At 33.9% G+C, this 132,893-nt stretch overlaps 6 protein-coding genes and 1 long non-coding RNA gene across 11 annotated transcripts; 3 read left to right on the top strand and 4 right to left on the bottom strand.

Annotated features, from left to right (window-relative positions):
* Positions 1–6,855: 6,855 nt before the first annotated feature.
* Positions 6,856–11,855, bottom strand: LOC123541819 (carboxylesterase 5A-like). Its single transcript, XM_045327439.2, has 3 exons — positions 10,434–11,855; positions 7,823–7,976; positions 6,856–7,289 (listed from the first exon to the last, which is right to left on the bottom strand). Exons 1-3 carry the CDS (start codon positions 11,812–11,814, stop codon positions 7,025–7,027), a joined length of 1,800 nt encoding a protein of 599 aa, XP_045183374.2. The 5' UTR covers positions 11,815–11,855; the 3' UTR covers positions 6,856–7,024.
* Positions 11,856–14,546: 2,691 nt separating this feature from the next.
* LOC123541820 (uncharacterized) lies at positions 14,547–18,025 on the bottom strand. Its single transcript, XM_045327441.2, has 2 exons — positions 17,461–18,025; positions 14,547–16,828 (listed from the first exon to the last, which is right to left on the bottom strand). The coding sequence occupies exons 1-2, from the start codon at positions 17,805–17,807 to the stop codon at positions 15,385–15,387; spliced, it is 1,791 nt and encodes a 596-aa protein (XP_045183376.2). The 5' UTR covers positions 17,808–18,025; the 3' UTR covers positions 14,547–15,384.
* A 1,649-nt stretch (positions 18,026–19,674) lies between these two features.
* Positions 19,675–27,143, top strand: LOC123542838 (uncharacterized PE-PGRS family protein PE_PGRS54-like). 2 transcript variants are annotated; one of them, XM_045328855.2, is made up of 6 exons: positions 19,675–19,762; positions 20,533–20,706; positions 21,384–21,638; positions 23,010–23,384; positions 23,839–23,937; positions 26,503–27,143. In XM_045328855.2, exons 1-6 carry the CDS (start codon positions 19,711–19,713, stop codon positions 26,664–26,666), a joined length of 1,119 nt encoding a protein of 372 aa, XP_045184790.2. In that variant the 5' UTR covers positions 19,675–19,710; the 3' UTR covers positions 26,667–27,143. The 2 variants fall into 2 exon arrangements, with proteins under 2 accessions (XP_045184790.2, XP_045184791.2); XM_045328856.2 differs by lacking the exon at positions 23,839–23,937.
* A 2,525-nt stretch (positions 27,144–29,668) lies between these two features.
* LOC128551332 (uncharacterized) lies at positions 29,669–43,861 on the bottom strand. Its single transcript, XR_008368765.1, has 2 exons — positions 37,143–43,861; positions 29,669–37,089 (listed from the first exon to the last, which is right to left on the bottom strand). It is a non-coding gene; the product is annotated as an uncharacterized LOC128551332 (long non-coding RNA).
* Positions 43,862–46,455: 2,594 nt separating this feature from the next.
* On the bottom strand, positions 46,456–67,657 carry LOC123542141 (DNA-binding protein Ikaros-like). Its single transcript, XM_053532194.1, has 5 exons — positions 67,564–67,657; positions 59,848–59,977; positions 58,760–58,872; positions 56,474–56,585; positions 46,456–48,861 (listed from the first exon to the last, which is right to left on the bottom strand). The coding sequence occupies exons 2-5, from the start codon at positions 59,909–59,911 to the stop codon at positions 46,988–46,990; spliced, it is 2,163 nt and encodes a 720-aa protein (XP_053388169.1). The 5' UTR covers positions 59,912–59,977; positions 67,564–67,657; the 3' UTR covers positions 46,456–46,987.
* Positions 67,658–73,779: 6,122 nt separating this feature from the next.
* On the top strand, positions 73,780–99,074 carry LOC123542104 (potassium voltage-gated channel protein Shaw-like). 4 transcript variants are annotated; one of them, XM_053531796.1, is made up of 7 exons: positions 73,780–74,068; positions 74,913–75,289; positions 91,072–91,191; positions 94,461–94,575; positions 95,937–96,089; positions 96,565–96,711; positions 98,099–99,074. In XM_053531796.1, exons 2-7 carry the CDS (start codon positions 75,222–75,224, stop codon positions 99,071–99,073), a joined length of 1,578 nt encoding a protein of 525 aa, XP_053387771.1. In that variant the 5' UTR covers positions 73,780–74,068; positions 74,913–75,221; the 3' UTR covers position 99,074. The 4 variants fall into 4 exon arrangements, with proteins under 4 accessions (XP_053387771.1, XP_045183693.2, XP_045183692.2 ...); XM_045327758.2 differs by lacking the exons at positions 73,780–74,068; positions 74,913–75,289 and adding an exon at positions 82,693–82,880; XM_045327757.2 differs by lacking the exons at positions 73,780–74,068; positions 74,913–75,289 and adding an exon at positions 82,694–82,875.
* Positions 99,075–99,135: 61 nt separating this feature from the next.
* Positions 99,136–100,167, top strand: LOC123542105 (potassium voltage-gated channel protein Shaw-like). The gene has a single exon (XM_045327760.2). The coding sequence runs from the start codon at positions 99,136–99,138 to the stop codon at positions 99,541–99,543; it is 408 nt and encodes a 135-aa protein (XP_045183695.1). The 3' UTR covers positions 99,544–100,167.
* The last annotated feature ends 32,726 nt before the right edge of the window (positions 100,168–132,893 follow it).

Below are 132,893 nucleotides of genomic sequence, written 5' to 3' on the forward strand. Positions count from 1 at the left end.
ATCAAGTTCAAAATATTTTTGCAAATAGTAATATGCGCCTGTAATGGAAAGAATGAAAGATATGAAATAGTATCTAACGGAATATTGCATGGTTACGCGAGTAGCTGTAAAATAGAAAAGAGAGGATTGAAAAAAGAATGTGTGCAAAAATCAGCAAAATCTGTTTTTCACTGAAACATCTCTTTTAAGGATGACTACCCGTAATATGCCTCAATTTCACCAAAAACATACATACACCTTGATAATGTAAGCTTTGAAAATGTCAAATGATAGAAAAAGGGTACATAATGACAAGTTATATTTCTGAAAAATTTCTTTAGATTACCTCCCCTGATAATTTTGGGTTTTCGTGAGTTATCTCCCCTAAAAACTAGAAAACAATAATTTTCTCCTTTTCCCTACGGGGAATTTTATATTTCTTTTTGATATTTGTATTAGAATCATATTATGCAGCTTTCTACCGCAAAATTTTCTCGAAACTTAAGTTCAGTTTCTTATAATCAAAGAAATTATATATTTCTCATAGGCATCAATGTTAACTTCAATACCGATTATCTCCCCCAAAAACGATAAAATTTGAAAAATCTCTCGGTGAAACGTTTTTAATTTTGGATGTCTTTAAAGTGACCCAATTTCATTTAATTATTACCATCCAGTTACAAGATATGAAATATGGTTATTACACCATGTTATCCTTAATAATTGTTTATATCCTTAAACAACCTTAACTTTAAATAGCAGCACTGAGAAAAGTATAATGAAATGTTTTTAAATGAATCGGGAAAATGCTTAGGAAAGTGGTGGTGGTGGTGCCATTGTCGTGTATTTTAATTCGACAAATGACACAGTACTACAAAGAACGCATTGTAATATGTGCACGGAGTCGCGAAAAGGTTCAATGGTAAATTGCGTTTGAACAGGTCTATGTCTAGCTAGCCGCCCCCATCCCCCAAACTGCTATTTTTAAGTAAGAACCTCTCCCAAGTTTGAGCAATACGGGACACCTGGACTGGTTAAAGCGGCTACTAGAGCTGAAAAATAAAAAACAATACAACTTCTCATGAACCGCTCTATGTTTTGTCAGCCTCACACTCACTGCTAATTTACACCATAGAGACAAGATGTTAAAATGGGTCCAATTTGCTCACAAGAGGAGTATCGCTAGCTTTAGGCCTTGCTTTTTGAACCTTAGCAACTTGGATGAACATCTATTAAACAATCAATTAAGTTATTTAAAGATTTTTCACTCTTTTGCTGTGGCAGCCAGTAAATGAGGTCAAGTGCCTCTATTTGAAATGAATGGGAGCAGACCTTATACTACAGTCCAAGTTTGATGAAGATTCATTGAGGGGTTCCTGAGAGGAGGTAGTTTAAATGTATTCTTATTATAAACTCTAACGACTCCTAAAAGGACCAAAAATACACCAGTTAAAATTGGGAGAGGACCTCATATTTACACTACATAAAAAGTTTGATGATGATTCATCATGTGGTTCATGAGAAGTAGTCCTTAACAATTCTTTAATTTTGGTTACCCCTTAAAGGGCCAGATGCCCCCGCCCCCTTCCAATTGAAACAAAATTGGGAGTGGACCTTACACTTATGCTATAGATCAAGCTTGACAAATATCAGTCAAGCGAATCTGGAGTTGTTTGAAGTTTTGTTTTTCTATTTTAAGCTCGAGCGGCCAAAGGAGGCCAATTGTCCCTGTCTGGACACATTTGGGAAGAGGATCTAACAATTTCGCTACAGAACATCTTTGCTGAAGATCTATCAAATTGTTTATAAAAAGTCATAAACATATTTTCTTTTTATTTTGAGCTCTAGTAGCCCCTTAAAAGTGTTCCATATTGCACAAACAGTTATTCTTATTCCATGTTTGGATAATTGTATAGTTTATGTACAGTATGTTAAATATTTGATTTTAAGGTATTAGAACTCTAACAGTAATGCTTAAAAATGGCATTTGCTTATTATAATCTTACAGTTGACCGTGTTTTGTACTGTGTTGCAAATTCTTAAAATGTTTTACCGTGCCGGTTTTCATAAATTTTGTGTAATTTATGGTATTTCCTCAAGCTCAAGTAGGACAAATTTCAAAGTGATGGCCTTCATCCAGAACGTTTGCAGAGAATTCATTATACCGTTAATTTTGATAAAAGAAACATTTTGGTAAACAATTATAAAACTTAAAATATAACTGTCAATATCTATTTTTCTAGGATACCTCAAGTAAACGGATTTGATGAGACAGAATTGTAACTCTATCATTGAAAAATTAAGGTCGAATCCTGCGGTTCTGTTTTGAATTTTGCTCACTTCATTCAAAAATTATCTTCGGGCAGAAGAAAAAACTACCTAAATTTCTTCCACAATTTGTAATCTAAAGAATGAAGGCACTATAGAGAACGTTTACCGCATGTAACTCAGTGTTTTTTTAAAGATGTCTACCCCTTCTGTTTGAGAGGTAAATTGTCTATGAACTGCAAGAAATCGTTTATTAAATGATTTGTTTTCCACTTTTGTACAATAAATCAATAATAAGTCTTGAAAGAAGTAGAAACTTATTAGAAAAAAGAAAAATAAGGTGGAAAAATTTGGTCCCAGTAGGGCTTGAACCTTCACCCCCCTAACCCCCCCTCCGCCCCAACCCTCCCCCACCCCACCCGCAGAAAATTGCAGTCAAAGTAGGTTTATGGTTAGAATCGAATACTCTTCAAAAAGGAGGTATTATTGGCCTACTACCTTCAAAGGGGATTTTTAAAACTGATAATAGTTGTCTTGCAGGGCCACAAGTTTGGTCACTGAAAAAGCGACAATGTGAGAAACAAATATGCACCCAAGGACACCTTTAACATGCATGTCATAATTTATGTTGTTTCTAAGTCCGTCTTTATATACACGTCTGTCCCATTGTTGAGAAAAAGGTCGATGCAAAGTAAAAGTCCGACCATGTTCAAAATTAAAATGTTTGATATTTTCATTCCTATGAAGAGTTGGGATAGAAAAGATAATAGGTAAGGGTAGATTTCTCGGAAGCACAGAGCACCAAATACCAAGCCCCAGGGCCCCGGATGTTCCTTTTGTTGCTTGAGTTCCTTGGTTGTTTCCGACTGTGCCTACCTATTCGCATCACTGTTTGCGATTATGGTCAAAATCTTTATATCACTAGCTGGACGAGTGATGACGTATTTATGTTGGACTGTGCTGGTAAAATTGTTAACATATTAAGAGATGATGGTTTGAGATTTCCGCTCGGAATTTGTACAAATGGGAAAGTCCGCGTGTTTGTAAATGTTTACAATAGCGACACTGTCTTGAAGATATCCCCATGAAGAAAGAAAATAGAAGTGCTCCTGGACCAGGATGTTAATATAAAGAAACCAAAAGGTATATGCTGTGACAAGGATCATTCGAAACTTTTGGTCTCTTGTCTCAATTCTAACGAAATTTTTGTCTTTTCGTTAGAATAATGTATAGTAAAAAGGATAAATAAAACAATGGACGTACCTTATAGCTAAAACAATGCATGCGTTAAATTATGCAAACAAAGGCATTGGTTAGAACATGAAGACAATTCATTGTAAACAAGTATGAATACATATTCACTGATTTTCGAAGATACATGTATACGATAAGTGCATTGTAATAAAAATACATCACTTCCGTTGTCATAATACTAGTATTAAATTCAGTTTGTCACTTTCCGTTCATGACGTTCAATTGTTTGAGAATGTGCCAACTGAAGCATATAACCATCTTAAACCATGACAATTTACTTAAGTATAAGGGTAAACAGTATAGAGCCATTATTGATTAAAATTGAATTACCTACCCAAAACAAACATATTCATTGTAAAAAAGCGTTTTAATATATGTATGCATGCTATAGTTGTACCTGTCAGTCAGCGCATTGAAACAATTGAAAGCAAAACACAAAATGATAAGATGAAAATCTTAATGCTGTCTTGAATATAATTTTAAAAATGCAGATGTGCATCAAATCTGAGAATACCTCTGCGTGCTTTCACATGAAGTTGTTTTAAACTGTCAGCTGGAAAGAAGTGATGTAACTTTGAGCTTGAATACCTTGTCATTGATACATATTATACAACCTAAATGGTCATTGTAAACGTTTAAGAATGATTGATTTGTTATTGATGCGCATGGACATCATTTTTATGTGATTAAGTATAGAATAGGTACTTTAAAATCTTTAACTTTGGTAGCGGGTACACCCTCATCCATTCCCCCGAAATAAGAACAATTATTTCTGCATCATCCCTCATTATCTCTAGAATGTTGTAAGTTTGTTCTTATGGGGCATATAAGACTATGTTTTCTACCACTGCCGTTTTCACAGACAAAACCGGCGGACAAAGAAGTGGGCTGAGTCTGAATTTCCGTCCGTCCAACAATCAAATTATTTATAACTCTACCATTTATACATACTACCGTCAATAACTCTATAACTCTGCCGTTCATTACTTCACAATCCATAATCCTATCATCTATAATCCTTCTTTGAAATACTGTAACTTATCAGTGAGATATTTTGTCTCCATCACTAACTCCTAGAAATATAGAATTTAAGTTACCTCTCTTTGTTGATTTTGTTGCTAAATAAATTATAAAAAATAATAAACCTGTTAAAAATATCCTCTTTATCTGTACCGTCTATTATTCCTGTACTGCCCATAACTTTACCATCCATAAACCACCATCTATAAGTCTACTATCCAGAACTTTACTATCTATAACTCTAATGTCAACAAGTCTACGACTTATTAGTATACCCCAAATAACCCTTCCATCCATAACTATACATACCGTCAATAACTCTACCATCATTTTCTTCTATATCTGCCATCCCTGACTCTACTATCAATCAGTCCATCGTCCATAGTGTTACAAACAATAGATCTATAAATCATCAAAAAGGGATTTTTGATGTAACTCGGCACAAATTCTTCCTATAGTAAAGCAGTGTAATGTGCGCAAGACCTAGATCCCTATAGCTTCGAGATTAAGGTCATACAGACGAAATAAATAAAAATAGTTCTATTTTTTAGTATCTGTAGCCTTTTCAAGCAAAAACATTCAACATTGAAATACAGAAGCTCAGAATTCACAGGAACCCGTTAAAATTTAATTACTGCCCTAATATAATGTACAAAACATGTTTTTTTATGCTAATGGATATACACTTGTAGGATTTAAGTGCTATATGTTTTATGTATTCTATATCAATGCTAAAAGCTATGATTTATTTCATTTAAAGTTAAATCATAATGATGTTTGTATTTATGAAGAATGACAGTTACCTTTTTTTATCCTGCAATGTCAGTTATTATCTTGCACGTTTTCTCCCATGTTTATGCATGTATCTTTTTGTTATTTCATATTTCTAAGGAGTACATTGCACTTTAACTAAATTGTCACCATTTATTAACTTTACTCCATCTGTTTATCTGTATTTTGTGTGAATGTCAACTTCCTAAATCTGTTCCTTAAATTTATGGAGGCTGCCATGTTGTTTACTGCAGTGTGTAGAAATACATCCATTTTCATATTCTAATGCAGCATATTTGTATCATTTTGTGTAATGTTCAATGATAGGATGTTAGAAACATATTTTAATCATTAACTGTCACTGAAACTTTACATTATTGTTCATTTTTTGTGAAAGAAGTGCGCACTATTTGTTAGTTCAGTCGCGGTGTAAATTTGGAACTTTCAATCAACGGAATTCTCTATTTTATTGCACCAATTACATTTTATCTACCTAAATGTTACTCATCATTTGATTTAATACCATAAGAGATATATTGTCTTTGTGTATTATTGTTCACATTTTTATGTATGTCGTATTACTCGTAATTTTACTTGGAAATTCCGCTTAGCGTATTTTAGGATGAGATTTCCTACCCAACTCTGATTGGCTTAAAAAATTCCTAAGTGCAATCTGATTTGATGAGACATCTCTGCTAAATTCCTAAACGGGTCAAAGCTTATAAAAAGAGCGATCTGCCTCACTTTGGAAGAACAGTTGCGAAGGCGCCATTATTCAAATTATTATTGGTCAAAACAACTAACGTACACATCCTAAATCCAATTTTAGTAAGTAATTAGGGATCTTTCCTAAATATCGGTTATCCAATCTTAGGTTCATTGAATTAGTATTATATAAATACAAGTATAGGTATACTTGTATACGAAATAGTTTTAGTAGGAACTTTAGGAAATAAAATCCTAAACGTAGGATTTTATCTTAGATTTTTAGGAATACGGTCTAATATATTTACTAAGGCAACAGTCCCCATTTGAGAGCCGGCGCGCTTCATGAATATGATTATTTTTTAGGATTTAGGATTGCTATTTGTATGTTATATGTCGGTTATAATGCATTATTGCATTTAATACAGAGTATTACAACTGATATCGTTGTCGTCTTCTATATCTTAATTGAAGTAATACTACTGCTGGTGTATTGAAACTCCAGTAGTCCTGTATTTTGTAGTGTATTTCATCAAGGCATCCTGACCCCTCTGGCTGAAGTACGCTACACACTGTTTTAACGTTCAACGATGTGGAGTGTTATTTTTGTCATAAGTATTATGTGCGTATTGTCTCACTTAGTCAAGTGTCCATCAGTTACTTCCCTTTAATATGCTGCAATGTTATCATATGTGTTTTTGCCCTATTTTCACCCCAATTTGTAGCGAAACTGCAAATCCTTAAAGAACAGGTATAAATATGTAAATGAAATGTTCATGCAAATTACAGATCTGCATGCAGGTCAAACCTTGTATTTCTTCAATTAACGTATTATATACACAGAGGACATTACACAAGTGTCTTTTCATATTGAATTTATTAAACGAGTTGCGAGGCTATGTCGAAAAGTAGTAATTTTCATAAAATTCTGGAAGGAGAAGAAAATTGCTTGTAATGTTGTTGTCAAAAATAAGTTGAAATGTTCATACATAACCGGCAGAGAATCTGTTTATAGATATGAAGAGTTCTATTTGATTGGAACTACCGTTAAATCTAAATGAAATGTATCATTTTGAGTTTGTGATATCTCTTTTGTTTCATGTATGGTACTTTGCAGTAAATTTATCATATGTGGGATCAGATGTGACCAAAACGCCATTCGTCTGGGATGAAACTGCGCCATGTCCTTTACTGACGCCTCCGTCATTTGATTGGATATTTGAAAGTAATGCTGTGACGTCAGATTAAACGCTGGCCAGAATAATGAGGCTTTTCCTGGTACGTTTGGATTTCTGAAACAGAAAACGTTTAACTGATAACATATACATTCGCCCTATTCTTTTCTATTGAAAATTATGACGTTCATTTCGTATGAACAGACAAAGAAAAGGCGCGGAAGTTACGTCAACGCTGTATAGAGATAACGGGTCGCTGTTTTGACGACGTCCGCGTATAGTCAGGGAGAACGTTCCTTAGATAACATCGTAGCTTTTCCGCCTGGTGAACAGAATAACCGGGAAGCTGATTTTAATGTTAAATGCAACACACTCTGTGTTTATTACATAATCTTGTTTACAAATGGAAAGGAAAGAAGAATGTAAAAGTAAGAAATGAAACTTTTTTAAATAGAAAACGCGCCATCAAATTGCACTTGTTTTATTTCGTCAGTTTGATGCCAAGAAAACTATAAAGAACAACAGCAACAAAATAAAACCTGCTCAATAGTGCTCAAATTTGAACCGGCTGCATGATACAGCTATTTATGAAAAATAAATAAATTATAGTTTAAAAATAAACAAAATAAAAAAAAGTTAAAATTATTTACCCAGTTTTTGCAAAATTTGACCAAAACGTCATCGTTGTCCTCGAAATTTGCTTTTCTTCTTTGGAAAAATTTGAAAGCATGTGGCCAAATATTGATGCGTTTGACCGAATTGGAAATCCAAACACATAAGGTATTTCATCGGCATGATATGAACCTGAAATAATATACAATATATCAACTTATCATGTCAAAATATTTTTCCTAATATCCAAGTATAAATGATGAAATAATTCCGTTTTGATTTTTCAAATGTTTTAGCCATAGGAGTATATGTATAAGAATCTAAAAATATTATTTTGACAGGGCCCTGTAAAGTAATTACATTTGAATATGAAATGGATTGCATTCGAATGTTTGGTTTCATAAGTGACTTTGCAGAAGTAATTTAAAAATATTTTGTCAGGGTCTTGTAATATACCTTTAAATATGAAATGATGACATTCAAATGTTTGGTTTCATAAATTTTCTTTGTACATGTTATTTAACAATATTTTGATAGAGATCTGTAATGTAATCACTTCCAAGTATGAAATTGGTGACTTTAAAATGTTTGATGTCATAAGTGTTTTGTATGAGTAATAAAAAGTGACAGGGATCTGTAATGCATCAATGTCAGATATGAAACTAGTGATCTTTGAATGTTCGGTGTCATATATATTTTTTCTTTATTAGTAAGTAATTTAAAACTATTTTGACAGGGATCTGTAATGCATCAATGTCAGATATGAAACTGGTGGTCTTCGAATGTTTGGTGTCATATATATTTTTTCTTTACTAGTAAGTAATTTAAAACTATTTTGACAGGGATCTGTGATGTGTTATTCGTATACGTAAAATTTAATGACCAAAGGAACCTGAAATGAATGCCCTACAAAAGTTTGGTATCATAAGTATCTTTGTATATATAAAATGTAATGACGACAGAAGGCTGTAATTATAATGACTTTCGAATGTTTGGTGCTGTAAATATTCGTATATGTAAATTGTAATAACTTTACAAGTACAGGATCTTTTAAAATAGAACGTTGTGCAACGACAGAGGAAAACATGAAAAATAAAATTGTTGCATCGTCAAATTGTGCAGTTGCAGTGACAACAAGTATACATAATTTTGAAACGTTGTGGTGACGGATTGGTTTCCTAAGAAAGCTTGCAACTTGGAAATTATACATTTCTCTATTTAAGTTGCAAAATCAAAGAGATGTGGATACTATAGTAACATGTAATTAATATATGTCAAAATGATCAAAATGATCATATAATAACTATGTACGTACAATAGCTCTTTTCATCACATCTAAGTTACAGAAAACAATATGGAGAACATGCGGGCTAATTTTTGTTTTATTATATTAAAATTGTGGTTGCTAGGACATGCTACTCTCCTTATTTTATGACACTCGGCCTGTGTTAATTTATGTCGTCCTGCAGAGGACTTAAATTGTTTCCTCATCAAAATTTACAAAATGATATTAACATAATCATGCTAACAGATGTCAGTTTTACCATTAACGTGAAGGCATACGGGCATAATTAATTTTGTATCACGCTAAAGGGTCCGTTTATGTAAATTTCCTTGTATAATGATAAAACATAAAGGAAAAAGGTGCATACGTCATATTCTAACATCCTTTAGCTATTCAACATTATTTTTACAATATAGCGATATTTTTAAACGTATATTTATTTCGAAAAAAAGTATGTGGGCCGTTCTACATCAAAATCTTATTTCGTAACAAAAAGAAAAATCACACAACAAAACAAAACTGAGATGACAAAATTCTCATAATTACATTCATTTGTTCAGAAGAAATCATGTTCACTATGCCCATTTAGAGATGTGTCTTCCTTGTGCGTGTATTTGTCATATTATATATGCAAACAATTAAACATATTATTAATAAAATATCATATATTTAAATGTTAAGAAACAGTTTAAAGAGTTTTTTACCGAACAATAACTTAAAAGTGAATATTTAGATTCATCACGGATTTTATTTCTGCACTTCTATATTCTCATGGTGCATGGGTGCTGCAGAATTTTGGTTGCCATGACAAAACAAATAACATTTATTCGTAAAATATGGTAGAAGTCGATTTGCATTGAATTTATTTCTAGTTTCCGCATGAAAATATGAAATACTATAAATTTACGCTATATCAGACTATTAATTAAATATAAATTTTACCATGTTACTAATACAGATTTTCTCATGAAACGGACCGTATAATTTTCTAACCATTTGTGGCTTTCATGTCAAATTGTCTGGAGATTTTAGATAGCATACGATTTGACAGGCCTTTGTTTCAACATTAATCTTATTTAAGTACTTTCTGAGCGGTCTTATTTTAGGACTTGGTTAAAAGGACAAATATTTAGAATAGCGAAAAAGAATTTACATGTTTTTCTTTTAAATTTTTCTTTTTATTTTCGCGGAGTAATTTATGTTTTATTAAGTCGCTAAATATCAAAGCTGCTCGTTCCGAGTTCGTGCATATTTCATAATACCAATTCAATAGCCAACAAATCTAACTCATCTGAAGGTCATTTTATTTCAAAGCAATATTCTTATAAAGAATAGGGTGTAAATAAACTAAACTGAGAGCATACCTTTTAGCCAAGGGGGAACTGCCAACGCATGTTTGTCGGAATGTACGGAAAACTCATATAAGTACGTATTTCCTTGTTGAAGACTAGCGTGAGCTTGTGCAACTTGGAAGGCCGGAACATGAAACATTGGATCATTAGACATTGCTATAAGAGTGTTACGTATTGTTAGTAAATTTTTAGGATTGTTCCATGAAGTGTAGAAAAAGGTAAGTAATTCTGTTAGAGCATATCGTGTAGCGTTCGAATACGCCGAGCTAAATTTAGTCCTTACAAATTCAGGGACTATTTTCTCATCAAATTCCTTCTTTGTTACGTTGAAATCAAGCGAGTTATGTCCTAGCAACGAAGCCCATGTGTTGTAGTACAGGACTCCGTCCATATCGTTGAAACCAAGAAGGATATCGACCGATGCGAACATATTTCGCGCAGGCGCAGTCCGTGGTGAGTGTTCTAACAGTATTTCCTCCGGTGACGCAATCAGAAATTCGCCGTCTATGACAGGACCTAGGTTCGCTTTGTTGTACAGAAGCATCATTGGGCTTTTGCTTTGCAAACATGGTAAAGTTTCGTTTGTATTAGGTGGACAATCTATGTCATTTAGATATTTTTCGGCGGATGCTATGTCTTTTATAGCCCATGGGGCCAATGGAGTTCCACTTTCCGCAATAACTCGCCTAAAATACCCTTTGTTTCCTGGATACAAGGCTTGTAAAAGAGCCGAAGAACCACCTGCTGATTGTCCGAATAAGGTAACGTCATTCTTATCACCATGGAATCTATCGATATTATTCTGTATCCATTTCAAAGCGAGATGTTGGTCCCAAAGTCCTTGATTTCCTGGAACAGTCCCGTTACTGTCGCGCAAAAATCCAAACATACCGACTCTGTAATTTATAGTAACAACAACAACGTTTCCGTATAGTGCTAAACCCTCAGGACTATACATGGAGGCTGCGCCCTGTCTGAATCCCCCACCATGGATCCAAACCATTACTGGAAGTAAATAACTTGTACTTAGCTGGTACGGCGAGTATATATTTAATGTAAGGCAATCTTCTGTAAATCTTGGTATTCCGTACTTGTTTTTTAATATTTCCATCTCGTGACCAGTTTGTTGAAAACATGCCATTGGAGTACGTCTTGAATCAAACCTTCCAAGCGGCTGCTTCGGTTTAGGTTTCATGAATCTGTTTGTCCCGACAATAGGCTCTGCATACGGGATTCCTAAGTATCTAGACATCAATTTATTTTTGCCATCAATCATTACATATTCCAACTCTCCCGTTATTAAATCCCCTGCATTTGTCATAATTGTTATAGGAAACTCGGCAAAACCGAGAGAAACACATAGCACAATGTTTAAAAGAATTTGAAGATGCATTTTCTTAACTAACAATTTCTCAACTACGACTCTGTTTTAAATATAATACCTGTCATGCGCTCATTTCAATATACGCTTCAGTGAAAACTCCAAGGTATTGTCAAAATGATTAACAAAAGAGGTCCTATGCTAAAGTTTATTACTATGCAAAATCATGTTTAAAACAATTATTATTTATGCTAATTTTTCAACCTTTCTGACGATAATCAACTTAGTGATGCAAAGGTTTAAGTTGTATTAGATGTGAAACTGTCGGTGTCGTGAATAAACAGAAAAATCGTGAAATAATATATATGACTGTCATATTTGAAATTTATGATACCGGGAATTGCAAAATGTACGAGACGCATTTATTTAACAAGAAAAACTGCTTATTCAGTCTTGGGCTTCCGAATGTTCAGAAGTAAATGTTAATAAATTGTCATAAGTAGTTATATATACATAATTTATGCTCTTCTCTAATATTAAGATTCACCTTTCTACGGTGTTGCGTTGGGGTTAATGCGTGCTTCAAATATATAAGCGCGATTTTGAGATGGCAAAGCAAAATTGAAAAAAAAGGAAAGGGCGAATTACCAAAATAAATAAATGAATGAATAAATACGTAATACACAACGCTTCGACCATGTAGCTTTGCGCTTTTTAGTCGAACTATCGCACGTCATTTAATAAACGCGAAGAGAGAACTTCAAAGGACCGATAGCGAAGTGCATTTTCATTATTTCGCGTTTCGCAATCGCAACGCATTTATATAGGATACACGCCCTTGTTCTAACGGTACACTGTACAGTGTAGTCGGTCAAGGCGTGTCTTGGAAATGCCAAAGTAGGTTCTTTTCCCGTGCGAAGTTTCCGTTCGACTAATCCATTGTAAAAAGAAGCCTGCCTGCCTAACTCAATAGGGACAGCGCAGATCTACAGATCACGAGGGCGTGTGTTTGTTCCACGGGCGAGGCGTATGTTCTGCGTTGCGGTTTGATAAAAGACATAATGTCTAAAATCATTCGTCTTCCACCTCTGATTCATGCTGGAAAATTGGCAGTTACGTGTGGAGAACAACTTTGTACTGGCCAGAACAGAATCCAGAAACACTATTTAGGTTATCTGTCTGAAAATCCTGAGAATGCATTTGTTTTCTATTTCATCATGTTAATTACCCCTTTATCACTAGCAACCTCGAAAACGCATTAAATAGAAAGTGTCTGGTTTTGTAGCTACCAATTAAGTATGAAACACATGTCCATGTATAATGCGTGCATGTCTAATTTAAAATAACTATTTTTTGCGTTTTGTAACAAAATGACAAACATCTTCACTTTTATTTTTACTCTCTTTAATTTTGCTTTAATTTATTCAGTGTTGCATACAACTGACATCATGAATAACATTATGAATATTTTAAAGGTAGGCGATGATATTTAAGCAACATTTCTTTGGCATTGTTTTTAGTTGGGCGAATACTCTGTTAATGATTCAAGAAACAAAAATACCTACTTGATGCAGTTACATCCCTATAAAAAGTGTATTAATGCATTCATCATTATTTTTATCAGGATAGAAAAGTATAAATGTATAAAAGACACATTTTAAATAATACCTCCACTGAAAACCTAGCATGTATTTTAGCACTAAAAGTTTCAAGCAAGCTCGTTCCTTGATCAAAACTCGATAAATCACATTTAAAGAACAAAACCGCAAAAAAATCACGTCAAATCATAATCGTTCCGTTAGCAACGTCTAGCAAACTGCACGTTTCACGTCGACGTGACAGTATAAATAATAACGCACACTCGCTAAACATTTGTTGGGACAAAAATAACTCGAAGGTATTAAATTCACACGATATTTATTTCACGAAGACCAATGAATACGGAATATTTGTTTTGTTCCAGTAATCGGATTTTCACAGATCCGCTAACATTAACATCATGTATTACATCTATAGGGCTGTGGCAGGTACTCACTCGTCTTATCAAAAATGCATTCACACTATGATATGTGTTTTTGCTAACAAGCTTATTGCCAGAAGGCGTAGAACTTCTAGAATTAAGACCAATTATTATTCAAACATTTGACCTAAGGTATTTTGTCATCAATTACAAAACGTTCAGATAGGATCAAAATACATGTAGTTATATTTTTATATTCGAACTCTAACCGGTCATCTATTGCATGGGTTAATTATTAACAGGTTGATATACGGCTTGTTTGTGTCTTCTTGGCATAATGGCACAACTAGTGTAAATATTTCCCAAAAGCTTTAGCCTGAGGGCTATTATGAAACTAGGTGTGCAAATATGGCAAGCGTATTGACTTTATTATTTAATACATTCACTTCATTTTCATTTTTGTGTTTTCATTTTACTTATTTTTAACACACCTTTAAGCTTCATTTGTATTGTTGTTTTCATCAACAATGCCGACAATATTTGAGAATGTCTCAGTAAATGATTTAGCACCCTTCAAATTGTAATAATCACGTTGCTTTGTAACGGCAACGTCAGAACCCGAGGCGGGTACCTGTGTAGATCCATCAATCTTTTGTGAGACAACTACATGGCTTCCGCTCAAAGAGAATTCAACGCCCAAAACGGAACAAGACATCGTTCAGGGGCAAGTGATTCAGTGTTACCGCTCTTAACTACTCTGACACAGAAGCCCCTAGATTCGGCAGTTATGGTTGTTTTGTTGTATGTAATACTTTTTCATTTCTTTACAGACATTTACAACAAATACAACTATGACATATATTTTATTTAATCAATACACTGTAAATACAATTTATCTTTGTCATAAAAAAGTCAAGACTAAAACAAGGAAGAACTTGAACAGTAGCAAACGAGGAAGATAAAGACATGGGCATGGTCGTTCTCATTAGAATGGTCAGTTCAGTTCTTTCTACTAAATTTGAAACAAGAAAGGTGATATAAGCATTATAATGTCGAACTGTGAACACTTCATGCCTTGTTGTCCTAAAGTATTATTCAGTATGGCAGTTTCTTTTTACCATTTTAACTCGTTGCTTTATATATTTACAAAGATCAATGCTTTCTCATTCATGTAATTACATTATGTTCTGAAAGGAAAGAACATGCTATGCCTATAGTCAAAATACGTTTTATATATTTAATAACTCTTTATACCATTCTCTATAGAAAATACCTTTGAGATAATTCTTATATTAGATTATAGACATAAACTTGGTGAGTATAACTTCTGTTTCCTTTTTATAATCGTTTTCTTTTGAAATAATACATTATTGCGTATTATGTAATGTCATTTGTGTAAAGAATAAATTCAAATGTAGAAGATCCTCTAACCTTGTGGATTACATTTTCAATAAAAAACATCCATGCTCTTTTATTAATAAAATTTTATATATTCAATCATGCCAGACTTTATTGCATTCAATAGTACCTTAAACAAATAACATAATTTACATAAACCCTCTCATAACCACCTTCTCTTAATCAAGCGAAACCTTTCCACTGTTCGTTCTGTTTGGTCTATCGTTTAATGATAATTGTGCCTTTCAGCAGAAATTTATTTGTTACTTATTCATCCCGTTCGTCTATTTTAGATTAAATACAACAAGTTCATTTGACTCACCACAAGATACCAAGAGTCTGGAATATTTCCAGTCATAGCAAACTCCCCATGGATTCTTTATGTCGTCACTTTCACTCAATATTACTTCTATCTTATTGTTCTCTGGAGTGATCTTATGGACGGTATTACTGTCTTTCCCACATACAAACACGTGACCTCTACCATATGTACAGAGTCCACATGGATTTTTGAGTTTTTTATCACTGTATGTGTTAACAACATTGCCAGCAAAATCAAGCATAGTAATAGTATCACTGCGAAACATTGTAACAAAGAGATGTTGGCCGTCATCGCTGCTTATGATACAATCTGGCACAGAGGATGAATGACGTGCAGCACGAAATATTCGATGCTTTAGTTTTCCGGCTTTGTTATACACTTCTATACAACCTGAAGACGAATCAGAAACATCCCCACAACACACATACAGTTTATTATCAATATAGGCCATTCCTCTGCAGTAGGTACCTGTGCTGAATGTTCTCCTTAGTGACAGACGTCTTCCTACAGAAACAATTTGTATTTTCTTATCAGTCCACAGTGACACAGCTACCTCATCAGACCCAACAGCACATACACTGTACAGAAAACCATTTATCTTAATAGAATCAATGAGTTTATATGACGGATCGAGTCGTTTCAGACTACCATTGTTAGCATCGATAATAAGGATATTTCGATCAGGTAGCTGACATATGGCGCGTATAAAACTGTCATTAGAGTCAGACTTTTCATGCACGTTATATCTCCCAAATAGCTCTAACTGATAATAACCAGTGTCTTTCGAAGTATCAGCTCGTTTTGATTGAGACACAGGAGATTGTTTCGGAACGGCTACTTGAATTTCTGAGGATGTAGACGAAAGTCGTGCTTTTGAAAATGTTCCCAACTTCTTTAAGCTGCTAAGATAGACTTCGATTTCAGGATTTATGATAAATTTGATAGACTCTTCTCTTTGCGATTTTGAGTAACCGTGAACTATGCCCATACTATCATGAACATAATCCTTTCCCATTTTAACGTGAACGAAAAGTTCACATTCATTATCCCCCTTGAATGTTTCTATTTGTTTAAGGATGTCTTCGGCCTTTGTTTTTGTTGTATGAAGGAATTTCAAATCTTTGTCAATAATTGTTGTGATTCTCTTCTCTCTAAAATCTAGTTCATCAAGACTTTTCTGTTCTAAATTATCAAAGTATTTGTTCACTTTCTTGCGAAAATTTGCAATTGTTTGTTTAATATTATCTTTCTCCTTGGCTATACGAAAAATGTCGGCTGATAAATTGGCAAGTACGTTGTTAACCTCTGACAGGAACTCTTTTGCTTGTTTCTTAATACTCTGGTATCCTTGGCTCAATAACACACCTTTAGCGGCGTCAGGTAAATGCTGCGTTTTAGTGCACGAACTGTAATAGATAATTGATGAGATAAAAGCTATAAAGTTATCAATATTCTTATTTCTTATCTAAAATACTACAGTTACACAATTTAAAGTCAAATACCGTACCTTATTTTTGTATTTAAATCCTTAAGTTAGTATTTATTGTATTTTAGATGGGACGATTTACAAAACAGTTATACAAACAATAGGGTATTGTAATCTTTAGAAGTCATTTGTGCTTTAAATCAAACCTTTAAATATACCGCGGTAATAAATATATTGAATTTAAAATTGCGTACATCATTAACATAGTTCCTACCTTTGTTCAGATAATGATGCTCCAATGCCGAGTGGTCACAGACTTTAATCACTTTCCCCTCACAAATTAGGGTTCACTCCTAACTCGGGGCGTAGAATTCTTCGTGTGAGGAGGCCATCCAACTTGCTTACAAAAGATCTGTGGTTCTACCAAGGTGCCTGCCCTTGATGAAATAATGCACAGAGGGGCACCTTCTTCCTCCGCCATCAAAGCTGGAAAAGTGCCTTAATGACATACGATTGTGTTAGTAAGACGTCAAACCCAAACAAATCCTTTGTTCAGATAATGACTGCATTGCAATGTCTTTTAAGTTATAACTGTGGAAGTAAGATGCATACCTGTGATCAAGAGCCTTGCAAACACTGCAACATACAACATCGTGGTCTTCACAGAAGATGTTGATTAATTCTCCAGGATGTTTCAAACATCGCTTTGTAGGGAATGACTTCAGTGCGGGTTGGTTTAGCGTCGTAAATTGGCTCTGATCCAACAATTTATGTCTCGAGTTAAGCGGAAATCTGTTGTGGTAATTCACACAAGAGTCACACATGTAGACGAAGCATTCTTCACAGTATCTGACAGCTTCCATGTGTTTCCCTTCCTTCTCACATAATGAACAATTAAAGTCATAGAACGGTTCGTGTCCGCCTTGTAATGCCCTCGATAAACTACCACCAGTCGCCATTTTGTATTATGCCCTGTAGTTTTAGCTATTTTTTCTTCTTATTTTAAAGTGTAAAAGCATATAATACCAAAGAAGATATATAGTGAAAATCAATATTGAAAAAAAATATAAATAAACTTTAGAATTACAAAATATATTCCTATTCTTATTTTATCACCATACAATCCATGTTTAACGATCCGGGTATGTATACTCCTTGAACACCGGATGGATACCTATCAAAGAAATGTTCACGGGCGTATATACGTAGTAGGAAGGGTGTATATGTCTTTGGATATTTCAGCACCTTGGATCAAAACAAATGTCCCTGTAATCTTTTTAAATCTAAGAAAGTGGTAAGACTTTCATAAGATTATAGTATGATTTATCCCCGATTTACATTTATCAATTAAAGATGTAATGCTGTAGTATATTAAATAGTAATTGTATGATGACGAGTGACTTTGTAACGAGAAATATGCAGTTCTACAGGCGACTATAGGAGCATAATATTATTCCGCAAAAGAAAAAGTGCATATCTTTAATTCAGATCAAATAATCTTTTCATTACATACGCATCTACCCCTTAATTTATTACATAAATGTTACAATTTTTTATTAAGACTGTGTGAAATTGTAACTATCGTCGAACGCGACGACATGCATGAAACTTACGTCACAATGGCGTCACCTGATTTGAAATCAGAACGTCAATATGAAAAAAAACAGGTTCAATTGTAACTTAACGGAGTTATTAAATACGTATGTAACAACTAAGTTTAGGAACCGGTCCATCAAGGTGGATATTAACCGATAACATTAAAAAGTATTTTCTTTGATGACAAGACCTACACTGAAAACGGAGGAATGTAGTCAGTATCTTATAATCAAAGCCTTAAAATGTCTGATGGTTGCGGGTTTTGGTAGATTTATTTTCTGTTTAAATGACAGTCGATGAATATACATGAATGAGAAACAAATACAAATTTAATGTGCCTCATATATAAAATGAACTCAGCCTGACACAGCTTGTGATGTAGCCATGGGCTGGAATACCTTATCATTGATAGATCTTATATAATCTAAATGGTCAGTGGGAGTGGATACAGCTTGAATAAGAACTGCTTGCTCATTGATAATTCATCCGCATTGTTCATGAATGCGACTATTTTGTGTAGCACATGAACATCCGTTGGGTGTGATTTGGAATCAAATAAAAATGCTATGATTGTCAGAAATACACTTTAACTTTGGTAGCGGGATAACCCGCAACCAAAAATAATTTTTGCGTTGTATATCACTTTCTATGCACCTTCATGTGACCAGTTTCCGACCATTGAAATAAGAGGAATTTACAGGTCATAGAAAGTTATTTGTTTCCTGTTAAAAGTCTAGCCTCCGATATTATCTATAATTCTTTGCGACGCAGCATTGTAAATTCACGAAGCCCTTAACAAATAGAAATAAAAAATGTAAAGCATGATACATGTATATTGAATCAAACATTTTTCCACCATGCGTCGGCTATAAATACGGGTCTTACGAAATGCTTCAATGTGAATACACAGGTCACATGACTTACCATGGTAACACAAATATATGTAAAACCCCAAGATTTTACGAATAGCGGTAGTACAACAGTACGATACGATATTCCGCATCGAGCGTCTATGCCATAAATTCGTGCATTGATTTGTGTATTTGTACTAATGAATCATAATGTTTGAATGTCGATAAAACATCGATATATGGACATTAACAGACACGAGTGGACACGCTGTGGCCAAAACTGTATTCTGTAGCTAGGAATATCAAATTTTATTACATAAGGGTACAGATTTGACCTCGCCAGACAGTAAACCTTCATTTCTTATCTACGTTCTCTTTAGCAAGGAATACGATAAATTTCAGATAACTTAAAAACATGGCTGTTATTCACTTCTTTACTATAACAATAGTATTGTTCTCGGCTTCAGGTAATAAAGTTTTTAATTTCTTGCGTTTTTCTTTTCTGATGTAATATTCTATGGTCTTTGTATTCATTTCACGTTCTCGTAGAATAGAGTAATTAGTATCATACATGAACAAGTAGAAGAAATCGTGAGCAATTTTCTCATTGACAATGAAATACAGTTAGAACTGCGACTATATATGACTAGACAACATTTCTAAATTATTAGAGATTAGAATGAAACTAACATGATAAGGAAATAGTGGCACGGCAAATTTACTGTAATGTTGCGTAGCAACAATGTTCTTACGTTGATGTCTATATGGCGTTATTGTATTTGTTCTCTTTAAAAATAGAAATAAAGAATATCGCCCTCCCAAGTAACCCATCCTGAAGTTAATAAATATGACTGACTTACGGACGGATGGACAGACAGATGGACAGATGAATGTTCTTATAAATGGGTATTTATGCGGCTTCCCTTTTGTTCACTCTGTTGTTCTTTTAGCCACGTAAAAGGAGACTGATCGATCGGGGCTAGTACAACGAATTATGAGAGCAGACCATCACTTAGAATGTTAGTTTCGGACAAAATGCTCTGTATTTATATCAGCTCAATTTTATCCTTCATTTCGCAACAATTCACATGAAATTATACATATTTTCACTAGTAGTGTAATAGTTATTACGTTAATTACATTTTCGCATGTTTATCATGAGGTATTTTCAGTCACAAGCACCAAGAATCAAATCAAATTAATAATGTACATGTAGTTCTTTCCACAACATTTCCAGATTGTTTTAAAACAAAGAAAAGATTTCTTGCCTACAACCCAGCAGACCTTTCCACGGCACTGGGATACCAAAATCACCAAATACATGATTTAACGTCACTTGTAAATGAAGCCAGCGGCACGGCTCACGCAATCGGAAGTGGGAAAAATGGACAGGCGTCATACAACGTTCCAAGTAATTTACATATTTGTTTCACCTTAAAATGTAATACGCAACTATTTTAGCAACCGAAATATTCCTTCTACTAGTCCTCATCCGAATTGACCAGAAGTATATTATCTTTTACTGATAAAATATAAAATAAATAAAATTAAGCGCTCGTTAGTCGACGGGAAAGTCCGGTCGTGTGGATTCGAGACGTTCATTGCCATAGAAGTATGCGTTTCAGTTCTGTCCGTTGAAAGGTGCCATTTTGAATCTTTCTATGTAAAGGGGTCCTCTTCGGTATTTCCAGAATGACTTTCCGAAAATATTTAATTTGTTGAAACATTTACATTTAATTTTTAGAATAACACATGCATACGAAATCTACCCCGAAAATTTCCCATGTCTTTTATGTCCTATTTATGATTATACACATGTCTTTGTTTTGGTGGAAATTCAATAGCAGACTCGTACACAGGCCGGGAATCAGCAGCCGACAAAACACGACAAACCCCTGATGTCTAAATTCGTTATTCTGTTGCTTTGTTCAGTTACTTCAGTTAGGTATGTTGTATTTATTTGTAATGAAAGTTCTCTTAAGTCTTCAGTTCTTCAGTAATATACGGTTATTGGTGTATGTATTCAGCATTAAATGAACTTTTACAATAGTGTTTGAAGCAGTACAGTGTGATCATTTCTGTCTCCAGATTTTCCAGCAATGGGACAAAATCAAGTTCAGTTACAAACGGGAAGTCTCGGTGGTGCATCTGTCGGAAGTAGCCCGATCGTTTCCGGTTCAAGTGCAAGTGGTTCCCAATTCTCAAGTTTGGGCGGAACTGGATCGGCCTCCTTTTCGGGGACCAATCAGTGGCGCTGCGATGCACACGTGATAGAATCATGTGACTCGCAATGTATGGACGTCGATCCAAAAGATGGGTGTCCTTTCTGTATCTCGGGCTGTCGTAAGTTGTTTTGAAGAAATTTGACCTTTTCTTTTACTCATTTATGCTCAAAGGATGGATGTGATCTGTAGCCGAATGGATCAAATCATTCATTTACACCTCGTTTACCACCTGAGGGTGTTTTTGTTTTTTTTGTTTTTTTTTTTTTTTTTTGGTTTTTTTTTTTTTTTTTTTTTTTTTTGGTTTTACGCCGTTTTATAATAACTGTATTTTTGTTGTTGTCAGTTAACCTAGCCAGTATTCCTGGATTCTGTACCAGTACAAAAAATGTTCTCCGCAAGTAACTGCCAATTTCACCTGATGAATTATCAGAAGTGGAGGTTGAATGATTTTAGACACCATGTCTTTTATCAGATCGTCACGGAGAACATACGCCCCGCCCGTGGATCAAACCCCGCCATCCGTAGACCAACGTCCTCCATATTGAGCGGGCGGTCACACTTAATGTTGGCAAAAAGCCAAAAGTCACATGGTGCTAGGTCCTGAGTGTATTGGAGATGTGGTATAGTTTTAATATCTAGTCCATGTATAAGGTGATGCGTTGTCATGGTAAAGATAGAATTGGCCGACACGCTCCACCATCAAAACCGAATTGAGAGACTCACGTTTCTATGACGTCGAAGACCTGCCAAAGGTTATTCGGGAGTTTATCAGGAGAATACCAACAGAAAACTTCAACAGCTGCTTCAGATCTTGGGTTCACAGACACGAGAAGTGTGTGAACTACTCTGGGGAATACTTTGAGAAAATTTGACATGTCTATGGTGTCCGACATTACGACATAGAGTTTCTGCAATTATTTATACATTTAGTTGCCCCGCTCACGTTTACATAGCGTTGCTATGATATTAATAATTAGCGTGTAATTTGAAAGTTTGCGAACTTGCTTCTGAAAATGGGTAAAATGTAAATGAAGCTATGTATGTTTAAAGACATTGTGTAAAAATATTTAAAAATAAGAATGTTACGTCATTCGTCCAGAAACTTTCCGAACACCCCTCATAAATTACATTCAACAGTGTAATGCAATATGTTGCAATTAAAACTTTCATATCAGATATCATTCAGGTCTAAATAGCTTTCAGACATTAATAAACATAATGCTTTTTATTCAATTTCATGTCCTAATTGAAGATATAAAAATGAAAAAAAAAATATCTGTGCTAGAATAAGTTTTACTAAACGGAAGTAGCTCTGATTATACAAAACATTATAATACAAGTCAAACGTTTCAGCCTAGAAAGTGCCGAAACAATACTTTATTAAAAAGCAGGAGACTTGTTAAATTGCATTTCAACTAAACAGTTTTAACAACCTATTAACAAACAGGCAGTGGAATTGAAAATAGTATTTTTTTCTTTCTTGTTACAGATCCGGCTTCAGGAGGAGGAGCGTCTTCATTCGGAGGACAAGGCGTTCAATCAAATGGCTTGTCTCAAGGTCAAGGAACGCCTAGCAGTGGGAGTCAATCAGGAAATCTTTTGCAGAATCAAGGAACGCCGAATGTTGTAACCAACCAGTCAGGAGGTTTATCACAAAATCCTGGAAAGCTAGCTGGCGGGTATGGCCAATCAGGGAACTTACAAGTAGGACAAAATTTTGGGACATTGACTGGCACCGCTGGCCAATCAGGTACAGGTTTAGGGGGCAGTTTGATGCAACAACCATCTGGCTTGGCTGGCACGGGCGGAAACCAAGGCACTCAAGCAAAACAAGGGACAACCGGGGCTGCCATTACAGCTTCAGGTAATGTTTTTGCCAACTTTTATCAACATAAAATATTTGAAACGGTTACTTTTTAAATGCTATTTATTTAGCTTTTAATTTCACTTCCTATTTCGAGACGTGATAATACAAAATTGCATGTACCCGACAAATATATTCGGTTGGATGTACAATGTATGCCGACTTCTATTAGTAAACATATTTCAGACTTACATTATACATTCTTGTGGGCCTACGATGTAGGTTTGAGTCTCGCTCTAGACTTCGAATTCTTCATGTAAGGAAGGCATCAAGCTGTCGTACGGAAGGTCGGTGGTTCTATCCAGGTGTCCGCCCTTTATGAAAGTTTACACCTGGGGTCTACAGCTACTATCGCCATACGACCAGCATTGGGGCGGTGTGATGTATTACCAAACAAAATACAAATATATATTCTCATATGATTTTTATAAAAACATCGAGTCGTTTTTTGAAGGAATTTTTGCAGTAACGAATCCTGCTTGCCCGCATTTCCCATCAAACTGCCCTCAAGTATATACAGCTATAGACCGAAGCGGATGTCTTATATGCACAAGTAAGTAACTTAACTTCAGTTGAATTACGACAGCCCCTTTTACCATACTTGTCCCTTATGTTGTACTTTAATCTGCTGACTTGTGGTCGAATGGCTAGTAGTCTAAAGTCTTGTACCTCAGACTTTGAAATAGTAGGCAGCCATATTGAGTGGAAACCCTAATGGAACATGAAACCAGATTAAAAGGTTTAAATCGTGTGAGTTATTTGCGTTATTTGCTTGTATATCTAGAAGTTTGGCTTGATGTATCATGTCATTGTCTTCCTCTTCTCACTGATATTGGAGGTAGGTCATAATTAGGTAATGCCAAATGTTTCTTTTACGGAAACCGGTGTGCCATGCTAATTGCAAAATGCTTCAGGCCAAATATAAAGTGTATTTAATGTCAAATGCTAAATGCTAATTGTTAATTAACGTACACGTGCTAGATGCCGAATGATAAGCGTAAAATTGCCATATGATAAATACAGCTATTATTGACAGATTTTCTTACTGTTTGAGTTCAGGAGATGTAACTTTGAGTCATGTGAAAACGTATATTGTTCTTTCCGATTTGAAGCATCTGCGTGTTCTACCGGTCACGCAAATGTGTGGACCGTACCTGATTACATTAAAGCGTTTAGATTTTTTTTCAAGAGAAAAGTATCTGCTACGAGTGCCAATGACTATATTCACTTATGATATATCGTAATCAGCTCTTTATCTTCAAAAAGCATTAACCAAAAGAATTTTGAAATGTATTGTTACACATTATGCAATCAACAATTAGCGTTTAACATTTAACATTTGGCAGTCAAAATAGTTGATATAAAACCTTTAGCTCTTGACATCAAGTACTTAGCATTTAACAATTAGCATGGCACTTGGGCCATCCAAAGGTATTTTAGAAATCATTCAATCATTCGCATTCACACTATAAAAAACAAAACAAGAGCTGTCCGTACGACAGCATGCTCGACTTTTCTCATTGTTTGACTCTGAACTAGAGCTTTGCCAGTAAAAGCGGCATAAATCTGTCAACATACTAATCAGAGTTATAGGTATTAATTCTTACGGTGTAGCCTTTGATAGTAAATACCTATTTCAAGTTTCAAATCAATAGCTTTGATAGTAACAGAGATATTGGACGTTACTATCAAACTTTTACCAAAAAAGAATTAAGTTAAAAAAAGCATAACTCTATCAAAATTCAAATCAGAGTTATGCAGGTGTTTCTCCTGGCGTAGTAAAGAACGCTGGGGCGAGTGCAATAGCCCTACATCTTTTTTTTTCGAAAAGTTGAGCTAAACAAACCGACTTTCTTTGAGATAATTTCCAAATCATATAATGTTCGCGTAAGCAGATTTTGGCAACTGAAAGTTAAAGTAATGGGCACATTAAAATCGATTACTAAACTTCATAAAATAATTTGGATGAATGTATATAGATTATTGATTTTATTTACTTTATTGGGTTTACCGTCGCACCGACTCAATTTTAGGTTATAAGGCAACTTTCCAGCTTTAATGGTTGACGAAGACCACAAGTGCCCCTCCGTACATTATTTCATCACGAGCGGGCACCTGGGTAGTACCCCGACCTTCCGTCAGCCAGCTGGAGAGCTTCCTCACATCAGGAATTCAACCCCCCGAGTGAGGCTCGAACCCACGTCGATGAGGGGCAAGTGATTTGAAGTCAGCAACCTTAGACTACTGTAATGCCTTGTTAAGTGGTATTCAAAACAGCACACTTAACAAATTGCAACATGTCCAGAACACGGCAGCTCGCGTCATCACCAAGACGCCCCGTGGCAATCATATAACACCGGTTCTGAAGGAGCTCCATTGGTTGCCAGTAAAATACACGGTGCAGTACAAGGTTCTGACACACACATTTAAGTCTTTACACAATCAGTCCCCTGTCTATATTAGGGATATGATAGAAGCGTATAAACCGGTCAGAAACCTAAGATCACAAGACACACTGTCACTGGTTATGCCAAAAACTAAAACCATGATGTATGGCAATCGCAGCTTTTCGTGCACTGCTCCAAAGCTTTGGAACTCCCTTCCCGTCAAGATCAGGGAAGCTGACACGCTAGCTGCTTTCAAAAGCCTGCTAAAAGACCATTTCTTTGTACAATATTTTGTACCGATACATTGATGCTTTTTTCTTCTTCTTCATCAAACTGCGTAGAACAGTATTTTATCCTAGGGTAATCTAAATACTTTTAAATATGTATGTATGTTTGTCTTGTTTAATCTATACGTTTTACATTTATGAATTTTGTTAATGTGGAATACATTATTTTTGTATGCGTATTTGTTAGTATTTTTGCAATTTTTCTGTGAAGCACTTTTGAAAGTGTACACGTGCATGAAAAAAAGAGTGCTATATAAATGTGGTATAATAATAATAATAATAACAATAATAATAACCATTCGGCCATACATAAAGTAATTTGGATTACAGTATAGTCCATTCATCAAGTAAGTGCTCCGGCGGCTCAGCAGGAATAGGCCACGGTACGGCTACATAATTTTTATAATCAAAGTTGATAACAAGAGTTTCTTAATTCTTTTTCAGTTCTGTCACAAATTTCGCAAGCGACGAATGTTCCATTATCCACAACTACACTTCCAGTATCTACTAGAACATGCGCGCCAAAACGCTGTGTACCTCCATGTGACAAAGGAATAGTTCTTGACTCAAGCGGATGTCCACAGTGCCTTTGCCCTGCACATGTGTGAATTAACTGAATTAAAAATAACACAAGGACTTCGGACACTTTCTATATGAATTTGCCTACTCCAAGAGTGAAAAATAAACTACTAAGAAATAAGTATTTAATTACATATGCCATCAAAATACATAATTGCGATTATTTCTTAAAGTCAAATTTTCAATATTTGTTTTATAGAACAGTGATTTTTGTTCTAAATAGAATTACGTACCCTGTTATATAGATATAAGAAGTGTTTTGTCTTATACAACATTGTTCCCAGCCGTGCATCAAAACCATATTTGGCCAGCATATGTAGATATTAATTATACACATTTTCTGTGACTATTGTGTTGATGCAAGGGGTGGAACAGTACTTTTAAACAAAAAATATAACTACAGGGTGTTCCCAAATGTAAAGTAACCAATACTTTTTATATTCATTTTTTAATAAATTGATAGTCACATATTTTTACATCTGTTTGTAACTCAAATACTATACAAATGTTTGAAAGGGTACACATAAGCATTTTATACATGTAAAGTAGTGAAAGAAGCAAATACTGTGAATTCATTATTATTCGTTGGGTAAAATTTTCATTGGCTTATCCTGGTTGTTTGTTGCAGTAGATTGACAAATATGTGCTTTAACATACTTGCAACACACCAGGTAATTTTCTGCATGCCCCCCACCCCCACCCCCACTCACGACGCGCACGTCACTAGTGATGAGGATGTAATTTGTTTTCCATTTTGTTTTTATTATGTTTTGTATTTCTTATATATTTTTCATTTCTGATTGATATGCCTGTGATGCATAGGTCAAGAACAGTAGCTTCATGGCAGGTCATATCAGTGACGGTTTCACATTCCGTGTGATGCCACGAAAGTGATGTGTCAAATCGCTTTCTATGCAGATGGCATATATAAATACGGCTAGACGCGAAAACGAACTAAAAGATCCAGTCTCAGTCTAGTTTCAGGTGGATTTTTACGCAGCCACCTGGATGCATTTTTATTACATGTTTAAGCTGAATGAGCCGTGCCATGAGAAAACCAACATAGTGGCTTTGCGACCAGCATGGTTCCAGACTAGCCTGCGTAGTCTGGTCAGGATCCATGCTGTTTGCTTTCAAAGCCTATTGGAATTGGACCAACCGTTAGCGAACAACATGGATCCTGACTAGTCTGCGCAGATGCGCAGGCTGGTCTGGATCCATGCTGGTCGCAATTGCACTATGTTGGTTTTCTCATGGCACGGCTTATTTGGCTTAAACATGTAAAAAAAAATGTATCCAGGTCGCTGCATAAAAAATCCACTTGAAACTTGGCTGGACCTTTTAGTTTGTTTTCGTGTCTAGTCGTATTTATATATTATGCCACCTGTTGATTTTCTCATGGCGCGGCTCAAATGTTATCTGTGCCACTGGTACTTATCCCAAACAAGAACCAACCCTACGGCCTTGATAAGATGACTGCCTTTTCTTAGTATTAATGTTATGCAGCACACAACTATCTGCCATCACTTATAACAGAACTATACAGAAATGTACATGTACTAAATAACTACCTGAACCACTGTAATAAAACTGACCGGTCACTTATACATGTATACCTATTCACACATGTAATGCATCAATAACTTTACATTACGAACAGGATATAGATAAATCAAGTACAGGTTGTTTGCAAAAAATAGCATTCTATTTTTTATTTATTTATAGGATTTTAATCTTAAAATGTTATTTTTTCCTTAAATAAAATGATTTTGTCACTTTATTCGACTGGAATTCATATATTTAAAACTTCCGTAAAGTGATGGCATTACATTTTTATGGAAATTAAACATTTTATTTTTCCAAGAAAATATACCCTGTCCTAGATAAAATAAGAAAAGCATCTTGATAGGAACAGATACAAACCAGTTTCTGCTGTAATAAGTTAACTAACACATTGGTTTATCATTGACTCGAAACGATTTGGATATTGTTTAAATACTTAATGGGAATTTTGCCTTCAAAATGTAGGCTAGAAGCATATGATAGTGTCCGAAGTCCTTTACTAACAAGCTTTTTTTGTATGCCAGTAATTCTTTCATAATATTTCTCAATACAAGAAGTGAACGGTGAAAATTTGTAAAGTAGTAAAGGCAAAAAACCAATTACGTAATGATAGTCCCTTTGTTTTATATCAATATACAAATTATTTAGAGGTCATTTCACAAATACTGAACACTACTACAAAGACTGTAACGCATGTATGTACCAAAAAAACAAAGAAAAATATCAAACAGGGAATGCCACGCACCAAAAGCGCAGCCTCCTCAAAACGAACCCCCCATGGAAAGGTTTAATGGTAAGTCACGTGTTTTACCTGGCCATTGTCTAGCCGTCTCCCGCTCACTAGTGGGTCCTAACAGTTTGAAAAGAGACAAGAAACGTGGAAACCCAGGTTTTAAATATTTGCATCTAGCCAACAACTGTTTAATGCTTTTCGTACGTACTTTAACAGCAAATATTACGTTATTGTCATATATTTAACGGATTTGACCAGAATTCAGCCAAAATAGTTAACGAGTTAATATGTACTCTTGCACAAAAGTGGAGATCTTGACGATAAACAAGGGTTCAAAGTTTTAAAGCCACATGTCAAATAGTTTTGAGAAACGTTGGCATGTACGAAAACAGAACCAATTTCCAAATCCAAAAAGGGTCATAATTCAGCCGAAATAGTTGAGTTATATACTCATGCCTACATATAAAGACTGTTTTAATAAACAAATAAAAAAGTTCCATAACCATATATGAAACAGATTACACAAAATATGAACAGGTACGGAAAACGAGAGTTGTAAACTAATCAGCCGTAATCCTTTGTGGAGTTATGTACTCCTGCCTAAAACTGGACATGATGATGGTACACAAATGTTGAAAGTTTCAAACTAAGGTGTGATGCCGACACCGACGCCGTGATGAGTAGGATAGCTCTACTCATTCTTCGAATAGTCGAGCTAATAAAAACAAAGTACGATCCCAGTAAAAGCCTTTTATTCCTTTCTAAACCTCTGTATGAGTTTGCTTTAAAGCAAAAATAAAGCACACAAATATATACTATTGCATTTTGCCTATAGTAAACATAGAACAACATTTATATGTAAAATACTCCTCCATTTTGTATATAATGCTTTATAAACATGAACAATCACTATGATACATTACCAACTGTTACCATGGAAACAAACAAGTGTAAATCGGTAATACAGATCGGCATTTTCAGGTTTATTACGTATTCTTGACACATGCGCATTCGACATCTCCTGACTGGTAAGGAAAGCAGGTGCTTGCCAGAGTCAAATAATGTTAAAATAACAAATGAAAAGACAAAACCGTAAGGAAATGGCTGATCTCCAATAAAGGTCCTCTATCTTAACTCTTCATATGAATGAAAATATCAAACATTTTTAATTCTGAACATGGACGGACTTTTTCTTTGCATCGACTTTTTTTCTCAACAATGGGACTGACATATATATAAAGACGGACTTAGAAAACAAAAATATTACATGCAAATTATACTAAAGGTGTCCTTGGGTGCATATTTGTTTTTAACATTTTCGCTTTTTCAGTGACATTAATTTTATGATTTAAAGATACCGATCTAGCCTGTTCATATAAAACATCTACTAATTACAAATGCTTCCTCAGAATACAAGAAATAATGATTGACATGGGGTAGAAACAATGCCCAATTTTGTGGCTCTTCATGACACGACTTTTTAACGATCTCAAGTCACTGCATATTGTTGCAAGAGAACATTGATTTCTGGAAAATTATGTTATTAAAACAGTATGCAGAGATCTTTATACTGAAACAAGTCTGGACAACGTAACTTTGTTTATGGCAGCAATTACAGATCTGATTATCTCTTTGTGTGCCTAAGAAACTGATTTATACATACTATAAGTTGGATAAACTGTCATGATTTTTCAGTAGCGGAACAGGATGACTGAAGAGCGGTGGATAAGATGCATTGTATGTAAACACCGTGCAATTTTCTAATCAGTTAAGCAGACTTTTTTTCATATCAAAGCAGAAGTGTGCCATTTTGAAGCGGTTTAAAACCTGGTATGGACAGACAATAAAGAAAATACAACCTGTTTATTGGTGCCAATTGTAATTATAATGGGAAAAGTTTTAAAAATCTTTTTAACATCAAATATTTATCACACTGTACATAAATTATACAATTATTTAAATGCGGAATAAGGTTCAATGTCTTAACTTGATACAATGTTTAAATGTCTTGTCTTTGTTAAAAAAAACGTCTTCTCTTTGACTGTCCTTTTTTTAAGCTGTTGCTTTGAAAAATCTACATAACTGTGTTGCTTTGTTGGGTTTAAGTCTCACTAAATGACAGATTTGGATCAAATGCATACTTTCAAGCTTTTGGTGGAACAGGAAGCCTGCAGGTGCCGCTGTAATTTTTATTTAAGGAGAAGACTTGTAGCTATATAATTTCATCATTTAATACCCTATTAAAACACTTACATGTAGATATTGGCTTGGGTAGAAAACACAGTGTTAGAACAGTCAAGAGGATGGCTATTAATTAGATACACCTGTCTGTTTCCATGGGAACACAATATGGTCTAAATGATAACAATGATATTCCAACATTTCTTTTTACAAAAAAAAAACTAAAACAAAAATATTGTTACGAAAAAATATGAATAAACCATATCTCTAACATTTCACAACAAGTATGACCTTTGGTTTCCAAATATAAGCAGTCGTTTTACAATGGCACTAATACATGTATAATAAACAGTGTGGTCCAAAAGTTAATTAACACTTAAAATTTTCTGTAATACTGATAAAATATTCATTGTATGAAAAATTAAAACAAATTCACAACAATCTACAATAGGACGAAAACACAGAGTCTGAGGAAGGAGGATTGAGAATTCATACTGATGCATGTGTAGGAAATTTGTAAGTCAAAAGCTTTCTTAATCAACATTCAAAGCACCAAAAACAGAACTTAAATGTGCATATGTACACTGTTTAGAGATGTCCTATGTTTACACATACGGTACAGAGATCTTAACGTTTTACAGAAAGTTTAGAAAGTGTAATCATTAAAGTGTAATTATTTAAAAATTGAGGAAAATAAATGTGAAACGCTATTCAACAAATAACCTTATAGTCCAGTGGGAAAAAATGTACAAAAATTGAAAAACTTTATATGATCTGTAGCAAAAAAATAACAGTTCACATATATCTGTGTGATAAACTGGAAGAAGTAATGTACCTTTTAGCGTCTACGTGACTTGACAACATGGACTAGACAAGAAGGTATAAAGGTAACATTAAATATTTTGGCTAAAGACATCTTACATATATAGGGTAGACATTCGCAATAAAGTTCAAGTGTCAAGAAATTTTTGGAGAACACTGTATTAATATAATATGGCACAACTCTCTATATAAAATTAAAGTCTGAACATCTTTATCTGTTGAAAAAAAAATCACATCTAAAAATGTGTTAAAAACCAAACTTTGTACATGATTTTTACAAGTAAAACTAATGAGAAAATGTCCAAGTGACTTTGGCAAAAATACTGACCAGTTTTGATATGTCAAACAAATGTAGTTGTATGTAGCGGCCTACATGTAACTTCTTATTCAAATGGACATAAAATCTTTTAACTGTTATGCTTAAGTTTTTTTCGGGTATTTCGTTAATGGTATGTGATAAGGGGGCTTATTTTGAAATTAATGTCCGGTTTAGACTTCAACGCCTTGAGTGAGGCTCGAACCCACATCGATGAGGAGCAAATGATTTGAAGTCTGTTTGTTTGTTTTGGGTTTAACGCCGTTTTTCAGCGGCCTTAATCACTCAGAATAGACTTTCACGTATTCACTTTCCTACAAATGAGGGCATACCTAGTGTGTTACGTTCTACATGCAGCCTGATACAAACATTAAACTTCTAAATTGACATTACTTGGAAGTAGTGGACTCATTTTCTCTGTATGCCACTTTGGGCATTTTCAGCTTTTTAACGAAATACCATATGCGACTTCAGCTGCATTTACGTCCAGAATGGCAAAACTAGAATACGTGAAAATAAGGAGTGTCTTTTCGATTCACTACTGTAAGCAGAAGCACAAGCCAAAAACGTGAAGTAGAGATCATGCCTGAACACAAATGAAGGCATACCTTGTGTGTTGCATTCTACACGTAGCCTGATACAAATAACTTCCTATAACTTATATAACCTTGTGATAGTGAAAGCGTAATGGCATTTTGTAAATTACGCATTCACTGGATGCCATTACAGCATTCTCGTTTTTGTAAGAGAATCATACACGTGTTCAGCTACATTTGCTTTCAAATAACGCTGAATGGCAAAAGTAGATTAGGGAAATTAACGAGTGTCATAATGGACTCAAGTACAAGACCAGTGATGCTTGAACACGTGTTTCATCCAATGTAAAGTATTTACACTTTTATCAAAGCTGGTCAGTTACCATCTTATCAAAATCAGTCAGTATTTACCAATCCATACACAAAAGGCAGTAAAGTTTTCTAACATGATAAACACACCAAAAGAAAAATGAAAAATGAGAGAAAAAACATCACAGAAACTTTTTCAGATTTGTTCCCATATGAAAAATAGGCCAGACAAATGCCATTTGGTTCCAGAAAAGTATACACAGTAAATTCTAAAGCATTAAGTGTGTACTAACCCTTACCCTGCCAAATTGCTATAATGGACTTATCCATCTTTCAATCTGGACAGTACCATTATAACTGTTAAAGGGGTGCTTACAAAAAAGATACTGACTGAACAGCGAATAGTGCAGACCTTGATCAGACTACACAGATGTGCAGACTAATTATGATCTACACTGGTCGCAAAGGCAGAATCAATCTTGTCCAGCATTATAAGAGTTAAGGCCAAGCAGTATCATTACCTAAAAACAGAACACATAAATTCTAGCATCAAAAAAGGTGAAAAGTCTTTTAAGGAATAAACATTTGTACAAATAAGCTATTCACAAAAGGAGAAAAAATAAGCACCACTTAAAAAAGTTTAATTGAATAACAAACCCTGTAAAAAGAGCATATCGTCATGTCAGCGCAATAACTCAATAAGTGCATATATATTATATAAGCACTTATTGAGTTATTGCGCTGAAAGACAATACAGTTATGTTAAATATTTTCCAATTACTAATGAACGTGTTATACGGATACGAAAACTGTTAGTTACTTAAATCTACTATCAAACCTAACTATTTGAAGGCATTTAGATGAAACGAATAAAGTTCCAGAATCACTTTATCTATTTTAGCTTCCGTTCTTTTTACTTCTTTTTGTCCTAGTGAAGGAATAAGAAGTGACCATCCCTGCAAGCACTTTTATTTCAATTCCTCATTCAATAACATACACAATCTTGCTTTGTACAAAAAAAAACACACTAGCAGTGTAACATCTTTCCCAGGATTCAAAACTAGCTTATCACATATCTTCTTTTGTACCATATTTTTCTAAGATTTTGTCGTAACCTACTCAAATTTCAATAATTTTTGTCTTTCTGCATAGGTGCCAATCAAAATGCTTTGACATGTCATAACCCGTGGACTTGGCGAAATTGTTTGCTGCGTGTAATTCCAACTTTTATTGATAGGAGGTATTCCCCTTATGCCCATCTGAGTATAATTTGAAAGCATGGGCGGGTAGCGGGTATCAGGATATCTACAACAGAATTTAAACCTGCACAATGGACAAACAATGTGACCAACATACTATTACAAGGATGGAAGTGTCAATGTAATCTGCAGTGATTAGTGTTTAACCTTTACCTAGCTAAATTTCTAAAATGGACTGGTCCATCTCAATATTGGCAATACCATTTATTATTTGAAGGGGTGTTTGCTGAAAACTTACTGACTGAATAGCAAACAGTGCAGACCATGACCTTGGCCTACACTGGTCGCAAAGGCAGAAATATTTGCCGCCAGCAGGCTTAAGGTTAAACATAAAGGGTGGAGAGAGAACATTTAAATAACAAAAAATCTAACAATTCTTATCATCTGTCAAATACTGACAATGAATTTATACACTGTAAAAGCACAATTTTCACTGGGTCAAAATTTTGCAAATTTGAAATTCTGAGTATATTCGCAGGGTTTAATATTTGTGATACTGTTCAAATCGTTTTTCGCTTGAATTTGAATTATACTAATGGTAAAAATTTACGAGAATATTCATTTTTCACGAGACATAATGCCTCGTGAATATATATATAGAAAATTAAACCCTTGCAAAAATGACTGCTTTTACAGTAATCTGTCAAATACTGACAATGAATTTATATACAAAGAAGAGATTCAATGAAAAAAAGTAAAGACTAACCTGTTTTTATCCTAGGAACAAAATAAAACATGTAAGCACCATTATACCAAAACCTATACATGATATAACAAAACAAATAAAATAATTCTTCTATTTGATTTACTTGTTTTCTTACACCAGCAAGGTGTAAAAGCACTATAAAAAGTAGTAAAACATATATAGAAGAAGTCAAAAAAAATTGGCCCAATGTAAAAAATGATAGCACATACGTAGTAATGAAATAAATAGCTTAAAATATAAGTAAAAACAGAAAACAATATAATAAATGAAATAAAGTAAAAACAAGGTATTTGTAGAACATATTTTCTTCTCTAACAAAGGAAATATTTAACGCAGAGTGGTGTCATTATATGATTAAATTTAAGTACTGCTTTAGTAATTCAATTATAACACATCAATGAGACACGTCGGAAATTGAACAAATTTTACTAACATTTGAAATAAATTTATGAGGACTAAAAATGCTTCCTGCTTGAGCCGACAAAGGGCCAATATAAGTCTGCTATCTGTGACATAATTTCTATTAATTAATAGAGTATAATAAAGATCTGAGAGATTCTTACCTAAGCTCTATGCTTCTCTTATTTAAATTTAAGATGGTCTGTGTCTCTAAAATTGTAATTAAACTGGGATATTTTAAGTAACTTGGCCATTTGTTAAAATGCAGCTTATCAAAAATGTTGGTTTCATAAATTCATGGCATATAATTTAACACAAACATTTCTTATCTAAGCCAACTGCTCATAACCAAAAAGAGCCGTGATAGAAATGTACCCAAGTAAGTAAAATGTCAATGCAAACAAAGCATAAATATTAACATCTTAAAAATGTGGCAGAAAATTAAAATGCATTTCATATAATAATCACATTCAGAAATAGTCAGATCTTTGCGTATATATATCGGGACACATATAATATTGTAAAGACTAAACATAAACAAAAATTATCAATACTGTATATTTTCGCTTACAAGACGCACTTGCTTATGAGACGCACCCAGACATTGTATATGCAATCTGGGGTTTCTCATTCCTTAAATTTCCATGTAGTACACGCTTATAAATGTTTCCCACTCTTTGAACTGGAAATATGACTCATAATAAGGCGTCTTATAAGCGAAAATATATTGTATATGCAAGAGACACATTCATAATCTGACCCGAAAGTCTGCAACTATGAAAAAATGTAAGTTCTATTATTAATCTGACCAACTTTTCTGGTATATAACACATGAATAAATATGACAACCTATGCTTAAATTTCTAATTCTATGTTCAGACCACAAACGGAAGTGCAATAATTCTAAAATTAGATACAAATATGAAAAATGTAGATCTTGTGCAAGTTTTCATATTGTTTCCATATTAACAGACTTTCAAGTCAAATGAACATTGTTTTTTTACTGACAAAATAAAACAAATTTTCTTAAACAAAAATTGCATAAAATATGCCATTTTTAAGCAAAGACAGCAAATCTATATGTATAGTTCAATCAGTACAGTGTATGGCCATAAAAAATAAATGTACAACCATTTTCCTCTTTGTACAATGTGTTAAAGCTCTGCAACTATGTAATTATCTATCTATGATCAATCTTTCACAGTCTTGGAGAATTAAGTTTTGCATAAAAATCTTACTTGCGTTTTCACCAAACAAACAATTACTTGCATGTGTTTTTCTCCCTTTTTACAAAAAGAACTTTTGAAAAAACTGTTATCTTGATATATGCATTAGCTGTAAGTCTCTCACTATATTACAGCTGGCAGTTTCCATCACAAACTTATGAAACTATAAATTACATCCAATTGTTAAACAATATTTACATGTTTAATACTATTCAAAACTAGCTTTTTTTCCTTTCTGTTTCTGAAAAGAAGTAATCAAAATATCATTTCTGACAACAAATGGCACATGCTGCTTCAAAGTATTAAACAACCAATTGGTTTAATCAAATGCCAGCAAACTGTTTGCTAAACTTCCTGTCATATGACTTGTCACATGTCAAATATCAGCCAATCATTGCTGAGCTATCTATCACATGACTTTGCCACATGTCAAATACCAGCCAATCACTGCTGACTTTGATGTCAAACATTGGCCAATAACTGCTGAGCTACCTGTCATGTGACTTGTCACATGACTTAAAAATCTTAGTCACAATTTACAGAGGACATGAAGCACGTTTATATTTCATCTAATACTGTATATGGTCACAACACCAAGGTTCAATGCAAGACTGTTTTAACTTAATATACAATAGAAGTTACATTTTTCTTGCACTTAGCCTCAATATTTTTGTCTAATATTAGCTACTTATTTTAAGGATGTCGGCAAAGCATTGCAAATGACATTCCTAAGAAATGGTACATTTACAACACCTAACCTCCCATCCTTCAGTTAAGTTCACAACACCAAGGGGGGTATCTTTGTACAACACATTTACATATTAGCCTGCTAAATTTCTTAAATGGACTGGTCCATCATTCAATTTGGGCAATACCATTTATTATTCAAAGGGGTTTTTTTTGAAAATTTACTGACTGAATAGCAAACAGTGCACACCATGATCAGACTGCAAGGATGTGCAGGCTGATCTTGGTCTGCACTGGTCGCAAAGGCAGATACAGTTGCCGCCAGCAGGCTAAAGGTTAACCAAAACAACATGTCAAGAGCTCATTGTGAAACTACTGTATCTTGTTCTTTAGCTATAAACAGTTACAAAGGTTTCGTGTTCTTTTTGGAACAAAACTATAGTAATTGTACTTCCATTCAATGACAATTACAAATTAAAATTACATATTTTTAAACATCTGTGAATGAACTTCTTACTATGTTTTTACTGCACAGCAGTAGATTTTCAAGAAAAATATAATCAAATAAATTCTGAAATGTTCAAATGTTACCTTAAACCTTTCAGCAGTCAGTAAAACCTGTTCTCCCTTTGAAAACAGCAAGAACAGTAAACCAAGCCATCAATATAACCAAAATGATTACAATTTCTTGTGACGTTGACATTGCATTAGTTTTGATAAAAAAATTAAGATTCTTTGCTATACTGAATGGTATTTGTTTTGATAAAAATTACAATTCCTTGCTATAATGACATGGCATTTGCTTTCATAAAAATTACGATTTATTGCTATATTGCCAAGGTATTTTGTTTTGATTAAAAAAAAAAAATGCTCGACTCAAAATGTTATAACTAAACATTTTTATCCTGACAAATATATTTCCAGTACTGCACGGTATTATACATTAGATTTAAGCTGTATTAGCCCATACAAGATACTAAAGAAAAATATGTAAGTCTCAAAAATTCAAAGTTGGTTTAGAAGATTACCCTGTAGACTTAGTGCTTTGGTTGGCAGGCTGCAGTAAGCAGATAGAACTTTTAATACAAGAACCTGCTGACAAGTATTCAACATGATTCCCATTTCTAAACCTGGGCAACATCTAAAAAATCCAAAGCACTAAAATAGTGTTAAAAATGTTAAAATCATGTTCAAAACATTGAAATAATGTTCAAAACCCTAAAACCAGTTCCAATACCAGAACAAAATGTTAAAAAAAATTAAAATAAGTGTCGCAGAAAGAGTTCAAAACCATTAATAGTTCCAAGATGAAATAAGACCTACATTTTTTAAAAAGTCAAAATCTGATCCACTAAAAACAGACTTTGAAGAAAACATTTACCAAAAACTTAAGGCATGTTTTACAGTTATTTAAAGCCCTCAACAGACAGTAGGTTTTTGTTTTACAACACCAATTAAATTTAAGATGTACAGCCAATATTATCGTGTGTATGATGCTATTCCTTGATTTCGTAAACCTTAAGTCTTGACATACAGATCAGGACATGTTCTATTTCGTAAGTTTTGCGTTACGTACCACCCATGTTGACAAGCAACAAAATGGTAAATAATTAGTTGATAAGAGGCAAGTGAATGAAATTCCAGAAACAACTGCCAAAAAAATAAACACAAATCTGAATATAAAATGGCTTCTAATGCATAATGGAAAAAGGATGACACTAAAAAGTTAAATGATTTGAGCCGCGCCAGGAGAAAACCAACATAGTGCGTTTCCGACCAGCATCCGTGCAGTCTGGTCCATGCTGTTCATTAATGGTTTCTCTAATTGCAATATGCTTTGAAAGCAAATATCATTGATCCTGACAAGACTGCGTGGATGCACAGGCTGGTCTAGATCCATGCTGGTCGCAAAGCCACTATGTTGGTTTTCTCATGGCTCATTTGTGTCACGCCTAATCAAATTCATGGGACATATAACGGTGAATATCATTTTTTATTATTAATGGTTACATTCTTTTCAGTACCTGATGCATTATGTTTACTAGGTAAATCTCTGTCAGATTTATATGGTAGTGGAATACTGTCTGAATGTGAAAGATGTACAATTTTAAAATCTGAGATAATTAATGTTGTACAATTAGAACCTGTCATCTGTTGAGGCCTTAAGAATCTTTTTTTTTTTTTCTCTTTTGTTAAAATTCTGTTTTTATCATAGAGCATGGTCAGTTGAATACACCAAATAGTTGTCTTGGTAACCTCTTACTACTAATCTCTTATTACTAATATTTTTATCCAAATCCCTGAAGCTATAGTATATCTAAAAAAAAAAATTCCATCTTATTTCCTTTTAAGACTTTTTTTTACATATTTTGACAATAATAAAACTTCAAAAGGATCATACAAGAATAAAACCTCTAGCCTAAGTTTAATAACCTTTTTTGGAATATAAATATACCTTCATATTTATCTGATATCCCCTAAAAATCCCCCAAAACAACCCACTCGAAACCCATCTGAAACCGAACCTGTCTTCAAACGACCATATTTATATAAAACACTTGATTCATATATAACACACATCTTTATATAGCATAAACAATAAAAAAAACATTAATCAATAAGAGTTACAAATAAGTCACTCCTGTGAAAAAATAGGACAAAATTTGTCTTGTTCCAGTTGCATTAAATTTTACAAAAAAGAAGATTTATAAAATGAGACATGGATAAGCTGTTGCAGGACGGCTTGGCTTTCAAATGCTACATAAGCTATGCACGAAATTATTTACATCATGGTAACTATGACAACAAGAAATGAATAAACGATATAGATTTACATTTTGTTTTCTTCAATATAAGCACAAAATATGCATTACATTTATACGTAATGCACTACAGCATTATATTTTCCCTATGACTTGTTTTCTGCAATGTGAGCACATAAAATGAATTACATTTATATGTAATGCATTACATAATTACATTTTCCTTATAAATTTTGTTTTCTTCAATGTAAGCGAGTGACATGCATTACATTTATACGTAATGCACATGCAATGCAAAATTACATTTATCCCTATTAAATGAAATAGAAAAAAAATGCGATGCAAAACAAATTATGTATTTATCTAAAACGCAAAATCAAATTTACCTCATTTAAATGTTATCCCTTAAAAACTGTAAACTAAATTACTTTCAAAGTAACAAGCATGCATAATTTATAATGATTTTAAAGAAGTCTGTTTCTTGCTCACAAATACTCAACCATAGGTCTACATTTTATGCCACAAAAAAATACACTTAAATTTTACAACCTCGAGTTATACCTGTGCCTATACATAGAGTCTGAAAACTTAATGTTGAGTATACATAAATTTCATAGACAGTAGCATTTTAATCTTAATGTATCTCTAAACCAGGCAAAAGTTTGCATATAATTACTGCTACAACGTATGTATTTTTCTCCTAGCACAGTTTGATTGAACTTTTATATTTTACATTTCTGAAACATTACGCATATTAAAGCTTTTACTAAGGTGGGTTGTATAAAAACTTAATATTTTATATGATCTAAAAATAATATGAACAGGTATCTTCTCAAAATTAAAGCTTCAAAGACAGTAGAAAAATAAAGTTTCTTTAACATAAATATCTTATCCATTTCACCCCTGCTACCAAGTGAACTGTTCCATGATAATTAACAGGAAAAGTCCATTATGAGAAAACAAGGGTAAACAGGAAATAAAAATAAACATCAGTATCTGAAACACAGAAATCAGAAGTAACAATTTGGGTGTATAATTTAACAAGTGTTAATGGTAGATGAATACTGATATATCAACCTCCCCCAAGCAAAATTTAATAATAATGACTGGTTCCATTCAAAAGGAGACATTTTTTATCATACCACTTCTAACATTAATCTGCAATATTCTTCTGATATCTAAAAAAAATTTGCTGTTGTTGTGCTACGAATGGGAGATCAGTGTGCTTTAAACCCCAAATGAACCACGCAAGTCACCATACTCTAATCATGCTAATAATGATAAAATATTGATATGTCAAAACAATAAAGTGAAATGGAAGCAGAAACTAACCTTACAAACAGATGACAAATAACATTAAAATAGTAGTTAAACTGAAAGATGGGATAATCTTAGGTGGAGATAAAAAAAACAAGTGGGTTGTAGAGTTTCAATTAATTGCACATAGAAATAATATAACAGTGTACCATTCAAAGCACAGCAATGAAAGCTGTTTCAGTTCACTTCTTTTTTAAATGCAACATTCGTTTTCCTATCAAATGAGACATTGTCATTGGTTAATCGACATTGGTTTTATATAAAATGGGAATCAAATGCCTATCTTCATCAGAAAAAATACAACTATGTATATCTTCTTTGTTGGGTTTAACGTTGCACCAACATAATTATAGGTCATATGGCGACTTTCCTGCTTTGATGGTGGATGAAGACCCCAGGTGCCCCTTCGTGCCTTATTTCATCACGAGCAGGTAGGTAGCTGGATGGCTTCCTCACATAAGAACTCAATGCCCCGAGTATGGCTCGAATCCACATTGGGGAAAGTGATTCAAAGCCAGCAACCTTAACCACTTGGCCACGAAGGCCCCAATTACATATATCTGACCAGAAAAGTTAAAATGAACATTACCAAATGTCACTAAGAGCATTTTCACCCTGAACAGCCTTAAATAAGTCACATAATCCTAGTTATATGATATTCCAAAATGTGTCTTTCATCCACCAAATTGTGTCGAAGGCAAAAGCAATATCTCAATCACAGGTATTTGGTAAAAAATGCATTTTCAAGGTTTCTTAAAAAATTAAGTCTTTTTTAATGGCTTGCAATGACTACTAAGGTATTTCCTTTTAATAAATTTTTAAGTCAAAAACATTCTCAAACTTTCAATTTGACAAAATACTGATATTTAAACAAACTTATTATCTATTTTAATAGAAGGAACAATACTAATAAGGACATATATCAGATATGTGGCATTTGGATAGTTTCACCCTAAACGCTTGTGCGTTTATAAATAAGTTATCTAAGTTGAAATATAGTCTTAAGCCTAACTGGCTCCTTTTGGTTGAAGAAATGAAAATATGAATTAAAATTTACAAAAACAAAAAAAAGCACCGTCAAAAAATTAAAACTTTTTGTAAAAGTTAAAAGAACACTACGGCCAAATGGCTTCAAAATGCAAAAACAGTAAACTGGTATATAACTTTTTAGAGCACTGCCCTAATATACATCACAAAATAATTATCAAAAAACTGCTAGATAACGTGGCAGATCGATCTCTTAGAGGCGTGTGGCATCAGCAAAAATGATCAACAGACAAAATGATTAACGAAGAAAACTGTTTTGAAAGATCTGTCATTGACTGAAAACTTTTATTAATATATCAACTGAAAAATACTGTGCAATCATTTATATTCGTGGGGAACTATTTTTCGTGGATTTCGTGGTCGAGTCAATCCATGTAATTTAATCCCAACAAACATATAAAATGCCCATTCATTTTATGTTTAAAAGTTGAAATCCACGAATTTATATCCCCTTGAAATTGCCATTTTTACCAAAACTGTGAATTTTCATGCCCACGAAATTAAATGATTTTACAGTATGGTTAATACAGCAGATGTAGATGTTTTGGCTGGTTGGAACAGATCCATCAAAAGCAAATCGAAGACCAGTTTTTGTAAACAATAATATATCTAAGTCCAACAACTCTGTTCAATTAAGTCCTGCTAAAACTAATATTTCCCAAAGTACAAAAAGTACAATTATTTGATCCATAAATTTATCTTAATTTTTCTTCTAAACATTCAAACAATTTCACTTAAACTTAATTAATACCAATTAAACAAGAGCTGTTAGTGGACAGCGCGCTCGACTATTCTCAGTTCTTGATAGTATAATGTAAGATATGAGTAAAACTTTAACATTACAATAAGCATATTCTAAGTCGAAAAGGGGCCATAATTCAGGCAAAATGCTTGATAGAGTTGCCTCCTCCTTTTTACAGACTGGGGTCATGATGGTAAACAAGTATGCAAAATATGAAAGCAATATCTCAATGGACTTTGAAAATATTTTGGGTGGTACGCAAACTTTAACATTACAATAAGCATATTCTAAGTCGAAAAGGGACCATAATTCAGTCAAAATGCTTGATAGAGTTGACTCCGCCTTTTTACAGACTGGGTCATGATGGTAAACAAGTATGCAAAATATCAAAGCAATATCTCAATGGACTTTGAAAATATTTGGGGTGGTACGCAAACTTTAACATTTGTGTGACGCTCACACTAACGCTCACGCCGACGCCGGGGCGAGTAGGATAGCTCCCCTATTCTTCAAATAGTCAAGCTAAAAATGACAATAACCACTGAAAATTCTTCTTGGAATTTGGATTTAACGCATTACTGACACAGTTATTAGTCATAATTATGGAGACTGTTCTTTGCTTTGATTTGTTTGTTTGTTTTGGGTTTAACGCCGTTTTTCAACAGTATTTCAGTCATGTAACGGCGGGCAGTTAACCTAACCAGTGTTCCTGGATTCTGTACCAGTACAAACCTGTTCTCCGCAAGTAACTGCCAACTTCCCCACATGAATCAGAGGTGGAGGACTAATGATTTCAGACACAATGTCGTTTATCAAATAGTCACGGAGAACATACGCCCCGCCCGAGGATCGAACTCACGACCCCGCGATCCGTAGACCAACGCTCTTACCTACTGAGCTAAGCGGGCGGGCTCTTTGCTTTGACGGCTTTTATCAAATATCGAATATTTTAAAACCATATTCCCTTTTCATAGAAAATTTGAATTTCAAATTATAGTTGAAACATAAATTTTAACTGATATAGTCATAGAAACAGCACTTACATTTTTTTGCGCTAATTCAGTCAATTTTCTTATTCTGAAATACTAAAATTAGCAAGACTATAGCATCAAGATATAGAAATGTTCATGTTTTTTCCTAAATTAAGCAAACTTTCAGCTTTTGAAGTGCTAAAAATAGCAACACTGTAGCATCGAGACTATCCGCATTAAAATTATTACTATACAGTATTACAAAATTGTAGAATTTAAATAACTCTGTCATGGCACTAACTAGAAAAACAAGGCAATAATATAACAAAAATATATAACTTGTGATTCAAAACAATTCGTGATTTAAATAATTTGAGCCGCGCCATGAGAAAACCAACATAGTGGCTTTGCGACCAGCATTGATCCAGACCAGCCTGCGCATCCAAGCAGTCTGGTCAGGATCCATGCTGTTCGCTAACAGTTTCTCCAATTCCAATAGGCTTTAAAACCGAACAGCATGGATCCTGACCAGACTGCGTGGATGCGCAGGCTGGTCTGGTTCCATGCTGGTCGCAAAACCACTATGTTGGTTTTCTCATGGCAGGGCTCATTTGTGATTCAGTTAAAATCATATGCACCAAATTTTCAACAATTACGTAATACTTTTTTAAAATTAAAGATCATGGCACTTCTATCTAAAGCTAAATATCTATCACATAGGAAGGCAAAACATCAAAAACAGCTACAGAACAATATAAATGACTTACTTTTCAATGGAAAAATCTTCTTTTTTTCAAACAGTGTTACAAAACAATATAAATGACTTACTTTTCAATGTAAAAAATAATCGGGTTTTTTTTTCAAACAGTTTTCCAGAACAATGTGAATAACTCACTTTTCAATGAAAAAAATTCTTTCTTTTTCAAATAGTGTTACTGAATAATATAAACCACTCACTTTTCAAATTACTGTAACCAATTTAACATTTTTTGTAAAAAAAAATTTTTTACCTAACCATTTCTATTGGCTGATCTGTGGCATTTTTTGGAACATCATAAAATATTTAGAAAACACTTATCGTAACATAATAAATCAATAAAACAAAACATGATCTGACTCTTCAATAACAAACTTTCACAAAAAAATGGACATATTGATAACAGAACGAAGTTTCACGAAGAATAAATGCATAAATTGAGTTATCTCCCTTGTTTTCTGGGAAGATAATGCAGTGACTTATTTATACCTCCCTTGTTTTCAGGAAAGATAATGCAGTGACTTAATTACCTCCCTTGTTTTCAGGGAAGATAACTCAGATATGCACCAAATCTTCAACCCAATGCTGCCTACTTTTTCAACAATATTGGATGCAACATTAAAGTCACTGATAAAATATATGTAACGAAGAATAGATATTTCAATAAATATACAATTATCTTAAAAACAGCAGCACTATGTTAATGTGTAATTGAAATACACATGTACAATTTTACAAATATCCAAGAAATTCCCACACATATTGTTCCTCTTTACCATTCTTATCTAGAACTGGCTTGATTTCTTTCCTTTCATTTTCTGTCTTGTTCCCTCTATCTCTTTCGAGTGGTTTTCATTTTCTTTCCTCATATCTCTTTGTAAAGACTGGTTTCTTTTTTATTTCATCTGTATGGAATTTCCTCAGACTGGTTTCTTCGACTGCATTTCGTTTAGTTTTGTTCATTTACACAAGACTGGTTTCTTTTCACAATTAAGTTTACATTTCTTCAATAATCTTAATGTGGACCAGTCTATTTTATTTTAAACTTTGGCACTTTTTCAAACTGAAGGTGCTAGAACTGTTCTGATGTACACACTATAAACTAATCCCTTTGATGACTAGCATACAAACAATTTGATTTTATTTCACTGTTAACTGAAATGTATCCCTTTTTCACATTCCCTGTGTACATTCTGCTAATCATATGACAAGCACACTTAACATCCAATTAAAAAGTTGTTGATTCCAAGCACATATTTCTATTAACTGATTCACTAATTTGTCTTCATCATTTCCTCTTTTCCACTGCAAACCCTTGATCTGAATAGCTGTTAATTATCAATTTTTCCCCTTTTACCTGCTGTAACTTATTGTCATACAAATCCACGAAGAAAGTTCCAAAATCCAAAGTGATGGTTTAAGATAACGCCAGAAATATTTGTCATAAAATATCTTTTTTAAGAAAGGTTCTCTTTATTTTCTCTGTAATTATTGTTTTATTACTACGACACAGTTTTGCCTACCTTTAAACTTTTATGCAAAGAACTTCGAAATTTTTTTTTTTCAATTTTTGCGAGAAAACTCTGATCAAATGGGTCTCCCAAACTGACATAAGCTGCAAGACCTCTGTTCCACATGTGAAATACATCGCAGGTATTTTCTTTTGTGACTTTTTCATCTATTCCAGCGTATAAAAGTAAAGCCCGGCATGTAAAATACTAAAATCTAATTTTGTTATGTGCGCGCAAAATCAGCAATTTATCCATAACCCTCAAAGCAAATTCTTTTCTATCAGCATTTCATAGTCTGTTTATTAGAAGCAACATAAGCTGTCTGATTACCTTCATTTTACGCCTTTCACCAAATATTGCAAATTCCCATTTCGTTTTTTTGCGCTTTCATTTATGTACACTATAGAAGCACTTAAATCTATATGTTAAAATTGTTTATACTTGTATACTGAAATGTAGTTCTCTTCGAGTCCTTTTTCTTCAACAATTATTCTTAGCATCAGAGCTTATTTTATATGGCTGGTCAGGTGGCAGTTGAACTCAACTCGTCCATCGCAACACTTCTTACATATTACACATTTGAATGGATCGGTATCACTCGAATGGAATCCATTATGCAAAAGATACAAAGTACAGTCTTCAAAAATGATATGACAGTGTTCGCACTTGTAGACCTCGCCTTTCGACAGAAGGAATGAAACCATGAGTTGATCTTCTGACAGTTCTTCCCCTTCTTCATTGTACTGTTGTTGGTACGTGCTTTGGTCCACAATCGCACTCGTGCTCAATCGTCTCATTGGTCGTCGCTGTTTCCGGAGATTTGATGAAGATATCATTCGCTTGTTAAGGTTTCGGCGACTAATTACACCGGTGTGTTGTTGGTCGTCGGACTGAAAATCTTCTGTTGATCTTGACTCGGCAAAACTTGAATCTTCCGATGGCGTTTTCTGGCATTGGTCAAATTTATTGGACCCATCATTATCATTATCAGCATCTTGATCTTCATCTGCGCTATTTTTAGCTTTACTGTCAGACTGTGATAAAGGACCGTCGTTCATTGACATGGACGTATGCGAGTCAGACGAATATTTTCTGCTTCTGGTGGTTGTACTGACTGGTTCAACTTCTTCAATTTTAAGTTGGTCATTCGAATTGGACGGGGCTCGTTCGGGGCGGAGTATTGGCAAACGGGCCGGAGACAGCATGCCTTGGGCCGAGTTGAAAGGCTGACCTAGTAGGTTCAAGTTTTCAGCACCGTTGGATGCTAGCAGCATCGAGACAGCAGTATTTGGATCACTACCCTGTGACAGGGAACGCTGGATCAAAGCATGCGCAGTTGAAACAAAGGGAGGCAACTGGAAGTGCTCTGCAAGGGACGTAACTGGTGCAGACTTTGGTTGTCCAGCAAATAAACTAAATGCCTTTTCTATATCGGACATCTCGGAAACCTCAGGTTTCATCATGTCACCTTTACCCTCCAGATCTGGTGGAAATCCAAAACCAAGCGGCAATGGGCCAGGAAAACCAAGGGATCCGGGATGCAAATTTTGCAGATTCAGATTGAAAGCTCCAGGATGGCATAACATATGTTTCTGCAACTCTTCCAGTGAATGGAAGCTTGCTCCGCATACGAAACATTTTTGAAAGTTTTCCATCATATCCCTATGGTGGCGCCGTTCATGCATTCTGAAACTCCCACACTGTGCAAATGTTTTTCCACAAATTGTGCACTCGTATGGCTTCTCACCAGTGTGTACGCGCTCATGGGCACGCAATGTACCAATCTGTGTGAACGACTTTCCGCAAGTTAGACAGATGTGTGGTCTTTCACCAGAGTGAATTTTCTTATGCATTGACAAACTTGCTGGTGTAGAAAACATCTTCCCACAAATATTACAACTAAGCGTGTCGTCTTTACCTCTACTAGTCTCCTCCTTATTACGCTTCGCTGGGGGAGATAAATCAGTTGGGTCTTCCGAATTCTGGGAATTTTGTGAATTTATTGCTGATAAGTGTGGTGCTAATTGCAACCCAGACTGAGTAGTGACTGGCACTGGGAGAGAAACTTCCGGAAACAATCCCGGAAAACTGGTTGCCGGCGAACTTGAAGTTGCCGTCATTTGGGACAAACTGGCTGCAAAGGACGAGATCTGTGAACTAAGACTGCTGTGGGACATTGCACTGCTATTCTGACCTGTTGTCATGCTTGGAGAGCTCGGGGTCAATGGTTCGGGTGTGGGCGGGGCACTGGTTACAACCGGAACTACACCGTCCTCAAAGGCAGTCTGCACCTGTCTTGAGTGCATACGCTCATGTTTTTTCCAGTTGCTTGCATCACTGAATGCCTTATTACACACAGAACACACGTAGGGTTTCTCTCCTGAAAAAAAAATGTAGCAGTGTTATATTTTGTTAAAAGTTATCTAATGCTGTTTTCATAAGTCATTAAAGCCACATATTCAGTTCTTGAGTGAAAAACTGAAGTTTCAAACTTTCTTTTTACCTATATATTTTGTTTTTTATTCATATTAGTAACCTTGGCTATCAGCTAACTCATTTATAGACTTTGGCAAATCATCCCTATGAAGTGTAACAAGTGCTATCTAATGACAGTATACAATCTGAAACTCTTCCACATAATACTGGCTTACATAAAATAAGCTTTACCAAGATTCCAAAGTTGAACTGTCACAAAATATGCGCATCATCCAATTTGGTCTAATTCAAGGGCAATGATCCAAAAGTACCCGAGGCGGATTTTGCTGGTTATCGAACTAGGATGAGATTTTTGCCCATAAACATTGTCAGCAAGTTTGGTGAAGATCAGATAAAAAGTGTTCAACTTAGAGAGTGGACAAAGCTAGATTCGCAGATTTCTAGTATTTCAAGGGCCATAATCCAAGAAGGCCTGGGGCGATTTGGCTGGTTATTGAACTTGGCTGAGATATTATGCCGACAAACATTACCTGCAAGTTTGTGGAAGATCGGATGAAAATTGTTTGATTAAGAGAGCGGACAAGACTAATTTTGCAGTTTTTCGAATAATTCAAGAGCCATAATCAATGAAAGCCTGGGGCAATTTTGCTGATTATCAAACTTGGTCAAGATATTATGACTGTCACAAAGTCTGATGAAGATCAGATGAAAACTCTTTGGACAACGCTAAATTTGCAGATTTTCGCGTAATTCAAGGGCCATTACTTGAGAGTGCCTGGGGGGGGGGGGGGGGATTTTGCTGGTAATCAAACCTGGCTGAGATATTATGCCCACAAAAACTGTCACCAAGTTTGGTGAAAATCGGATGAAAACTGTTCGACTTAGAGTGCAGACAATGCTAAATTTGCAGATTTTGAGTAATTCAAGGGCCATAACTCAAGAGTGCCTGGAGCAATTTTGCTGGTTATCAAATTTGGCCAAGATATTATGCCAACAAACATTTTCACCAAGTTTTGTGAAGATTGGATGCAAACTGTTTGACACAGAGAGCAGACATGCCTTTGGATGCCAACCACTGCTCTTTCAGAGACGGGCGTATAAAAAGGGGCTTAATTTCACAAACTGTAAGCCAGAGTTATGGAACCTGGTCATTTCATGACACTTAAGACTTACAGAGAGTTTGAAAGCATTCAGTAAAACAAGAAACATGCGTTGAAGCAATCTTTCATAAATATTCTATGCTAAAAAGGGGCATAATTCTGGAAAAATGTAAGCCGGAGTTATGAAACCTGATCTGTGAGATCACCTCATGATGTGATGAGTTTGAAAGAAACTAGCCAAGTAGATTTACAAGACAAGAGGGTCATTATGACCCTGAATCGCTCACCTGAGTAATACGAGCCACAAGTTTAGAATGGCACACTGATGCTAAAATATTAGAAAGTCGGTCAGTAGGTCATATTCATGGTCACTGAAAGTCAGTTTTAAAATTGGTGTGCAAAACTGTACATGTCATCCAAATTTCAAGACGGTATCTTAAAAAACAAAAAAGTAGGTCAGTAGGTAAAGGTCACAGTCAGGTGACCCCTGACTGATTGGGGTCATCAGGTAACTATAATTAAACAGTCTAAAATTGTTTAAGTATATATTCCTATATAACTCATATAACAAGTGACCCCGGGCAGGGCCTCTTTCCTCCCAAGGGGCATAATTTATACAATCTTGTTAGAGATCCACTAGGCAATGCTACATACCATATATCAAAGCTCTAGGCCTTGAACTTAAAGACAAGAAGATTTGTATTTTTTCCTCTACATAATTTTATGTTAAATTTGGGACCCCAGGGCAGGGCCTCTATTCAGCCCAGGGTCATAATTTGAACAATTTTGGAAGAGGGCCAAAAGGCAATGTAACATACCAAATATCAAAAGCCTAGGCCTTCCAGTTTCAGGGGAGAAGATTTTTAAAGTTTTTTCCTATATAAGTCTACGTAAAACTTGAGACGTCCCGGGGCAGGGCCTCTTTTAACCCCATGGTTATAACTTGAATAATTCTGGTAAAGGACCATAAGGCAATGCTACATACTAAATATCAAAGGCCTAGGTCTTGTGGTTTTCGACAAGAAGATTTTTAAAGCTTTTTCCTATACAAGTCTTTAGATGTAAAACTTGTGACCCAAAGGGCAGGGCCTCTTTTCACCCTAGGGGCACAATTTGAACAATTTTCATAGAGGACCATTAGATGATGTCACATGCCAAATATGCCTTGTGGTTTTGAACAAGAAGATTTTTAAAGTTTTTCCTTTCGGTTCCAATGGCAACTCGAGTTCTTCATGGAATTCAATTCTTTGAACAATTTTGGAAGGGGGCCAAGGATCATTCTGTGAAGTTTGGTGTAATTCTGCACAGTTGTTTTCAAGAAGAAGATTTTTTTTAGAAATTGTTGACGGACGAAGGCTCCACGGCTGATGACTGACTAACAACTGACACTGTGTGGTCAAAGAAGCTCACCATGAGCCTTTGGCTCAGGTGAGGTGAAGAACTTCAACCTAACATTCTAAAGTCATAAAGTGGAATTTTATTAACAAAAAGCTAGAGGGCTTAAATATGTGAGGTAATCACATGATACCCGTGATATGAATTAATGACATGATATGAATTCTTTAAGTATTTAGCCAAGCAGTTTTTGAAAAACTTACTTACATGCAAAGCTTTATCAAAAATTTCTAATCTAAAAAGCGGCATAATTTTGACAAAATGAAAGCTACAAAGAACAAGCAAATTCGATGAATTGGTATCCCCTGCCGAAAGGGTTTGTGGTGAGGAACGGCAAAACAGTATATCCAGCAAAAAGTTAAGGATGTTAATAAGAGGCAAATAATTTCATTACTCAAAATCAATTTAACAGAAAATGAATGCTAATTTTTGGTGGTGGTGGTGGTGGTAGGGGGGGGGGGGGGGGGGGGGGGTGACTGGGTGAGGGTACAAAACATCATATGTTGATTATAAATATTGATGGAAAATTAAAAATGAAAAAACAAAAAACAAAATGGGGGGGGGGGGGGGGGGGGGGGGGGGGGGGGGGGGTGATGCATGCTTGGGGTGACACAGTGAAAGTAATAAATCATAACATTACCTCAGATAGAAAACCTTAATATATATTCAGACAGGTTAGTATTTGACAGGAGCGGCAAAATCTGATTTTGACTTGCTTGTCCGTTTTTGTCATTTGCTATTTTTTACTTGTCTGTATGATAGTTACATAATAAATTCTGGTCAAATTTCACTTGTCCGTACAAACTTTGGGACAACCTCAGTCCTGGGCAATACGGACAACTGAATTTGCCGCACCTGAATTTGGCATTTTATTTGCAACGGAATCTGTGAATAGTGAAACACAGTATATGTCATAACTAAGTAATTAACAGGCACCTGTTAAACATGATCAATGCTCTGATTTTTGGTTGCGGGTTTATCCCGCTACCAAAGTTAAAGTGTATTTCTGACAATCATGTAGCATCTTTATTTGATTCCAAATCACATCCAAAGGATGTTCATGTGCTACACAAAGTAGTCCCATTCATGAACAATGCGGATGAATTATCAATGAACAAGCAGTTCATATTCATCCTCTATTCATTCACACTGGCCATTCAGATTATACAAGATCTGTCAATGATTAGGTATTCCAGCCCATGGTTACATCACTGACTTGCAGCTGTTCATGTAAGGTCAGGCAGAGTTTATCTTAGATATAAGGAACATTAGTATTTGTTTGTTATACATGTATATTTATGGATTGGCATTTAAAATGAAAATAACTCTAGCAAAACCCGCAACCACCAGACATCTCAAGGCTTTGATATTTTCAAGTGTCTACTGACTGAGATTTTTTTTTTCTATGAATTTTTTGAAAATATTTTGATAGGTTTTTGAGAGTATACTCTAAATAGAGGGTCATGATGACCCTGGATCGCTCACTTGAGTAATATGAACTACATGTTTCAAATGTCAAACTGATGCTAAAATATTACGAAAGTCAGTAGGTCACATTCATGGTCCATGAAATTCAGTTTTACAATCGGTGTGCAAAACTGTACATGTCATCCAAATTTCAAGGCTGTATCTTAAAAAACAAGAAAGTAGGTCAGCAGGTCAAGGTCACAGTCAAGTGACATCATATTACTTAGGGTCATCAGGAACTTATTATTAAACAGTCTTGGAAATAGGAACAGATAATTTTTTAAGTATTTTTTCCTATATAACTCATATTATAATTAAGTGAACCCGGGGCCTTTTTTAACCTCAGAGGCATAATTTGAACAATTTTGGTAGAGGACTACTAGGCAATGCATCATACTAAATATCAAAAGCCTAGGTTGTGTGGCTTTTGTTGACAAGAAGATCTTTAAAGTTTCTTCCTATATAAGTCTATATAAAACATGGGACCCCCAAGGCAGGGCCTCTTTTCACCCCAGGGGTACAATTTGAACAATTTTGGTTGAGGACCATATGACAATGCTACAAACAAAATATCAAAGGCCTTAGTCTTGTGGTTTCAGACAAGAAGATTTTTAAACTTTTTTCCTATATAAATCTAAGTAAAACTTTGGACCCCGAGGCGGGGCAGAATTTGACCCTAGGAGGATAATTTGAACAATTTTGGTAGAGGACCACTAGATGATGCTACATACCAAATAGCAAAGCCCTTGGCCTTGTGGTTTTATACAAAAAGGTTTTCAAAGTTTTCCCTATATAAGTCTATATAAACTATGTGACCCCGGGGCGGGGCCATATTTGAACCTGGGGGATAATTTGAATAATCTTGGTAAAGGACCACTAGATGATGCTACTCAACAGATATCAAAGCCCTAGGCCCTGTGGTTTTGGACAAGAAGATTTTTAAAGTTTTTCCTTTCGGTTGCCATGGCAACCAGAGTTCTGCATGGAATTCAATTCTTTGAACAACTGTGAAAGGGGGCCACCCAAGGATCATTCCTGTGAAGTTTGGTGTAATTCTGTCCAGTGGTTTTCAAGAAGAGGATTTTTTTAGAAAATGTTGACGGACACACAACGGACATTGTCCATTGTCCAGTCACAAAAGCTGGCTCAGGTGAGCTAAAAAGCTCTCATCCTGTAGTTGAAGTAAAATTCATCTTAAGCCAGGTTTCAGATAAACTTTGGTCAAACTTTTCTCCAGTAATTGATCAGCTGTGATCACTGTGATCATGACCTTTGATCTACTGTCCCTAAAAATAATGGAGGTCATCCAGAAGTCATCAGCAATCCTGCACTTTGACTGCTTTGTGCACATCCATTCAACAGTTATTGACTGGACTGAATGTCACTGTCACCTTGACCTTTGTCCTTCCAACCCTTTAAACAATTTGGTAATTCAGTGACCAAAGGCAATTATCATAGATGAAGATTGACAAGTATATGCCAAAGTGTTTTCTCATCTTTTTTTTATCAGGAACTGAATGCCTACTGACCAATGGACAGACTGTTTGACTGACCAACACAAGCAGAACTTTGAAAGGATGGGGATGGTGTAATATGGATTCTAACACGACTAGCAAATAACCTACATACATGTAGAGCAAAATCTATCTCGGGTTATTCTGCAATAAACCACTCGCGTACAATGACATCATTCGATCCAGGTGCGTAGCAGGGTCATAAAAAGTAGTTACCATTTTTTCTAACACTGTTGATACTAGTACGTCGTGTTAGAATCGAAATAACAAGTTCCCAATGGTTGATTTATCGTAGAATAACCCGAGTTTTTAGTTCTTATGCGAAACAATATATCACTCAGGCCTGCGGCCTTCGTGATGTATTCTTTCGCATAAGAACTCAAAACACGGGTTCCATGAAGAAAGAAAAACATTCCTTAACAGGCTGCAGAAAAACTTGCATTTTTTTGACTGAACTTTCTACCAGTACTATAATTGTATCACGGTGTGTAGGAATTGTTTATTGTGAAATTCAATATCGGTCCATTATATACTGATGTGAACAAGTAACAGCTTAAACATACACAAAGCTGTGAAATTTAGAAAAAAAAATATCTCCCCATCAGAGTATAAAATCAATGGTCTAAGAAAACTGGTACTGTATTGTAAATTTTCTATCTATTAGAAGTAACAGCTGCAGGGTAGAAACAATTAAATTCACTTAATCACCTAGCATAGATAAGTTTAACAGTATACAGTTATCAGGTATTGACAGTTACAAGTGTTTCAAAATGCTTGTTTGGCCTTGAATGTACAAATGTTACATTCAAATGTAAAACTATGGTAAATCTATTCTGAAAAATTCAATGCACGTTTCACTAAATAGTTTAAATTAACTTTAAAGATACCAGATGCGTATATTTCACTGAATAATTTACATTAACTTTAAATTCAGAAAATTGTTAGCATATGAATTTAGCCTCTATACTTAAACATTATAAACTGTGTAAACTTTGTAGAATGTACAGCTCCATTTACAATCAAATGTCATGTACAACAGTTATTTGTTCAAAAAAAAAACTTCCACTTTTTTAGCAGTTGTACCATACTTTGCTATACATGTATTGGGTGTGTACTATTTTAAACCTTACATACCATACTGTTTATATAGTGTGAATTTGGGTATAATAATCAATCTTTACGCAAAAAAACTTTTCCAATCTGTATCAAATATTGTACTTAATATTCTTACTATTGTCATGATTGTACTTAATATTCTTATTATCATTCAAAGTACTGCAAAATGGTACTTATTTCACTTAGGCATTACATTTTACGAGGATTAATGTTGTCTATATTTATCAATAAATCCCCATTTTTTTAATCTCAAAATTCAAAAGCCGAAGTTTTAGATCAATGCAACATTGATATGTATGGTTTGCTTTACTGTAATATTCATTTATGAAGTCAGTATGATCTTTGTAAAAATAATTTGTTTAACTGAAGTGTGAAATACATGCAGTACAATGTTGGTACAGCTGAACCTCATTCACTCAAACTCAAGCGGACCAGCAAAATTTGTGCAAGTTATTGGTAGTTCGAGCCATCGAACAAAATGCACTATACATAAGTCAAGTTTAAAGTCGATATCTTCAATGGTTATTAAGTTATGCTAAGGACCGACCGCCGCCGTGGGTGTTAACATCTTTCAGAGACGGGCGTATAAAAAGTGTTTGTGTGTGTTTGGGTGTAACGTCTTTTTCAACAATTTTTCAGTCATACGAACGACGGTGTCTACTTGCAGCAGTGAGCACAATGCCCAACTTTATAGTGCTGCCTCACTGGAATATCATGCAGTAGACACATGACATGATACCCCACCCGTTCACATTATACTGACACTGGGCTGACCAGTCTGAGTCCTAACACTATCCTCTTAATGCTGAGCGCCCACCAAGAAAGCTACTAGTACCATTTTTTAATTCTTTGGTATGACGTGGCCAGGGATCGAACCCACAACCTCCCGCACTCGATGCAGATGCTCTACCACTAGCTACAGAGGCAGTTTGGCGTATAAAAAGAGAGAGCAGTAACACGTTACCTGTATGTAACCTCTCGTGGGCTTTGATATAACTGGCCTGGGCGAAAGTTTTACCACAGAATCGACAAGCTGGCCTCACGTCACTGTCTCTATCAGCACTTGTGTCCATACCCTGAAATTTACAGCAGAAAATGTTGCTTACCAAACATACAACCTGTGTCCATACCCTGAAATTTACAGCGGAAAATGCTGCTTACCCATGACAAACATTTCCAATCACTATACAGCAGGGTATTCTTTCCCTTATTAAGTCACCTACAGTAATAGGAGGCAATCACAATGTCAAAATGTAGGTTGACAACAGGGTTGCCACTTAGTTAAGAAAATGAAATTCCCTGACTAAACCATACTTTTCACTGACCGATACCACTATATTTTTTCTGACCTTTTATATTTATTTTGTTTCAGATATAACAAACTTTCATTAACAAAGCCTTTCAGTCTTCAAAATTCCAAAGTTAACATAAACAAGAGGACCAAGATGGCCCTAGGTCGCTCACCTGTGTAACACACCATAACAGTGTAAACATGTTTTACCTAGTGATTATATGGAAACAAATATTCTGACCAATTTTCAGTAAGATTGGACCAAAATCTTTTCTTTGGTTTGACCTAGTTTTTGACCCCATATGACCCAGATATGAACTTGTCCAAGACTTGATGATAAGGCGTAAAAAAAATTCTTTGTTTCCGGTATCCCAACCTACCCTTAATTTTTGGCCCGACCCTAAATGTTTTTATGGCCTTGGAGAATATTTTTTTCAACTTTTTAACAAAAAGTTGCAAAACTGCACTTTTATGCTTTAAATATGGCCAGTGATGTTAGAAATCAACTTACTGATGCTCTAAAGGCATTACCCCCTTATTTGTATTCATTTTTTGACACAAAAATAATTTTTGAAAAGTCTCCCTTAATAAAAAAAAAAATCCAAAAAAAAATTTTTCCAACCTACCTACCCTGATTTTTTTGAGCATGTTATCAGAAACAAAGAATTTTTTTTTAGGCCTAACATTCTGGCCAATATTTATGAAGATAGAATTAAAAATGTGCCCCCTAGGGTGTAAACAAGCTTATTCTTTGATTTGACCTGGTGACCTAGTTTTTGACCCCACATGACCCAAATAAAAACTCATATGATATTTCATGCAGACAAACATTCTGACCAAGTTTCATGCACATCAAATCCAGGCCTAGTGATCATCAAGAGCATCATTCTATGCAAGTTTGTATCAAGTCAAAGCATAAACGAAACCTCTCTATGTCGACTGAAAAGGCCAAAATAAAAAAAAATGCCCCTGAAATGGGTTCTTGCCGGTTTTCAAAAGGAACCAAGATCTTATTGTGACTTAAGCTGTGTGTAAGTGTGGTTTAAATCAAATACGGAATGTCACTTCTATCGTGTTCACAAGGTAAAAATTACCAACTTATTGCTATCAGGGACTGTAACTCTAGAACCTATGATTGGATCTGACAGATTCACCATGGAATCCAAGATTTATTGTTGTTGAAGACATTTTGCAAGTTTGTATCAAACCAAACCATAAATAAAGTCTCTATATGGCTGCAAAAGCCAAAATAGCATATTTTGGACCTATAAGGGGCCATAAGTCTAGAACCCATGATCTGATCTGGCCAGTTTTCGAAAGGAACCAAGAAATTATGCCAATACAAGTTGTGTGCAAGTTTGATTAAAGTTGATTGCAAAATGTTGTCTCTATTGTGTTCACAAGCCAAAAATAGTAAACTCTGGAACCCATGATGGGATCTCGCCAGTTTTCGAAAGGAACCGAGATATTATGCCAATACAAGTTGCATGTTAGTTTGATTAAAGTTGATTACAAAATGTGGTCTCTATCGTGTTCACAACCCAACATTAGCATATTTTGGCACTTTAAGGGGCAATAACTCTGGAACACATGATGGCATCTGGCCAGTTTTCGCAAAGGAACAGTTATATTATGCCAATACAAGTTGTGTGTAAGTTTGATTAAAGTTGATTGCAAAATGTGGTCTGTATTGTATTCACAAGCCAAAAATGGCATTTCTGGCCCTTTAAGGGGCCATAACTCTGGAACCCATGATGAGATCTGGCCAGTTTTTGAAAGGAACCGAGATATTATGCCCATACGTAACAAGTTGTGTGCAAGTTTAATTAAAATCAAACATAAAATGTGGTCTCTACTGTGTTCACAAGGAAACTGTGGACAGACAACAGATGGACGATCACAAAAGCTCATCCTGTCACTAGGTGACAGGTGAGCTAAAAACCATGGTTCATGCCTTACCTGTAAGTTATCTGTAGAAAGTTTCCTGTTCCCAGTAGGGGAGGGACTATGTAAACCATTGGTTTTTAGGAATGACTGAAGCTGTTCAATCAGCCCCGGGTTGTCATGGATACCTGAAAGTAAACATGAAACTTACTCGGGTTGTCATGGATACCTGAAAGTAAACATAAAACTTACTCTGTTCTTCATGGATACCTGAAAGTAAACATAAAACTTACTCTGTTCTTCACGGATACCTGAAAGTAAACATAAAACTTTGTCAGGTTGTCATGGATACCTGAAAGTAAACATGAAACTTACTCGGGTTGTCATGGATACCTGAAAGTAAACATAAAACTTACTCTGTTCATCACGGATACCTGAAAGTAAACATAAAACTTTGTCAGGTTGTCATGGATACCTGAAAGTAAACATGAAACTTACTCGGGTTGTCACGGATACCTGAAAGTAAACATAAAACTTATTCTGTTCTTCATCATGGATACCTGAAAGTAAACATAAAACTTTGTCAGGCTGTCATGGATACCTGAAAGTAAACATAAAACTTACTCGGGTTGTCATGGATACCTGAAAGTAAACATAAAACTTATTCGGGCTGTCACGGTTACCAGAAAGTAAACATAAAACTTACTCAGGTTGTCATGGATACCTGAAAGTAAACATATAATTTCATTTAATTTTGTTGGGTTTAATGTCGCACCTACACCATTATAGGTCATATGCCAACTTTCCAGTTTTGATGGTGGAGGAAGACCCCAGGTGCCCCTCTGTACATTATTTCATCATGAGCAGGCACCTGGGTAGAACCATCGACCTTTCGTAAGCCAGCTGGGTAGCTTCCTCACATGAATAATTCAACGCCCCGAGTGAGGCTCGAACCCACATCGATGAGGGGCAAGTGATTTAAAGTCAGCGAACTTAACCACTCGGCCACGGGGGCCCTTAATATACTTTTAACCTGATTATTTCATACCAGAGATTAAATATCGATAGCTTTTATATAATTAAGTCTCAAAAAGCTTTTAAAATATTCTAGCCTCACATAAACATATGAATTTACAGTATACAGTAAGGGGCAGACAACTCACCTAGACTAGACAAATTCTGTGCATAGGCCGCATATGCACTTGACATAACATCAGCATCATTCATCGCGTGTACACAAGGAAATTGCTCCGCCCATTTACACTGTCTTGTCTGTGCTGCATATCACAATAGCTGAAAATAAAAACAAGAGGGTCATGGTGACCCTGAACGCTCACCTGAGTAATATGAGTCACGTTTCAAATGGCAAACTGATGCTAAAATATAATGAAAGTAGGTCAGTAGGCCAAATTCATGGTTACTGAAAGTCAGTTTTAAGATTGGTGTGCAAAACTGTACATGTTATCCAAATTTCAAGGATGTATCTTAAAAAACAAAAAAGGAGGTCAGTAGGTCAAGGTCACAGTAAGGTGATCTGTAATCACTTAGGTACATCAAGTAAATATAATTAAACAGTCTAGGAAATATGATCTGGTAATTTTTGAAGTATTTTTTTCCTATAACTTAAATAACAAGTGACCCCCAGAGCGGGGCCGCTTTTCACCCCAGGAATCTTGTAAAAGAACCACTAGGCAATGCTACATACCAAATATCAAAGGCCTAGGTCTTGAACTTTCAAACAAGAAGATTTTTAAAGATTTTTCCTATATAAGACTTTGTAAAACTTGGGACCCCCAGGGCAGTGCCTCTTTTCACCCCAGGGATATAATTTGAACAATTTTGGTAGAGGACCACTAGGCAATGCAACATACCAAAGATCAAAAGCCTAGGCCTTGTAGTTTCAGGCAAGAAGATTTTTAAGTTTTTTTCCTATAAAAGTCTATGTAAAACATGGGATCCCCGGTACGGGGCCTCTTTTCACCCCAGGGTAATAATTTGAAACTTTCTTGGTAGAGGACCACAAGGCAATGCCCAAGTTTGGTGTAATTCTGCCCAGTGGTTTTCAAGAAGAAGATTTTTTTGAAAATGTTGACGACACACGACGCACGACGGACACTGAGCGGTCACAAAAGCTCACCATGAGCCTTTGGCTCAGGTGAGCTAAAAATCCCATTCATTTTGTCAAAATCTCATTGATTCAAGGCAAATGGGAATTAATCTCATAAAGGTATCTGCCAAAAGTGATCCCTGCTAATGTTTATCAACTTCCACCAAATGCTTTCAGAGGAGATGTTGTTTAAATGGAAGTGTGGACGGCCGTACGGACAACAGACGGTGAGCAATCACAATAGCTCACCCTGAGCAATTTGCTAAGGTGAGTTAAAAACGCTGAACGCCCAAAATTCAAATGAAATGCTTGCAGTTGACGGCGAGGGTAGGGTCATTATGAGTTTGACTTCAAAGCTGTTCTGGTCTAATGGAAGTGTATCAGATCTAGAAAGATTAAAATAAAACATAATTTCCAACTGGACAGGACAGTTTTGATCTAAAAGCTAAAAGTTAACACCTCACTGAACTCGGCTACAACTTTCATCAACCTATTCAGGCACAGAATTTTGAGTTACAAAGATAAAATGGTCTTCAAAACAGATGTTTTCTTTTCAGTGTAATAAAGGTGGTCTGCATCTCATTATAAAAAGAAAACTAAATCGCTCACCTGAGTAATATGAGCCTCATGTTTCAAATGGCAAACTGATGCTAAAATATTAGAAAGTAGGTCAGTAGGTAACATTCATGGTAACTGAAAGTCAGTTTTAAGATCGGTATGCAAAACTGTACATGTCATCCAAATTTCAAGGCTGTATCTCAAAAAACAAGAAAGTAGGTCAGTAGGTCAAGGTCACAGTAAGGTGACATGTAATCACTTGGGTACATCAGGTAAATATAATATGAGTTATATAGGAAAAAATACTCAGAGCTCCAGATAAGCTTTTGGTGAAAATGGGTATTTACCCATCACTTTTTGTCTGAATTGGGTATTGGAAATTTGAATTGGGTAAAAATAATATCATTACCCAGCCTTTTCTGAAGTAATTGGGTATTTGCTAAAACCAATTGGGTATTTTACCAATCTCGCACTAAGAATTGAGTATTTTTTTCTTACAGTATACATGGTATATATCATTGAACAGGATTGACTAAGTACCTAAGTACTTTAATGGTGCCCTTCAATGTTTAATACAAAAATGTATTTAAAATTGTAATGAATGTTCCATACTGTTGTTTTCTTTTTCACTTTTAATGAAGCCGGAGATCAGTTCATCCACAATATCCCGAACGATGTGGTCACCACAATATGCATTCTCCCAAAAGATGTCATCCAGTATTGGTGACACTACATCGTCACAAACAGATTTACTGTCATTGTTGAACAGCAAAATATCCCACTAATTAGTTTGTTTGTGCTGCAACAATGTTTTTTCTTCACATCTTTTACATTTTATCGGCGTAAAATTGTTTACAAAGCATCCAAATAACACCGATCTGCCGACTGAATGGTCCTGTGATTTTTTCAATAAACTGCAACATGTTCTGCGGTAACGTATAACCAGTCAGTCAAATCTAGCGTTAAAGTCTCGTACCGTTCTAGTAATAAGGAAAATGCGATACGCAAGCAATTCTTTATGAATTGGGTATTAGGAATTTTACTTGCGTTTCAGTACACACACTGTATGTTTTCAATTGGGGTTTCTGCAATTTTAATTGTGTAAATACGCAGCTTATCTGGAGCTCTGATACTTCAAAAATTATCAGATCATATTTCCTAGACTGTTTAATAACAAGTGACCACCATGGCGGGGCCTCTTATAACCCCAGGGGCATAATTTGAACAATCCTGTAAAAGGTCCACTAGGCAATGATATATACCAAATATCAAAGGCCTAGGCCTTGAACTTTCAGACAAAAAGATTTTTTTTCCCATAGAAGTCTATGTTAAACTTGGGACCCCGGGGCAGGGCCTCTTTTCACCACAGGGTAATAATTTGAAAACTTTTGGTAGAGGACCACAAGGCAATGCTATATACCAAATATCAAAGTTGTAGGTCTTGTGGTTTTAACAAGAAGATTTTTAAAGTTTTTTCCAATATAAGTCAATGTAAAACATGTGACCCCGGGGCGGGGCCTCTTTTCACCCCAGGGGCACAATTTGAACAATCTTGATAAAGCACCATAAGATGATGTCACATGCCAAATATTAAGGCTCTATGTCTTGCGGTTTTGAACGAGAAGATTATTTAAGTTTTTCCTTTCGGTTGCCATGGCAACCAGAATTCTGCATGGAATTAATTTCTTTCAACAATTTTGAAAGGGGACCACCCAAGGATCGTTCCTGTTAAGTTTGGTGTAATTCTGCCCAGTGGTTTTCAAGAAGATTCTTTTAGAAAATTTTGACAACACACGACGCACACTGAGCAGTCAAAAAGCTTGAGCCATGAGGTGAGCTAAAAATCCCATTCATTTTGTCAAAATCGCATTGATTCAAGGCAAATGGGAATTAATCTCATAAAGGTATCTGCCAAAAGTGATCCCTGGCTAATGTACATGTAAACATTTTGAATTTAACAAATTAACAACTGTTCGACACCTACATACACGCAACATCAAGATGTAGTCATCATATACTAGTATCTGACACCAAGAAAACAGCTAGGCATAAAAAAATTCCCACCACTCCCACTGCAAGACTTGTAGCCAGTAAAATCCACAGTCACTTGCCCCTAAAAACTTACAACTCCTGTATAATGGCCCATCTTAGGGTCCAGTGAGTTGGGTTTTACGGCGAATCGACACAAAATGGTCATATATCGCCGAGATCTTAGGGTCCAGTTACTATGGTATCAAGACATTACACCTCCAGGATATTACACCCTGAGACTTTACTCATCCCTTTTGGGAAGAGTATAGACCCTGGGTATAATGGCCCGAGGGTGTAAAGACCTGTTTCACAAAACTCCGTACCAACTCTGTACGCATTTCGTATGATTAAAAAGCTGTTTCACAATAATTCGCAAATCTGCGAACCTCATACGAAGTTGCTAATTTAAACAATAAATTGTGAATAACCCCTTATGCACATATCCAATACAGCCATGTCCAAAAGTCAGCTAACTATAGATATATATTGTATACTGGAGTCTCATCCACTTCCAAGCATCAATAAATATATTTTTTCATTAAAGTTGATAAAACTTCTTCATTTCAAATGTTGTTAATATAATTAGCTACAGTTTTAATACATATGGAGCTGTGGTAGCCTAAGGCTCGGTATTTCGTAGAGGTGCGCTGTATTACCGGTATACCGGTAACCGTGGTACCATCTTCCCGTGGTACGATACCGCGGTACCATCGGGGAATACCGGTATTTTATCAACATTATCCCTACTTCTGTTTATTTTTAATTTACATTGTCTATGTAGCCTTCCATAACAGCAATTGACACCAAGCATGATTTTCCAATTTATATCTCTGCAATTCCAATGCTACTGTTATAAGTTTCCAAAAATAACCACCCAATGGTGCAATATTGAACATGTACATGATCGACCGCGTGATCTCCAATCAAAACCTTCGAAAACCTCCAGATTATTCCGTATAGATGGATGACGTCATGGGCGCATTTGTTTTCACTTTGAGTCCGGTAAATTCGGCGAGTCCCAACTTCTTGTTTAAATGATGATAGTTTAAATTTTAAAATATCCCGGTTTGTATTTGCATGTATTAAAAAAGAAATAAATAGTATGGAAAATGTCGAGTCGAAATTTATTATTTTTTGTTTGAAAAAGATTTGATGAAGCCTTCATACTATTTGTAAACGTTACTGGTTTATCAAACGGGTGCACGAATCGAAATTCAAACAAGCGCAACCTATATACATGTGACCCAGTGCTTCCCTAGAGACAATATGGCGTCTTCCGACAAATACACGCTGATAAAAAATACTAAGGGTCATTATTCTAACTAGTCATTTGTCAAGCTAATATTCCAGTGTATTTTTTCTTTAATTCTAGTCAAGTAACTAGTCTTCGTTGTTGCTCATAATAAATTTAGTATTTCTGAGAGTTTTTCAATATTTTTATGACCACTATCATAGCTGTAAGTCTTACGATAAATATGGTGATATACCGTGGTATATACCGCAGACCTGGGGTAATTAAAAATGTAATTGTAATTAATTGCAATTAAATTACATTTCCCAAGTAATTCAATGTAATTTGTAATTGGGTCAATTATCAATTACATGTAATTGTAATTTAATTAATTACAGAACAGTTCTAGGGTGTAATTGACAATTACATGTCAATTACTTTCCAATTACATGGCACATGCTAATCCAGTTTGTTGAACAAATAGTATATATAATTTGTTCAACAAACTGGATTATTATTTTATGTTTATTACCAGTGACACTTCACTTTAACATGCTAATATGCATTTCATAGCTGTGAAAAATAACAATAGAATATTATGTTAGGTGTTAACCCATTGGACATACCTCCTTTGTTCTGATATTTGTTTCATTAGAACCAACTGGTAATCTTTGATGATGTTTGATTATGTTTTTGGAGAAAATGATCAAATAATGATTTGAAATTGTTTTTTGCATAATTATTATTTAGATTTTTATCGGAGCAAAAATTGATATGCTTAGCAATTAGTTTAATCATTTTTTATCTGTGATAAAATTTGTTGTATTAAATGATATAAACAACATAGCATTTCACAGTTCTAACAAGATAAAAAAATTAATTATTATTGTAGACATTATGAGTATTCTACAGTTTTAGTGACATAGTTATTCTAGGATGACTCATGAATGTTTTACAACTTATTTTCAATGTGGTCCTTTGGATAACTTGTAGTGTCAAGGATAAAAACTTAAAATATATGTTTAAAATCTAAATGATTAAATACTGAACTAGACTAGTTAAATTTGAAACATATATTGCAGAACCATGATCCTATAAACTTCAGAGAAATTCAGACCTCAGAGAAATACCTGACTTTACATGCATCTTCTCTAACCGAATTCTGCTAGACGATGTATTAACTATTAATTAGGGCTGACTTTTTGCTCCTTTTGCAATAATATTAAAGACAGAGTAATGTTCTCCCGCAAACACAGATTTTACTTTGAGCTTAAATTCAATTTTGAAATAACTGAAATCAGTTTACATGTGGATTATCATGTTTGTGTAGTACAAAGTAAAGAACTTTGCTACAGTGTTCTTGTAAGAAGCACCACATTTGGTATTGTAATTGAATGTAATTAATTACAATTTCCAATGTAATTGTAATTTAATTAATTATATTGCTAACTTTCATGTAATGGTAATTGTAATTTAATTGGACATTTCTCAATGTAATTGTAATTTGATTAATTACATTTTCAAGTAATTGACCCCAGGTCTGATATACCGCGGTAATTAGGAAAAAAACGTGGTACACCGCGGTATTTTTTTCAAGGCGGTACCCAGCCCTAGTATTTCGGGCTGTTTTATTTCTAGTTTTTCTTCTTTTAAAAAGAGAACAGATATTATTTTTATTTAGCTGGTCTCATTTCGAAAAAAAGCCTACGAGGTACTATCGCCACTTGTGTGCGGGATTCTCTTCCTTTTTATGGTCCCTGCATCTACTGATGCGGGAGGCATATAGTGACTGTCCTGTCTGTCCGTCAGTTCGTCCGTCCATACGAGGTTAACCAAATGGGACTGTTTCGTCTAGCATCAATACCTAACTAGAATGACTTGATACTAATGCAAATGTAACCTGTGACCATTCCTCATCTTCAGACATCACCTGACCTCAGTTTGACTTTGGACTTAGGTTGCTTTGTATCGACAAGGATGCCACCGGGGGCATCAAGGGTTTACTGAACGCAGCTCCTTGTTTGTTTTAAGTTAAACAATTTGGAGCAGGTAAATTTTATTTACCGTCGCTTCGTGAAACAATTAACATAAGCTCTGTAGAGCTTTTGAGCGACCCTATTTTAAGAACAGTTAAAACCAATTATACCTTACCCCCAGCAATTTTCCATTTACAGCTGGGTGGACTGAGGCAATCGTGATAAAGTGCTTTGCCCAAGGACACACCGTAATGGGAGTCACCAGGATTCAAACCAGGGGCCTTCATTTCAGTAGGAAAGCGTCTTCAGCCCTCTCGACCACTGCGTAATTATTTTTTGTGAAATGGGAACTTCGATTATATTTATACACATTACTCGGTCTTTCAGTTTCTTTCATTTATTTTACATCTGTTGTAAAGTATGTCTGTTGCTATATGGTTACTATGGCCTTTATTACAGATCTCTCTATTACACAGTAAATCATTTTCTACATTGGGAAAAATGGGCTTTCTGTAAGAAAAGTTTGTACGAAATAATATTTGCAAAGACTTTGTAAGAAAGTTTTGTGAAACAGGCATACAAAATTAATAAAACTTTCGTACGTTTTTCGATCCCAAAATCGTACGAACTTCATACTAAAGTTTTGTAAAACAGGCCCTGACTAGCCTACTTCCTTCACAGTAAATTTCATGGAAGATCTCAAATAAAATCAAATCTGAGGACAAGAACACAGACAAGCAACAGATTACATTCTTGTCAAAAAGGATAAGCATGTTAATCTTAGAATAGTTTAAAATGCAATAAACAAGACGTAGGGTCAGTAATTGACAGTTAGCAACAAAAACCGCAACAACCCGGTCTCTGCTCGGGACTGTGTTTCTTCTTAATTGAAGATGAAGAAAATAAATCTTGATATGTAGATTTGTTTATTAAATGATACATTAACTGGTGCACCATTTAAATGCCTTGTATTTACCGTCAGACAGTAAAATATGGCTTTATCTTGCGGCCAACTTGTTTCTTTGTGCTTTTCACGTAATTCCCCAAATTGCCGATAGATGGCGCTTTACTTCCTGTAATTATAACCGGTGTTGATGCTAAAATTTGCCTGTACGATTTATTACACTGTACCGCTATTTGCAAGACACTGATGAGCGACAAGCAATCCTTTTGATCAGTACTTATCAAATTCATTCATTTCAGCAGTTCACTGCCTCCTTGCAACAAGGTACAGTCCCAGACGACTGGAAACAAGCTCTCGTCACACCCATCTTTAAGAAAGGCGACAAGAGCTCCCCTGCCAACTACATGCCCATATCTCTCACTTCAGTATGCTGCAAAGTGATGGAGCACATCATCCACAGCCAAGTCTTGCAGCACCTTGAAACACACAACATCCTGTCTGACAGCCAACATGGTTTCCGGAAGAAAAGGTCATGTGATAGCCAGCTTATCTTAACAAACCAGGACCTCGCCGCTGGACTTGATGAAGGAGAACAAATAGATGCGATCCTCTTGGACTTCTCCAAGGCCTTCGACAAGGTACCCCACAAGCGACTCCTATTGAAACTCGACCACTACGGTATAAACGGGAACACCTACAAGTGGATTCAGAGTTTTCTCTCCAACCGCAGTCAAAAGGTCATTGTCGAGGGACAACCGCAGTCAAAAGGTCATTGTCGAGGGACATTCATCATCTTCCGCACCTGTGACTTCCGGAGTCCCACAAGGTACTGTCCTTGGTCCTTTGCTATTCCTTCTATACACAAACGACTTACCACAGAAAGTTTCGTCAACGTCCCGCCTTTTTGCAGACGACAGTCACTTATACAAGAAAATCCGCACAGAGCAGGATGCTTCTGCACTACAGGATGACCTTGAACGTCTGCAACAGTGGGAGAAGGACTGGCAAATGTCATTCAACCCCTCCAAGTGTGAAGTTGTCAGGATTACTAGGAAACGTAACCCAGTCAGAGCCAAATACTCCATCCATGGCCATGACCTAGCTGAAGTGACATCCGGCAAATACCTTGGAGTCATAATCACCAACAACCTGACCTGGAACACACACGTCGACGACAAGACCAAGAAGGCCAACAACACACTCGGTATTCTCCGACGGAACATATCCAAATGCCCATGGGAAACAAAGGCCCAATGCTACACCGGTCTGGTCAGACCCATCATTGAATACGCCTCAGCCGCATGGGACCCCCACACAAGCAGGAACATCCAGCAACTGGAGGCAGTCCAGCGAAGAGCAGCCAGATTCGTGATGGGTGACTACAAAACCACCAGCAGCACCAGCCAGATGATAGGTAGTCTAGGCTGGGACTCTCTACAGCAGAAAAGAACCAGTAACAGACTGGTGATAATGTACAGGATCATCCATGGCCTAATAGACATCCCTGGTGGACAGTACCTTCACCCATCGGCACTTACAATCCGTGGCCGAACAATGAAATATATGCTACCATTCTGCCGGACAGCAAGATACCAACACTCCTTCTTCCCAGCTGGCATTCGTCTGTGGAACCAGCTGCCGGAGCAAGTCGCCACAGCCCAAACCTTGGACGCCTTCAAGGTCGGGCTTGTCGCCCACCGCAAATAGAGCCATACAGGGTTTTTATCATCTTTATCGCTTTTATCTTTCACTGTTCGCTCATCAGAACGACCTTGTACATAGTTTTCATATGCGACGATGCTCCAGAGTGGGCCCTGCATATTAACGGAAGAAGAAGAACCGCCGGCTTCGCTGTAGAGACTGTCTTTTAAAATTCATGTCAACTTAATCATCGTTCACTAACTGTCCTACTTCAAATGTAGAAAATCCTCACTGTATATAGGTGATTATTTTAAAGTCGACCGACACTACGTCATGGCACACCGTGGTCCGATCCAAAGGCCCCACCCCCGCCCCACCCCCAGTCAGCATTCAACACGTACTAGCTATATACATAGCCAAAGTTTTTCCTGTTTATATATATAATATGCCTCAACTCTAAATAAAATTTGTATTGTGTTGTAACATATATTTCCTAAAGAATGTTCAAAAATAATATCAACTTGTATTATCTAAATTTGCGCTTTTAAGCCCGCTCCAAGAAACATTCTTCCTCGATCTATTTTTAGGTCTGTGGTACCTGCTGAACGGATCTGCCACTGTTAATGTTTTTGTTTTTTTTACTTTCCCTGAAAGACCCGTCACAACCTATGTACTGACCTACTTTTTGCTCCCGCATGAATCTCGCGAAAACCATGCTGATAGTACTGGTATATTACAGCTATACAATACAAGATGACATGTAAACAATTTAGGCTTCATCTGTACATAATCTTATTCAGTCAATCTCCCTTCGATAATCCTGTAGCTTTGATCGTTATCTTCCGTAAATTTACGTCCATCTCCGAAAGTAAGCGACAGTATTCTTTTGTATTTCCATGATGGTAATTATACATGCTTTGCATCATATATAACTGCCATCATATGGAAATTCAAAAGGATACAGATATTTTGTTGCGCGTCTTTAAAACAAGTGAATATTCAGGATTGATGGCCAGCTTCCAATGGAATTTAATTTTGGTGTTCTAGTAAACTTTGTCATTAACCGGTATTTTAATCTCGAACTCATTTGAGACGAAAGAACGAGGCCAGGACGCTTCCATTAGTACATACGGTCTACCGTTCCAGGGTCGTTGGTTTATATACAATAATTATTGTATATTCATGAGCACATCTTCAAAACGGTCATTACCTCCCATAAAAACTGAAATCCTTACATTTGAAATAAGCCAAAAAAACAAATACATTTGACGCAATCAAAGTAGTCGGATTCCGAAGCTGGACCTCTACAAAATTGAGTCGCGTCATGAGAAAACCAACATAGTGCGTTTGCGACCAGCATGGATCCAGACCAGCCTGCGCGCAGTCTGGTCAGGATTCATGCTGTTCTCTTTCAAAGCCTATTGGAATTAGAGAAACTGTTAGCGAACAGCATGGATCCTGACCAGAATGCGCGGATGCGCAGGCTGGTCTGGATCCATGCTGGTCGCAAACGCACCATGTTGGTTTTCTCATGGCGCGACTCAAACGCTCTGCGTAAATATTAAGCTTTAAGATCAAAATTTTAGATGGCTTTTAAGTTTAAGAAAAGAAAATATTGAACAACTTTTGATGATTTCATTATCTGTTTGCACATTTGAACTCCATTTTTACTTTATCTGCAAATCTTTTACAGTATTTGTTTGTTTGTTCTTTTGTTGTTGTTGTTGTTGTTGTTGTTTTTCAAGAATTAATAGTGACTCTAAAATGTTTTGTATCAAATGCATCGTTGTCTTTGGAGTTTCAAAATACACTTATTAAACACCAACTGCGGACTCGTAGTGGTCATAAGCACGACTCAACCTTTATAAGCACGAAGGCGTTGTGCACGTATATAGTAATGCAAGTACGTTGTTTATCAGATCCCTAAACATGATGGTTTGAATCAGTTAATCATATGAAATATCGACCACTGCCATTTAATAAGTGAATGTTATTTTCTACCTTATTATAAATAGTAAAATAATTGCGTATTACAAAATCGTGTAACACATGGCTGTAAGCAAAATTTGGTACAATAATCGGTTGTTGGACGTCATGTATTGTACGACGTCATTTTTAACGTCTATAAACTCTGAGTCGTCACATTAAAAATCGCTTAAGAAGATATTTTACATTATTAAATAATTTAAAAATTTCGGGTACTTTCTACAGTTTTAATCATATTATAAACAGCTTATTAAACGGAAACGACGAGCCTTACACAGTTACTAGCGTGACTCATGGGTCAATATTGGTACTTGGGTAACGCCCTCGTGCAAATATAGGTCCACCATTAAAGGCACGTAATAAGAAATGCTGTTTAATAGTTGTTATTATACTTCATATAAATGTCCAATGCAAATTTTCCATTAGTTAAACTTGAATAATATATCATATTCCCCAGTAGTTTTATAACTCATGCGGAAAATCGTTATTTTCAATTTTTGCGCAGGTGATATGATCCATAATTTCATATCACATGAGCAACAGCATTATTTTGCTTTTCTGCGCATGTGATATTATTTTTTCATCTCACCCGTTGAGAGATTGATACTTTCGCATTGATTAAAAAACTGAGTCGATAATTTTCAGACGAGGCGCTTATATAATTATATTTTAGGATTAAATTACCCTTTTCTGGTGCTCTTGCATGTGCGAACCCGGCCGAATTTTCTTTTTTATGCTACGTGCAAAATATTTCGAAAACAACTTTTCAACAAATATTGAATCGAAACTACCACCATGAGATTGGAAATGATCTAACTAAGAAAATGAGTGCTCACACTTATATGTATCGTTTAGAAAAAAGAAAGTTATCGCCGTTTTTCGAATGCTTATGATTGACGCAACGTTAAAATATTAGAATAAGTATAGGGGTCAGCGATACCTAAACGTCTCAACTAAATCTATCAAAACGTCTTATTACACAGCAAAGTCGCCACAAATTATGAGTGCTAACAAGTAAAGACTAGATTTCATTCTGTCTTCATTATTTGGTAAGTAATTACTTTTTAATGTTAAATAAATAATTATGTTGATTTTCTAGTAAATGTTTTGACCCTTATCACCTTTCGGTATAATAAAATAAATATTGCGTTCCTGAGAGGGTGATATGAAAAATGTTTACCCCTCGAAATATGAATATAGACCTCGGCTGGAGCCTCGGTCGATATTCATATATCTCGCGGTGAACATTTTTCATATCACCCTCTCAGGAATGCAATATTTATATAATAATAAACATTGCACGCGAACATGTATGTCTTTAAAAAACAAGTAAACGGCGTCTGCAAAACAGGAGAAAAATCATTAATAGGTAAACAAAGTCAGTTTTATAAGTAGCTAATTTACTTCTAAAGTTTTATCTACCTAATCAGTAACAGTGGTCTTACTGAACTTTGGCATTATTCTGCAGTATCCCGACATAAACTATATACTTTTGTACCATTTAATATGTCTCCAAGTGTGGTAGTAGGTAGTAGGGCCTTCTCAAATTTTCAAAATGCCTTCAACAACATTAGTTGTATTTCAAAATATACCCCTCTCGGAGTTCTTTTGAATACTGACCTCCAGACTTTGGCTCTTTATAATTGATGTTTGGTAATATTATGAACATTAAAGAATGAGTTCTTCTTTCTTAACTATCTTACAAATGCCACACCAAGAAAACAATGAGCCCGAGTCGGGATTTGAACCCGAACGCGCGGCAATAAGCATTTTCATATGGTCTTGACCAATACGTCACGGAAGAATACGTACTAAACGATTGATTCTGATAAAGGCAGTTTACCTCTGGTACCCAGTTACAAACGATTTTTAATTTTGAATGGAAGAATGAGAGAAAAGACAACTAATCCTTAAGTGTTTCCATAACATTTGTCAGAAACTAAGTCACAAGGCCTTCTTAAAGGCTCATTTTGCCTTTATTTGAAATGTGGCTGCCAAATTTTCCGTCATGAATATGAAATCTGTTAATATTTGTTAAATCCTGTTTACGATAAATTTTTTCTCTTAAATTTGTCAAAGATTAGATTATTGATGAATATAGTTGAAAGTTTATTTGAATTTATTTTTTTATTACCTCCCTTTATGGCTCGAACTGTATACGTTCATGTACAGTATTTAAAATAGCGCTTTTCTGACCATGTAATTGAGCATATCATCTATTTGGACAGCTGTTTCATTTGTTTTTAACTTAAAGTTTAAAGACTTTTGAAACTTTAAGAAATATAGCAATAATATTCTGATATCTAAATAAAGTCTTTTTTTTGTTGTTGTTGTTGTTGTATTTGTTGTTGTCGCACGATCTGGAGGTCAATGCCTTTAATATCAATATCTTTGTTTTAAATTTAGGATCTTGTTACGGTATATATATATCTCATAATGTTTTGAAGAAGGCAACGTTTGGCATCCGTTTTGCAATGATTTACTTCAACGGAGATATTTGATATATACAAATATCTTGAAAGGTTAGGGGTAAGCAATTAAACAAACAATAAATATTTTAATTTTTAGTGTAACTAAACCGTCAACAAAAGACAACAATAGTTTCAGGTTTGGTAATAATGTACTTGATTTTAGCATTTTGATATGTTAAGATGCGAGACTAAGTGTGAATAAACTTATAAAGTTTATTTACCTCGATTATTTTGGAATATAGTTTAAAAGTGTTAACGGTATTAAAAGATGAAATACTGTTTAATTAATTTCTATTGTACGAAAATTAAAATTGGATAGACAAAATATACCGAAAATACAAAACATTTTTTTTTTGTCCACAGCAGTTGATATATTTCGTAATGTATATGTAACGTCATGGAGGTTATGAGTCATGAAAGCTATAATTATTATAGAAGATGGAATAACACAAATTTACGCCACCGGTTTAATCTTAAAGGTGGATAATCAGATTTTTACCAAGAAAAGGATTTGTTCGAAAATTTTATAAATGATCATTTATTTCTATTTATGTTCATTAAGTGTTTAATCTTAAAGGTGGATAATCAGATTTTTATCAAGAAAAGGATTTGTTCGAAAGTTTTATAAATGATCATTTATTTCTATTTATGTTCATTAAGTGCTTAATTCATGTTCAATTTTCACTGGAGGTTATTTTATAATTGTTATTTTTCTATATCCTGGTTGCTCAACCAGGATGGAGTTATTTTTGCATGTGTATTAATTTAATTAACATTCTTTGTGTAAATATTTATATGAATACAAAGACTTTTGTATTATATTTGTCAAAGGTTTATATCGACAAATGTATATATTTAATAGAAATTCATTAGAAATGCAAGTTTGTAAAACTATTATTATCTCCCTTTACCTATTGTGGTTGCGCAACTAGAATAGATTGTAAATCCAAGTATCTATCAGCTGCAGATATGGGGCAAGATATGATATGAAGAACAAAATAAATAGTCCACTTTTTATTACGCTCATTATGAAGGAGAGCAGATACAAATTTCTATAAAAAATGATAAAACATACATTTCTAAGTAATAGGGATTTAACTCTATGTAATGAACCTTTTGTTGTTGTTTTTTAATGTTTTTTTTTTTTGTTCTTATCTATTTTATTATTTATTTTTTTTTTGGTTTATTAACTAAATTTTTAACAAAATACAAAATACAATAGAAAAATGACATACGATATTACTTAAATTTGATTTACCACCTTTAAAATAAGCGGGTGCATTTAAGTTATTCTGAATATATTGCATGCATTTTGTTATTCAGTTTGGTCTCTGTCATATGCATGCAAACATATGTGTCAAAAAGTGCTAATTTTACAATAAAGGGAATGTAAAGCGTGCTTTAGTACTGATGCAATAACATATACTGAATGAAAAAAAAATGTTTTTGCATATATATGGAAGCAGGCATTAATTCACACAAAAAGCAAAAACAAAAAACAACTTTGCTTCTAATAAGAATCAACAAAACTAATGCAATTTGCCTTGAATTTGACAAAATTTTGTACAGTAAAAAGCACTTGAAAATGCTCTAGATTTTCTTTCTGCACATCAGCATGAATTACGTTGAAAAATGTATGGAGGACGATCCGGGTCAACACAAGGATTGTACCAATCTCGACTTTTACCTATACTGAAAGGGTAAGTAAAAGTAAAATATTGATTTTTCTAACAAGATTAAAAGTAATGGTTATTCCAGAAATCCTAATGCATCTATTTGTGGTTATAATTTGTGCGTTAACAGACCGTTTCGCTCGCGAATTGCATTTTTTTAAGCTGCAGACTTAATAATTGTCATAATCCTTTGGGATTTGCACGTGGCACCGAAAATCGGGTGTATATTTTCAGGTCACCTTTTTGAATTGTGATGATAAATTGATCACCGACTTACATTTCACTGCACGGTTATCACCTCCTAATTTATTAACTATGGCTGTTTTGTTAAACAGTTGAAAAAAAAAATTTCCACGGCCATAAAACATTTAGAGTCGGGTCAAAAATTTAGGGTAGGTCGGGATACCGGAAACAAACATTTTTTAGGCCTAAGTGAAAATCTAAAAAGCATACACATCCGGGTCTTAGATAAAAAAAAATTTAATAATTTATGAAACAAAGAAGAATCTATTTCAAACCATTCTCCGTCAAATCGAAATCATACTTTAAATGGGTACCACTTCATCTAAGAGTTTGTAGGTATGCAGACGCTAAATATAGGTGTGCTGACGCTAAATATAGGTACAGACGCTAAATATAGAAATTTCGCAAAAAAAAACAACAACAACAAAAACAGTATAATAGCATAATGATGGATTAAAAGAGTACAAAATATTTTGTAGAGGATTTTCCTTACTTTCGTTGCTTTTTGTTTTGCTGAAATCACATAACAAATCTACTTTGACATTTAGATAAGGAAAAATGAATTACATGATTTGTTACTGAAAGTAAGGCCACCTTTTCATTCTTCTCATGTTCTAGCTGATTTAGCTGAAATTATTTTGCTTGCCTCAAACATGCATGACACTTTTTATCCAGTCCTGACAATATTCCTCAAGGAAATGTAAGTTTCAGACATTTAAACAGGAAATGGTGTATGCAGAAGTGACTGGAAATTTCTCTATCAGTTTTATGTAAAATAACGAGGGCCAGTTATTAAATGTTTTTATTATTTTTTTATTTTTGCTTTTTTTTTATTTCTTTTTTTTTTCTTTTTTTTTATTTATTTGTTGTTTTTTGTCTTTTTTGTGTGTTGTTGTTTTTTTTATTTTGTTTTATTTTATTAGGGAGTGGGGTTTGGGTGGGGGTGGGGGTTGTTGGCGGGTTTAACGCCGTTTTTCAACAGTATTTTAGTTACTAGTATGTAACAACGGACCGTTAACCTAACCAGTGTTCCTGGATTCTGTACCAGTACAAACCTGTTCTCTGCAAGTAACTGCCAACTTCCCCACATGTATGAGTCAGTGGCGGAGGACGAATGATTTCAGACACAATGTCTTTTATCAAATCGTCACGGAAAAATACGGCTCGCCTAGGATCGAACTCACGACCCCGCCATCCGTAGATCGGCACTCTCCCCATTGAGCTAAGCGGGCGGGTAGCTATTAGATATGTTAAATGCGTTCATTGGTATACAAATCTGGTATGATAATAATTGATATAGACCTTGTACTGCAATCGGAAACAGCAGCCAAGAGAAAAGAAAACAAACATTACACACACACATTGACACAAACACACATACTGGTATACCTTACATTACTCTTACCGAGGTACGTGTATGTGTTAAAACGCGCACGCACGCAAAGTCCACACTGTTCAGTCAGCACTTACATTTTGGTTTCGTGAAAGTGATATTGACTTAGTTCCAATAATCTCTGTACTACATTTTAATTGTTTACTCTTTGAATTGGTTTACATACGAAATGTCCATAAATCATATTTACCAAATAAATACCAGTTCGTTGGTGTATAAAAGGTATCAAAGTTCATTTTAATATGTTTGAAAACTGCCCAGTGTAACATTTTTTTTCTACAACAGATCAATATAAGACAGTTAGTGATACTTTTGGGTGACTCAGTGGGTCATTGAAATGGGAACAATTGGCTAAGCGTAACCAAAGACTCTTGTCCCCCAGCAAACAAAAGCATATTGGACCCAAATCGGCAAACCATTGGTCCATGTGACATTTAACTGATATCAGGCATCAACATTTAACCACTGTCTGTAAAAGACAGTATTGGACCGATATTACGTCAGTTTTACAAAACAGATATCAAGATGAAACCATGTCATTCCGATCATTGCCTAATACATGTATATAATACTTGCTTGAAACTGAATAACTTAACGAAATGAATGGGTCTCGAATGCTACTTTAGATTAAGGTAGATTATGGTTTCTTTAAAGCTTGCTCGGTAAAGGAGTATTTGAACCTGTTCATTTTGTTCTCTGCATCCTTTCTCAAGTTTTCACGTTGATCACGGTACAACCCAGCAAGCATTATATATCGGGGTGATATTGGACCGATGTGGGTTTTCAAGTTGCTTTTCGTTAGACATGAGAAAATCAGTTAGTGTTTAAGAAATTAGTACAAAGAAGTAGTTCTACCTCCTTCATCAAACAATAACTTTGCATAATCACATAGCCGTAATAACCTGGCAGACGTGTATGGCATGTCAAACGTTGCTAAATTATATATGTATGTTATTATTATTGTATGTTTGTTATTGTTATTCAATGTCGTGTCATTCATATTCTAAAATTTGCTATTGTTATTGTATATGTCGTTATTCTTATTGTATGTTCGATATTCTTATGGTAAAAGTCATTATTGTTATTCTATGTTTCGTTATTGTTATTGTGTCTTTGATATTGTTATTCAATGTCGTGTTATTCATATTCAAGTCTTACCATTGTTATTGTATATGTCGTTATTCTTATTGTATTTCGATATTCTTATGGTAAAAGTCATTATTGTTATTCTATATTTCGTCATTTCTATTGTATCTTTGATATTGTTATTCAATGTCGTGCCATTCATATTCTAAGTGTTACCACTGTTATTCTATATGTCGTTATTCTTATTGTATGTAATACTTAGAATATGAATGACACGGCATTGAATAACAATATCAAAGATACAATAAGAATAACGAAATATAGCATAGCAATAATGACTTTTAGAATATGAATGACAATACATTGAATAACAATAACAAACATACAATAATTATAATAATAACATACATATATAATTTAGCAACGTTTGACATGCCATAGACGTGTTCAACATGTTGTTTATATACATTTATGTTGTATAACATAAACATTTAGATAAGTTCATATCATGTGGATAGATATTTAAAATGTTCATAGTTTGAAGATTAGGGTTTCACATCTAAACGGCGGTTGATACATTTTGATCAGCCCGCAGAGCTCGAGTATCCAGCTCCTTTACTGAAATAAGAAGAACTGTTAAAACGTATCATCGTATACTCAAGTCAACTACGCAAAACGTGATTTAAAAGGCCTGTTTCTGTTTTCTTTAATTAATTTAGTTAAGCAAGATTTAATTTGACTAAAAATTAATGAATACTGAATGTATTTACCTGGAAAAAAACTGAGTATCGCTTTAAACACATCTTTGCGAATATCTTAAAGGTTATTGGAACTATTTCTTATGATTTACTGTAGTTTTAGCGCAAAATGGTAATAAAAAATTATACATTTTTTTTTTGCTCAAGATGGTGATAAAATTTTATTGATTCAACTGTTTTTGCACAAAATGGTAATTCATTTTTTTAAATGTGCGACATCACGTTTTTTTCAAACCACATTTCCATTAAACGTGTAAATATATTTTGTGGAAAAACAGAATTGTAGATATTATGAAAATATGACCAACTATCAGCCTTTGATTAAATTTTGTTCTGAAGTAATTCTTTCTTTTATGTGTATTTCGGACTGTTATAAAGGGACATTGTCGTAAATTGAATTTATGCACGTGCGTTCGAGATAATTTAATCTTTTAAAAAAATAAATGCATGTCCTAAACATACCACTGTACCATGTTACATGTTACTAACATTCCGATATGTCTGTACAGTGAAACAAGCTCGCTCGAGCATCGATGACTCGAGTACCTGGGCTCGCTCGAGCAATTCATGTGGTCCCGGCCGATTTCCTTCTATTTTCTATGTGAAATTACCATGGCTGGGTCGAGCATCGATAACTCGATCGCTCGAGCATGACACCTGGTCCCTGTGTATTAATTTAGTCTTTGTTGCTTTTGGCAAACTCGAGCAGAGGTGTAAAATTGTTCATACCTTCGATGGTCAGAATGTATCGGTTAATTAAAAATTTCCACACGCCGTGAGAATTGCGTGGTCTATTCCACGACTATCCTAAATGTTTGTTTGTCGGTATCTTTGATCTGATGTATTACTATTTCTAAATGCATGTAAAATTTAAGTACTTTATGTTTTGTAACTGCAAAATTGCGTGCATCCTTATACAGAGTTTTTAAGTGTATAAAGTTTAAAATGATTTGCGCATATTTATTTTGTAAATACCTCTTCAAGTAATTCTGATACCTGTGATACTACATTTAATTATATATCTACAAGTATTCAATTTCAAACGTGTTCATTCAGAAACGCAAATCCTTATGCGGATTATTTGATCATTAAATATATCTACATGATTGGTTTTCGGTTGATTGAACACACAAAACATCATTTTATTTTATTTCTCATCTGTGCGAACGTAACAACCATTTATAACATGCAAATTGGTGGGATTAAATTTAAACTGGGATTCAAGTTTTAAATTAAAACTACTTTAAGGGCAGGCGCATTTTCTTTTTCGTTACTTAAAGTAAAACTGGAGTGAGTTTGTGCCAGAGAATGTTGTTAAACTTGGTATAAAATGTTGTTTTATAGATTATGTGACGATATAAATTTTTCAATAATAAGTTAATATACAGACAAAACTATGCTCAGTGGCAACCCAAGAACCGCAACTATAGCACTAATAAAGTTCCAATCCGTGACTCCAGTTACCTCCCCTGACGCAAAATGTATAGCCTGTTTCAAACGGTCATCAAATCAATTTCGCTTCCTACTTAATCCTTTTCATTATGGTGGCCGGTAGCGTCCATCTTAAAGCCGCGAGAAATTTTCCGTCAGTTTATAAAATGTCGCGATCAACTTTCGAATACGCGAGAATTTATGTCGGAATTGTATAAAATATCACGACCAAGAGAAATTCTCGAGTTTTTCTGTCACATTTCTGTCGTAAAATGCCGAGAATTAAAGACGAAACCACGACATTTTCTATCTACATAGTAGAATATGCCAAGCAAACGTATTCTTTATTTAGGTAGCCGATTGCGGCCATTTTGATCCGCGACATTTTTTTTTGATGTGTACATTATAAAAAGTCGAGTTTAAACATGTAAACCTTGAGTTTTTATGCCAAGAAAGGTCTCATAAAAAGTCGCGGCTTCTTTAAAAAAAGTCACTCCGTCTGCATAAAGTGTTATACCGCGAATCGGCGTTACTTGCTGAAGGTCTGTTTACACCAAAAAGGAAGTGACTGCTCAGTGTGAAGTAGCCAAAATGTAGTTCCATGTTGTTGATGGAATATGGTATACTGGATGATATAAGGATGTGGAGCTTATATTTTTGGCGTCCTTTAATAGTTTATTGTATTGAGAAAAAATCTAGGCTACTTTTCCTGTGAATTTCTGGGATTTCGTTTTATCCATTGAGAAAATGTCTACATACGCGTAATTGCTCAACAAGAAATTTCATGGGAACATTTTCAGGGGATGTAGTTTCACCAAATTATTTTTCTTATACGTAAAATAGCATCACAATAAATTTTACTTTTGATAAGAAGACATTAAGATGCTTAAAGTAATGAAAATGAGGTCTCAAGATTAAGTTGTTTACATAAAATAAAAAGGAACTGGATTGGTATAATGTACCATAGAAGATGAAAATTGAAACATTTCTAGATGAGGAAATAAATGAGCTAGTTTGGTGAAATTAAGATAGAAAATGAAATAAATTCAGTGCAATTTTGCAGCAAAATGTAAAAACAAAACAAAACAAAAATAACATAAAATGTCACATTTGTACTATTCTAAGCGGATGTACTTTTTAATGCATATTTACAGCCTAAATTCTAGGTGTCAGAGGTGAGATTGGATATATTTTTAGTAAATGTGTGTATTTCGTGTGCCTGCAGTTTAGCGTTAACAATTATAAAACATGGCAATAATATTTCAAAACTAGGATTTTAAAGTGGTAATAAATTCTGTCGCAACAACTGTTTTGGAGGAAATCTAACGCGCTGACATACGTTACTGAAATAGCTCTTAAAACCTTCAAGACTGATTTATCAAGAAAAAAATATATATATATAGAGGGTATGTGTGTGACATGCTGACACTGTGGGAACAGAAACCATGAAAATTACATGCTTAAACACCGGAAAACACCACTAATTATAACAGCATACGTTGCCCGTTTAATGAATACAGTGAAACTGACTAGACACTCCCGATGATTATTTATATGGTGTGGTCTTTAATGGCCTTTATATTTCACACATGCCCCAGAAAATACAAATATTGCCTTATCTTCAACGGCTGTAATTCTGTATATAGCTATTTGTCAATATGATGGTAACTGTGGCAACCGTTGCTTAATTTGTGAACTACCTACTTTGATAATAAAATATATACTCGTTGCTTATACAAAGTGCTTGCATAAATATAAATTTGGTAGGAATCAAATACATAATAACCATTTAAAGTGACTGCTCACAAATTCCATTCTACCCGGGTGCCCGCTCATGATACACGGAGGGGCACCTGGGGTTTTCCTCCACCATCAAAGCTGGAAAGTCGCAATATAACCTATAATTGTGTCGGTGCGACGTTAAACCCAACAAAATAAATAAATAAATTGCTCACAAATTATACGGTAAAATGATAAGTTCTGCCTGTTGTTGAAATAGGCTGTGTCAAATGGATGATTTGTTTCTTTACAACCTTTCCCATATAACAAGACACATATTTTATTGATTTTCATACACTAAGCAGTTTATATTTATGATCATTATTTTCTTTATTTATAATTAACGTAATGAGGAAATAAATTAGTATTTCATATTCATATTTTTGACGGCCATATTAATTTTGACGGCCATTTTGCTAACACAGTAACATAGAAAATATGTCAATGAATAATGTGTGCAACATGTACATATCTTTCTGTGTTAAAATGTTGCATAGTTGGCGTGATTATTTGAAGTAATATATGTGGCTCGAACTCATGAGCCCTGGTATCCTAGTCCGGCATCTTAGCATCCTTCGATCATTTTAAAACGTAGTTTCTCATACCGTTTATCAACCTGCAATGAAAAAAAGAACAAACAAAATCTGACTTTTGAAATTTGAGATTTTGTCATAGGTTTTTGAAATTTTCGATGCATTACATCTTTCATAACGTGGGAAGAATTATGCGCAACAAAACATCATGTTTTCATGTTCATATAATGTGAGATGCGTTGTAGTTTAAATACATATTGATATGCTCCAGGAAGTTTGGGTTCGTCTTAAGAAAAAGAGAAAACAAACTATTGTGTAGGAGGTGCATTACACTGAATTTTAAACGTTTGGATGTGATATTCTTATTTTCGTAGGACTCCTTACTGCAAGGTATTGTACGTATAAATATTTTTTTCACTTTCTTGCATTTATACCCAGTTTATTTGGTAACACTTTTAAATTTTCTTTATTGTAACCATATCCAGGCCCCGTGTTCACAAAACATTTTCAGTCTCAGCTGAGTTTGATAATGAAACTTTATTTGTCGTTTATATCAAAAGTGCATGTTTAAAACTAAATTTTAATTTAATTATTATTTTCAAGTGGCTTTTCAGTGTTGATGGTCAGTCTTGTTGGATTCAACTTGAAGTTTTAGTAAAATTGATATCAAAATTTCAAACTCAAACTCAGCTGAGACAGAAAAATGTTTTGTGAACACGGGGCCAGGGCCCGTGTTCACAAAACATTTTTCAGTCTCAGCTGAGTTTGAGTTTGAAATTTTAATATAGATTTTACTAAAACTTCAAGGTTAAATTCCAAATGAGACTGACCATCAGTACTGAAAAATCGTTTGAAAATCGTTATTAACTTTAAATTTAGTTTTAATCATGCTATTCAGATATCAATGACAAAGAAAGTTTAATTATCAAACTCAGCTGAGACTGAAAATGTTTTGTGAACACGGGGCCAGTGCACCACGGACACAAATACATTGTACCACAATTAGCATCATCATCATGACAATTGGCGCCATCATTGGCGCTGTCATCATCATCATCATCATCTTCTTCTTCATCTTTTTCTTTTTCATCATTATCATCGGCATCATCACTATAATAATAATAATAATAATAATTATTATTATTATTTTTATTATTATTATCTTCTTTTTCTTCACCTTTTTCTTCTTTTTCTTCATAATCATTATCATTATCATCATCACCATCAATTTTTCGATTATAAAACAATATTGTAATGATGATAATGATGATGATCATCATCATCATTATCATCATCTTCATCATCTCCATCATCATAATAAAATCCATCATCAAATAATTTGAAAGGTCAACGTTTGTTCCGAGTTCAGCAAAATCGTTTATGTCACTCAAAAGACGATACATGAAACCAAATAGGCGAATATTCCATATTGAATGCTTTTTCTCCATCGATATCACATACAGAGTAAATAATCACCTTTCCCGGTTTAGTGTATCTATACGCCAGTAAAATATATGGCTGTACTTTTTAAAGTTGTAAATCATGATAATAAATGCTTTTTCAGTATGCATGCATAATGTATGCATATTGCGTTATCTTATTTTCCAAAGGCGTTTATTCGTTGCACTTTTAAAATAAGATTTGATTGAAATCCTGTATGCGGTAGTGTGGTTACATTCTTTTGTATAAATCATATCTAGAATTGCTATTGGTGTACCGCACCCCTCTCTGTTCCCCACCCACGCTCACACACGTTCTCTTCGGCTTAAACAATATCAGTAAAAGGTTTCTATTTGTACGAATTAATAAAGGTAGATCTAGTAGCACGTAATGACGATCGACAATTTCCGTTTATTTGCGTATTCTCCGTATGCGATCTCGGCATTATCCGGTTTTATCCTGTCACTTGCAGTATTTTCGACCCGATATCAGGGTGCCGTATATCTTTCTTGATATACCGTCAGTTGACACGTGACCAGTAATATACGGTAAGTTGATCATGTGACCTTATGATCAAGAAATTTTGCATATAAACCATCACCATTGTGTTGGAAATGTCCGAACTAAGAAATGAGTGGTCAAATAATGAGTTCAAAGTTTATTCAAAAACGAAGAAGTTATTGCGATTTTTAATCGTAACCATATTACTGTGTCGGTGATTACGTCAATATATAAGTGACGTCATTACGAATATGACGTCATTCAAACGGTTGTCGCACAATTATTTTTGTAAAATAAATTGCCAAATATCGGAAATGAAGTAATGACAGATAAATAGAATAATAGTTAGTGCCTAAGATGGAGAAAGCTTATCTGGCTCGGCTCCGGACGTTATCAGGTTCGCCTTCGGCTCACCCGATAACCTCCTCCACCTCGCCAGATAAACTTTCTCATCTACGACACTAACCTATTATTCTCTATATCTCCGGTTATTATGAAAAACAATTTTCAGTTATGACCGAAGGATGCCGAAATTATATACGGAAAATACGGCATCGCTCGGAACTCGCCGATTGTCATTACGGGTCCACCTCCTTAAGCGCTAGAATAACTCCGGATTTTTACGATTCCTTTTGAAGCTAATGGCACTCGGCAGTTTCCGTACGACTTCGGTGTCTGGTCCGCTATGATACGGTATTCTTCGGTCATAGATATTCATACCAACAATGGCTTCTGTAACAACCATGCTGAAATCGTATACGGAGACAGGCGTAATCCAACAAAATGTACCCATTTTTACCTCAGTGTACATTTCAAGAAAATGATCAACACTTAAGGTAATGGACCCGTATTAACATTCGGCAATTTACGTGACACTACGTAATCTTCCGATACTGCTTCGGCATTTTTTGGCTGCTAATGTAAGTCCGATCGAGCAACCAGACGGAAAATGCCGAAGTTCTATATAGGGAATACGTAAAGACACGGAAATTGCCGATATTCTTTGCGGGTCTACTACCTTAACATGACAGAAATGGAGGGGTCCATGTGTCTGTTCCCCCTTTCGTAAGGGGTATTAAAACAAAATCATATCTTTTCAATACAAATTATATCATATCAAAGTATATAATAAGCAACATCCAATGGGTTGACGGGAAGGGTTGGGTGACGTTAGCGGATTTATATTGCACGGCATCCGTTGGAACGTCATCCGTCGGAGGAGTACTGGTATATCATCGGAACGTTTCTCACACATGTCAACAGCAGAAGATTGGATCGGTAAGGTTATTGGGAACATTTATTTGCATCCAGGCAAAATACCGCAGGAAAATGACCTTAATCCAACACCAGATAAACAACTTTAAGCCATTCTTAGGTTTATATCCTATTTTACAAAAAATAGTTCATCTCTATGCCCTAATTTCTCCACCATTGAAGCACATCCTAATAAAGCGCGTAGTAAATATACGTAGAGCTCATACTTTTTAAAGATACACATTGTGTAGTAACAATGATTAATTTTGTAAAAAGTGTTTAAACGCGCGCGGATGTCATATCTCATTTAACCAACTTATCATATCACTGCAGTTAATGTTTACTATACGGATATTTGGAACATGTCTACGGAACTTCAGAAACAAAGGTATAAGATAAATTTAGGATAGATTTTCATTTCAAGTTTTTAATTTCGAATCGGTATACTCTTTAATTTAACTATGAACACGCTCTTTTTATACCCTTATATATATCTAGGTAAAGACTTGACAATAACTATTTTGTATCACAGTTTTGATCAAGTTTATGTTTACATCTTAGTGGTCATTTAGATATGCCCTAACCTGATCAGCTATGACTTAAAATTTGGATTGAGCATAAATATAAGATTTAACACCATATATATGTGTGTGTATATATAATGTAGCAAATTTGAACAACAAAAAAATGAACTACATGTAAGTTTGCCCTGCTCGTGCAGCTGATAATGATAAAACAACTTTCACTCAAGTGCATAATTTTGTATGGCATTTATTAAAAAAAAAATTTTTTTTTGAAAATGTCAGAAGATGGTACCATATCGTGGCCGTAATTTTATTTTTAATGGGGAAGGAAGATAGGCGAGGGAGTGTATTAATCCATATCATGTTGGACACGACTGATTCTGCCTTTGCGACCAGCGTAGATCATGATCAGCCTGCACATCCGTGCAGTCTGATCATGACCTGCACTGTTTGCCATTCAGTCAGTATTTTTTGGGGTATGAACCCCTTTTAGCAGTTAATGGTACTGTCCAAACTGAAAGATGGACAAGTTCAATTAAAAAAATATAGCAGGGTAAGGGTTAAAATATTGTTTTTCTTTTTTTTACATTTATAACTATCCGTCCGAGTAACGGATCTATTTTAAAACTCGACTAAAGTCTTATCAAATCTTGGCCAAACTATAACATTGTTTGTTCCCCGCAAACGCTATAAATATGTTTCACTTTTTATCTTGTTTTCCTGGCTGTTGATGGTCGATGTGAAATGTTTTGCATTATATAGAATTACAAAGAAAACTTGATTTTCCAGTATGCAAATAAACTGCATCTCAGTATGCACGTTCATGATTCGCGAATTGTGAAAATCTTCATTTTCATGCGGTTTGAGATAAAATATGTAAATTTGTAGATATGCTAATTTGGTCTTTAAATATATACAGGGAGGGTTTTTTTTGTCCTTTCTGCAGGGATATTTTTGTCCTTAAATATACAAGGATACATTGGACCGTTAACCTTTAGTCTGCTGGCGGCAAGTGGTTTTGCCATTGCGATCAGTGCAGATCAAGATCAAACTGCACGGATCATGGTCATCACTGATCGTTATTCAGTCAGTAAAAAACCTTTTGAAAAAGAAGTGGTACAGCCAGAATTGAACGATGGGCCAGTCCATTTTATAAATTTAGCAAGGATATGGGTAATTTGCAGAGCTGTGTTGATACATATTAAAGTTTGTCCCTTTTATTACATATGTTTTAGTCCGGATACTTTTGTCCTTAAATATGCTTGAATACTTTGGCCCTTAACTTTGCAGTAATAATTTGGTCCTTAACTTTGCCAGGATACCTTGCACCTAAAATTTACAGGAATAATTTGATCTTTAGATTTGTAGGAATAAAGTTGACTTTAAATCTGAAGGAATACTTTTGTCCTTAAATATGAAAGTATTATTTGGTCCTTCTATTTACAAGGAAACAATTGAGCCACGCCATGAGAAAACCAACATAGTGGCTTTGCGACCAGCAAGGATCCAGACCAGCCTGCGCATCCGCACAGTCTGGTCAGGATCCATGCTGTTCGCTAATAGTTTCTTTAATTGCAATAGACTTTGAAAGCGAACAGCATGGATCCTGACCAGACTGAGCGGATGCAAAGTCGATCACTATGTTGGTTTTCTCATGGCACGGCTCGGTTGTCCTTAAATTTGCAGGGAGGGTTACTCTTGTCTAACCCGAACATTTATCAAAATAGATTATGTATGTGTTATGGATATTTTGCATATTTACTACTCCATGCAAACATTAAAACTAAAAAAAATATCCGGTTTAATTTTTATAAACTTTCTGGCAATAAAAACTAGCATATTTTCATAGTTGCTTTGTGGAATGTTGGTGGCCGAAGTATGATACTGGAGGCGAATACTTTAACATGAAATAAGCTGTTAATTAAGCGAATATGTTTTATAAGTTTATGACTTCCTGCATTTTATACTAATCCAAATTTCCAACGCCAATGGATATGTTGGGCAATATCTTTCATATTCTAACAGAACGATTTTTAAATCTCGTTAATATTTAGAAATATATTTTGTTGATAAAACATTAAACTTTCAACAAAATTGTGTAATGCAAACACAGTTTTTCATTTACATGTATTTACGACCTCTAACGTCGCAAAAATACGCAGGAGTTTACAGATATTGACGTCACAGGTATGTGGTCAAAATACCAAGAGAAATATAATACTTGTTCCCGTGATATAACCAGATAAAGAAATTGTTTTGTTTTTGTCAGATAACGAAAGCCACTCCTTTCTTAAGTTTAGATATTAAAGTGTATATTTAGACGGGTTTTTGTTGTTGTTGTTTTTTGTTTTGTTTATTTGTTTTTTTTTTTCTCAAGTTTAGATATTTATGTGTATATTTGTCACTTATAAAATATGACGGAGTCGGGAGAATAAAAAAAAAGAGTTAAATTCATCTGAAGATGATTTTTAACATTTTATGTGCATATCGAAATTTAAACTAGTTTAGTAAAAAATGCGCACTGGATATCTTTAAATTGGATCCGGTTGTGTACTGTTTTTCTAAAATGTTTACAGATTGAAGGACATGTTCTACTGGCACCAGGCTAGAAAGAAAATGCCATTGTACATATCATACCTTACCACTAAAGGTATACTATATGAACCATGGTGTCGTGCACTAGCCCATTAAAACCCGATGTTTCAGATTACAGACTCCGGTGCAGTCGTTCGGTGCATGTCATAAAATCATTATCTTGGAGAGCACGACAAAAATGCGCAGTGTTTGCATGTCCGCACGCATTTAGTGTATACTATGTATAATATACTGACTAAAGGTTAAGGTTAAGATTATCATGGCGCCAAAATATATACATTTAAGATACTAGTCAGTCAAATAGCTTGAAACTGGCAGTCTATATACTGGCGTCTTACAAATATTTTTATTTGCGTTCGATTATCTAACTAAACCTTAAGATAATCATGTTAGAAAGTGAATGCCTAGAGCAAGACTACTGTCGCGGTGGTAACTAGTTTCTAAATGAAATACATTTTTAATAAAGTGTCGTTATCTATATAATAAATGTATAATTTCACATTCTAATATGCTTGTTTCTGTTAAAAACACGCTTACGCTAAAATGACGTAACGTTAACTTACGGTGACGTCATTCTCTTTGTTGCGACCAATACAGAGCGCTACTATATTTTATCTACTGTTTTAGATTAAGGGCATATTAGAATCGAAATAATGTACAGCGAAACCGTGTTTTACCTAAAATAATACACTCTAAATGGTTTATACGTCTTCAGACTAATTCACTCGGCCTGGCCCTTATGAATTTATTCCGTGGACGTATAGCCTCTTTCCGTGTATTTATAACGTTAAAACACGATTTCTTAATTATAGCACACGTATTTGTAATACTTATACGAGTCAGAGTTATTCTAATGGTAGATTAGCGGAAGACTTGTGTGTTGGTAGTCTACGGTGGAAAGTCACTTTCAAATAATTTGACATGTTTTAATAATATCTCCATTTGGTATGAACAACAGGTATTATTAATACATCTGCCAGGTTTATGAATAATGCCACTGCTGAAAAACTGTTACACACGTACAACAAACGTCAACAATACCTTATATGAGCCGCGCCATCAGAAAACCAACATAGTGCTTTTGCGACCAGCATGGATCCAAACCAGCCTGCGCATCCGCGCAGTCTGGTCAGGACCCATGCTGTCCGCTTCCAAAGCCTATTGCAATTAGAGAAACCATTAGCGAACAGTAAGGATCCTAACCAGACCTGCGCTGGTCTGGATCCATGCTGGTCGCAAACGCGCTATTTTGGTTTTCTCATGGCGCGGCTCATATAACAATTCACTGACGCACATAGGAACAATGTTTCTGTGTAAATAACACAGTAACATCAATGTCTTAAACAGACTGGGATAAACTTTTTTGGTAATTCATCCCCTTTGTAAGAAATATCAAATATTTAGTTAAGCAATTATTCGGAAATTTCTTTAACTTGTCTGATTACAAAAAAGTACTTTGTAGACATCAAGCTGTATATAGTAGATAATTTGCTTGTGGGAGAATGATATACAAGCTTGTATCCTATCGTTTCTTGCATTTCTTGACAAATAACTGACAGCTTCTTGCAAGAGAGGTAGACATGACGGATGATTTAAGTGTTAAAGTTATGAAATTTACGATGACAGATTTCACGTGCCCCTCGCAGACTTAAGCTCGCGAATTTTGGTCTTGACAGTCATTCTGTAGAATCAAAGGTGGAGGACGAATGATTTCAGAAACCATGTCTTTTATCAAATCGTCACGAAGAACATGCGCCAAGAAATAATGTATAGCAAAATCGTGTTTTAACCAAATTAAAGATCGAACTCGCGACCCCGCGATACATAGATCTGCACTCTCCCTATTGAGCTAAGCGGGAGCGGATTGGGTGGGGGGGGGGGGTATCAGAATTAAGGTAATTATATTAGGACTGGAAAGGTCGGTGTCAGTAGAGTATCTTCGGTTTGAGATTCAAGAGAAGCAGCACTATAATGTTGGGCATTGTGCTAAAAAAAAAACAAGCATACACACACGCAAACGTACGCACGCACACGCAATTGTTTAACTCACTTGTTTGTATTTGGTACCAATTAAGCGGAACCATTTAAAAGATCATCCATTTGGCATTTGTGAGTTGCTAATATAAATAGATCTTAGGTCGCCTTATTGACTATCTAAATATGAATTCAGTTATTACTTTCACGCTGCTATTGCAAAAGGTAATTTTATTTGGTCAGTAATGATGTAAAACATATACATGCTTTAATATATACATTAATATTTCGTTTCCAGGCAAAACGCCGACAGCTCAGAGAGTATACCAATGATGACGTCACCTGATGACGTCACTGAAGTTCAAGGCCAAGACATAGTCACTTTCAATGTGGGTGGGGTACGATTCGAAACGTTGAAGTAAGTTGCCATACAGTCTATTTTAAATGGGCCATTTTGAATGAATTAAACTACACTGTTTTAAAGTAGCCTATGTCTTATCGTACATCTAAATGGTATGGAACGGCACGGTATAGATTATAGATCATACTGCATATGGACCACCAGCACCTTATTCTTATTAACTGAGAAACATTTTTCCATTTGTAAATTCTTCTACAAAAAAAAGCAATATTAGATTTACAATCATCTGTAAAAAGGCACTTGAATTACACTCACAAATTCAAAAATGTTGGCTTCAGTGTGGAAATAGACTTTCAAAAAAAGGAAAAGCATCAGAAAAAAGCCAAATGTAACACCCAGTTTGTTTGATTAGAACCCACTTTGACAGTGTGACATTTCTCGTTTTTCATTTTACATGTAGTTCACTTATACGGCTTTATTTATATAAAAGTCAATACTGTTCACAGTTTTTGCCGAAATCCTATTTAACAATTTGAAAGGGACCGGCGTTTGAAAAGAGTTCTAATACATATATTCGTTACAAGGTAAAGCACGATCATGTTTAATTATTATATTATAGAAGCGTACCCATGCATAATAATGAGTACTTATGCATAATTTCAGTGAATACGTGTAAATGTATAAATAAGACCCCATAGTGCGCATCATGTGGAGAACCGGTAACCAGAAATTAGACTTGAAATCAATCTTTTTAAGTCTAGATATGTCACGATTAATCTGTAAAAGGTTTAAATTATAAAACTATTACATTTAGAATGTTCTTTATGAGATAACGGGACGGATAAATTGAGGAACATTAGCTTGTTACTTCCCTTGAAAAGTTATGGATAACCAAATATTACATTGGTCCCTTTCAGTTTGATTCCTCTGACTATTTCGTTATTACCTTCGTCCAAAATGTTGCGGTTGGTCAAAATAAATATGATATTTATGTGTAGATATCTAAATGAAATTGATTAATTAAACCTATTTACCACAGAGCTACTGAAAGAAAACCTGACTTTAATCATTTTTCAGTACAGATATTGCCGGTTTGAAAATTACAAAGAAGTCAACGAAAAAAACGGAGGAAAGACCAAACTATGTCTTGGACATAATCAGGGGAAGTAACCATTAGTCTGAATAAGGCTATATACCAATAAAAGAAATTGTTCTTTGTTTCATATAAAATTCAGCTACTTCAGACCAATTTTGTTACAGTTTCTAGATTTTCACTCCGGCGTAGACCTATTTTCCACAAGATATCCATACATTTGCTTCAAGAAAACGAAAAGAAAAAGGGGTGTTGAATAGTATGCAGTGAAATGCAAGTCAACTGAAGTCAGGTACCCTCATATTGCCGCATTTCAGAAAGCGGTCCGCAGAGTAAACACCCTACTTTCGTTTTCAAGTAAACAACTCGAAACCATGCGAGTATTAGCATGAAACGTGTCCCATTTTATGTAAAATTCATTCCACGAGTGAAATAATGCCCATTTGGCCCCCGATTTACGCGCAAATGCGCGAAAAATGGAAAAATTAGGATCTATTTATTAGGGACTTCTTTCGATTACACCACGGAAGCACATTTTGGACCGAATTACTGCATTATAACCTATAAGAGATATCTTTTCATCAAATTTCATAACATTTTCATCTCTATTTTCAAGAAAGATGTAATACTGAACATGTTAACAAGTTTCACTGTGAAAATTCGAGATTTTAGAGAAATATAGACATTTAAGTGAGGCCACCCTCTACCCATTTTCTGGGCTAAATTTAGGCTCTATGGTCGCTTCATTGTAAATTTTGGTAAAAGTTTCACCTGTATGCACTATTTTTCACTTTGATTCTGAAATATCATTCATTCCGTCATGAATATGACTCAAATGGACGCATTTTTTGCATTTTCACACATTCTGGAGACAAAATATTGGCCTTTCTATTGCAGAAATTGCTGCCGAAATAGGCGCATCTACTCGAAATATGGTCAAAATTCAAAATTTTTCAAATTTAATGATTATTTTGCATTGAAAACATCATTTTATAACATATACAATTGATTTATGACTATGAAGACTAATTGTGATGTGTTTCGAGAAAAGTCTTATTTCAGATCGTGTAAGAGATATCTTTTTATCAAATTTCATAACATTTTCATCTCTATTTTCAAGAAAGATGTAATACTGAACATGTTAACAAGTTTCATTGTGAAAATTCGAGATTTTAGAGAAATATAGACATTTAAGTGAGGCCACCCCCTACCCATTTTCTGGGCTAAATTTAGGCTCTATGGTCGCTTCATTGTAAATTTTGGTAAAAGTTTCACCTGTATGCACTATTTTTCACTTTGATTCTGAAATATCATTCATTCCGTCATGAATATGACTCAAATGGACGCATTTTTTGCATTTTCACACATTCTGGAGACAAAATATTGGCCTTTCTATTGCAGAAATTGCTGCCGAAATAGGCGCATCTACTCGAAATATGGTCAAAATTCAAAATTTTTCAAATTTAATGATTATTTTGCATTGAAAACATCATTTTATAACATATACAATTGATTTATGACTGTGAAGACTAATTGTGATGTGTTTCGAGAAAAGACTTATTTCAGATCTTATAAGTTTTTGCTCCATTTATGCCACCTTATCGTTGGTCAATTTCAAGTGTTTGCCCTGTCCGACCAGTACAGTCAGATATTACAGTGTGAAAATCCATGCAGCTACTTATAACTTATTAGTCTGTTATGAACCTAAATTTAAGAAATTTTGGATGGTGAATTCGATTTTCTAATACAACCTTATCACGCCAAGTTTACCGCAGTGAAACTTTAGCCTATAGACAATTTCTACTTTAATTTCCTTTTATGATTGAATCAACAAAATGAAACGGGTGCGTTTTTGTGTTATATCATTTGCAGAAGAATCCCTACAGATTGCTTGATGCTGAGGCCCGAAGTTTTTTTTTGGTTATGTTTTTCTTTTTTTCAATGGTTATGTTTACGTCATTACTTATGGGACGTAATATATTTGTGCTTTGTCACGGAACGTGCAAATAATAAAACACGATGTGCTAACTTAATTCAGTCAAACACTTTACTCTCCTTTCAAACACCCTTTGAAAAAGACCAGAATAGTAGCTTGATAAATTAAATATGTCGAATGTCGGGAAAGTTGAAAAAGTTATGCTTCGAAATTTTCCAGATATCATATTTGTTTTTCATCCGAAATGTTTATGTCCGAAGATTGTTGTACATGTTTTAAAAAATTCTGAACTTCCAGACGCACCCTCCAAGGAGATGTCCAAACGAGACTTTCTGATACAGAATTTATAACCAGATACTATGTTCAAGACAGAATGGAATACTTTTTTGACAGAGATCCAGATATATTCAAGGTATGATTTTATTTCTTGATCTTGATTTCGAAGCCTTCCGGTCGCAGTAACTGATCACTGTCGTCCCGATCTCCGGTAAATATATCTTACAATGTAAATGTCTCTCAGGTAGTGTTTTGAAATTATAACTTTTACATTTAAGCATTTATGTGGAGTGCGGTTGTGTTATCGGCCAGAACTAACTTAACAAATGTCTTTGACTTATTGATATATTGGGTAAGTTCGTATAATATAACGGGTCTTATGTCTTTCCATGGGTCGTTTTCTTCTGAACTAAGTAACAATTTCAGATCTAGATTACGTATACCAGTTCTGAGAAGCAAATTTGTTTTCATTATCTCTCTGTGATTCTCGATAATTGGGCATTCCAGCAAGTAATGTTCTACTGATTCTGGGTCACCACATTCACAGTAAGGGTTACTGTCAAGTCCAATCTTGTGTCTGTGCTGTTTTAAATTGCAGTGGCCATTCTGTAATTGTATGAGAATTCTTTGATTTGTATTTGTGCTGTAATCCATTTGCTTCAGTTTTACGCTTGGCTTCAAGTCATACAATGACTTCCCCTTTCCTGATGTATCGCATCGTCTTTGTCACAACAGTGTAACTGTTTCTTAAAGTTTCATAAAGCTTTTAATTTATGTTAAATGCAGAAGAAGCAGCTATTTAAATATATGTTATGCAAAATTATATGCTTAGTAAATCATCACTTTCAATATTACACGTAAACTTGTAAAGTTAGATCCTTAAAGGGAGGTAATCAGAAACATCGGATTCAATAATATTTTCTACTATGTTAAAGAATATTCGAACCTTTCGCAAATCAGCGAGAAAAACAAATACTAAAAATAGTATTTCGACAAGAAATAGACATCTTCTATTATAACAAAAAACTGGGGCAACCATACTTGGTATCAACAAAGACAGTATAATGTCAATATGAGCCTTCAAATAAAGTAATAAAACATAGACTTGGCAGTGTCACTGGTTTAACAACAGGCTCTTTGTTTATAATACAGTAATTTGACCAATTTAAAGGTGTTACATTGTCTTTGTTTAAGAAAGTGGACCCGAAGTAACATTCGGCAATTTCCATACGAATACGTATTTCTCGGACACGATTTCGGCATGCTCCGAGCAGACGCTTGTATGAGCTCAATAGGCAGACGGAAAATGCCGAAGCAACATTAAGAGAATACGTAAATGAACGAAAATTTTCGAATGTAATTACAGGTACATTACAGGTCTGCAGCAATAAAAAATTGCTCTATTGAAATCACAGATCTCAAATAGATTCACTGAATATGCGCAACACGTGTGTAATTTCCTGTGTATTTTCTATGCTTGTTTTATTTTATTTGCAGTCAGTACTTAATTACTTACGAACCGGAAGTCTACATCTGCCATCTTTCATTTGTGGACCGTCGGCAAAGATAGAACTCGAATTTTGGGGTGTGCGACAAAAGAAAATAGAGCAGTGTTGTTGGATAAATTTCAATGAGTGGAATTCAACGCAAGTATGTAAATTTGAGCCAACGAAGGGGCCAATATTGTTCTGCTACCTTAGCTCTGTAAATATCTTGAAATTCATAGAAATGTCAGTAACATAGAACTATATATATATGTGTGTAACCATATAAGGCTATAAGGCTAATACAAACTTTAAAAAAAAAGAAATAGACAATTTATTTGCGGGTTCCTCCATTCTCCGTCGACGTTCCAGTAGTGACACATGTTTTTTTTTTTTTGTTGACAAACACATTGATTTCAAGGGGGGTGGGGTGGGGGAGGTGGACAACTGATCATCAGAAACCTTTACTGCGTAATACCAAATTAATGGTATCCATACTATTTATACAAATGCTACTGCAACTATGACAAAAAATGACTGAAAACAAGGGATAATACAAAAAGAAAATATATAATTTCACTTTAACCTAAATATATAAAAGAATATCTTACTCTCTGTTTCCTTCAATAAAATTTCCACAGGAAGCGCTTAAGAGACTAGAGCATGACCGGAAGGTAAACATGTTACCACGTGACACTGTATGCGACGAGAACGCCACCTTCTGGCAAAAATGGCGGCCTGTCGTGTGGAGATTAATGAACAGAAGCAACTCCTCACGTGGAGCTAAGGTAATTTCTATACCCAGGTATATGTGTTATATTTCATTACCGAGTTTTATGATGATACGCTGTTAAAGTTTTATGCAAGCATTCCGTAGTTTCGTTAGAATGTCAACAACGTGATATTGATACTGAATGAGCCAGATTTATAAAACGTTTAGAGTACTTAAAGCATCTAATCTAATCCTTTTCCGGACATAAAATTTAAAAATTTAATTTTAAGAGTTACGATTTGTGTAGTTAGCGGTGCTACATGTATATGATCATACTGCTTTTTTTAGTGTCATTTTCAATTTTCTATCAAATTTAGTGTCCTTTATTATAGGAGAGATCGCCCTGACGTCACGCATCAACACCTGTTTATCTGACGGTGGGCAAAACAAATATTTTTACATCGTTTGTGTATGGGATCGGAATTTTTAATTTGTAATAACTTTTTCGTTCATTTATGGATTTTAAAAATTCAAAAAGTTTTGAAATGCTTACGATTTTCTTATTTTTATATTCAAATAACTTTTGAAAATTAATAACCGTTTTAACTGACATATGATTTTAATAGCGGCGTAGCGATGCTCCAAACTTTTAGAAAAAACACTATAAGCGTTCATAATTAATCGAATTTATTTCGAAATAAAAATTAAAAGTTATCAATAAATTGCTTGTTTTATATCCTTTCCATTGATAAAAAAATTATTGATATCATTTATGATTTAAGAAAGTTTAAGCCGTTAGAAAAACATCAATGTTTACAAAAAAAAACATGGACGCTCGGCGACAGCCCATCCGGTCTTTGTCTTATCAGTTCTAAAAATAGAATATACAAGAACACGATCTCCCCTATGTAGATAACAGAAATGGATTACTGTCAATTCTCTGATTTTATATTTCCACTTGATATCCGACAATTCCGCAAGTAACTGCCAACTTCCCCACATGAATCAGAGGTGGAGGACGAATGATTTCAGACACAACGTCTTCTATCAAATCGTCACGGAGAACAAGCGCCTCGCCTGGGTGTCGAACTCACGACCCCGTGATTCGTAAACTGAGCTATGCGGGCGGGTCTGATTTGTTTGGAAGATGTCCTAAATTTAAAAAGGTTGACTCCAGCGTTCTATATTTAGATCTACATAAAAAAATAAATAAATAAAACACAAAACGCAGTGTTATTTACAAAAACACAATATTCAAGAACAAAGAAGCAATTTTGTTTTATATATAAAAATGAAAGGTAGTTGATGTAAAGTTAATGTGAGTTTTTTTGGTTTTTTTTTTTTCATAATTCTATAAATATTTCTTATAATTCTATAAATAGATCATGAACATCTGTCATCACTATTATCTATACAAGCACATGCATTCTCTATAATTATGCTATCTTGCACGTTATTTTCAGGTATTTGGAGCTGTGTCTCTTCTGTTCGTTGTGGTTTCAATTTTCTCATTTTTGGCAGAGACCACAGAACCGTTTGAATATTACACAGTAAAAACAACAAATAAACCATCGGTAAATACCACAACGGTTTCACCACTAAATTTATCTGACGTAACGTCAACATTATTGACTAACATGACGTCAAATAACAAAACTATGACGAACGGTTCAAGTGAATATACTATCAGTGAAGAGAAAGTAAGAACTAAACATCCTGCATTACAAATAATAGATCTGATTTGTCTGATATATTTCATAACCGAGTATGTCACCCGGTTAATATTTTCTCCAAAGAAGCTGAAGCACGCAACATCACTGTTAGCTATGATAGATGTTCTTGCAATCTTGCCAGACTTGATTGAATTCATAGTGTACGTTGCTAGACCTGACTTGAAGGGTGACGTAGACGCCGTTGGATACATAACAATCATCCGGGTAATTCGTGTGTTAAGAATTTTCCGGCTTGTGAGGCATTCTGCGGGCCTGTGGATCTTGATTTATACACTACGCGCCAGCTTCAGTGAACTAATGCTGTTAGTCTGGTTCATGGGACTAGGGATTTTAGTGTTCTCATCTCTCATCTACTATGTAGATGACCGGGAACAGTTCAAAAGTATTCCGAGTGGATTTTGGTGGGCGCTGATCACCATGACGACTGTTGGTTATGGTGATATGTATCCCACTACGACACTAGGAAAGGTCGTTGGTTCGTGTACTGCAATGGCCGGAGTTCTGATGATTGGTTTTACGGTACCGGCTCTTGTAAATAATTTCATGCTCTACTATAGACATGTGCAGTTTGCAATGAATACTGAAGACACGGATAAATTAAGCGAGGAAGGAAAAACAACAAACACCGTTGTTGACAAAGAAAGAAATGGCGATATCGTAAATGGGAAATCTGAGAAACAAAATCATGACGAGTCGTATTTGTAGTTAGCACAGAAATACATTTTTACTAAACTATTTATACACTACGCGCCAGCTTCAGTGAACTAATGCTGTTATTCTGGTTCATGGGACTAGGGATTTTAGTGTTCTCATCTCTCATCTACTATGTAGATGACCGGGAACAGTTCAAAAGTATTCCGAGTGGATTTTGGTGGGCGCTGATCACCATGACGACTGTTGGTTATGGTGATATGTATCCCACTACGACACTAGGAAAGGTCGTTGGTTCGTGTACTGCAATGGCTGGAGTTCTGATGATTGGTTTTACGGTACCGGCTCTTGTAAATAATTTCATGCTCTACTATAGACATGTGCAGTTTGCAATGAATACTGAAGACACGGATAAATTAAGCGAGGAAGGAAAAACAACAAACACCGTTGTTGACAAAGAAAGAAATGGCGATATCGTAAATGGGAAATCTGAGAAACAAAATCATGACGAGTCGTATTTGTAGTTAGCACAGAAATACATTTTTACAAAACTTAAGAACGGAAAGAATCCTGATGTCTAATTGTTTACACCTATGATTTCAGGAGCAAAGAAAATTTTTATTGCGTCTAGATTAATTTAATCAAGGCTGTAGACTCCTGGTGACAATCGACAAATTACACATTCTGGACAAATTACACATTCTCCGTCTGCGGTTTCGGCTTTCTTCGGAATTTTACGGAAACCTGTTTGCTAGCTGAGTTACGTTTACGACCGAAAAATACTGAACTGTCTCACTTGATCGTAATCGGACGGAGATTGCCGAGTGTCGTTACGGGTCCGCTACCTTAAAAAGGAAAACAAATCTCCGCTTCATTACAACATTCGTTTTCATTTTAAAGTATTTGCACACGTTTATACTGTTTTCTGTAAGGGTCAGTGCGTATTTCCTATATAATCGCGAACTGCGAAGGTTCGATTGCAAAGCGCGAAGTTTTTACTATTGTAGCATCCCGCTTCGCTTTAAACAAGAATCACACACTGGCCCAAATGGGAAGCTGTAATTTTAGGCTTATGTTGGAATATACATGTATATAAGATTGGAATAAACATGTATATAAGTTTGGAATATATATACATGTATATAAGATTTATTTTTGAGTATTTGCTTGCGGAGAGATTTGATTACGAAACAGAGAAAATCAAGTGAAGAACAGGTGCTTCTAATTGACAGCAAAATCATCGCATAATGATATAACGTATAGATAGAATAATACAACCACATATGGGTATTTTTTCATACTGAACATAACTACTACATTGAAACCAGTATATTCAGGATGAAAACAAAATATTTATGAGATAACTGTATTACACAATAACTATAAAACACTAAAAGCAATACATACTGGATTACATTACTAATGTGTAATAAGTTTAATGCAGATTCGGGCTTTACAAGGACCGGTTTCAAGCTCTTTCTTATGTAAAGAATACTATTAGGTAATTTACCCATGAAAAAGTTGACAAATGCCCCTGTGATGCAGGCAATAATTGCCGAAATGAATCAAAAGACATCCTTAATAATGAAATAATACTACTTGAAAGGAACATATCAATGGTAGACTCTACCATGTTTGGAGATGATTACATACTGTTGGCATTCATAACACCAGTATGTACAAAGCAATGTACCTTATCCGCCACCATACTTGCCAAAATCTATCATACTTATACACAGATGAGGGAATTGGGATGTACTCATTATTTTAAATCAATAAGCACTCTGACAGCTCACCTAGATACGTTGTTGGAGTTGAATTCTAGATTCTGTTTCCGTAATCAACCTTGGTTAAAATCGAAATAATTTGTAAAGTTTAAAGACTTCTTTCAAAATGAACCTGAAAAATGTTGTACTGTCATGACCATTGTCTATCGAAAGATTTTAATTGAAGCACTGTTTGGAGAATATATATTTGTATATTTCGCTATTATGACGTTCTTGACGTCACGCCTCTAAATGCGTTTGATTAATTGAAAATATTGTAAGACTTGCAATAATTAAGACAATTTCCTTCAATTTTGAGATTTGAAAGTCGAGAGAATATTCATCATGAATATTGTGTTATCTTAATCTAAATTTCTTTTGTCAGTAATACAGGTTCTGTCATGGAACGGCCTATATAATAGAAAGGTCAATAAACGGCTGCAGTATTCTTTATGAATTTATCATTGAACAAGATTTAAGAAATAATATATCTCTTTTAGTGATTTTTTCGCTGAATAAATTATTGTTTGGAGTTCAGATGCGAAGGAATAATATCACGAGAGCGCAGCCCGAGTGATAGACTGTACATTAAGAGGGAAGTAACTCCAGAAGGTTGTTTCTACATTGACATTTTTATTGCCCCTGGCTCCAAACATAGGTTCAGCCATTAGATAAAATTGTGCTATTTTAGATGCTTAAAATTTTCTACTAAAATGTTTCTTATATTTATATAAAAAATAATCATGCAGCCAGGGAGCCAGGCTACCCGAGTGATATAATAATAGCCTACGCATCTGAACGACAAAAAAATGATTTTATTCAAAAGCAAATTACTATATGAGATATATTATTTCGATTCTAACACGTTATCAAGGACTTTAAAGTACACCTTGTCGGCATGCATTAAATATTTGCCCGTTTTCAATTGGTTTCTTTTCCAGCGCGCCGCTATGCCGTTTGACGCTATGACGTAAAACTTGTGACGTCAGAAAAATGAATTTTTGAATAATAATTCATCGCCATTATGGTCAGAAGGTATACCTTACACGTATATTAACCTCTAATTGTTCAAGTGGATATACAATTTTAGTGTTTTCTTACTAGCTGCGAGATACATAGCGTATAAAGGCAACTAGATTTTTGTTCTTATTTATTAAGTTATATATAACTATGAACTTTTAGAAAATTTACATTCCTTTTGTATATTATAACATTGTCATGAATGTAAAATATGAAGTATTACATTTTTATATCTAAGCAAAAGCACTCTTCAGTGTTGAAAAATGTAGTTTTTTTTTTTCATTTGGAAATTTTACTGTTATTTATGAGGTTTCTATACACTTTATCTATGCAATGTTTAGATTAAGTTGTTTTATTTTACAACAGTTAATAAAATGCATGTTATTCGAGTAATTTTGTTTTTTATTCACATATTGTACCCTTTTTTTAACTTGCCATGTCGTTTTGCTTATTTTAACTTTACTAGTTATTGAGTATTGATACAAACGGGTGCGCATTCATCACGTGAAGCTGGCTCAAGTAAACCTGAAGTTGACTCCAAAGACATCATATATTAATAATGTTGTTAGATTTGTTTCGAGAAATATGCACGAATTATATGAAAAAATTATTCCGCTAGTGCATATTTTTCGATACAAAACAATTTTCATTGCTCGCCCATTCATTTTATGAAGAGTTTCCGAAGAAGTGTTTGTTAAAATGACGCGATATGAACCACACTATGAGGAAACCAACATAAAGCAGCTGCGACCAGCATGGATCCAGACCAGCCTGCGCATCTACGCAGTCTGGTCAGGATCCATGCTCTTTGCTAACAGTTTCTCTAAGTGCAATAGACTTTGAAAGCGAACAGCATGGCCAATATCTTATTTTTAACTTGTATCATGCGAAAAAAAATATGTTTAACCTTTACCATGCTAAATTTCTATAATGAACATGTCCATCTTCCAATTTGGACAGTACCATTAACTGTTAAAATGGGTGCTTACCAAAAAGACACTGACTGAATAGCGAACAGTGCAGATCATGATCAGACTGCACGGATGTGCAGCCTAATCGTGATCTACACTTGTCGCAAAGGCAGAACCAATCATGTCCAGCATGGTTAGGGTTGACCATTAGGGTAGGTAAAGTCGTTCATTAAAATCAGAACTTATAACCATATCGGTTGATTGTTTTGCAAGTACACAAGCAAGTTAGGCACAGCTGAAGTTTTACTCTAAGACTTTGATTTAATGTAACAGTAGCACCCCTAACGCGCTGATGTTTACAGCTCAGTTCCAGCAGATTACACCTACGTCCTCTTTATGTGTACAATCATGTCTCCCGCTGTAACGATGGCATTCCATTAAATTAGTCTCGTCACCTCTGCAGCCCATTTCATCAAACAATATCGGTCTTGTACTCTGTCCAATATAAGTCTCGAGCAGAACGTCACCTTTCAGATAACCTAGCATTCTGCAAGCTACACAACTGCATCGTTTGCATCGAAGGAATCATCACAGACTGTTCCCCATTCATTATCATAGAATACTTCTAGAAGTCCCTGCACCTTATCACCTGAGAACGACAAATCCCCTAAGCGCACTCTTCTGTTGATACCTAATAATTCTGCAAAGGCTTGCACATCAGCAATATGGATACAGTCTTCAAACGTTTTTTTTTCTAATGTTCATGCAAGTTGTAAGGTATCTGTAAAGTGTGAAGCGGAAAACAAAATCGGCATTTCGAAAGTTTGATTGCAACATCATTGACAGGAAGGAAGTAACTTGTATCGATTGTACAGTTTGAAAGACTTCAGGTAGCAATTCAGTATTGGTTAAATTCTGACCAATATGTGAAATTTCATTTATGCCATTTTCAAGTTTATCGGTCAAGGTATTTAACATTTCTTTCTCGTTTTCAGCAATTTCTAGAAAACTTGAATTAACACTTCTCTCAATTCTAAACAGTGTTTCATTTACCGATTCTTTTACCTTAGATACCTGTTCGTCAATTTTAATGGTACTCTGTTCAACAGACTCACGTAATGCCCACGAGGACGAGTTAATGCTACTGTCAACCTTTTCAGTCATAGCTTCCAATGCGTTTTGAAGCTTCCGCGCTTGTGATGTGAAGTTTGCTTCTTGTTCTCTTTGCTTGGCAATAATCTGCATCTTTTCAGATACGAATGCCCTCTTTACTCGATTTAGTTGTTGAAGAACTAGTAGTTAGCTCTTCCATTTTCGTCTCAATTCGTTCAGCTATTTTATTTTCTTCTTTTTCTGATATGGAGGTACCGTCTATTAATTGAAGCGAAGAAGTGCTGTTCAATGATGTAAGAATTTCTTGAATCTTGTCCTTTGACAGGATCATATCTTCTCGCAACAAGTGAATATCCTGAAGCAGATTGAATAGAAATACAATAATACAGTTCAAAGACCAAATTTCAGTTTAAATATCACTTTTTACAAATTCGTTGTATATTTTGATACTACTGCAAATTTTCTTGAAATGCACTTTGTTGACCCGGCTATACTTAATGCGATGACGTCAATGTTTTTGTTGCGACCAAGAAAGAGCGCTACTATATTTTATCTACTGTTTTAGATTAAGGGCACATTAGAATCGAAATAATATATAGCAAAATCATGTTAAATTAATACACTCAAAATCGGTTATACGTCGCCAGAATAATTCACTCGGGCTACGCCCTCGTGAAATTATTCCGCAGACGTTTAACCTCTTTCCGTGTATTAATATCGTTAAAACACGGTTTTTCTATACATTATTTCTTAATTATAGGGTTCGAAAAGCTCTTCTTTCAATATTGTACATGCACTTATACATGTACAGTCAGACCCATAAATAGAGTAAACCAAAACTAATAGATTCAATAATACTTCCTAATATGTTAGGCAAATATTCAGGCCTATGACTGATGTATTAACAATACAGAAATTAACAAGAAATTTATATATCTTCTTATCTGAAATAAAGAAATAAAATGAATGTGATAATTACGCCACGAGTTGGACTATCTTTGAATAATCAATTATTACCTGTATAAATGACATCTCCAGTGCATTAATTTTCCTCTCAAGACTTTGTAAACGTCCTGCATCTGTTCGGTACCACACAGGTGACAGTAGAACTAGAGTTTGTAAACGCCCTGCATCTGTTCGGTACCACACAGGTGACAGAAGAACTAGAGTTTGTAAACGCCCTGCATCCGTTCGGTACCACACAGGTGACAAAAGAACTAGAGTTTGTAAACGCCCTGCATCTGTTCGGTACCACACAGGTGACAGAAGAATAGAGTTTGTAAACGCCCTGCATCCGTTCGGTACCACACAGGTGACAGAAGAACTAGAGTTTGTAAACGCCCTGCATCCGTTCGGTACCACACAGGTGACAGAAGAACTAGAGTTTGTAAACGCCCTGCTTCCGTTCGGTACCACACATTTGACAGAAGAACTAGAGTTTGTAAACGTCCTGCATCCGTTCGGTACCACACAGGTGACAGAAGAACTAGTGCGATCAAGAACATCATGAACGTTAAAAGATATTGTTCAAAAAAGTTTTTTTTTTTTTCAAAGTTTCGTGATATTTATTCCCGCAAAAATATTAAAAAAATGAACTCACAGTAACACTAATACCAAATATCTATCTTAAAACAAAGTTAACAGTTGCACGCTTGCTGTGCAGATACGTTTCACAAATACAGTCAATTTGTAAATCATTTATTTTTTGTTTTGATAAACCTGTGGTATGGCATATTAGTTGTCTGGCTTGGAACTGATGCGAGAAGTGCTTGATTACTAATAAAACTTCCTAAACTAACATTTTAGGCTAGTGCTTAACATCAATTCGTTATGTGAAGATTTTGTTTTATTGCGTTTCAAAGTCACAGCAACTCTATTCAGGTTATATAGCGGCTTTTCAGGTTAAATGCGGCTATTGTTTCAGGCTCAACCTAGTAGGCCAACTACGTAGACCTACCGACATTCGTCAAGCTGGATGGCTTCCTAACAGTCATGACGACTTGAGCCGGTATGAGACCTTGAGTGATTTGAAGTCAGAGACTTTATCAGCTCGGCCAAGGCGGCCCATGGGAATATTTAAGAAATAATATATCTTATCGGTGATTTGTCGCAGAATAAATCACTGTTTGGAGTTCAGATGCGAAGGAATTATATCACGAGGGCGAGAAACTAACAGTGATTTATTCAAGAGCAAATCACTAAATGAGATATATTATTTCGATTCTAACACGTTATCAAGGACTTTAAAGTACACCTTGTCGGCATGCATTAAATATTTGCCCGTTTTCATTCGGGTTCTTTTCCAGCGCGCCGTTACGCCGCTTGACGCTATAACGTAATAGTTGTGACGTCAGAACAGTGAATTGTTGTTTAATAAATCTCTGCCTCCAGCCTACTTTAGAATCGGATCGTGTTAGATTTTTCTGTTTATTGAGTTGATTGTTGTATGCTTGCGGTGTCTCCTTCTTGTTTCCTTTTCGTAATGGAATCATGATGCTTTCTCAACATTGACTTTGAACTGGAGAAAAATACTTTGTAAGACTTATATATACTCGTAACTAGAACAAAAGCAACTGAAAACCCCATTGTTCTTTTCTATTCTGCAAGAATAAAATGGTCTTACCAACGTCTAGCATTGAAACCAAATATTTCTTTTTCTTATTTCATTTGTTTATTTGAAAATTGGAGTGTCTTCCATTTTGAAAGACTGATATGTTTTTATACTTCCTTCTAACAAGCAACATAGTGAGGTTAAATGTAAACAAAGCGTATCGTTTGGAAAAATACCAGCTGCTATTCCTTCAAAGAATGGGATAGCAAGCAAATCAATTCAAGACTGAAATCAAAATTTAAGCGTAGGCCTATAACATATGTAAGATCCAATTATCGTATGATGAAAAAATGAAAACTTTCTGGCAAACGAGTGCTATAGAACTGACATACACATGGACCTTTAAACGAAACTTTAAATAAACGTGAAGGAGGCAAATAACCAGACACGGATAAGGCTTTTCTCAAGAAAGTTTTTATCGCTTTTGATTGCAAACTTTTCACATGCTTATCGGACAAAAAGCTAGCTTTAGTAAAACATTGACTGGTTAAGGCTGCACGAAATGGAACAAAATGCTATAATTATAGGTTATTTAGCTTTGTATCGGGATATATGAACGAGTTCTTCAGCGGAAATATTGCGTGACTTTAGGAGCGCAATATTCATCCGCTGAAGATCGAGTGCATATTTCCCGATGCAAAGATAATAACCTTTTTATTACATACGCATCTACACGTATAAATATAATGTAAATATCATAAATATGTCCAATAGCCTGAATAGGATTGACAATACTGAACTAAGTAGAAAAAAGTAGTGCAACAACACACACTGAATTACGTCACGCACCCAATATGAAACTCAGGCGTCAGTGTATGGAAAAATATTGACGTTTCCGGTACCAGTGTAACTTAACGGGGAATAAAAACGAGTATGTAATAGTTATCCATTATGTTTCGAACGATCAAAATATAGAAATTGTAAGGGGACAGGACCACATAAATTGCTCGAGTGGGACAAGGTTCCCGGGATATCGAGTTTGAGTGAGCGGCGTTTCACTATATATCAATTAATTTGTTAAAGTGATCAAAACAATAGCAAGGACATTAAGGCATCGCCACAGTCACAACTCAATATCAGTTCATATTTTCAGGCTGAGTATTTTTCTCTGGAAAATTGCACTAAAGCCTTAACAGCCGGTCAAATTATCATCAACAGAAGCATATGATGATTTATAGTACATGTGCCGCTTGTAAAATGTTTGAGTCTCGTTTAGACCGAAAGTTTACCCCAAGTAGTATTAGAAATACCGCAGCGAGCCCGATTTTGACCCCCCTGACCCCTTGACCCTATTCTAAAAAATCCAATGCCGGACAATTTAAAACCAAAAAATAAACAACTTTTCATAGTACTTTATGAAAACCTATAGTAAAATATGATTAAAGATAATTTTAAACACTTCCACCAAATATTTGCCAAAATCCTGCCAAGTGGCAGCAATGTGGCAGTCGCTGCCAACTTGACAAACTTTTGGCAAACTTTTGGCAGATTATTTTTATTGATAAAATGTAACTTATTTGATCTTATTTTGAATTAATAACTACATTATTAGTCTTTAAATAATTTTAAATACATTTGATATAGATGAGTTTACAAAATAAAATATATTGTTTGAAAGAAAGAAGATTTACTGATAATATAAATCCTCATTATGTTACAACAAAAAACGGGAGAAAAATGATAAGGGCTACTTGTTCATCTTGTGGAAAAATGAAATCAAAGTTTGTTAAAAGTACAGGGGGTAATTTAGATATTCACAAAGCAATGTTACCTTTATTACCTAAGAAAGGTTTAACACTTCCAGGATATAATTATTGTGGGCCAGGAAATCCCCTAGATAATGGACCCCCTGTCAATGAACTGGATGCAGTATGTATGGACCATGATTTTTGCTATGACAGTGATGTAAAAAAGGGTACATGTGATAAACAAATGCTTTCCAATTTAAATAAAACTAAATCAAAAACATTTGGAGAAAAGATTGCAAAACATTTAGTTGTGAAACCTATAATTAAAACGAAATACACACTTGGGTTGGGACAAAAACAAAAGTCAAAAAACGGGAAAAGGGGGTAGAGTATACCCCCAAAATAAATTGGAGCGATGAATTAGCAGAAGAATTACACAAACCAATTAAAAGAAAATTTAGGAAACGAAGAGTGATAGTTAATGATATTGATGATACTTGGTCAGCTGATTTAGTCGACATGCAAGCTTTTTCAAAATATAATAAAGGAGTAAAGTACTTGTTAACTGTTATTGATATATTTAGTAAATATGCTTGGGTTATTCCATTAAAGAATAAAACTGGAGAATCTGTTACTGAAGCATTTGAAAAAATAATTTTAAAAGGACGATTACCAGTAAATTTATGGGTAGATGAAGGAAAGAATTTTATAATAAAAAGTTTGAATCATTTTTGATAAAAATAAGATTAATATGTATCATACATTTAATGAAGGAAAGGCTGTAGTAATAGAAGATTTAATAGAAGTTTAAAAAGAATAATGTGGAAATATTTTACAGCAAATAATACTTATACTTATTTAGATAATTGCAGGATATGGTTGATAAATATAACAAAACAAAACATTCTAGTATAAAAATGACACCAACCGAAGCTAGTAAAAACTTAAATAAAGGTACTGTTTACTTTAATTTATATGGTGATTTAAAGATACCAAAGAGCAAAGCAAATTTAAAATTGGTGATCGAGTTCGTTTAAGCAAACTTAAAGACATTTTGAAAAAGGATATACACCAAACTGGACAGAGGAAATATTTATAATTTATAAAATTAATAATACAAATCCCAGAACATACACTATTTAAGATTTAAATGATGAAATAATTCAAGGTTCATTTTATGAACAAGAACTTTTACTACTACACAAGAAGTTTTTAGAATAGAAAAAGTTATTAGACGAGACTATAAGAAAAAACAAGCTTTAGTAAAATGGAAAGGTTATAGTGAAAAATTTAATAGTTGGGTACCATTTAGCGGTCTTGAACAAATTTAATTTAGAAATAAAAGTTTAATTATATAAATGAGCAATAAAAATCTAATTTCTAATAATAATGGAATAGAAACAATAGATCAATTAATTATTCACTTAACTAAACTACTGCTGCGTACAGAAAAAAGTTTATAAATTTTGTGGGAGAGTAAATACTGGATTATATATTACAGCAGGTATTTTTGGTTGCTCAGCTGCATTAGTACTTGTTCCAGCTATTCCTATTTTGTAGCAGTTGCTGGCGCTGTTCCATCAGTAATTACCATATTTACTAACAGACTAAAACTTGACGACAAGAATTTTTTTTTAAAATCACATCACCACAAAATAAAACAACTTATAACAAAGCACGGATTGGAAAAGTAAATAAAGAAGAAGAGAAAAAAGTTATTAGGATATTTTTACAATACTATTAGAAATGCAGAAAGAAAAAACTTATTCAACACCTCTTGAAATGCATATGAAGGAATTTAAACTAACGGATATAAAAGTAAAAAAGAAGAAGAGCTGTATTAAATTTTACGTGTGTTTTTTAAAGATTTTTTTCTATAAGTATATTATATATAGATGGTTAACAGAAAGGTAGATAGAATGATTATACCAAAATTATCTAGCCTTTAGGAGAAATAATGAATCCAGACAAAAATTCATATAAGAAAGTTCTTAAAAGAGAAATGTTATTAAATCAAAACTTAATCAAATAGTTAGCGATGAATATAAAAATCATGTCATTGATAAATTACAAAATGTTATAGATCCTTATCTTCGTAAAAGAACTTTATTTGAATGGGACTGTGGTTGTCTATTAACTGAAGAAGAAAATGCTGAAAGATTATGTGATTGTCCCAGACCAAATAATATTCGAAACAATCCTAAAAAAGTTATTGCAACCGATTGTGACACTAATGAAGAAAAACATATAAAAGCACTTATGCAGCATCCAAAGACCTTAATATTAATTCAGGGTTAATAACAATGTGCTGCAAAGGAAAAAACCAAGTTAAAAGTGGAATATCAAAAACCAGCGGAAAAAGATATAAATTTAAATATTTTAATTCATCTTAAAGATAATTTAAAACTTTATTTATTTTATTATTTTTTTAATTATTTTTCCTTAGTGATTTTTTTTCTAAATATAATATATAGATGGAAATCGAGAGATCTACAAAACAATATTATAAGAAATTTGAAATTAAAATTACATATAGACAAGATCCAAAGAATCAATTATATTTAACTATAAACGACTCTTATGAAATACTTAAATCTGAACTTAAAACTTTAAAAGGTATAAAAATAAATGTTGTTTTAAAAATAACTTTGCAAAAATGGATAAAACTGATACAATATATAAATCAGCTTATTTTCAATCAAAGGCTTTAGAAATTATTAACACAAACGAAATAAAAAAAACTTTACATCAAGCTTTTGATGAAATAATAAATAGAATTGGTAATTGGATTCTGAAGGAAGCGGCTGGAGAATAGAGTCAGTTGATGCTCATTATATAAATAGTATAAGTATAGTCCATTGGCTGCTTCAAGTTATTTAGAATTACCAAAACCATTACAAAATTCAATGAAAGATTAATAAATATAAAGAATGATGATAATGAATGTTTTAGATGGTGTCATTTGGCTTACAAATTTCCTGTTGAAAAAAATCCTCAAAATATTTTCAAAATATAAAAAACATATAAACGATCTTGATTATACTGGAATTAAATTCCTGTTACATTAAATCAAATACCTAAAATAGAAGTTTTAAATGAAATATCATTTAATATATTTGGATATGAAGAAAATAGTATTTATCCATTGTACATATCAAAATATCAATACGAAGAACACTGTGACATGTTGCTAATTACTAATGATAAATAAACGGCGACTGTAAATACCGAGACCCAGTCCAACATTATGTTTGGATAAAAGACTTTAATAGATTAATGTTTAATAAAACCAAAGATCAACATAAAAATCATTTTTGTAAATCATGTTTACAGAATTTTTCACAAGAAAGAATATTAAATGAACATATTCCAAATTGTTTAGCTATTAATGGTATCCAAGGTGTTAAAAATGCCAAAAGAGGGAAGTAAAGTACAATTTAAAAATTATCATAAAGGTTTAGCAGTACCTTTTGTAATTTATGCTGATTTGAATCAATAACTAAAAAAGTTTTAACTGTATTACCATCAACTGAATCTTCATTTACTGAACCATATCAAAATCATATAGATTGTGGTTACGGCTATAAGTTGTTTGTTGATATGACGATAAATATACTAAACCAACCCAGATTTATAGAGGCCCTAATGCAGTTTATAAGTTTATTGAAAAAATGCTTGAGGAAGAGGAATATTGTAAAGAAATATTTAAAGAACATTTTAACAAAGATTTGAGAATGTCTAAAAATGATTCAACCGAATTTAAAAAACAAAAGTTTTGTCATATCTGTGAAAAAGAATATATAGAAGGTGAAGTGCCAGTACGTGATCACTGTCATATAACAGGAAAATTCAGAGGAAGTGCTCACTCAGAATGTAATATTAATTTTAAACTAACACATAAAATTCCTGTTATTTTTCAAATTAAGAGGTTATGACGGTCATTTTTTTTATGCAACAAATAGGGAAATTTGAAAAGAAATTAATGTTATTCCTAACAATATGGAAAGATATATGGCATTTATGATTTCTGACTTGGTCTTTATTGATTCATTTCAATTTATGTCTCAATCATTGGATAACCTAGTAAAAAATATTCCAGAATTTAAATACTTATCTCAAGAATTTGATAAAAATATAGAATTATTAAAAACAAAAGGTGTTTATCCATATGATTACATGGATTCATTTAAAAAATTCAAAGAAACAGAATTACCTCCTAAAAATGAGTTTTATTCAATTTTAAATGAAACACACATATCTGATAATGAATACGAACATGCTAAAAATATTTGGAATAAATTTAAAATTAAAACAATGGGAGAATATCATGATCTATATTTAAAAACTGACGTATTACTTTTAGCTGATGTATTCGAAAATTTTAGAAAATTATGTTTGGAGTACTACAATTAGATCCTTGTCATTATTTTAGTAGTCCTGGGTTAGCTTGGGATGCAATGTTTAAAAATGACTGGAATTAAGTTAGATTTAATAACTGATATTGATATGTATCTTTTATTGAAAGGACTGAGAGGAGGAATAAGTTATATTTCAACAGATACAGTAAAGCAAACAATAAATATATGAAAGATTATAATTCAAAAGAAGAAAGCAAATACATTATGTACCTTGACGCCAATAACCTTTACGGTTGGGCCATGTGTCAACCTTTACCCTCTGGAAACTTTAAATTTATATCCGAGAAACAATTCAAGAAATTAATTGCAAAAGGTAAAACTAACTTTATAGTTGAATGTGATCTTGAATATCCAAAAGAATTACATAAAACCCACAACGATTATCCTTTAGCTCCTGAAAAAATTAAAATACCAGATCAATGGCTTTCTGATTATAGTAAAAATATTAAAACAGAATTTGAAATAGGAAAAAGTAATGTAAAGAAGCTGGTTCCAACTTTAATGAAAAAACAAAATTATGTAGTTCATTATAAAAATCTTGAACTATATACACAATTAGGGTTAAAAGTAAAAAAAAATACACAAAATATTAACTTTTGACGAAAGTCCTTGGTTAAAAAAGTATATTGATTTTAATACTCAAAAAAGATCTAAAGCAAAAAATTCATTTGAAAAGGACTTTTTTAAGTTAATGAACAATTCTGTATTCGGTAAGACGATGGAGAATTTACGCAAGAGGGTTAATATTAAATTAACTCATGATGAAAATATTTTATTAAAATACATAGCCAAACCTTCATTTGTTAGTTCAACGATGTTTAACTCTAACCTTTTTGGTATTCATAGAATAAAAGAAAGTTTGTTATTAAACAGACCTTGTTATGTTGGAATGTGCATTCTAGATTTATCAAAATATTTAATGTATGATTTTCATTATAATTATATTAGGGAAAAAGTACGAGGTAATTGTAAATTATTGTTACTGACACTGATTCATTATGTTTATGAAATTAAAACCAAAGATGCATATAAGACTTTTATAAGGACAAAGATTTATTTGATAATAGTGATTACGATAGTAATTCAAAATTTTATTTCGACAATAATAAAAAAGTAATTGGAAAATTTAAAGATGAAGCTGCTGGTGTAGTAATTGTTGAATTTGTTGGTTTAAGAAGTAAAATGTATTCATTTATTATTAGAAAACGAAGTTAATGTTAAAAAATGTAAAGGAATTAAAAAACTTGTTGTAAGAAAACAATAGTTCATAAAAATTACAAAGATACTTTATTTAATTCAACCCAAAGTAATCACACCTTTAAAGTTATTCGTTCTGATAAACACAATCTTTCCAGTTATGTTATAAATAAAACATCTTTATCATGTTATTGATATAAAAGATATATTCTTGATAATGGTATTGATACATTAGCTTATTCTTAAATTAATTAAGTTTTTATTAAAGTTTTTATTAAATTATAGAACCATAAATTGTTAACTGAATATTTTTAACGTTTAAAGAATTAATATAAATAACATCATTATTTTAAATTTATTAGCATAATTAATAGAAATAGATTCATTTTTTCTGTTATTTTTTACATCGTAACTTTGAAGAATTACATTTTCTTTATTTTTTATTTGTAATTTAGCTTCTCCTTTATCTAATTTAATTGCATCAACAAGAATAATTAAGATGCAATTAAAATTAATTCTTAATTATTACCTTTTTGAACTAAACCAGGACTAGCATTTACAGTTTTCCATTGAAATAATCCACCATCAGTATCTTGAGTATAACATGTTAAAAACAATGGAGGTTTCTTATTAATTGTCTTTCTATTTGTTTTCTATTTTATTTACTTTTTCATTTATATTATTGAATATTCCCATTATATTAATTATTCCAGTTAAAATTCAGTTAAATAAAATGTCCTTTTTTATTAAAATAATTCATAATAGTTTGTTCATTTACTCTTTGATTATGAATTTTTAGTATTTTATACAATAAATCATACAACGGTATTTTATCTTGTAACATTTTAATGAAAAATAAACAATAATATCCACAAAGCATACTTGTTTTGTCTTGATATTGAACATTGTTGTATTTTACATTTGGTATATACTTAATTACTTCTTTTGGTGGGAAGTCCAAATGGATCGAAAATACATATTATTTAAGTAACAAACCCAATGTGTTCCAGGACCAACAGAGTCGTCCAAATTTATAATTCCACACTCGTCTTTTCTTTTAATTTTAATAAATTATTTCTACTAAATACACCCCTAAAGTTTTAATTTTTAATTGTTTTACCCATTGTTCAATTTCAAAGTTAGATATTGGTTTGTTTTAAATTTTATTTTTTTTTACTATAGGAATTCGTCTGTAAGGTCTCCGTTGTGAATCAATCTGTAGTCCTTTTCCACTTAACAAAGATGTAATCAAAGGTATTCCTAGACTAGCAGCCAACATACTAAAAACCACCGTCTTGTTTTTGTTTTTGTGTTAATTTAATCACTCCAGATCCTACTAGTTGCTTTCTTTGATTAGGTGTAAGATATGGTGATATCATATTTCTCTTATCATTAGCTACTGAAATAATACCATTTCCAAGTATTTTACTAACACCAGTACTGGCTAGCCCAGACAAAGCACCAATGCCTAGAGGGGCTAATATTTTTGGAGCTATTTTTGCTGCCATTGGAAGAATTGTTTTCCTAACAAACCAGCTAAAGCTCCTAAAAATCCACCATTTTGACCTTGACTGGACATTTGTTTCTTTGAAATTGTAATTTCTAATCCCTTCTTATTTGCAACAGCTTTTTTAATTTGATTAATTTGTGTTTTTGTTAAAAGTAAAGGGAAGTTTCCATGTAATTGTTCATGTTTTAATCTAAAAGTATGTGGAATTTTGTTGTTGTAGGCTCGGGCTAAATTTTTCTTTTGTCCATCTGTAAGGTTAATTTTATATTCAATATAATTTGATGACATTATATACTTTATATTTATTTTAATTTATATTTATTTTATTTAAACAATAACAAGTTCATTTCCAATAGTATTTATTTCAACTGTTTCCTCATACAATACAATTGCATAAACACGGACATGTGCTGCCGGCCGAACATTTAATTTAGCTGTTAATGTAATGTGTTTAGGATCTTCTGTTATTGCTTCCTTTTTATATTCCAAGTTAAAATGAACAAATCCAAACAAACTTTGAAAATTTGATCTATTTAAGAGACTTCCAGTAGTTTTGTTATTTTGTTTATAATAATAATTAATTACATCGTCATATATTCTTGATATACTTGTGTATTCTGTTTCTGGATAAAAAACACCATTACCAACTTCAAGACGACAAGAGCTCAAAATACAAGTATTATCAACTGCTGCATCAACTTTAAATGTATCTAATAAATGTGGATTCTGTCTTTGTGCATTACTTTTGTCAGGTCGTTGTAAATAAACAAATACATGTTGTGGTTTTGTTATACCAGCTGTTATTCTAAAAGTTATGTCCGTCTGTCGTGTATCAGTTGATTGTGTTATCATTTCCCTAAGTATGACCATCTTGCTTTTTAAATCTTTCAGTAGCAATTAGTTCAAACCCAACATTATAAAAATCAAACGTGGAACCCATAGAATTAATTTTGTTACAATTACTCTACCAGCATCAGCAGCATTAGCTCTAAAAATTAATTCATCATCATCTGTCAGCTGCAGTGTTATTTGAATTTGACTTGGAGGTAAAATATTAGTTTCTAAACCCTGAAAAAATGAATAATTATTTAATGGAATTTTAGCATTTACCTCTTTACCACCTTCGATTAATGTTTTTCTTGATGCAAACCCCGAATTATATTTATCTTGATCCTTCCTGCTCTCAGCAGTATCATTTATATCTAAATAGATAAATTCATTTGTTCCAGTTGATTTTGCATAATCTTCAGATAGTTCAACTAAATTTTTTACATTTATTATTTTGTATAAATTATTACAATCATAAACAATTTTTCCATTTTGTTTAACCACTAACTGATCAATTAATGAAGCTGCATTATTAATTAGAGCAATTTGATCTCCAACATCATAATTACTACCATCAGCAAGCTTATTTACTTTAAAACTTACTTCAAAATAGCCATTAAACCAATCAAAATATGAACTTCTATCATTAATTGTAAAGTGATATCCGTTTTTTTGTTGTTTAACATTATTTCCCAAGACTGATATTAAGGCTGTATCTAATTGAATAGGAGTTAATTCATATCTTTCACAATATTGTTTTGTTCTAAACATGTATATATTATATATTATTTTATTTTTTATTTTAGTTTTTAGTTTTTATAAATTAATCTGTTAATACGTTTTTGTTGAGCTGAAGTTCCAGCACGAGCTAAAGTCCCAGATCCTGACAATATTCTATTTATTCTCATATGAATATCCTCCTCATTATCATTATTATTTTTATTATTATTTTTATTATTCTTTTCTTGTAATTCCTTAGCAATTAAATTACCAACTGCCGGAGCAGGTTTCTTTTTAAATTTTTCAACAATTTTAGCTGCAGCTAAATTTCCAACTTCTGTTCCAACCTTTTTTGTTCCACTTTCAAGTGCTGCTTTTCCTGCTGTTTCCAAAGCTTTTTTTCCAGCTGTGCCAATTGAAGATTGAATTAATTTCGTTAAAGTGTCAAAGATACCTGTCCCGTGTATGATTTCTTCTCCTGTGTGACCATCAACATAAATAAATATTCCTTTATTTTTGTCATAAACTTTCTTGTACATTATATAAAACTAAAAGTTTTTAATTAAATTTCTTTTAAAATTAGTGTAAAACTTGTTTCAACCTCATTAAAATTAATTATTCTACCAAATACATCTGTAATATATATTCTAATTGAATTTATAATATATTTATTAATTTCAGAATATCCAACTCTTTGTGTTCTTTTGTAAATGGATAAGCTCTTGTTAAATCTGCAGTACTTAAAGCATAGATATATCACTGAAATTACCATCAACAAGTGAATTATCAATAAGATCACAATGAATGTAAATTGTATCCACAGAGTTAGTTATATTTGGTGTTTAGTTCCCATTCAGTTTTGTCTAATTTTTTTTTCTCAATCCAAGCAATGTATGAAAATTTGATATTTCCAAATCCAACTTAAAATTATCTGTAATTGAAATCAAAATCTTAAAACTACTTAAATCAAATTCCAAACTTATTGGAGCAATTTCTGATTTATCAAATTCAAAATCATCATTACTTATTAATGTTTCCCTAATATAATTATTAATATCTGTGTAACTGTAAGAACCATTTGTAAATATAATATTTTTCCAATCCTTACCATTATGATAACGAATTCTTTTATTGTCATATTCATCACTAATATTATGCCAAGAGTAGGTCATAGTGTTAATACTATCCAAACCAACAACATAAGTTTTATTTTTATCTAAAATTAAAGAACGACTAAATCTGATTGTAAAATCACTCGGAGTATTTTTATTATCTTTCACTGTTTCAGAACTTAATACTATTTTTTGTTCCATTTATATATTCAAGAAAAATAATTTTTATATAACATTTCATGTTGTTCTGGTAATAGTGAATTCATTTTTAATAGTTTATCAATTATGCTAATACCTTCATTTTTTAGTTCTTCATTATTATTTCCAGCATCAATTGAACCACAAATTAACTCCAAGTCATTAACCAATTCTTCTGGATTACATGGACAAACGTCATAACCTTGTCCCCTAATTACTTTTTTAAATTTCATAGATCTTTTATTGATAGGTAATCCTGACTTTTCTGTTAATTCTTTAAATATTTTTATTGAATGAATTGAATGCTTTTTCTTATTGTTATATCTTTTATTAATTAAATCAATTAAATCATCATCTACTTTAGTGTTAATTACTTCTTTTCCAGTTATTCTATCCTTAGCAATTAACTTATTTTGACCATAAAGTTTATTTAAGTTAATAATTAAATTACCATATTGTCCATTTGGTGAAACTTTATATGGGTTATGATATCTTATTCCTTGTCCATCTTGTCCAAATATCTTTGAGTCTTTAATAATTTTTAATAAGCGTTCATTGTATCTTTTAAGATTTTCTCTATGTAATTCTAACTCCGAAACATACTCACCTGCAGTCATAGGTTCTGCATTTGTAAATTCAACTATTTCATCTGGATTTTTTTTACTGTGTTTATTTATTTTACGAGTAAAGGCCTTTAATCCTTCGGTAACCTCTTTTCTTGTTTTTATCCAATCATCTCTATTTTTTTTTATTACTAACTCTGTTAATGTAGGCAATCCATATTCTGATATTATATCTTTATCAATATTTATATCTAAATTTGCCTCAAATTTTTCTGTTAATTCTTCGGGAGGTTCTCGGAATAGCTCTTCCAAACCCATAGTATCTTCCGGCGGTAATGGTTGTAATGGTTGTTGTAGTCCCGGAGGTGGTTGTTCTTCCGTTATCTCTGCCAATTTTTGTTGTTGTTCTACTTCTTTTATTTTATCAACAAAACTTTTTGGAAGTAACGCTAATTGCTCCTTAATTCCAGGTAATGCTTTTAACTGACTTGATAATTGTTCTTTTTGACTTTCTATTTTTTCAGTAATTGGCTTATAAATTTCAGTGTACATATCCCGATTTGTAGCTTTTCTTATTTTTTCTCTCATTATTTCTTCTCTAAGATCTCTCATCTTTTGCCCAACTAATTTTTTTCTAATTATCATTTCATTAAGTTTCGATTGCATTTATATATAATAATGTAAGATAATGTAAAATAATGTAAGATAATGTAAGATATTGTAAAATAATGTAATATTATATAAATGGAAATTCCAAATTATGATACAAAAAATGATAAATCCAATAACTTTAAACAATTTTATCATTTTATGCCAGATTCATGTTTTAGAATGTTAATATGTGGATCGTCAGGATCTGGAAAAACAAATACATTAATGCATATACTTCGAAAACCTCTTATATATTATGATAAATTATACTTATATGCTAAAAACTAGAACAATCTAAATATCAAGATTTAATTAACAACTTAAACCAAATTGCAAAAAAGATTAAATTAGATCCAATGAAATACTTGAATGTTCAGCTGATCCCGACCAAATTGAACCTTGTGAGAATCTTGAATCAGAAAAACAAAAAGTAGTAATATTTGATGATTTTGTATGTGAAGATAAAAAAGTTCAAAATGAAATAACAAAATACTTTATTCAAGGACGTCACAAAAACTGTTGTGTTATTTATTTAAGTCAGTCTTACTATAAAACACCAAAAGATATTCGAATTAACTGTTCACATTATATTTATTTGAAAGTCCAGGTAAATGGAAAATAATAGGATTTGTGATGAACAAAATATAGATCGTGATACTTTTGCTAATGCAACAAATCAAAAATATGATTTCTTATATATTGACAAACCAGGAAGTTTTTAAGAAAAAACTTTACTGGTAATATATAATAATTATATAATGGGAGTTTTTAATGATGTAAAACAAATTAATCAACCTGACAGTATAAGTAAAGTTAAATTTGATATTGATTTAAGTGATTATGCTACTAAAAACAATTCAAAAAGCTTAAAAAAGGAAACGGGGAATCGTATCTTCACAGAAATAAGGAACTTGACAACACAATGAATAGAGCATTAGATATGGGAGGTAATGAAATAATCAACCTAGGAAATCCAGATAAACCAACGATGCAGTTCCAAGACGGTTTGTGTATAAAAAATTCAAAGTGTAATAGATGACTATAAACTTGAAGACATCAAAAGTATAAAACAAACACTAGAAGTAGAAGTAAAGAATATTGAAGAATTAACAAAAGATTTTAAAAAGAATTCATTATTAATTAATCAATTACAAGGTAAAATTGAAGAAGAAATGAAAGCTATGACTGATTCTATTAAAGAACTTGAAGAGAAATCTGATTTGACAGATGACAACATAAAAGAAGTATTTCGAGTTAATTTAAACATTTTATTCACTCAAGTTCAAGAATTAAAAGATAGTATGATTAAACATGAAGAACTAAAAGACAAGATTATTGAAGCTGAGAAAAAGTTACAAAATATGTATCAGTTAGAAATCAGAACAGAAATAAATAAACTAAATACTGAAATGACAAAAGGGAATCAAGATTTACTCGATACATTTTCAAATAAATTTGCAGAATATAAATCTGAATTGGAAAAGGCAGCTTCACAAAGAGGTGATGATCATGATACAGCATTAGATAACCTTAAAAAAGAAATTATTTCTAAAATAGATGACTTTAAAAAACAAATTCGAAATTGGATTAGTATTGTTGACAACCGTCACAATTTAAAATATGCAGAATTAAGTAATATTACAAAAAAATTACAAGAAGATATTAATGAATTTAATGATCAAATTAAAAAAATAACAAATGATTTGGACTCTGTAGTTGAAATATCAGCTAAACAAGAAGAAACAATTAAGATAATTAATGATCAAATTAATGATAAAATTAAAAAAATAATAAATGATTTGGACTCTGTAGTTGAAATATCAGCTAAACAAGGAGAATCAATCACTGCTAATACCCAAGTAATTACTGCCAATACTAAAGCAATAACCGCTAATGTCGAAGAAATTACCACTAATACCGAAGAAATTAAAAAAGTAATAAATGTTTTTCATAAACAAGAAACACAATTAGCTAGAACAAAGGCTACTGTTGACAATTTATCTGCTTCTGAAGTTGCCGCAACAAAACGACTTGATGATTTAGCTGAAATAATTCTTAAACTTAAAAAGAAAGACAAAAAAATAAAAGAAGAATTGGAAAAAGAAATAGAAAAAGTAAAACATGAAGTGTTTCTCTTTGAATACTATAATAAAAATTTTTATGATTATGTAAAAATGAAAAAGTATTTTAACCGTCATGGTGCCTGGATATATTCAACATATAAAGATCTGGGCGGTCTGGGCTATTTAAATATATTTCAATTAAGACCTGGAATTATCGTAGATTATAAAGATTTTATAAACACAAACCAAGAATATAAAATAGATGTACTAGATATGACTTTGAAGGGTGTGTTTATAGCCAGAAAAACCGGAACTTATATAATAGATATTAATATTTTATTAACGGGGGCCAGGCCCATAGGTGAACCGGATAAACCGATTAAAAGCCCAATATCACATTTTATATTTAGGTGGTGGAATGATAGGTTTCGGGATGGTATTGATGATCTATTTTTTGGTAAATTTAGCAGTAATATAATAAATATAGCAGCTGAGGCAGCTGAGGACTTTGACACTGATCAGTTAATATCTATGTATAAGAAAAAAATTAAAATTTATTTAACACAAGGGACAATGTTTGACATTCATCCTTATGACGATTCAACATCTACAGAAATAACATTTTCACTTATGAAGGATAGTTACATTAGATTCTACATATCGGATGAATCTATACCGGATGGACGTGCCGATATAAGCAAACTTTTGAATTAAGGTTTAATTAAAAGCTTAATTAAAAATTATTTAAAACTTCATTTAATTACTATATGTACCCTAATAATATACTTACTAATTCAAAATAAGATCAAATAAGTTACATTTTATCAATAAAAATAATCTGCCAAAAGTTTGCCAAAAGTTTGCCAAGTTGGCAGACATTGTCACATTGCTGCCACTTGGCAGGATTTTGGCAAATATTTGGTGGAAGTGTTTAAAATTATCTTTAATCATATTTTACTATAGGTTTTCATAAAGTACTATGAAAAGTTGTTTATTTTTTGGTTTTAAATTGTCCGGCATTGGATTTTTTAGAATAGGGTCAAGGGGTCAGGGGGTCAAAATCGGGCTCGCTGCGGTATTTCTAATACTACTACCCCAAAATATTGAAATCTTAAGTGCAGTCAAACTCCAATATAAAAAATATTACAAAGACGAAATTTAGTTCATTTTAAAATACAATAAGAATACTGCAAACTCTTTTGGATTTTTGTCGAAATTGTTCCTGGTTATTGCATTAGACACAAAAAGACAACCCCATGTAAATTTAATTTAAAATGTTGTTTGTACATGCATTACTGACCACAGCTAGCTAGGTAAACCTATACACAAAAGGTCCTATACTATCACCTGTTTATATACATGTAAATTATGTGTGGACAGATAACACAAATTGGATAAATTGATGGTGTTGGGATTTTTGTGTATAATTCAGTAATCAGGTAAAATTTCAAAATAATTTCTTAAGGTTCTTCCGCAAATTGAAATTAGAAATTCATGTGAAAAATCAGAATCCTCGAAACAGCTTTCGAAATGCAATGACACAAAAAATATATGATAAAAGTTGAAAAGATATATCTGTAGGTAAACTTGCGAGCATGAAAGCTACGTTGAACCCTATCTCCACAGTGCTTTGGAAGAAAATGAGTGAACATTTTTGGTGCAAAATTTCGGTATCGTATGCAACCTAAGTTGCTATAAAATATTTACTTTCAAATGAAAGAAATGCCAAAATAGTGCACACGAGCGTTACTTTTTCAAGAAAATGTCGTTAAACATTCTAATGCGCAAAACACGTGCACAGTTTTTCTAAAATATTTCGCCGCCATGTTTATTTCAAGGAATTAAATATATGATTGTTCTTTTACCTCAGATTTCCTTACTGAAATATATATGCCTCCTTATTCATTGTTAGAGATATCCATTTAGTATAGTTTAGCACTGCCCGATCTCCTTGATCTGTTACCGATCCTTTACATTTAAAGAATAAACGCAATGTGTAATGATAGTTTTTCGCTTTACACACCACCTTTGGACAAGAAAGGCGTTTCACTTAAAATGTGTAAGCATCCGCTGGCAAAATATTATTGAAAGATCGGAACTTTTTCTAAAATAAAGTTCAATTTCAATCATTTTCAAAAACTGGAAATATTGCACATTGTGTTGAATACATAAATAAAACAAAAATCCCCAAAATAAACCATTTTAGAACTTTTCCGGGAACTATAAGTTTCAGCCGAACAACGCATTTCAGGATGACACAAAACTGGTTTCTCTTTTTAAAGTTTGTAAACAGTGTCAAAGTTCACCTGAGGAACATTGCTGAAAAAGTAAAAGTGCTTACTTGTTTCAGTTTTACATCCTGTAGAAAACGATCAACTTCCAACTTTAAATGCATAGATGTTCTAAAATTATTCCAATATCAAAAACCGCCCGATCTTTTCCGTGATAAATAAAACGAAGCAAATTTAACTATTTGTTTACACTTTAACCATGTGAAATTAAAGGCATGTACTATCACGAGACTCCCGTGCATTTTGAACCTCGTGGTGAATAAACTGAATTTACTTTAAAGTATGGTGTCTCAGTTGAGCCAGTTATTTGTTAATTTCAGAGAATATACATTAAAGAAGTGTTTATGAGATTATGCATTTGTACGAATATTTACTAGTCTGCTTTATATTAACGACGATAGAAAACAAGTGTGCACTCGGCAAATAGCAAGTATAATACTAGTATACTGAAACTGATCCCAATGTTCGTAATTTTCAGAATGATAAAGAGCTCGTTATCCTTGGTTTCGTAGACAGTCTTAGTACTGGACCGCTGCTTCCGCTGTCAACACCGCAGTAATCACTAATTAATGTAAAGTCAGTGTCCATTTCTATGCCTGAATTTCAATACACATTTATTATCAGTTTAAATCTATGAAAGTGTGAAAAAATATCGTTGTTTAACGAAGAACCAAGAAACAGAAAGGTTACTTTTGAGATACTGCTGATTTTAATCATCAGGTTTTTGCGTGAGAAGTTCAACTAATTGCATTTTGTAAAATGTTTCGTAGTTATCTACAATTGTATACAAATTGTATTACCTCCTAACATATTTGGCTGTACATTTTTTCTGCGATTTATTCTCACTGTGCTTTTAAAAACATGCTGCATAAATTCTCATATTGTATAAAAAGTCGATAGATCAAAATTGGTTAGTTTACGACGCATGAAACATCTAATAAGGAATCACTATACACATCGAACTTGTCCCGGACCAGTATGCGGAAATACTGTGGCCAAATGTTTCAAGATTGTCTAAAATATTTGCATATATCATGATAAAGCAAATATTTTGATTGTTTTTTATAATTTATAGATATACAAACACGTATGTGTGAGAAAGTTACGTTAAGTAATTTCGGTAGTTACAAAGGGGGTGCCGAAAATTCTATTTCCACCACATTTTCCGTGAGATAAGCAGCGCGTAAGTACATAAATTCCGCTATAATAAATTAAACCTTATGATACTTGCACAATCCTTGAAAAGAATTTTGGATCGTTGCTAAATCTTGTTAACATTAAGTCTGAGACTTGTCTTACAATTTTAGGCAGTCTGGTACACCATACGTAAAAAAATCATTGCCCGCACATTGCACTACTTTTATGTATGCTGAAAATAGCAATATGTACAGATTTATTTTCGTTTTAATACATGAGGTGGTCAGATTTGAAAACAGATTTTGTACTAAGTTTAGTTCTATTCAGTAAGACAATTCTCCTATGCACTAATTGAAACTTTGAACTAACTTTTGCCATTCATGAATTTTTAAAAAAGTATTTTGAAAGGATTTATTAATCTAACCAAAAATTTGGAAAAATACAGGTAAAATATCTTCTTTGTTTATTTCCAAATTTTAGTTTTACTTTTTATACACCTTCTTTTAGTTCAAGTCTTGCAAACTGAGCTGTTTTTGTACTCTGGAACAGCTGCATTTGAAAGCTTTTGTTCACTATATTTTCACACCTCAAATGAAGGTCACTCTAAATTCAAGATGGCGGAAGTACCTTAAGACTTTGTTCTTCACGGTCTGCTTTACAATTGGCTGTAATTATCTTTTACTGGTACTGATGATAAACCCGAACAGAAAATGAGGTTTTTCACCTGTAACTTTTTTATTTCTGCAAATTGAAATCAATGGTCGGTATCAAAATAAAGCTTAACCTTTGCTGAACACTTTACATAATTCAAATTTATATTTAGTAAGCAAACTCAGACGAAGTGAGGGCCTGAAAGGGGTATGTAAAAAGGGGACTTTATGAACGTTGACTGATGATAAATTCGAACCCTTTGTCATTTACAAAATTTTCTTGGTATTATTATATTGAAACTTTCCCCAAAAAGCTGCAACAGTCATTCCTGATCAAGTAATGAAAAGTTTACAAATGTCAGGTCTTCATATTTCGACAGTGAGCATGCGCAAAAAAAAAACACCCTCTTCCCCAGTAATTTTGGATAAATATTTTTTATACAAATTTATGTAAGTCATTTATTTATACAGAATATTACCAATTTTGTTTTTGTTTACACCAGTTGGTGTTGTATGTGGAAACTATTAGATGGTGAGTTCAATTTTATAAATAACCGATTGCAATCGAATATTTCTAAGGTGTTCGACTTTATCATCAGTCCGGGTTTATCATCAGTACCAGTAAATGTATTGAATATATATTGAGTTTGACTGCACGTAAAATTGCAACATTTTGTCATTTTGGCCAGAGAAAAATATCGAATAAAGGCATAATACAGGTAGTGAAATGCACATCCTTTTACTTGCATATGTTCACATAGATATTTAGAACATAATTATGACAAAATTATTGGCTTTATTGTTACCACTTAGTCATCTTTTATTTTATGAAAATTTGCATGTAAAGTTTTGAGTCAAATGGCCGCCACTGTGGCGATGCCTTAATAAATAGTCATCTTTTCGCTATCTAAGCGACGTATGGCGGGTTTAAACGTCATAAGTTCGTAAAGATATTACTTGTTCGCCTTCAGATTTTTTTGGGGGGAGGGGAGGGGGGGGGAGTGGGGGATTTGTTTGAAAATAAAGGTGATTGAAAATTATGCATTATTGAACAATTTATACATTCTACTTTCGGTCTCGATGGACAATTTCCATTTCATACTACAATAGAATGGCATCCAGCCAGTAAAGGGGGAGTTGACTTAATATACATTGACAATGTAATCCATATGGGGCGAGAGCGAATACTGAGTCCCTATGCAGTATCAATATATTAGATCAACTTTAGTTTAACCAATTTCATTTATCTGACTGATTATCGTTTATGTGAATATATCTTGTTGATTTTTTGCAAGTCTTTTATGATTTTAAGAAAGATGATTGGGTTAGCCTGGAAATGGTTTTATAGGACATTGGCCGAGTCAAGACTTCAGTAAATCTGTCAAAGTAAGCAGTGACAAAACGTAGAGCTCTGACATAGAAGAGCATAGAAGAGCTTATTTGCTTCGATCATTTCCAAATTGACAACGTTATTGTAATAATAAAATACAAAACGTGGAAGCAAAATTCTAACACGACCAGCAAATAACCTACATACATGTTGAGCAAAATCTATCTCGGGTTATTCTGCAATATTACCACTCGCGTGCAATGACGTCATCCGATTCAGGTGCGTAGCACGGCCGTAAAAAGAAGTTACCATGTGGTGTACATGAAACCTTCAGAGATACGATCGTAATGCAACGAAAAGCGCGTATGATTCCGAGTAAAAATAGTGGGCCTACCCTAAACGAGAAAACAATAGGCAGAACTAAACATACTGGAATTTAGAGAGGGGCTCTGTTAGTTAATAAGACAATCACACTTGTCAGGTTCAGGTGTAATAAATGACAAATTCACCAAACAAAAAAGTTCAACTATCAACAAAATATCGACTTGAAAACAAGATCACATCAAACAACACAAAACCTAATTATTCCCTGAACAAATCGACACTTACGCATACTGTATGCCTATATATCTTTTGTTTTAAACTTTAGCCTGCTAAATTTCTACAATGGACTGGTCCATCATTCAATTTGGGCAATGCCATTTATTATTCGAAGAGGTGTTCACTGAAAATTTACTGACTGAATAGCGAAAAGTGCAGACCATGATCTTGGTCTTGGTCTGCACTGGTCGCAGAGGCAGAGTACTTGCTGACAGCTGACTAAAGATTAATACAGAGTTGTTTTAATCATTATCTGTTCTACCATGGTAACGCTTTGAAAAAGTTCTTAATCCATTGTTTCTTTGATATGTATTTCAGCCGTTTTAAAGCTTACTCAGAACTACAATGCATAGGTGTAGTGATTAGCTCAACATATGTCGTTTGATTGATATGTAATTCAGCCGGTTTAGAATTTGCGAGAACTGCGATAAAAGGTAAGTATATTTTTAAACTATCGAAGACCGTTTTACTTTGGCTACTTTGGAAGTGTGCCCTTGACTTCTTGATTTTCTTATCGTTTGCAATGGCATTGCTTTAAATGTTTGAGCTAGGTTTTTTTTTAGTTGCACATTGTTTTATATAAAAGAAATACAATGTAATGACAACAAAACGTTTTGGTATTTGAAGTAGGTTAAATTAATGGTGATATTTTAATGCAGTGAAATTAACATTTTTGAATATCGAGCTATATATCTAATGAGAAAAGTGGGCGTTTAACCATGGCCGTGCTTGTCATAGCTTTTGTTGATTTGAAAAGGTATTGACTTAATACACACCGTTTTTGAATTGTACACTTTTGTTTAATGTACACAGTTTTGAATTGTACAATTTGGTTTAGTATGTTGCGTATGTTGTCTTCTTTGTTGATGGCGTTTCTTTCCTCTCTCCTTACTACCCCCATCGCTCCCTCCCCATTTACAACCCCTCTCCTTTTACTAAGAGTAAGTTATCGTGCCCATCATAATTTTGGCCGCCGGCCGTCCGTAGGCGGTGTCCGACGGTTTTTTCCCTGCTTGTTTGTGTGTGCGTGCGTGTGTTGTCTTGAGCGGTGATCAACAGTGATGTATTTTTCTTACTTGTGTGTATGTTAGTTGTCTTTTCCACGTGGACGTCTGCGCTAGTTTGCAATGTAGGGTTACTGCGTTAAGGAATGTGGCTTTCCCTTTTAAATATTTATCTTCGCTTCACTTTCTCCCAACATCCGTCACTTTTATCTACACCTTAACCCCCCCCCCCCCCCCCCCCCCCCCCAACTCCTTTTCTGTATTTTACATATAACTAAAATGTACTTTTTGGATTTTGGGAGCAACCCGTCTACAATATTTTTCCGTTACAGCATCTTTTTGTTGTGGGCCTACTTTGCGATGCACGGCTCTATGGCTGTGTTTGGATGCTCTGTGCTTCCGGGAAATATACCCTTACCTATCACTTTTGATGTTTATTTAAAAAAATACAATATTCTTTATCTTGATTAAAATAGCTACGGTAAACATATCCACGTGACCTCCCCTGTCTGTTACAGATCCTGTTTAACACCATCAGTAACGGCTTGTGATCTGTGTGTATTCAATGTTTTAAACCTCTTTATTACAAACATGACATTAATGACACATCGTTTAAAATTCGAAAAAGGCAGGACAGTTCAAAAAATATTTTTACGAGTAATTTTGAGTACGAGATCAAATTGACTTGCTCCAAAATCAATATGCCTTTCGAGATAAATTGAATAAATTCTAACATTACTGAATTTAATTGTCAGGTAAACAAACTGCATATATTCTGTGATGAGCAACGGTTCATTCAAGGACCGGAAGATAGCATCATGGCGTCAGTTTTATGACTTCAAATTGCTGCATTGCTTCTCGGATTCTGACTCGAAGAGAAAACAGTATAGGAATACATGGATTGGATTGCAATATTAGAACAGAAAATAAAAACACTCTTTTAAAAATTCAAGGAACACAAGAGGTAGATGTTCATTTGCAGAAGAATAAATGTGCGGCCGTGGGACATCATACAATTTTTCTTTTAAATCATGCATTAATAGCATGTGAATAGCTTTTAAACACGATTTTTCAACCTTTAATACATGCAGGGATCAAGTGTTAAAAACGTAAATTTCCTGCGACAATATAAATGGCAAAAAAAAAAACAAACAAAAAAACAAACAATTATTTAAAGCCCTACCTATATTTTTTGTCTCAGCAACTAAACTGAGTTTGATTTAAAGGGAATTCCTATAGTTTTTTATGCGCATCTTTCTGCGCAGCCGACACTTTCTATGGAAAACTGAACTGAAGTCAACATTTGTTGAAACATGTTACAGACAATCTTAAATATGAGGAATTTTGAATGAAATAACATTTTTGATAAGTTATATCAGTGATCAAAAGTTGATACTGGTTTATGTTGTATTGACAAGTATCATGCCTGACAGGTATCTTGCTATTTTTGTGGTTGTGTTTTCACATCGCATTTTAGAACAAAGACAGTGTTGTTCATATAATGTAAGATAATTGACTTAGTACTGATAAGACAATATCACCTTTCAGATTATTTAGTATTCAATTATAGAAAGAATTAAGAATTAAAAAAAAAATTTTTTAACTTTTAGCAGACATACTTGTAATCAATTTGGCCAGGTTCGCGCCATTTCCGTCCGAACAGTGTTGTATTCTAGCGGTCTTAACATAAAATTTAGCCTGGTGACCCATACATTTTTAGCCATTTTTATGCTCACAATACAATTATCTATACACAAGAAGAAAAAGAAAAAATTCTATGAAAGAGTTTTTTCAAAATTAAAAAAAAATATTCTTCACTATGGGTATTTTTCACTGAAAAAAGCCCACAAAAGTAAATATGAAACAATATTTTTGTTCATTTGTACCCATTATTGTAAGGATAGAGTATTACAAATATGACTATGATATCAAATAAGTATATAATAAAATCTGTAAAAAGAAAAAACCGTATTGTGCTGCCTGGGTGTATATTTTGGTTGGTATTTATAAAAAAGCAGAAAATTATGAAAATGTTGAAAAATCGCTGGCAGTTTCAGCAACAGTGGGTGTGTTCAAAACAATTTTTCACAAAAACAAGCCTGGTGACCTATTGTTTTTATTTGTTCATTGTTTTCAGCACAAATTTTCCTATCATATATATGAATTTAAAAAAATTCTATGAAAGGAAAAAACTATAGGAATTCTCTTTAAAAGTGTCAACGTGAAAGAATTGGAAAATAGATTGGACTATTTTAGTTTGTATAAGGTTCATCACGAGGCTAATAAAGAAGGTTAAAGACCCGTTATTGAACCTATAAGAGTATCGTTCGGAAACGTATACCACAAACAAGCAAATAAAAACAGATTTGAACTGGTTTATTTTGTTCATTAGAGTAAATGATACGGGCTTCTTATACCTGGTAAGGGCAGTTCTACATGACATTGTTTGAAACGAACACTGTTCTTCATGTAGAAGTTTGTTAAACCATATTTTCAAAGCAATATTGCATCCGAAATATATAATTTCGTGTGCTTGGTTTTGTGTTCGATCAGTTCATCTGTAAATTTTCTAGTTAAGTTCCTATGTGAAAACCGCGCTTTAACTGTTTTTTTTTTGTTTTTTTGCGTATAGAAAAAGATCCATATTCTTTTCAGACACGGTAAAATCAAATGTATATGTTCGTGTGTCTTATTTTTCATATTTTGCCATATATCACTTGGAGTCCTTACATTACTTCTTATTTTGTATATAAATATTTAATTAAGGAAGCAGTCAGTTTAATTAAACAACAACGCGAACGTGAAATATTTTTGAATAATGCAAAGAGGGGCACCTGGGTTCTTCCTCCACCATCAATGCTGTAAAGTCGCAATATGACCTATAATTGTGTCGGTGCGACGTTAAACCCAACAAACAAACAAACAAGTACTTATATACTAATAAAGTAAATAACAATTATTCTGGAACATTAATTATTACAATGTACATGTTTTTATTCACATATTATAAAGCAACATTACAAAAAAAAATCAAGATAATGGAAATAATAAAACATTACAAAATTCTAATCATTATTATACCGGATTTATTTAGCGCCCTTTTCATGATAAACGCGTTCAAAGGCGCTTTACATATAGCAAACGCAGCCACACAGGGCGTGAAATTCCTCTACTAGTACAGACACAGAGAGATCTGACCAGAGAGACAGAGTGAGGAAAAGGCCCCGGGACAGACCGAAAGAAATCATTTTAGATACAGACTTGTCCGGTTATCTTAGCCTAGCTCTTTGCGAATAGACAGTCTGGTTCTTTAACGTGCCCAGTGTTTAGCACCGATACACGCGAATCCGTCATTCCTGGGGACTCTAAGTTAGGTGGCTTCTCAGAAATGTTCATTGCCTGGACCTGGATTCGAACCCCGGACCTCTGGATTGACAGTCAAGCGTGTTACCACTAGACCACCGTCCCACCTTAATTAAGTAATAAATGTAATAAAACTGTAACTGCGCATCCGCGCAGTCTGGTCAGGATCCATGCTGTTCGCTCCCAAAGCCTATTGGAATTAGAGGAACTGTTCGCTATTCAGTCAGTAAATTTTCAGTAAACACCACTTCGAATAATAAATGATATTGCAAAATTGAATGATGGACCAGTCCATTATAGAAATTTAGCAGGGTAGATCAGTATGGTCATGCGGAGGACACTATCCAGCTGACTGGACTAGGTAGGTCGGCGGTTCTACCCAGCTGACCATCCGTACCCGAAATAATATTTTGAGAACACCTGGAACCGTCCCCCCTATTAAAAGCTGGAAAGCCATCAAGTGATATAAATGGAATAAATTCAACGTTTAACGATACAAATTAATTAATTAATTAATTAAACACTGCTTATTTCTTTAATTCAAATGTATTTTTATACTAAATCATAAATTTATGTTATTATGTTTTCAAAGTATATATCGATCAATATTAACATTCAATAACTGTCTTACATTAATAATAATGATAATAACTGTTTATGAAATATACTTCTTTCAAATACCTTTTCGGCGCAATAGTGTGTCGAAGCAGGCAAGGAATAGCTGCATCTTTTCTGTTAAAATCTTGCTGTTATATGCATTGGTTTTCTGGCTTTACATTCACTTGCTTAATCAAATGTTTAAAATAAACAATACAATACATTTAAAGCAAGAGATGAAGTTTAAGGAGAAAAGTCTGAATCTTTAGCGAGTGTGCACACAAAATGGAAAAAAAATGCCAATGCCTAACGTAATTTTCAAACAATTCATTTAACTTATGTATACTATGCAGGGCCGCAGAAAAGCGTTTCTTTGTCGGACCCAAGCCCGAGAAAAAGGTGAGGGGTTGGTTTTATACTAAACTCATTATACTGTATTCATTTGAAAATGTCAAAACGTGGGGTATATTGTATATAAAATTGCAGTGGTAAAAGTATTCTTAAATGCTCCCAAAATGCCCCAGAATGCAGGA

Source organism: Mercenaria mercenaria, chromosome 19 (assembly GCF_021730395.1).
Source record: "Mercenaria mercenaria strain notata chromosome 19, MADL_Memer_1, whole genome shotgun sequence".
NCBI lineage: Eukaryota > Metazoa > Mollusca > Bivalvia > Venerida > Veneridae > Mercenaria > Mercenaria mercenaria.

Coding starts and splice junctions, on each gene's coding strand:
- LOC123541820 (XM_045327441.2), bottom strand. CDS start 17,807: ATGGCGACTGGTGGTAGTTTATCGAGGGCATTACAAGGCGGACACGAA. Junction 16,829..17,460: donor TGCAAGGCTCTTGATCACAG/GTATGCATCTTA, acceptor TATCTATTACAG/TTCGTGCACTAAAACGCAGC.
- LOC123542141 (XM_053532194.1), bottom strand. CDS start 59,911: ATGAATGATGCTGATGTTATGTCAAGTGCATATGCGGCCTATGCACAG. Junction 58,873..59,847: donor ACAGAATTTGTCTAGTCTAG/GTGAGTTGTCTG, acceptor GTTTACTTTCAG/GTATCCATGACAACCCGGGG. Junction 48,862..56,473: donor CCACGAGAGGTTACATACAG/GTAACGTGTTAC, acceptor TTTTTTTTTCAG/GAGAGAAACCCTACGTGTGT.
- LOC123542838 (XM_045328855.2), top strand. CDS start 19,711: ATGGCTGTTATTCACTTCTTTACTATAACAATAGTATTGTTCTCGGCT. Junction 19,763..20,532: donor AGTATTGTTCTCGGCTTCAG/GTAATAAAGTTT, acceptor CAACATTTCCAG/ATTGTTTTAAAACAAAGAAA. Junction 21,639..23,009: donor TTTCTGTATCTCGGGCTGTC/GTAAGTTGTTTT, acceptor TTCTTGTTACAG/ATCCGGCTTCAGGAGGAGGA.
- LOC123542105 (XM_045327760.2), top strand. CDS start 99,136: ATGCTGTTATTCTGGTTCATGGGACTAGGGATTTTAGTGTTCTCATCT.
- LOC123542104 (XM_053531796.1), top strand. CDS start 75,222: ATGTATGGAGGACGATCCGGGTCAACACAAGGATTGTACCAATCTCGA. Junction 96,090..96,564: donor ATGAGTGGAATTCAACGCAA/GTATGTAAATTT, acceptor AAATTTCCACAG/GAAGCGCTTAAGAGACTAGA. Junction 96,712..98,098: donor ACTCCTCACGTGGAGCTAAG/GTAATTTCTATA, acceptor CGTTATTTTCAG/GTATTTGGAGCTGTGTCTCT.
- LOC123541819 (XM_045327439.2), bottom strand. CDS start 11,814: ATGCATCTTCAAATTCTTTTAAACATTGTGCTATGTGTTTCTCTCGGT. Junction 7,977..10,433: donor AGTTCCCCCTTGGCTAAAAG/GTATGCTCTCAG, acceptor ATATTATTTCAG/GTTCATATCATGCCGATGAA. Junction 7,290..7,822: donor TCAAATTTTGCAAAAACTGG/GTAAATAATTTT, acceptor TTTCTGTTTCAG/AAATCCAAACGTACCAGGAA.